The sequence below is a fragment of the Amphiura filiformis genome, unplaced genomic scaffold, assembly GCF_039555335.1.
Source record: "Amphiura filiformis unplaced genomic scaffold, Afil_fr2py scaffold_68, whole genome shotgun sequence".
Taxonomy (NCBI): Eukaryota; Metazoa; Echinodermata; class Ophiuroidea; order Amphilepidida; family Amphiuridae; genus Amphiura; species Amphiura filiformis.
In genome coordinates this window covers 152269-296447 of record NW_027305532.1, presented here as the reverse complement: position 1 = coordinate 296447, position 144179 = coordinate 152269, and the positions used below count along the sequence as shown (strand labels likewise).

Sequence of the window (144179 nt, the reverse complement as noted above, 5' to 3'; positions counted from 1 at the left end):
ATGCTTTGTATGGAGTTTCTTCAAATCCTGAAGAATCTCGTCAGTAGATTGTCTCCACTTTCTACTACGCTTTGTGATGGCTTTATGAATGCTTTGTATGGAGTTCTTCAAATCCTGAAGAATCTCGTCTGTGGATTGCCTCCACTTTCTACTACGCTTTGTGTTGGCTTAATAAATGCTTGGCATGGAGTTTCTTCAAATCCTGAAGAATCTCGTCAGTAGATTGTCTCCACTTTCTACTACGCTTTGTGATGGCTTTATGAATGCTTTGTATGGAGTTCTTCAAATCCTGAAGAATCTCGTCTGTAGATTGCCTCCACTTTCTACTGCGCTTTGTGTTGGCTTAATAAATGCTTGGCATGGAGTTTCTTCAAATCCTGAAGAATCTCGTCTGTAGATTGTCTCCACTTTCTACTACGCTTTGTGTTGGCTTAATAAATGCTTTATATGGAGTTTCTTCAAATACTGAAGAATCTTGTCTGTAGATTGTCTCCACTTTCTACTACGCTTTGTGATGGCTTAATGAATGCTTTGTATGGAGTTCTTCAAATCCTGAAGAATCTCGTCTGTAGATTGTCTCCACTTTCTACTACACTTTGTGCTGGCTTAATAAATGCTTTGTATGGAGTTTCTTCAAATCCTGAAGAATCTCGTTTGTAGATTGTCTCCACTTTCTACTATGCTTTGTGATGGGTCAATGAATGCGCAGTGTATGGAGTTTCTTCAAATCCTGAAGAATCTCGTCAGTAGATTGTTTCCACTTTCTACTATACTGCTTTGTCTAGAGTTTCTTCAAATCCTGAGGAATCTCTTCAGTAGATTGTCTCCACTTTCTACTACCCTGCTTTGTCTGGAGTTTCTTCAAATCCTGAGGAATCTCGTCAGTAGGTTGTCTCCACTTTCTACTACGCTGCTTTGTCTGGAGTTTCTTTAAATCCTGAGGAATCTCGTCAGTAGATTGTCTCCACTTTCTACTACGCTGCTTTGTCTGGAGTTTCTTCAAATCCTGAGGAATCTCGTCAGTAGATTGTCTCTACTTTCTACTATGTTGCTTTGTCTGGAGTTTCATCAAATCCTGAAGAATCTCATTAGTAGATTGTCTCCACTTTCTACTACGCTTTATGTAGAGTAATTTATGCTTATTTGAAGTATCTTTTTGGCTTTTTGTCAGTGGATTATTTCATTTATTAATATTATTTTAGAGTAAATTTTGGCTGACTTTTCAATAATTACCAGCTTATATAGGGATTTAAAGATTTAATTCATTGATATAAGAGTTGGCATTGTTTCTTCTTTTGGAGATTTCTGTTTATTTAATAATTGCGTTATAAATATTGTTTTCCAATTCAATCCTCTGTTTGATCCAAAGAGGTATCTGTATTTGCTTAAGATGAAATTTGGTGATATACAGAAGTCAATTCTTGCATGTCCAGCCTGTATGGTTGGCTTGTTGTACACATTTTTCCACTAATTCTTGTATTGTGTTATTAATATTAATTGGAAGATAAATAATTCAGTATGGTTATCTCTATTTATATTATGTCTTAATTGCTATGAAAGTGCTATGAAATATATCATTATTTATCTCAATTATATTTATGTATATGAATATAAAATTGTTGAATGGTCATAAATAGCAATTAATAAATGGTCCTCATGATCGTGAGGGCAATGCGGAGTCTAATCATTGCTTTGGTGTTGTGTTTTCCTGATGTCTCAAGACAATGATCAATTAGCCCATTTTGGGGACTTTTTATCCAAATTTACACATTATTACAAGCTATATTCCTATAGCATGTGTAAATAATTTTCCAAATTGTTATGTTGAATCTGTTTTTTTATACCATAGAAGTATACATTTCTTAAAAGCTCTTTTGTTACTTTTGAAGAGATGGCGCCGGTGGTAATACTAATTCAAAAACTGCTGAATATAAATAAGTGACCCTTCCTGCATTCTTATAAATACTGTAATTAAAACATTTGCAAAGAAATTTTAAGCTACCGGTTATAAGAAATTGAGGATGAAAGGCTTTTAATACTTATTCAATTGAATATGTTGGTCAGCAGACAACAGTGTGAGACAAGAAATATTATTGCCCAATACGCACTGATACTAGCCTATATAGCATGACCAAAAACAATGACAGGAAAATCAGGAACAACAACAACACTTAGGAATTACTCATACTTTATGTATACACTCGTTTTTTGGGCTCTAAACATATATTTTAAAAGCAAAGCCAGAAGCAGGGTATTTCAAAGTCAAATAATTATAACCACAATACCATGTTCTTTATAGATTTTGTACCAGAATTTTGTATTTACTTCATCAGATAATTTATTATAAATTTACTATTTACAGTGCATGTGTAAATAATGTGTATACTGTGTAGTATGGCTAACATGCTAAATACTAGCAAGTACACAACCAGTTCAAACTTCCCACTTTTAACTACAAAAGATCAAATAGGGCGAGCTAGGGGCCAGAGGTTAACATGGTAACATGATGATGGAATGTGTGTGTACACTGCTATTAAAGGTGCACTAGTTATATATTAATAGCAGTATTTAATAATGCTTTAACAGTCTTTAATAGTGTTTTAAAAGTCCATAAGCTATCCAATCATTGAATATTGTGTAAACAATGAGTTATAAAGGGGAAAGAAGAATAATTTTAAAAGGATAATGGAGAAGCAATATTTAATAAGAAGCTGTTTGTGATAGAGTGGGGCCTAATCAGTTGCAAATCTGAGTACGAGACCACATGAACCCTAGGCTTTTATTATTTGAAGCCTAGCTACACTGAAGTCTGAAGCGGGGGGCACTCAACACAAATGACCATACTGGGTATGCTCCCGGAAAGACCCCATTTTTGGGTTTCGCAACTCCGAAAGACCCCTATATTTGACCAAAATAAAGCTCGAAAAGACCCTTGATTTTGATAATTTCAGCTCTAAAAGACCCACAAATTGCTCATTCCTCATATTTCTTGTATTTTCAGGCGATTTTCAACCAAAAAGCCAAGAAAGACCCGTGATTTTGACTTTTCGCAGCTCAAAAGACCCCATTTTACTTGTTCACAGCCGGTTCGCAGCTCAAAGACCCCCTTTTACCGGTATGCCGTCAGCTCCCAAAGACCCACCACCTCAAAATTCGGGGAGCATACCCACCAAAAGTTTTTGATGTGAAGATCCTGTACTATTATGCCAAACCTTAGCCTCACCCCAACTCAAACTGAACCCCAAATGATTCTCTCAGAACTCAGCATTTGAAGAGCAGTAGAGCTGGGGTATGCTCCCGAGCTCTCCCGGGAGGGGGGGGGGGCTTCAATATGAATTGGATATAGGTGTAGGGCTGGCACTTTCACAGTAAGGGCATTCAGTGAGAGCAAAATATAAAACAATATGGAGTAATTGGGTGAGAGCCTGATTTTTGGCATTTGGTGAGAGCAAAATGTATAAAATATAGGGTCATTGGGTGAGCGACGAACCATTTGGATCTAAATTAGTTGGGCGTTGGGTGAGAATATCAATATGACCTCTTTTAAAATAGAGTCTTTGGGTGAGAGCCAGAAAAAGCCTCGAAAATCGATTTTCTAGTTCTAAATGGCTTTGTTATTTCAAAAGAAGTATATAACAAAAGCAGTGATCGATGACCATGAAAACTCGTTGCTGATCAAATGGGAATATATCAGGGCTGTGCAATAATTATGAGCCCTGGGGAGGGTAAAATTGGGGGGGGAAAGAATTTTTGGCGAGCGAAGGGGGGGGCCAAGAATTTTTGGCGAGCGAAGGGGGGAGGAATTTTTGATAAGCCGAGAGGGGGGGGAACAAGCGATTTTTCGCACACATTCTTGGGGCGCCTTTTTAATAAAACGCTTTAAAAAGGAAAATCGTACAGAAACGCTTAAATATGCAAATTTTCTGCTCGCTGTGCTCGCAACATGTATAGATTTAAAGTTTGCAAATGCAAATTGGGATCCCCAAAATTTGGCATGTGCAAGGAGGGGCAAAGATTTGGCGGGCCGAGAGGGGGGGTCAAGCGATTTTGGCGGGCCGAGAGGGGTGGCAAGCGATTTTTGGCGAGCAGTTTGGAAATTTAACACCCCCCCGGCTCATAATTATTGCACAGCCCCTAAGGGTCTTTGGGTGACCATACCCCACCCCCAGGGGGTATGCTGGACCTGTTTCAGTTAATTTTATTTCCTGGCATTTATCATATTCCTCTGAAGCTATTAATTTGGCAAACATGGCAAATATGGGGTCCCATGCACCAACTTCCACATGTAGTGCTAATTAACCCTGCTCCTGAACCCAGTGATATATCATTCGAATCTGACTCGGACTCACTTTGTTTTGTCGAACTCACAGACTCGGCTCGGACTTGGACACAAAAGGACTTGAGACAGACTCTGAAAAAGCCAAGTCCAGTAAAAATTAAATATATGTCAAATGTAAAATAATTACCTCAAAATTATTTCAATTAAATTTAATCAAGAAATGTTCAACTTCACTGACTCATTTTCCTAATTAATTGGGGCTGTTCATATCCCACATCCATTCAGATTCATCTGTCACTTAATGCAGAACATGTGGAATTCAGGAAGCTCATTCCAGGGAAATTTTGGGATTTGGAGGGAAATTAACTTCTCCATACAATACATTTTAATACTGTGGAAAGTTGGTTTTAGGCCATACCAGGAAATAAACATTTTTTAGCCCTAATGATTAGAAGTTTAATTGATAATAACAAAGATCCTTATTTTTAGGATCTTATAATAATTCTCTGCCTAAAATGCAATTTTATGAACTCTTTAAATCATTAAACTCAGTGATGCGTAAGATTGCATGCTCAGCTCATCTCATTGATGGTGAATTATACATGTAAACATGAAACATTAAAAACACATTCAGTACATGTACATTTATACATGAACAAGCGCACTGGTGGCAATAACTTCTCATCTCACATGACGAGTGCACAGAGTGCATTCAGAGATTGCAAAATTACGAGTGAAAATTAACTTTTATATATTAAAAAATAAGAAATTGATAATATTAAAAAAAAAATTTACATGTAATTAGCTGCAATTCTATATTCAGTTTTCATTGGCTTAGGAAGATTTTTAACATGGGGGGGGGGTCTGAAAATTGAAAACATTTTGGTGGGCCACATTGGAGGGTGTTAGAGTGGGTTCGCCCTGGGAGTCAGAAAATTTGCAAAATATAGGTTACAAACACCCATTACCTTCTATTTTATCACAATTTTTAACTTATCCTATGATTATGGGGGGGGCTGATGAAAGGTATTCCAGCCCCACACCAAAATTATTGAGGGGGCTGAGGCCCCCCAAGCCCCCCGGTTCCTAAGCCTATGGTTTTAAACACAGTTTTACCAAATTCAAGAAGGCCTACAAATGTGTTTGTAGTAGGCCTACCTGTGGCTATAATTATATAAACTTAAAGTAATAATGTGTGATATCAGCCTATATAGAACAAAAAGTGGTTCATGCATGCATCAGTTACGTAATATTCCTAATTATTTGGGATTATTCCCTTTCATTTGTATCATTATCATTTGTTCTTGTACAAATATTGGTGAATAAATATGTTTAATGCATGCTTGAACCATATTTTGTACTTTGTTCTCAAAATTACAAAAAATGACTTGGGCAATTAGCATAGCAGGCTGATATTATATGCTCTAGCAAAGATCAGTAATAGAAGGGTCAGTGCTCTGTGTGGTTAAATGTAGATCATGAAGCTGAACTCTCTACTACTGTTCTGTGAGAGCATGGAAGTAGTAGTCTACTACTTCCATGGTGAGAGGCACACGCCTACCCCCATTGGGAGTTTCATCATTAGGTCAGCCATATGCCACAGCACATACCCTGGAATCATGGCCACTACATGTAGCAACTAGCTTGTTATAGGCCTATAGATAACATAATAATGAGATCGAATTTCCTTTTCAAGGAAAGATTTTATGTTGGAAATTTCATGCCATACAAAAAATGGGATAGAGAAAGGTCCCCTTCTAATTTTTATTGTTCTAAATCGAAAAATCTGGATTTGTTCTGGCTATTTCCAACTAAGCCTACATATTGTTTTGGCTAATTTCTACAATTCAATCCAAATTGTTCCAAACTATTACGATATCTCTATCTTGTCCTGACTAATTCTGATAACTCCGGATTGTTCCAACTAATTCCTATAACTCCGTATTGTTCCGGATTGTTCTGATAACTCCGGATTATTCGACTAATTCGGATTATTCCGATTAATTCCGATAACTACAGATTGTTCCGACAAATTCTGATAACTCCGGATTGTTCCGACAAATTCTGATAACTCCGGATTGTTCCGACTAATTCTGGTAACTCCGGATTGTTCCGACTAATTCCAGTAACTCCGGATTGTTCCGACTAATTTTGATAACTCCGGATTGTTCCAATTAATTTTGATAACTCCAAATTGTTCCGACTAATTTCAACTAACTGCGGATTGTTCCAAATAATATCGATAACTCGGAATAAGTACAAATAAATATTTGCAATTCCGATAACTCCAATATCGGACTCCGAAATCGGAATTAATACCCTGTCGTGGGGCCTCATCTCTATGAGCACGTTCTATTTCAATGTCTCCTCTGTCAAATTGCTCCTTCAAAATGGTATCCACTATCTCAAAGACATTTTCCCCCTTTTTTTCGGGGTACCCTATTATCCGTATGTTACTTCTTCGTGAATGTCTTTCAAGCTTATTAATGTGATCATGCAGCTCGGCGATTTTGCTTGTATTTGATACGATCTTTTCTTTCTGATTTTTTGCTATTATGTCCAGGCGTTTTGTGTCCTTTTTTATGTCTTTAATTTCCTCACCTTGGAAATTCACGGCAGCTTTAATATCATTCAGTTCCTTCTTCAGTTCATTCTGTCCAGTAATAAGGGTTTCTAGCGATCGTTTAATGTATGCGTTTACGTCCTGATCCTTTGCACTATCGTTGCCAGTAGGCTGGGCATTAGCACTACGGGAATCATCGGCGAAATATTTACTTGTAGTCGGCCTTGGATCAGCTGCGTTTTGTTTAGCGCTAGTGTTACGTGCAGTACTCACATTACTACCGCCTCTGTTTGAATCACCCGCCGTATCATTTCCACCTTGATTTTTTCTTCTTCTGGTATCCATTTCATTCGAAATTTTGATCAGTGTGTTCCGAAACTGCTAAATACGTCGACAGTATCAATATTTCTGATTCTGGTGATTATTTAGACAGTCAATTTAACGTTTATTCCGGACGGTGACACCCTCGCGTGCTTCATACCGCCGCCATGTTGTTGTTGCCCTAATCGTGTGACCCCAGAATCAATTGGTTTGAAGTTACCTTGATCAAAGTATACAAAGGAAGTTTTTAAATTTTGCAGTGCAATATTCACGAGCAGGGAAATCCAACAATCGAAAGCGTGGTGTAGATATTCAAATAATCCTTGGATTATTTCTCTGTGAAAAAATATAGACCATCAAAATATTTCTTCCCGATATTACAAAAGAATAGACACCCAATTGATGTACACATCAAATTCATTATGCATATCGCATACGGAATAATCGATTGAAGCTATATATATGACTTCTGATATAGGCTAGTTGCCTTTTATTCAAGTTATTTATTGCACACAAAAAGGCGAAAGGTGGAGGGGTGTGTGGTGTGTTTGTGTGTGTGAAGGGGCTTAGGGGAGAGTGAAAGAGAAACAGAGGGGAGAAATTGGATTAGAAGATGAAAGGGAAGGAAGGGATAGGAGAGCTCGAGATGGGAGTGGAGTAGGGTGTAGGGAAGAAAACAGTACAGTGTAGGGGAAGAGGTAAGGGAAAGAAGAACAAGACACTGGGGAGAGTAGGAGAGGGAATAGGGAAAGAGGAGGTAATTTAGGTGAGGTGATAGGGGAGCCTAGGTGAGATGTATGTGTTTTGCTTTCCGGGGACAAAAAGCTAATTTATAATCAAATCATATCAATTATCATCGCTTATATCTCATACAAACAAACAAACAAACCAAAATTTTTATATCGCTTATGAATGCACCAGTCACCGTGTACGCGTGTGATTGATATCCGATCCATATATATATATTTGTTTCTTCAACATAACAAAACACAAAGGCTGATAAAGCCGATAATATGCTTAGCACAATCATGACAATAGGCAATTATATACAGTAAGCAAAAGAATTAAGGTACCAGTTGTGTTCACCCCTGTATATCCTAAGACCAATGTGTAAAAATTAAAACAAGCAGCCGATGCCTGTGCTCTTTAGCTCTGATTCAAGACCTTATTTGTTGGAATTGGTTGAGAATTACAGAAACGGTGATCCAAAACCTAATGAAGATACGAAATAAAAAAATTGCACTTTTGTGTTCTAATCAATGAAAGCACGACGGTAGTTTTTCGTGCTAATCAATGAAAGCGCGGCGCTATTGTCTGTCCAATTAACTTAGACACCCAGTTTTTGTTACTTATTTGAAAAAATATCCACTTTCAAAGAAAGTCATGAAAGAAAAGTGTTAACATTCGCTGAGACCTAACGGGATTTTTGTGTTTCCAAAGTATTGAGTGAGAGTTTACCAGAAATTCTATTGAAATTGGAATGTTTTTTTCAACACTTTAAAAATAATCCGGTAGAAGTTGGGTACCACTATTTTGGAAGGTCTCATTATACAGATTTGTAGGTATTGTGATTTGGGATAGTGAATGGATGAATAGTAAATTAATTATACTCCTCACCAAAAACATTTTATAAAAATGAAAAATATAATTCAGTTCATAAATTAATGCAGACAGTGTTTCTAATTGGCATATTTATTCTTAGTGTATTAACTCAGTAATCCCAGCTGTCCCTCAACCAATTACAACAATTCGGCGCGGTATTTGAATCTTGTTCTGTGCATGCTTTTGGCTTGGCCCAATTCCAAGAAAATACAAATTGTATGCCCTATGAATGTTCTGATGTTATTGGTGAGGAGTATAATTCACAATACACTCCAGACGCATAGTAACTTGCCCTATCATTTGTTATATAATGCACCAACTGAAATTATTGATTGGCTCCAAACAAAGGATTTGAACCGGTGTCCTTCACCGAAATCACGGCACAGTGCAGTCCATTCAATCAAATATTGTCATCAACCTATTTGATCGTAGTTCATTGTTATGCGTGTGAGACGACCTCTCGCGGTAGATTGCAAACATGCTTTTGTTGAATGCATTTGAGTAGACCGCCATTATTGTGAATTAGTAAAAGGATCAAAGAAAAAAGGGTGGCATCACTGATCAATATGCATGATTACAATGTTCAAACACCCCTTGCTGTAAATAGATTATCCCATCAAAAGTTTCAAGTCATTAGGAATATTCGGCTGGACCCAGATATCTTGCTGTAAATCGGTCAAAATTGAATAAAAGTGGACAAGGAAGAATATTTTTTCATCGCTTTACCAATAATTTCTGTTAGGTCTGACCGTGTTTAGCAACTTTTCTTTCATGACTTTTTGCCAAAGTAAAAACTTTTCGAAAAATATCCTAAAAACCGGGTGTCTAAGTTATTTGGACAGACAATAGTTCTCTTAGACGGAGAAATAAAGTCAAACTATGTGGTAAATTAAATATGAGAAAGGTTTTTAACACAAGTCAACACATACATAAATGACAGCCAGTGAAAAATTTTCACTGACCATCCAGGATTTGAACCTTTGACCTTCGGATCACCGGACCGATGCTCTACCAACTGAGCTAATGAGTCAGATGGAGAAGAGCAGTGATGTTATTATCTATAGGCCTTCAGTTCAATACCCGCCCTCTATCATCTTCTCATCCAAGAAGCTTTAAGAATTAATATTCCGTCTCGAATATTAATTCGGAATGATTTCCAAACCTCTTTCTTAAAGCTTCTTGGATGAGAAGATGATAGAGGGCGGGTATTGAACTGAACTTATGAGTATTAGGATTGGTTTTAGTTTTAATACTTGACCGACGTCATTATCGATACCTTTGTCTGTACTCTTTGCTAGAAACCTAAAACTCGTAGAAAACAGCTTCAGTTTTCATTTCAGTTTGTTACATTATCGTGTAAACGCAAAATGAATTGGTTTGAAGTTACCTTGATCAAAGTATACACAAGAAGTGCAATATTCACGAGCAGAGAAATCAAACATGTTAATATACATTTAAAAGGGTTGGTAAGAAAATCCATTCAGCCTAGGCTTATTTTCCTCGTACGTCAGGTCACGTGTTGCGTATCCTATACCGTCTGACTTATACTTATCATAGACTACCGGCAGTGCCTGATAAAAAAAGTGGATTATCCGTCAAAGTACGTGAGCCACACAGACTGCAGCTACTCATAATAGTTCTCTTGTTCGTGTACAAATCAATAGGGCATGTAATGTGGCAAACTGCAACTTCTAAATTTGCATCTTCCTTGGGTTTTTGGATCGTCGTGTCTTTATTCCTCGAACAATTTCAACGAATGAGGTCTTAAATTCGAGCTAAAAGATACAGCTATTGGCTGTTGGTTCCAATTATGACATATCTGTCTTTGTTTAGGATACACAGGGGGTGAACGTAACTGGTACCTTAATTTTTTGGCTTACTGTACTTTGACCAATGAGGTATAAAGTAGAAATTATGTTTGCAGACAAGATCTGCTCCCGGGAATCTGCTCCTATTTTTAATCTCTTGATTTTTGGTTTTGTGAACAAAAGATAAACTAAACCACAGAACATATCGGTCGTTTTAAGTTATGAGTATTAGGATTGGTTTTAGTTTTAATACTTGACCGACGTCATTATCGATACCTTTGTCTGTACTCTTTGCTAGAAACCTAAAACTCGTAGAAAACAGCTTCAGTTTTCATTTCAGTTTGTTACATTATCGTGTAAACGCAAAATGAATTGGTTTGAAGTTACCTTGATCAAAGTATACACAAGAAGTGCAATATTCACGAGCAGAGAAATCAAACATGTTAATATACATTTAAAAGGGTTGGTAAGAAAATCCATTCAGCCTAGGCTTATTTCCCTCGTACGTCAGGTCACGTGTTGCGTGTCCTATACCGTCTGACTTATACTTATCATAGACTACCGGCAGTGCCTGATAAAAAAAAGTGGATTATCCGTCAAAGTACGTGAGCCACAAGACTGCAGCTACTCAGTGGGCTCACGCAGCACTGTTTAAAATTCCGATGCATCGTGAACAAAATGGTTATTTGAGCTATATCACGAGACGCGGTCATTATACTTTTCAATATTAACCTGCAATTTATGTTCTGTGATTGGATTAAACACATCCCGTCTATTGATGAGGGAATGAATATATTATAATACCAAATATTTTTACCAATTTAATCTTTTATTACCTTAGTTATTCGTGCGGAACCACGACTTTATAAATCTCAGTTTAATATAAATATTAATATAGATATAAATATCATTTATACTACTCATCAACTCGGTGACATGTGAATGACTGTTGTATGGCATTTACTTTTGGACAATGCCCTTTTTTTAAACCTTTTCGAAGGTGTTTCTAGAAGTAAAATGTCACAGATTCTTTAGGACTATTTTGGAATTGGTTTTAACAAAACTTGAGCAACTTTGAAATTTGACCACTATATAAGCTTATCAACATTTCAACTTATTCCGATTTTGGCAAAAATGGTAGCAAATTGTTTGTGTAGCTGAGTAGAACCAGAAAAAGAATAGTTTTGCCTATCTACTGTGTTCACTTACTGAGATAGAGTGCAAACAAGGTCAATGGCCATTGGGTGGCCATCAGCCAATGTTGATCTCTGACTTCCATTGTATGTAAGAAGTAAAGTAAACAGTTTAGAAGGTAAGTTCTAAACCGTTTCTTGATTCTTATATCAAGATGAGCAATTTGCCACCAAAAAAAACATGTCATTTTGCCTAAAATTAAGGTTTTGTAAGATAAGTCAATAACAATAGATCGTAGATAGCACAAACTATACATTTTCTTAATCCTTGTCATCAGACGAGTAGTTTGATATCTCTCTCAATAAGATCAATTTATCCTTGTGTGACCTTTCGTGACCTCTAGCAAAAAACATACCCTACAATTTGAGTCCACTACCCCCTAGTAGTGATCCGGATGGTCTATCCTTAGACCTCATGGTAACAAATATTGGTAGCCATGGGTGTTGAAATCAATCCTTAATTAAGGCCCGTATGAGATTTAGCACCTAGACTACATGGTTCTCTAGCGATGGGCATGGTCACAGTCTCAGATAGCTAAAGATTTGGCCTTGGGAAGTGTTTATAAACCTTTTGGTTGGAAAATATAGGGGGGCAAATGAATTTCGGATCCTAAAAATCCAGTCCTTAAAAGGGCATTTCGTGATCCAGAGCCTCATCCCCCACTTTCCCCAAAAAAAGTTGAGATTTTTTATACCACTGGATACCTCTGGCTACATAATGTTTATGTACCAAATATTTCTTGCAGATTAATTCGTTTAGCAAAAATATCGCCAAATTTGAATTTAACAGTGGCCAATGGAGCAGTGTAATGCACATAATCATAGATAACTCGCAAACGCAAAATCGGAATCAACTGAAATTTTGGGGAAAAAAAGAAGCTTTTTTCGTGGATATCTACTAAAAAATGTCATAAAAAGAGCATGCTAGGATCACGAAATCCTCCTTTAATAGGAGGGATCCAAAAAAACAGAGGGTAAAACTATGGGGTACAATGTTCAACAATTAATGTTAAGTATTCAATTGTATACGTTCAAGCTTCAAATCAACAAAATCCCCGTACTTTACAATTTGGGTAGACCATGCCATAGTCGAATTTTGATAAAAATTATGTAATTATTAATCATGATGAACGTATTCCGTTGAACTCGAAATTATAACTGATGTTTATTAAACATGTTAAAATTAAAGTAATAGTAAAATAGTCATAAAGAGTTTTATATTAGATGATTAGTAACAATAAAAGTTATTGAATGCAACATATCTTGCATAATTATAATGGCTCACTTCAAAACTGAACAATTCTGATTTTGGAATCTAACCAGTTTATTGATTGCGAAAACCCGAGTACAAAATCCACTTGGGAAGCTAACAAACAGAGGGAGTATGGTGACTGAAAATATCAGATGTGAAGATCTATCCTATCAATTGCACACAAATTAATACAAATCAGCGTTTTATGCTTAAATGTAATAGCCAGAGTATGCAAAATGGGCAAGTGGACTATGGAGAAGTTTACAATGTGGGTAATACTAAAACTATAATGATTAACAATTCGAAATGGTCATTTTTAGCTGAACAACACATGATCAAATTGCGTATTATACTTGGCGGTCGTTTCAGTGCTGTGGCTTGGTTGGTGTTTGAATATTAGTCTAATTACCTCTCTTCTCGATTTGATTAATTTCAACTGTGGTTAAAAATTCGCCTGTTTTCGCCATTTAAACCTTACCTTATACACTGCAGCATCTTGGTTGCCCACGCCAAGCTCATGTTCACCAAAATCACCAAAGGAAGTTATGAACCTGCACTTCTTTATAACATTATTTGTCCATCGAATTCAAAAGCATTGCAATGACTTCCTCCAAAAATGACCATAAAAAGCTAAGTAAATGATACCACTATCGACAAATATCATGTACGTCAACAAAATAACATGACGTCATGCACCATATGGTTGTCTTTATTTTCATACCATATACTATAATAGACCTTTGCCGACAGTTTAACGCTCCATGATCATAAACATGTTATAACGATTTTATTAAAAGGATTGGCAGGATATTTTTATTGCCTGGGTTTATGGCCTATGTGTTGGGGTGTGTTACGTTTTCATCCTCAAGCATCAACCTAGCCTGGGAATTCTAGTGTACAAAATATTATAACGCTCTTGTTATCAGGTGTGCTAGATGTTTGTGTTGTGTTAGGGGTGTGTTTAACGTGGACCGTAATCTGACTTTTACCGCTAAATGACGCGCCGTCGATCCACGGTTATCGGAATGGTCAGTGCAGCGTGTCCACCAAATGGAATTCTGAAGATGATAGTCACAGTACCCAAGGTTCTCTTTCGCCTTATCTCTGAACAAATACCAAACCCTGAAGGATTCAGCTAACTGAATTTTTTTTAGCAAAGTAAGAACACAATTTGGCGCATCAGCTTTCCATAAAACTGTAGTATCGTTATGAAATACCTTAAGAACCTGTGTCTCTAAAAGTTTCCAAAACCTATCATAATTGGGGTCTAATGAATGTTTTGACCAGACTAATTTCTGAGCTTGTGAAAAAGCCTCAACGTCAATCATACGCAACCCTCCATCACTGTAGTCATTCAATAAATAATTTCTTTTAACCCTGTCATTCCCACCATTCCAAATAAATTTAAAAAACAAAGTGTTCAATCTCTTAAAAAATGACTTAAGAATTGTAATACACAAAACTGAAAATAAGTATAAAAGCTGTGGCTGCAAAAGCCTCTTTATCACAGTAATTTTACCAATTAAAGACAAACTTCTTGAACGCCAACAACTCAAAATTTGCTGAATTTGAGTCAATTTAGGAATAAAATTTAACTCGTACAAAGCATTCACATGTAATGAAAAATGAACACCAAGTGTTTTAAAGGTATTCTCTTTCCATACAAGACCCTCATTGCTGAGGGGCTTAAATTCATTACCCTTCAACCTACCAATATGAATAGCCTCAGATTTAGACATATTTATCTTGCATCCAGATAACCCAGCAAAAGTCCTAAGAGAATCAAACAAATTTCTAAATGACTCAAAATCCCCATGCAAAAAAACAAGTTGTGTCATCAGCCAAAAGACTAAATTTTTTCTCAACATCACCAATCTTAATGCCATTGATGTTCTCATTGTTCCTGATTGAAATTGCGCAAATTGATCGATAGCGCAAAGAAACAACATAAGCTAACATAATTTTATAATCTGTATTAAGAAGCGAAATAGGGCGATGATTTTTCACAAAGAGAGGAGCCTTATCTTTTTTTGGAAGTAAGGTAATCACACCATTGCGTTGTGAACTAGACATGAAACCTTGCTCAAAAGAGTAGTGATAACAATTTAAAAGCATGTCACAAATGTCATTGAAAAAACAATGTAAAACTCAGCTGGCAGACCATCATAGCCTGGGCTACGATTCATATTCAACGACTTCAAAGAAGTTAAAGTTTCAGCTTTGGAAATAGGCCTATTCAGCTTATCTTTACTTTCATCCATAAATTTGGGAATATCAAGTTTATCTAAATATAAAAGTATATTATCCTTATTGCTAGGAGAAGATTTGGAAGTGTACAAGGTTTCATAAAAAGAGTGTAATTCATTGAGAATATCTTTCTTATCTGAAATGATGGAGCCGATATCCTTTTTCAAAATATGAATATTTTTCTTCTCACTGGATTGTTTCTCAAAATTACAAAAATATCTGGAACTTTTTTCACCATGCTCTAAAAAGTGCAAATTCTTGTCGATGGGGACCCGCGCCCCGTCCACTTTGGGTCCCGCCCCATACAGGCTCCCATCATAAAAATCCCAGCTATGATGCCCTTGCCACATCGTCTTATCATTTCGTTCTTACCCACAAAACTTCAATGTTTGTACCCATAGGAATCCTTGAATTAGATCAAGTCATTGTTGTTCTGCTCACTACTGGAATGTTTATTGGTGGTCTTTTGGCATTCATCATGGATAACATAATACCTGGTAAGGCAGGGCTGTTGTAATTTTAAAATCCATGAAGGTTATTAAACATGTGGATTTGTCGATTCTGAAAATGAAATATTTCATGGATTATACTTCATTCTTTAATATATTCTCCTTTGTATTGGTAAAGCGCCCAAGTAAGACGCGAAATGGGTTGGCCTAATCCTGGGACTAGTATTGGCTGAGTCAAAAGCTGTTCTTAAGTTAAAATCAAAATAGTGGCTCTTTTCATATTGTCCAAATTTGGTTCAAAGGCATCATCGGTGAAGGAATCAAATAACAGGCTTAATTACAATGTATTGTTTAAGGGGAGCTTGAACTAGTGCTGTTTAAACTGCAATATGGAAACACATACACGCAAAAGGAAGGAGTTCACACCAGTAAATACAAGTCTTCTACACCCTGGGAGAAAAAAAAACCAGTGTTTCAAACGAGGAAACGTGCAATACGACTTAATTAAATACATTAGAAAAGGCTTAAAACCCAACTATTAGGCCGTGATTCATATTTAATCCTCATTTAGGCCTGGGAAATAGATTGTCTGTGAAAAATGAGCAGGATCTGACTTTTTTATGACGATTTGGCTAAACTTTCAAAATGTGTTACATTTCAGAAACACCAAGCTATTCGTGAGGTGGTGTAAGCTGTATGGGCTATAGGGTGATCTAGTCGGCATTTTTCTGGAAAATAATGCTGGACTCCGTATATAATTTCTACAATGGATGACTTCATCTGACCTTCGACTTGCAGAAAGGGTAAGTTTTGAAGAACTGAGTCGCTCTCATGTCAAGAAAATGACGTTTTCCTGGACCCTGTTTGTACAGAAAATCAATGGGGCTATTTACTGGTGTGCACCCATAAGGGGTGGCATTTCCGTCCCATGTGCATAATGTTTTGATATATATATTATTGACCTTAACTCAAGAACCGCCAGACCAGACCTATGGAAATATAAATGTGATTATTGGATTCTTTGACTGATTGCCCGTAACATATAATAATTATTAAGAAGTATGCTACATTTTTCTAGTTAAATGGCTAAAACTAACAAAATCTAGCTCCTGCCATCCCACTTGTCTTCAGGTTAATCATGTTAATGGGAAATATCGTAATCAAATGGAAACTTCCCATACAATTATAATTACAATACTATAATACAAACTTGGTCAAAATATTCTTCAAGAAACAGAGACTCATACTTATTTGGGTATTCACCTCACAAAAGACCTAAAATGGGATGTTCATGTAAATCACACCATTGCAAAAGTAAAAAGAGTGCTTGGAGTAGTTTGTAGAAATTTACATCCATGTACAACTTCTCTAAAAGCCACAGCATATAAAGCTCTGGTGCGACCGCACCTTGAATATAGCTGTTGTTGACGAAAGAACTCATACAGAAGGTGGAATCAATTCAACGTAAGGCAGCAAGATTCGCATGTCGAGATTATGGAAGAACAAGTAGCGTTACGGAGATGTTAAAAACACTACAATGGGATACTCTCCAAATGCGTCGGCAGGCAACAAGGTTGACGATGCTACACAAAGTCAACACAGGCCAGGTTGCCATTCCGGCGCAGAAGTTTCTCACACCGGTCGTCCGCCCCACTCGTCATAACAACAGTCAAGCCTACTTAAGACCAAGAGCAAAGAAAAACTGCTATAAAGACTCGTTCTTTCCAAGAACAATTCATAAATGGAACGTATTACCTGAACAATTAGTTAACATCCCAGTAACATCCACTTTCAAGACACAAGTAACAGACCATCTGAGAAAAGAACAACAAGAATAAGCAACCTACACGCCCTCACAACCCTTCGCGCTTGACTTCAACATTGGAAGCGTTGCGAAGTATTCGTCAAAGTCAAAGTCAAAGCCATATTCCATTGTGTTTAACATTATTTTAGGAACTATCGAAGAACGGGGCTTAGTTGCATTCTCACGACAGTACAAAGAGGACGATGATGGAATAAACTCCTTGGATGTGTATGATCTTCCCTTTGGTATGACACTTCTTCGACAGTGGAAATGGACAGAGTACATTCCATTTAGTCCGACGTACGCAAGGAAGAAAATAATAGTTGACGAAAAGGATGGGTATAATGTGGCAACTGTAGAGAGGAATGAAAACGGGGTTTAACAACCTCGTGATATTTGGTACTGTGTCATACACTCGTGTACTCGTGTATGATGTTGAGATAACCGTGCCCTTTTGTTAATCATTGAGAGGCCATCCAAATCAAAAAGAAAATAGCCAGAACTAAATCGCGACTAAAAGTTTAAGCACACAAATTTAACTAATTTTTTAAAAACCAGTAAATTTTTACTTTCCACTTTTCCAGGAAACTGGCTTCCGGTTGTGTGTAGTCTCATTTACAGTCTTTAAAGGTTTCTACAAAATGGAATGTGGATCAGATGCTCACATCTGATGAAGTCCTCCGACGAGATGGACGAAATATTATAGTATATGCGAAAATGTGTATTAAAAATTATTATTATAATTTCAATATTGTATAAAAAGTCAGATATGTATAAACAACTCTCTTTAAGTATAAGCGGGTTTAAAGTCAGCTACCCAGTTCTCGTTTGGGTAATTCTTGGAATAAACATATGCTTAGAAGTGCGCATAAAATGCTTTCATCCGAGAATTTTAGAATATAAAAAAATATAAAATAAATATGCAAATACATAATACTATTTGCACAGCCCTCTAGTTGACGATTGTTGAAATTTTTATTGTCCCTTTTTCTAGTTAGAATGAATGCAAATGGTAGTTGCATGAATTATTTAAATAAATGAAATTACGGAATCGGATAGGACCGTTTGCAACTTTGAACGATATATTTTGTGGGACCTGAGAGCACATCAGACACACCAAATTGTAGTCTGAATACGAGGAATGTCCTTCAGATATCAAATAATTTAGATTTTTTTTAAATTTGCGGTATAATATAAATTTTGTAACAAATTATTAGTAACAGTGCTGGGAGGAAAAGCCGTCCATCATATGAAATTTTTGACTTTTCGTATTGAAGAAAAAATGCATACCTGCAATAGAAAAGGTCACAATTTTCAAATGAAAAATAAAATGATAGACGGCTTTTCATCCCAGCTAAATATATAATTATTAACTATTGCAATATAATTTGCAACCTAAACCTAAACCTAAAACCTAAACCTAAACATCTGATAAAGTCCTCGGGCTTCTGGAATGTATCGAGCACAAAACTTTGAAAATGATTCAGCCCGAAATACTATTAGACGTCAGGGGCCCGTACTGTAACTGTGGAATTCGATTAGTGCAAGTATCCAAGGTTCACGTACTCTCTTTTAACTTAAAAGTTTTAAAAATATGTATAAAAGTGAGTTGTTCTGCTTGTCATATTCTATAAAAGCTTATACTTAAAATTATTATCATGTTAAAATAGTAATCTTTTAAGACAATTGCCAACATTGTCTGCCTCATATGTCTTGTCCGGTCTTCGTCTCACCATGTTCTTAATCGTGTTTGATTGGGACTTGTTTAAAGTGTATAACTTTGCTTTGCTCCGTTTTTCATGTATTTATTTATAGTGTTGCTTTAGTGGTAAAATAAATAAATAGATATAAACTGTCAGTACACATCATTAGATTTATTTTATTTTAGTGTATATATTTATAAACCTAATTGTACATGGTAAAAAATGGAATTTAAAAAAATAAAAATATTTTTTAAAAAGTCAATCATGACTCATTTGACCTATTACCTCTTTAAAATAAAAGGTCGACATAAAATTATCATTTTTGGCGGTTTTGCCATCAAATCGACTGACAAATGGCGGGAAATGCGGGCTATGGTTACTAACCAACTTGTGACTTCTGCAACTATCCTGAAATTGTGGTGCCAGTCCGCAAATAAATTGCAAATAAAAACTTGCGTATAGCAGGTAAATAATAATATGCATTTCATGTTGAAATAGCCTATGATTTTCTCAAGGTCATAGGACAAAAACTATTAACTTTGTCAATTCAAACAGCTCAATATATTGATATACATATTTTTATAGAAATCACGAGAAATGCTTGTTTTAACCAAAATTTTGTCTGAATATAGTGAGATGGAATATTTCTGTTCACAGATCTAAAATATTCATATGCTCTCTATTATTCAGAGCAAAAATTAAGGTTGCAGTCAGTTTTCTTTTGACATTTTTGGGTAAAAAAAGTTACAGAAACACATTTTTCTACCAATATATCTCAGTCCACGTCACTGATCAGAATTGCCAGCCGGGTTAAACAGATAGAGAAGACTCTAACAATTAGTTATACCCGGCTGGCACCTTTGTTCTTAACTGTTGCACGGGACCCTATGTAGACACAAAGTGGTCTCTTAGTATGGTAAATCAGCATGATAAACAGCAAACACAGTTCATATTGTGCTTGTCATTTTATGTTTGGGTTTCATTTATTAATATATGGCGTCATCATGCAATGAGTCAGAGGTACACCCAGATGATGTCATAAGCGACTTAAGGTTAAATACCACTAATTAAACACCTTAAAATGACAGTGCGCCCTCGAAGCTGAAAGTTACAACATGGTAGGGCGAATATTTAATAAAAACCGAAGCCGTGCGTATTAATTTTGGTACTATTACAACAAAAATGTCATATAATGAGAGAAAATAAACCATTTTAAAGCATCAAACTCTAAAAAGTACTTTTTTGGCTATATAACTTGATCAATTTCAGCGATTTTAATGCAGTCTTTTCGAATGCCATGAAAACAAATAGTTACTCGTCGTATTTCAATGTATCGCCCAGGCCTATTAGTGGTATTTAACATTAACTGGGGTGAGTGACTGGCGCTTAATGTCCTTCAGTAAAATGAGTACAATTGGGACGAATGAATATAAATTAATGTCCAAAGAGCCATTTTAGGTTTTAAGATCGTCTATCCCTTCCAGTGACAAAATGATAAATGACCCAGCTGTAACCCCTCTGAACGGACAGGTTAGTAACACGCTTGGTAATAGCTCATGATAAATGACCCAGCTGTTACCCCTCTGAACGGACAGGTTAGTAACACGCTTGGTAATAGCTCATGATAAATGACTCAGCTGTTACCCCTCTGAACGGACAGGTTAGTAACACGCTTGGTAATAGCTCATGATAAATGACTCAGCTGTTACCCCTCTGAACGGACAGGTTAGTAACACGCTTGGTAATAGCTCATGATAAATGACTCAGCTGTTACCCCTCTGTGCGGACAGGTTAGTAACACGCTTGGTAATAGCTCATGATAAATGACCCAGCTGTTACCCCTCTGTACGGACAGGTTAGTAACACGCTTGGTAATAGCTCATGATAAATGACCCAGGTGTAACCCCTCTGAACGGACAGGTTAGTAACACGCTTGGTAATAGCTCATGATAAATGACTCAGCTGTTACCCTCTGTGCGGACAGGTTAGTAACACGCTTGGTAATAGCTCATGATAAATGACCCAGCTGTTACCCCTCTGTGCGGACAGGTTAGTAACACGCTTGGTAATAGCTCATGATAAATGACCCAGCTGTTACCCCTCTGTACGGACAGGTTAGTAACACGCTTGGTAATAGCTCATGATAAATGACCCAGGTGTAACCCCTCTGAACGGACAGGTTAGTAACACGCTTGGTAATAGCTCATGATAAATGACCCAGCTGTTACCCCTCTGTACGGACAGGTTAGTAACACGCTTGGTAATAGCTCATGATAAATGACTCAGCTGTTACCCCTCTGTGCGGACAGGTTAGTAACACGCTTGGTAATAGCTCATGATAAATGACCCAGCTGTTACCCCTCTGAACGGACAGGTTAGTAACACGCTTGGTAATAGCTCATGATAAATGACCCAGCTGTTACCCCTCTGAACGGACAGGTTAGTAACACGCTTGGTAATAGCTCATGATAAATGACCCAGCTGTTACCCTCTGAACGGACAGGTTAGTAACACGCTTGGTAATAGCTCATGATAAATGACCCAGCTGTTACCCCTCTGAACGGACAGGTTAGTAACACGCTTGGTAATAGCTCATGATAAATGACCCAGCTGTTACCCCTCTGTACGGACAGGTTAGTAACACGCTTGGTTAGTAACACGCTCATGAATTGTAGCTTGTACAATTAACAAGAACATTAGAATTCAAACTGAAAGTGTCACGAATTTGCAATGCTTCTCCATTTAATAATTATACGACTTTAAATTAACTGAATCAAATAAACAGGGAGAGTGTGGCGAAATGGGTTATTTCAGTTGAAATTATTTATCTTACATGCAGAGGCTGTTGGGAGACACTGACAATAATGCTAAACCAGACGCTATCTTGGTACACGAGATATTGGGTTCAATTTCTAGCGGTGGGGATTTGCAAGGGTACTCGACTTGGGGGAAAATACCATATACCATACCATTATAGCTGTAGCGTGCCTGTGCCAGCAAATGTGTGTGTGTGGGGGGAGTTACCAGGGTTTTTTTTGTTTTTTTGGGGGGCGGGAAGTTACTGCTACCATTAACCATAGAAAGTTGACATCAAAGGCGTGATAAAACTTAACACAAGGTTAAATTTCAAAACCTGCTCAAATTGTGATAATAATTATGATTCATAATGTATATCTTGACCAATCTTGGATGTACTTAGTTATTTTCAAAACGATCAAAATGTCACCTTTATCCCTCTGTGGGGGTCAAACTCTATTAAGTCAAAAGAGGTGCCAAAATGCTCATTTTGATATAACAATTCAAATAAAGAAAAGGTTGCACAATCCATGAATGATGTTTCGTTACCTTGGTAACCATGGTAACACAGCAAAATAGGTCAGGTATCATTGAGGTATACAATTATTGATCTGGACCTATTTTGATGCATTAAGTAGGTAACAAAACATCCTGGATTGTACAATCCTATCATTATATGAATTGTTGAATTGTTATATCAAAACGAACATTTTGACATCTTTTCTGTCAATGTTAATGTTTTCTTTGTTAAAACATAGGGCCGTCCATTACTCAATAAATAAAGCAGCTACAACGCCCTGCTTGAATATACTGATAGCACTTGATAATTATACTTTAATATAACGTATGTATGAGCCCAATATGGGGCCCAGAGTCCCAAATGTTAAACCAAAGGGCCGGTCGGTTCTCATCAAATAAAGCAGCTTCAGGGTTCAGAGTTTGTACACAGATTGCACATAAATTTATATTGTGATATGTATAAGTGAGCAAATTATGTCACATATTATGGGCCCCCGTTTCACTTTTTACATATTTTCGCCCAATGTTCGTCCAATTCAATTGGACGACTATTTACAATTTTAAGTGCTACGAGAGTGCAACCTACATTAACTAAAGCCTGTGAATTGGACTTTCACTTTTCGTCTAATTGAGCGACTTTTTACAATTGCTTTATTTCAAGTGCTGCGAGAATGCAGTCAACATTAAATTAAAGCTTGTGAATTGGACTTTCGGTTTTTACACATTAAGTTATATGAGAGTGCAACCTACATTCATAAACTAATGCTTATGACTTGAACTTTCACTTTTTCCACCCAATTTAGTGCCGTTTTTAATTTCTTTATTTTGAGTGTTACAAGAGTGCAACCTACATTAAATTAAAACTTGTGAATTAGGGAACTTTTGACAATTTCATGATTTTTAAGTGTTACCAGATTGCAATCGACATTAAATTAAAGCTTTTAAATTTACTTGAATTTTCAACGCATTTTCGCCCATTTGGGTGACTATTTACAATTTCTTTATTTTAAGCTATGCGAGAGGGCAAACTACATCAAATTAAAGCTTGTGACTTGGACTTTCACTTTTTACATTTTCGACCAATTGGGTGACGTTTTACAATTTATTAAAAAAGCAAGGATTATAAGTTTGTGTTCACCGATAACATACAAGTCAAGTGTAGTATACATGTGTTACAGATATAAGGAACTCTAGTGTGTTCGTCTCCTCCTTGCATAACATATTGTCACTATGCTGATGAAGACATGTAATACTCCTAGTCCAACAAACGCGGCAGTGAAGTCTCCTGTAACTTGGTTTAGACCCCCTATTGGTAAAAGTAAAATAAATAAACAAAACAAAATAATATATATAATCCATATTTCATATCGATTAAAGATTTTAAACAATTTCAAGGTTGTGCCTTTGCTTTGGTATATTTTCTTAGAAGCAAAATGACCGCATTAATATTTACTAAATGAAGCAAATGATTTTACTGCGAAAGGTGAGAGAGGCGTCTCATCGTCCAGTTTTCTAGCATTGTCCCGCTGCAATGTTATAAAAACTAACCTCTCGGATAATTCGTTTTTCATGAGTACGAAAAGCATAATGAGGCCACGTTATCCAACTCACCTGTTATTGGTCCTGCTAATATATTTCCTATACCCACGAATTGATATGTCCAGGCAATTGCCGACAACGCAAATTGGTTTTCAACAACCATTGCTTTAGCAAGAGTCATTGATAATGGAAACTGGGCACCGACACATATTCCAACGACGACCGCAAATATCGCGAGAAGCCAAAATGTTTTTGCGACTAAATCTAAAATGAAACACGCCGCCAATGAAACCATTAACACAATAAAGAGATGAATATCAGAAATCAGTTTAAGATCAACTAGAATTCCACTTCCAAGTCGGCCTAATAAAAGCCCTATGCCCCAATAGTAGAAAGATATACGGCTTTATTCAGAGAAAGACCTTTTGTCATTGCGTGAGGTACAAGGAAAATCACCTATGTTGTATAAATCATGCCAAACAGCAAGAATATAACTTGAAATATGGCAAACGCTGGATATCTTGCGAACAGCTCCAACTTTAATTTACTTCTCAACAACGTTAGACAATTTCGAAAACAATTTTCGTGTTTTACATGCAACGTTTCGGCTGTTTGTTCGTCACACACCCATGAAGGTTTTCTAAAAATAGCGCTGGCAGGAACTGCGTTGAGGGAAAAAACCGCTATAAGTGCAAGAGTACTGCGCCATCCATATTCCCGAATTAGCCATTCAGATAATGGTGGTAATATCGTCATTCCTATCGCACCTCCGGTCAAAGATATACCGTTTACGGTAGCAAACAATTGTGGGAAATACCAGTTGAGAGGCTCAATACTTTGGACTTGTGTAAAAGCTTGTCCTACACCTGCAATACATTAAAAATAGCTTAGCGAATGTCATATCAATCAAAATCATAGTAATTGAAATGGCCGCTTTGCCACACATTTTGCCTATCATTTGGTTTAATTTACATAACGAAAGAAAATGCACATTGAACAGAAATTAGTGACATTGTGTTTTAAAGTGTAGGAGATTTTGGGGACACATTGACTTGTTTCAAATCTGTTGCAGAACATATGGTATGAATACACCAGTAGAAATTCTAGTTGTCAACTTTCAAAATCTGCATTCAAAAGTTTTAAGTATATGTCCACCCAATGATGAGAAGCCCATACTGTATGAATTATGTGAGAAACGTTCAGCTTTCACGGGGTCCGCCATTTTGTCAAGTGATGTCATTTTCAAGTAAAGTGTATATAGCCACAACCGTAATCACTAACTCTGCCCGGGTAACTCTATTCAGGCTCCTCTCCAGTAGCAGTGTCATTTTTTTGACATTTGACCTGTAAGATTAGCCCTGTATAATACACAGCTACGTTTGCAAGGGCCTGATACTAACTTTTGGTTTAATTTACCCAGATGTGATACGCGTTTCAGTTCGTCAGGCCATAAAAAGTAAACAAAATGAAAAAATACTGAATATTTTTAAAGCTTATTTCATCTTCGCCGATAACTGTCTTCCCCCCGGTTAATTTGTACTAATTTGGTTTATTCACTCGATAAAACGGTTTTATCTTTCATATTTGTGATTTTTAAGATTGTGTTATTTCAATTACAAACGAAATGGTATATAATAATGATGTTTTTTCCCCGACTTTTTACATTGGGTAGTTCAAAACATACGCTATTTTTTCATCCAAAAAGGATTCGATCTACTTCATTTTTGAAGCAGCGCCCGCAGGCGATGCTTCCCTATTTAATTTCACCGAAATGGCTTGCATACGATAGGTGATATGCCTCAACTTTTGTTGATACACCTTTCAAAATACATACGATAATCGAGCTCAAATGTTAAGCGCATGCACATTCTGTATTTACTATTTTAGGTTACCGTACCTTTTCAGCGATTTTGGTATATGATTATGGGTGGGGTTTAAGTTCATTGCACCAATATTTAAATGATAAATCCTTGGAGCTGCTTAACCCTTTGAAAGGGTTTTTTATTTACAATATACATGTGCACTGGTTTAGTATGATAACAGGAGAGTGTCATATAAGTTCCTGTTAAAATATAAAGAAATTAGATCGGTGCAAACAGGGATATGTCATGAACTAATTATTAGTATGCATAATTGGCCATACACGCCCTGGCTGTGATGCATATTTACACGTACAGGGTGTCCCAGAAAAAAATACCGAGTGAATAAAATTGAAAGTAAGTCGAGAAGTAGATATCAAAATCAAAAATTTTAAAATGTAGCGCATAGCCTATTTTATTGTGCATCACGTACGAAAATTTGGTTTGATTCGGTAAACTGGTTGCGAAGAAATTAACGAATATATAATGCGCGCATTAATGCAGTTCATTCCAAGTTTGATCACATGCGCTTTTTTCATACTCGCTCACCGCTTCTAAAGTTCGTGTATCTCATCAAATTTAGTCCACATTATCTATTTTATAATCAGACGGTGTTATATTATTCATGCTTTTACTGAAGATGAATAACAGTTTGTCCAAGAAAACTTCGATATCTGTAATTGGAAGCTTTCCAACTTTAATTCTTTAGGTTGTGCAAATATGTTATATTTCAACTTTCCAAAGAACATTTAAGCCAAGAATGACAATGATCAAGTTCTTACAGTTTACGTGTGATTTTGTGATACTATGCAACATTAATGTTGAAGTTTTAAAAGATTTAAACTTTGTATTACAATTTCTACGAAATATTGTGTGTAAAAAATTCTTTAAACCAGCTGGAATTCTTTAATGTAATAATTCTTTATGCAACATTTATATCAACATTAACGAAAAAAGATATTTACAAGTACCGAGTATCATCTTACATGTAAGCTTTCATTTTCAATATTGTGCAGGTTTTCAAATTTGAACAAAACCTAATTAAATGTTTTGCAAGAAATAGATTGTTTAAAAGAACGAAAAGGATTTCACAGAACAAAACATGAAGCCCGTTGACAGTTAACCACTATAGTGCGCATTGCGTTGAATGATCTTTCTTTTAAAGTTGGAATGAAGTCAATTGACTCATGTGTTATATAATCGCTCATTTCTTCGCAATCAGTCAACCGATTCCAGTCAAATTAACGTATAGGATACAGAATAAGATGGGCTATAAGCTGAAGGTTAGGTTTTTGGATTCTGGTGTCTATTTCTCGACTTACGTTCAAATTCATTTGCCCGGTAACTTTTTTCTGGGACACCCTGTACACACACAACAGCGTTGGAGCGTGTTCACGACTGGCATACATGTCAGAATGTATACGTCCGAATTCCTTTATAAAAAATACGTAAATACACCTAAATAAAAATTGAATTGGATATCTTTACCAACCTGCCATTGTCATTCCTAATGCCACACACCGACACCGCCTGGCTAATAATTATTTGGTGCAGAAGGGACACTAAAATGAATACACGGGATCGATACACGTGAATTGCTATGCACGATTTTGATATCAGACGAAAATCTTCTGATACCGGGTTAGAAAATGGTGAATATCTCCCGTCATGATTTTTTTTTCTCAAGAAACCAGATTTGGTCTCATAAACTTGGAAATACGTGTTGAACAGATATGATAGTCGCTAGAATGCGCTTTGAAAATTGGCCGTGCGCTTTGAACTCAAAATTTGACCATTTTATATTGCGTTGGTCCTGTTATGGACTACAGCGTGCAGCGTGTAGTACAGCTGCACTCACTGTATAGACGAATCCAAGTAGCCAAGTCATGGTCAGGATTTGGTCGGACATCTTTGGGTAGCCGCTAGCACCAACCTGGTGCTTTGAGCGTCTAATTGTGTAAATAAAAGACGCCTAACACATAGAGAAGATGCAAGGACGAGGATGGTTAATAGAATAATAGCTAATAATATATATAATGGAGATAATTCCGCAGGTAATCTCTTCGCATCTATTCATACATATAGTCCTTTTGTTCGCAAGTACATCAATGCATAGATACCGCGTGTAGTTAATCCGATTATTATGTCACTTCAACAGCGAATAGACCATGCTGTGTGTTTTGTCGAAGGGAACTGTATTGTGTTATTCTTTTGTCTGCCTGTGTTTTCGCGGAAGGTGTAAAACGGGTGATGGAATGCAGTTTAATATTTCCGCCAAGGCCGAATCATTTCACATTTTGAGTGCATTGTAGCCGACGGCTACCCAACTAAAGGCTGCTAGTCAGGTGTAGGAATGCGTGTATTTGGATTCGTCTATAGGCAGTATAAAAGTCGATGACCATTGACCTCAATGGGGTATACAAGCTTAATCACGCACAACCAAGATCGATTACCCGGCTATTGTGAGTAGCCTTAGTTATGTCCCTCGACTACTTATTAGTTTAAAAGAGCTTTAAAGGTTTGAACCAAATGGCTAATCGTGGCTGTGGATTTAACCTACCATGGCGATTCCTGCCATGAAGATATAGGGTCGAAGACACTGTGTGCCAGGCCCGATACGTTTGGAGTAACACAACAAATGCCGAGTCCTACAGCTGACAATAGTCCACCTACTGTTACCATTTGTCTGACATTCAAAGTCCCTTCCAAAATCATTGTAAATGGACCTGCACGTAAATAATTAAATGCGTAATCTGGCCATGAAAACATAGTACATCTTATGTTTAGTCCCTGTTTGTACTAAAGCATTATTCATTCATTCATTCATTCATTCATATTTTATTTCCATAAAAATCAAAGACATTACAAAAAAAATATATAAATATAAACACAGTACATATGGAGGAAAAGGGTGGAAGACCAAAAAGGTCTGAAAGTTAGCCTTTCCCTGAAATCAAATGAAATTAACAAAATAAATCAACATTACATAACATAACCAGGGGGGTGCTCATGGAAAAGATTAACTATATTTAGAGATCAGTTTTGTTTTGTATTGATTACGGAAACGTTTAACAGATTTTGAAGCTTTCCAAAGTATTCCAAAGAATGGGACCTCTTGTACGTATGGCATGATCAGAAAAGACTTTCATTATATATTACATAAAGCCCCAAATACATTCAGTCATTTCAGATATTGAGTTTCGGTTTTGGTTTTGGTCACGTGGTTTCCTATTATCCTGCCTAAGCTCTTGAGTGACGTCATTATCGATATCTTTGTCTGTACCCTTTGTAAACTTAACATTTGTAGCAAGCCGTTTCGGTTTTTAATTAAGTTTGTTATGTAATCGGAAATCAGGTTTGAATTTACCATGATCAATATTATACAAAAGACGCTTTTAAATTTCGCAATGCAATATGAGAAGTCGCCCAAAAGGCTAGAGCAAATATTATACACATTTTACCGTCCAAAAAGGATTGTCAAGATGCAAGTCTTACAAAATGGCATTTCCTGAAAGACGTAAAAGTTTGTCGAAATTGGCCTACTTGGGCCAGGTTGGCGTAGACCGGGGATGGAGGTAGTTAACCCTCTCCTATTATGGGTCGTTGTCGAGTTCCTACGGGAAGATCATTTAAAACAAAACAAAACAAAACAAAGCACAAGTCAATCTATCTTTGACAGCGTGATTTAGTTTTGGAAAAGCCAAGGCTAAGTTTCACTGAGAAAAAAAGGCCATCGAAATATTTCCACCGATATAACAAAATAATAACCTGAGATTTGACACTTGAATGATATACACTATTATACACTTTACTATTTATATATATAAGTTCACCCGTAACTGTGAGCGTAACAGTAGCAGCATGATCATAGTGATACTGTTTAACCCCTGATGACCCTTTTGAAATGTTCCCGTTATATCCCGTCATATTGAGGACTCTTTTTACCACTTTTAAGCCCGATTGGGCATACTCTGACCTTCGACCCCATATGACCTCTGACCTCAAGTGACCTCGGTTTGATTTTTTCATGCTCCCGTAATATGGACAACTTGATGTCCCCCTGGCTACCGCCAATGTACCTCCTTGTCCACTTCCAACGCCCTCCTTCTCCTCCTCCCTACCCCCTCCCTTACCAGGCGCGACATATGACGTGTTATTTAAACAATTATTATGCACCTGCTATACTCTTCCAGAAGTATCATACTCTGCTCGCTCTAGTAAAATCAGACCATTTATACGAGAACTTAATCCCCTTGAAGTGAAAGTCATGACAACACTTCGTTTCGCAAGCTGAATTTGTGTAGGTTTGGAACAAAAAATTCTTTTAATCTAATTCAATCAGTAATTCTCAGCAACATGTGGCATGTTTTTTTACCCAAACCAAATTACATTTCCAAAACTTGGTTTTTAATTAAATAAAACATAAAAGGTAATTATGTAGTCTATGAGGAAATGCTGAAACTATTGTTCTTAAATTGACGTATTTTTATTCATAAATTACGGCTCACTGTAGATGTTCGCGTTAACTATGACTTTCAGAGGCTTTAATAGCACAGTGGTTTTGAATGCATAATCCTCTATAATCCCCTACACGTCGGAGTTTCTGCTTTTGAATTGCATTTCGCAAACTCTCTATTATACAATCTAAAACACTAAAATAGAATCTTTCAAAATGAGTTTTCTCTGGAAAGTGTCATTCTGAAATCTTCAAAATGATAGTGTGTACTTTCTTGTGCAGATAAATTGTCTACCTTTGGCTGAACAATTGCCTACCTCAACACATCATAGTGGAATTTTGTCGATAAAAATAATTTTGAAAGATTTTGTTTTAGATTTGATCGTGTTTATAAATAATATTATACAACACACAAAATATCAAAATTATCAATAACAAAATACTACAATCACGCACCTAATTGAGAGGTATCACGACCATAGAATGGTAAAACTCCTATCCATTATCGTAGAATTACCAATATGGCTCAATATGATAGAGATTTTTAAATGGCCTTGAATTTTATGTTCTCTTTACTTTCTGTTTATATTTTGCGCTTATACGTATCAGTTTTTGTAAACATTTTAACAATATTCGTTTCACCATTCAAAAATGTTATAGCTAGGGATTTCAAGTCAGTATACGTGGATTATAGCCATAGTTTCAAATCGAATATATTTTGCGCTTATACGTTTCACCAGATTTCTATATGATTTATTAATTCAACTAATATTCAAGATAAAAACAATTCAACGAAAGTACAAATATATATTTAAAACAATATATCCATTTACTATAATTGAAACAAGAAGATAAACTGAATATAGGAATATTTGAATGGGTGGGCATTAGCATAATACGTTGGCTGAGAGAAGTTTTACTAAAAAAACTCTATAAAGGTCTAATAGATATTTAAAAAATAATCGTAATTTTTGATATCAGAAGGAAATTCATCGTATTCTGAATGCAATTTGGTATGTCTCATGTGCTGTCAGGACCCACAAAAATATTGTGCAAAGGTGTGTTACAGATCCTTAAGCCAAATATAAAACTCGAATTATGTTTGTCTCACTGAATATGAAACATATTTCCTAGTCGCCATGTTTAGCTTGATTTTAGATTATATGTGTTTAGATATCAAACATCAATATGTAGCCTATATAAGTTAAACACCACTGTTTAGCTTGTATTGAGATTTTATACAGATTGATGTTTGATATCTAAACATGTCACTTAGCTAAACGGTAGCATTTAGAGTGTTTTGGACGGGTATAAGTGTTTAGGATGCGTTTAGATACAGATTCAAAGTGTGATAAAATCTAAACCAAAGGGACGGTGTTAATTTTATTTTGTATTTATGATGTGTAATGGAATAGGGTTCAAAATATGAAACCCTTTTCTGAAAAGGTACATGTAGATAATAATAAAGATAAGGCTAAATGCTCCTCTCCTCCTCTAGGCTGTTTCATCCTCTGTAGTATGAAGCCCTCTTCAAGAATCTTCCATTTCTGTCTGTCTTGCGCATCCCTTGCCCAAGTGGTGCCTCTATATGCTGTTAAGTCGTCTCGCCATCTTCGTCTTTGCCTTCCTCTTCTACGCTTTCCTGTTCTTGGTTGCCACTCGGTGACTCTTTTTGTCCATCTGTTGTCGTTTTTTCTTGCCACATGTCCCGCCCATCTCCATTTTGCTTCCCCAATCCTTTCCATGATGTCTTTGACTCCCGTTTTACTTCTTATGTCACTGTTTCTGATTTTGTCACGCAAAGTTATGTTTAACATACGTCTCTCCATGGCTCGCTGTGACGTGGTGAGTTTTTGTTCCAGATCTTTAGTAGTCGACCAGGTTTCAGCGCCGTAGGTCATGGTTGGTAACACACATTGATCGTACATACGCCTCCTCAATGTCATTGGTAGGTTTTTGTCACAAAGGATGTCTTTGTACCTGCCAAAACAACACCAGCCAGCCTTGATTCTCAATAAAACTTCCTCTCTTGTGTTGTCCTCCATTTTGACTGTCTTGCCCAGATACTTGTAACTATCTACTTTCTCAATCGGTTCGTTGTCAATTTCAATGGACTCTCTAGTGTCATAGTTGGTCATGTATTTTGTTTTTCCTTTGTGCATTTTTAGTCCAATTTTCCTGCTCTCAGTGTTCAAACTGTTTAGCTGAACTTCTAATTCTTTGACTGATGGTGATGTAAGGGCTACATCATCTGCAAACCTCAGGTTAGTTAACCATTCTCCATCGATGTTGATGCCTCTTTCTTCTAAATCTAGTTGTTTGAAAATTTGCTCCATGGCAGTTGTGAATATTTTTGGAGAGATTGTGTCCCCTTGCCGTACTCCCCTCTGTATGTGGATAGGCTTGGAGACATCCTTATCTATGTGGATTGTAGCTGTGGCGTTTGTGTAGATGTCTTCTAGAATCTTAACATACCCTTCGTTAACTCCAATCCTTCTTAAGGCTGCAAATAGATCACTATGTTCCACCAAATCAAAAGCTTTCTCATAGTCTATATAGCCTATACAAAGCTTCAGCTGATACTCATTTGCTTTCTCAATCAGTTGGTTCAAAGCATGCAGATGATCAGTTGTTGAAAAGCCCTCTCTGAAGCCTGCCTGCTCTCTAGGTTGATTCTCATCCAATATTATCTTGATTCTATTCTGAATGATCCGTGTGAAGATTTTATATGCATGTGAAAGCAGACTAATAGGTCGGTAGTTTTTGATATCCTCTTTATCTCCTTTCTTATGTAGAAGAATAATCTTGGCTTCCTTCCAGGCTGCTGGTATCTTCTTTTCTGTCAATATTTGGTTGTAAAGTCTTGTCAATTGAGTGATGATTTCCGCACCTCCTATCTTATACACGTCACTGGATATATCATCAGTGCCAGGTGCTTTGTTGTCTTTCATTTGTTTTACTGCTGTCTCTACTTCTCTAACAGTTACATTTGGTATGTCTGTTTGATCTGGAGACAGGAAGTTTGGTTTACTTTGGTTAGAATGAGAGCTATATAGGTCTTGGTAAAACTCTGCACAGATGTTGAGTATTTCTTCTCTACTAGATGTAGGAATACCATTTTGTCTTTCATCTGGCTGATTCTAGTTTTCTTACTGTTCATTTTGGAGATCTGTTTTGGTCCTTTACCACTTTCTAGGATGGACTCAATTTGTTCTCTTCGTTTTCTTCTACTTCTCTGACGTCTCTTCTTTCTAACTTCCTTCACAGTTTCCTTGTACTCTACTTTCTGAGTAGTAGTTTTGTCTATGATTTCTCTGAGTATCTTTCTTTTAATATCTAGCTCCTCAATCTCAATATCTTCTTTGGTTTTTGTTTCTTTGTTCTTTCTTGTGGTGCTATCTCTTCAGCAGCCTCTGTCACTATGCTGGATATAAGTGTAGATCTCGAGTCTATATCCATATCTTCCATATCCAGTGCTGTGAATCGATTCTTGAGTGTTAGTTGAAATTCTTCCCTCCTTTCTTTCAACCGTATTATATTTAGTTTGCTCTTTTTAGAATTCTTGATGAATTTGAGTCTTGCCAGTTTCTTGTTCAGTAGTATCTTAGCTCTAATCATCCTGTGATCGCTGCCAATGTCCACATTCGTGATCACTTCACAATTCTGTATAATGCCTCTCTGGCTACTTAGTACAAAATCAATCTGATTCCTGATCTTTCCTCCTGGGCTTTCCCATGTCCAGTATCTGTTTTCTTTCTTTTTGAAGAAAGTGTTGGCAATGACCAGGTTTTGTTGTGTAGCATATTCAAGTAGCATCTCTCCTCTTCTGTTTCTTTCGCCAATTCCATACCTTCCCATGATTGATTCCTCTCCAGATTGACGTCTACCTATCTTGGCGTTGAAATCTCCCATTAGTATGGTGTAGGTTGCTCTACTTTCTTCCATCGCCTTACTCACATCCTCATACATTTCTTCTACTGCTTCATCCTCATATTCGCTGGTAGGTGCATACACTTGCACTACACATAGGTGATTGTTTGCTGTCAGTTGTACATTACGTGAAACAACTCTATTTGAGTAGTATTTTATTTCACTGATATAGTCTTTGAATTTTGGATGGATCATGAATCCAATTCCTTTCGCATTCCTGTTGTCCTCAGTTTTCCCATGATTATAAAGCCATGCTCCCTCTTTCAATTCTTCAATGCCCTCTCCAGCACGCTTTGTCTCTGACAGTCCTATAATGTCCCACTTGAGATCTCTCAGTTCATCAATAAGTGATTCCAGAGATTCTTCGGTCCTTAAAGTTCTGGTATTATATGTACATATATTAATACTTCTTTGTCCACTCATATGGCTCTCATCAATCTTGCAGCGTCCTTTCGGCTTTGGCTGCAAAACGTCATATGAAGTGTTGGCTTCCGCGTCATGACTGGGCAATCTGCAACCATCTTTTCTCTGGTGGTTGCGCCCGTATTGGCCTCGGGCATTACGGCCTCTTTTTACTTTCACTTCCATATTGATTCTTAAAGGGTGTTAGCCATATACTGACGCGCTGGCTGGGCTAAATGCTAACATGTTTTAAAAGTTTGATTGATAAAGGTTCTTATTCAGATCCATGTTGCTCACTCACAAAAATCACGTCATTGGGTGGGAGGAGGCTCAGGTCATATACCAAAAATCCGACAAAACTACACGTTGGCTAAAGGAAGCTATCTGGATCAGGAGTAGAGGAAAAGACACTATGAATAAGGACGAGGGGGCCTACCGACTGGACAAAATTTATGACCAGGTCATAAATACTCGGCAACAAGAAAGTTTTGTGACGTCATCAAAACCAGACAAGAGTGTTGCCGGTTCTAAAAACATCTAGAAACACCAGTACCAGAGTGAACAAGATTCCTGAAAGGAAATGAAATATTTCTGAGTGAGTAGTATCATTTTAATTGGATCTGAATAAGAACCTTTATCAATCAAATGAACTATGAAGATCCTGATGAATCTGTTTCAAGGGATGTTTTAAAAGTGTTTTAAAAATGTTATAGCTAGGGATTTCAAGTCAGTATACGTGGATTATAGCCATAGTTTCAAATGGAATATATTTTGCGCTTATACGTATCAGTTTTTGTAAACATTTTAACATTATTCGTTTCACCAGATTTCTATATGATTTATTAATTCAACTAATATTCAAGATAAAAACAATTAAACGAAAGTACAAGTATATATTTAAAACAATATATCCATTTACTATAATTAAAACAAGAAGATAAACTGAATATAGGAATATTTGAATGGGTGGGCATTAGCATAATACGTTGGCTGAGAGAAGTTTTACTAAAAAAACTCTATAAAGGTCTAATAGATATTTAAAAAATAATCGTAATTATTCGATATCAGAAGGAAATTCATCGTATTCTGAATGCAATTTGGTATGTCTCATGTGCTGTCAGGACCCACCAAAATATTGTGCAAAGGTGTGTTACAGATCCTTAAGCCAAATATAAAACTCGAATTATGTTTGTCTCACTGAATATGAAACATATTTCCTAGTCGCCATGTTTAGCTTGATTTTAGATTATATGTGTTTAGATATCAAACATCAATATGTAGCCTATATAAGTTAAACACCACTGTTTAGCTTGTATTGAGATTTTATACAGATTGATGTTTGATATCTAAACATGTCGCTTAGCTAAACGGTAGCATTTAGAGTGTTTTGGACGGGTATAAGTGTTTAGGATGCGTTTAGATACAGATTCAAAGTGTGATAACTTCTAAACCAAAGGGACGGTGTTGATTTTATTTTGTATTTATGATGTGTAATGGAATAGGGTTCAAAATATGAAACCTTTTTCTGAATTCGGCATGGGTCACAATAGGTCACAAATGCAATCATTCCCCTACCAAAGAAAAGCGACCTCTCTCTCATGACAAACTACCGTGGTATTTCGCTTATGTCCATTGCCGCAAAAGTGTACAACAAGATCCTTTTAAACAGGATCCGACCTCACATTGATCCTTTACTGAGAAGCAGCCAGGCAAGCTTTAGATCAGGTCGCAGTTGTGCTCAGCAAATACACATTTGAGGAGGATCATGGAAGGCTTCAAGGAGTATCAACCTCCCTTGACAGTCACTTTTGTGGACTTCAAAAAAGCCCTCGATTCCATCAACAGGTCCGTCATGTTTTCAGTGCTGCGGCATTATGGAATACCAAAGGTTGTGGTAGATGCCATTTACAAGGACTCCAATAGTGCCGTTATGGTAGATGGAAGTATCTCAAAGCTTTTCCAAGTAACAACTGGAATGCTTCAGGGTGATGTGTTAGCACCATTCCTGTTCATTATCCTGGTAGATTACCTTCTGAAGAAATCAACTTCTGGAATTGACACTGGAATTGTTACCTACCCACGTCGGTCAAGCAGGTATCCTGCTAGGATGCTGAATGACGTGGATTTTGCTGATGATATTGCCCTGTTGGAATCTTCCACAGCCCGAGCCCAGTCGCAGCTCACTAGGACTGCAACTGCAGCAGCTGATCTAGCAGGCTTTGTCATCAGCACACCTAAGACAGAATAAATGACTGCAAACTGTAACGCCCAACCAGCACTTGAAGTCTATGATACTACCATCAACCATGTCACAGACTTCAAGTATTTGGGTTCAAGATGGGCTCTAGTGCTGGAGACCTATTAAGAAGAAAAACGCTAGCCTTGGCAGCTTTCTGGAAACTGGAACGTCTTTGGAGAAACCCATCCCTGCCAATCGAAACAAAAATCAAGCTGTTTGAGACAACTTGTGTTACTGTCTTTCTGTATTGGTGTGAGTCATGGGTAATCACAAGGACATGGAAAACAAGATCAATGCCTTTGCAATATCTTGCTACAAAGTCATGTTAAACATCAAGCGTGTGGATCGGATTCCAAATGAATTCCATCTACAATCTGACCAACACCACTCCACTGGTTGCCAGGGTCAAGATTCATCAACTCAAATTTCTCGGCCATATACTACGTCTTGAAGACGACGAGTCTGTGAAAGAATATTCCCTTTATATTCCACCACATGGGAAGAAGAAACCGGGGCGGCCGCGCACACTGTACTTACAGTATGTCCAGCACCTTCTGGGAGATACTGAAAGGATGCTGCAGCCAAACACAATTGTTTCGCTTGCAATAGTTGGAGAAAGCTTGTAGTCGACTGATGATGATGAAAAAATCTTTAAAATCCACACTTTTTGGTAATATATACATTTCTAAAGAAGACAGTTTTAGAATTTTTTTAGAGAAGTGATGATTGTTAATCATTTCTGTTTATATTTTTAATGTATTTTCCTGTCATTTCCTGTAAACCTAATAAAGATATTTTTATAATTGAAAATTTTTGTCACAAAAACATTTTGTCATAAATAATAGAGGCTGAAAGTGACAGCAAGCGGCAAAAAATGTAATTTGCCATGAAATTTCAGTCATATTTTATCTGACATCTGACTGGATGAGAGGGCCTGCATGTATGGGTTGCATGGTGTAATAACATGTAAGCACTGACCTATCCCTAAAAGTAGTTAGCTGTAACTTGCGTATCACACACGTCCCGGGTTCAAACACCATTGTGTTATTCTATTGTTAAGCGGCTAAATAGGGTGATTCATCATTTACTCTGAATAGGCGGCCTCACACATATTTGTGACCGTATACTACGAATCAGCCATAAAGTCGGCCCGGTCTATTTTGTTTTATTTCGTGTTTAGAAAATATATATCATAAGCTTTAAAATGGTATATCATTAGACTTCAAACGATATCCATTGAATGAATGAATGAATGAATGAATGAATGAATGAATGAATGAATGAATGAATGAATGAATGAATGAATGAATGAATGGATGAATGAATGAATGAACGAATGAATGAATGAACGAATGAATGAATGAATGAATCTTTATTTCCATAATAGAAAACAACAAAATACAAAGAAATTCAACATCGAAAAATTAAAATAAAACAAGACAATTATGGAGGAGATGATCGAAAGGCCAATAAGTCCAGCATTGACCATCCTCTTACAGAACTAAATTAATACAACAACAAACAAACAGAGTATATAAAGCCTATCACACAAGAACAAAAACGGGGCCCCAAGAACTAGTTATAAAATGAGATTAGCTGTGTTTTAAACACAGGCGGGGTTATGGTTTGTTGAACTCTGCTCCTTCAACAAAATGATATTTTTCGTTTCTACATGTGTCTCTTTTTCCACATTTCTGGTAATAAATATCAAACAGTCATAATTGGGCGGCCATTTCAAATCATCAACAAGTGAACGAGGCTGACAAATGTTCTCTCATTGTTAATTGTTGGTTATACATACCTAGACAAAATGCAATGCTGTGTAACCCACAACTTGATCAGGATTTAGCCAAAGCAAACAAAGGCCAGGGCTATTGAAGGATTCTATAGAAATAGGTAGAAGCGTATTATCCTCTTCAGCAATAGGATTATTGATTGCGCTATCAAATGAGATACATGTCGTACCATATTGAGGTACCTATGAATACGACCTTCACGCACATTTTACCCTGTAACTCAGAATAAAATTTGCCGACTTTACGGCTCATTCGTAGTGTACGGCCAGTCGGCCACATTTGAGGATAGCTGGATCAACCTCCTCTTTCTTACATCTTCTATGTTATATACAAGGTACATAACGACTAATAAAGCCTGCTATCATGGCGTCAGGTCAATGGTTCATTATATCTTAAAATTCTTTATTATTTGAGACAAATTCCTGTACCCATTTTACACACTTGCACAGGGGATCCGTGTTTTTGTTTTTTGCTGTGTTTTTTTTTTCTTTTTCTTTATTTTCATTTCGTTTACATTAAAGAGTTAAGGTTGGTCCGGAGCACGGGGTCCACTGGGGTGATACTAATTTAATGTTATTTTTTAAATGAATGCGTGTTCCCGGTTGGCTCTTTTTTTTTTTCAAAATATGACCTGTGCTAGACTCCAGCACATGTTAATAGACAGTTGCGGATAAAGCCATGATCACCGACGTGCAAAACGATAAAGCAATGCAACCGGTTTCTATTTTTCTTGCTCTAGCGATTTCACAGAAAAGGTATTTATAGTACAATGCAGCGTCGGACTCTTATAAGTCTAGCATAAGTCTTACGGACTCCAAGAATGGCTCTCCACACACAAATGAACAAACACAAAGGAGGGTGGTCTCCTCCGTGGCCAGTTTGATTTCGATGGAGCGGAACCAAATTGGCTGCGGAGGAGACGAGTCTTTTTGCCATGCAAATTATTTAGTGTCAGGTGCTTGATTATAGTCTGGTGATCATCTATAGTATGATCAGATTATTTATTTTCGAAAATTAAAAGAACCACTTAGCGGGAATTTTTGTAAGTTACAAAGCTGAAGTTGTGAAAGGGTTGAAAGACTACAATATTATGGCATTAACAAGAATATGTATTTATTTTATATATCTACAAACATGGATTGAAAACTAGGCCATTAGAATAATCCACACCATCTAAAAAGATGTATATTGGTTTCTTCTCCTCCTAGCATAACATATTGTCACTATGCTGATGAAGCCATATAATACTCCTAGTCCAACAAACGCGGCAGTGAAGTCTCCGGTAACTTGTTTTAGACCTCCTATTGATAAAAGTAAAAGAAAGGAACAAAACAAAATGTTCGATATAATATTCAATATAAGTCAATTCTTTCACGTCAATTTTAGATTTTAAATAATTTGAAGGTTGTGTCTTTGCTTCGGTATACTTTCCTAATCAAAATTACCGCAAATCCTGGACGGAATAGGGGAAACAGACACCTTACACCACCCCAACATATTTGTTAGCAAAATTAGCCCTTTTTTGTTCTTTTTGCTACTGCAGAAATATACAGCATTAATATTTACCAAATATCAAGAATGTTATTTAACGCGAAAAGTGAGAGAGGTGACTCATAATCCAGTTTTCTAGCATTGTCACGGTGCGTTGTTATAAACACTAAAAACTAACATCTCGGATATTCGTTTTTCATGAGTATACGGAAAGCATATGAGGCCCAGTTCTCAAACTCACCTGTAACCGGTCCTGCTAATACATTTCCTATACCCACGAATTGACATGTCCAGGCAATTGCTGACAATGCAAATTGGTTTTCAACAACCATTGCTTTAGCAAGAGTCATTGATAATGGAAACTGGGCACCGACACATATTCCAACGACGACCGCAAATATCGCGAGAAGCCAAAATGTTTTTGCGACTAAATCTAAAATGAAACACGCCGCCAATGAAACCATTAACACAATAAAGAGATGAATATCAGAAATCAGTTTCAGATCAACTAGAATTCCACTTCCAAGTCGGCCTAATAAATGCCCTGTGCCCCCGGTAGTAGGAAGATATGCGGCTTTATTTAGAGAACGACCTTTTGTCATTGCGTGAGGTACAAGGAAAATCACCCATGTTGTATAAATCATGCCAAACAGCAAGAATATGACTTGAAATATGGCAAACGCTGGATATCTTGCGAACAGCTCCAACTTTAATTTACTTCTCAACAACGTTAGACAATTTCGAAAACAATTTTCGTGTTTTACATGCAACGTTTCGGCTGTTTGTTCGTCACACACCCATGAAGGTTTTCTAAAAATAGCGCTGGCAGGAACTGCGTTGAGGGAAAAAGCCGCTATAAGTGCAAGAGTACTGCGCCATCCATATTCCCGAATTAGCCATTCAGATAATGGTGGTAATATCGTCATTCCTATCGCACCTCCGGTCAAAGATATACCATTTACGGTAGCAAACAATTGTGGGAAATACCAGTTGAGAGGCTCAATACTTTGGACTTGTGTAAAAGCTTGTCCTACACCTGCAATACATTAAAAATAACTTAGTGAATGTCATATTAATCAAAATCATAGTAATTGAAATGGCCGCTTTGCCACACGTTTTGCCTATCATTTGGTTTAATTTACATAACGAAAGAAAATGCACATTGAACAGAAATTAGTGACATTGTGTTTTAAAGTGTAGGAGATTTTGGGGACACATTGACTTGTTTCAAATCTGTTGCAGAACATATGGTATGAATACACCAGTAGAAATTCTAGTTGTCAACTTTCAAAATCTGCATTCAAAAGTTTTAAGTATATGTCCACCCAATGATGAGACGTCCATACTGTATGAATTATGTGAGAAACGTTCAGCTTTCACGGGGTCCGCCATTTTGTCAAGTGATGTCATTTTCAAGTAAAGTGTATATAGCCACAACCGTAATCACTAACTCTGCCCGGGTAACTCTATTCAGGCTCCTCTCCAGTAGCAGTGTCATTTTTTTGACATTTGACCTGTAAGATTAGCCCTGTGTAATACACAGCTACGTTTGCAAGGGCCTGATACTAACTTTTGGTTTACTTTACCCAGATTTGATACGCGTTTCAGTTCGTCAGGCCATAAAAAGTAAACAAAATGAAAAAATACTGAATATTTTTAAAGCTTATTTCATCTTCGCCGATAACTGTCTTCCCCGGTTAATTTGTACTAATTTGGTTTATTCACTCGATAAAACGGTTTTATCTTTCATATTTGTGATTTTTAAGATTGTGTTATTTCAATTACAAACGAAATGGTATATAATAATGATGTTTTTACCCCGACTTTTTACATTGGGTAGTTCAAAACATACGCTATTTTTTCATCCAAAAAGGATTCGATCTACTTCATTTTTGAAGCAGCGCCCGCAGGCGATGCTTCCCTATTTAATTTCACCGAAATGGCTTGCATACGATAGGTGATATGCCTCAACTTTTGTTGATACACCTTTCAAAATACATACGATAATCGAGCTCAAATGTTAAGCGCATGCACATTCTGTATTTACTATTTTAGGTTACCGTACCTTTTCAGCGATTTTGGTATATGATTATGGGTGGGTTTTAAGTTCATTGCACCAATATTTAAATGATAAATCCTTGGAGCTGCTTAACCCTTTGAAAGGGTTTTTTATTTACAATATACATGTGCACTGGTTTATAAAGAAATTAGATCGGTGCAAACAGGGATATGTCATGAACTAATTATTAGTATGCATAATTGGCCATACACGCCCTGGCTGTGATGCATATTTACACGTACAGGGTGTCCCAGAAAAAATACCGAGTGAATAAAATTGAAAGTGAGTCGAGAAGTAGATATCAAAATCAAAAATTTTAAAATGTAGCGCATAGCCTATTTTATTGTGCATCACGTACGAAAATTTGGTTTGATTCGGTAAACTGGTTGCGAAGAAATTAACGAATATATAATGCGCGCATTAATGCAGTTCATTCCAAGTTTGATCACATGCGCTTTTTTCATACTCGCTCACCGCTTCTAAAGTTCGTGTATCTCATCAAATTTAGTCCACATTATCTATTTTTATAATCAGACGGTGTTATATTATTCATGCTTTTACTGAAGATGAATAACAGTTTGTCAAGAAAACTTCGATATCTGTAATTGGAAGCTTTCCAACTTTAATTCTTTAGGTTGTGCAAATATGTTATATTTCAACTTTCCAAAGAACATTTAAGCCAAGAATGACAATGATCAAGTGCTTACAGTTTACGTGTGATTTTGTGATACTATGCAACATTAATGTTGAAGTTTTAAAAGATTTAAACTTTGTATTACAATTTCTACGAAATATTGTGTGTAAAAAATTCTTTAAACCAGCTGGAATTCTTTAATGTAATAATTCTTTATGCAACATTTATATCAACATTAACGAAAAAAGATATTTACAAGTACCGAGTATCATCTTACATGTAAGCTTTCATTTTCAATATTGTGCAGGTTTTCAAAGTTGAACAAAAGCTAATTAAATGTTTTGCAAGAAATAGATTGTTTAAAAGAACGAAAAGGATTTCACAGAACAAAACATGAAGCCCGTTGACAGTTAACCACTATAGTGCGCATTGCGTTGAATGATCTTTCTTTTAAAGTTGGAATGAAGTCAATTGACTCATGTGTTATATAATCGCTCATTTCTTAGCAATCAGTCAACCGATTCCAGTCAAATTGACGTATAGGATACAGAATAAGATGGGCTATAAGCTGAAGGTTAGGTTTTTGGATTCTGGTGTCTATTTCTCGACTTACGTTCAAATTCATTTGCCCGGTAACTTTTTTCTGGGACACCCTGTACACACACAACAGCGTTGGAGCGTGTTCACGACTGGCATACATGTCAGAATGTATACGTCCGAATTCCTTTATAAAAAATACGTAAATACACCTAAATAAAAATTGAATTAGATATCTTTACCAACCTGCCATTGTCATTCCTAATGCCAGGCCCGATACGTTTGGAGTAACACAACAAATGCCGAGTCCTACAGCTGACAATAGTCCACCTACTGCTACCATTTGTCTGACATTCAAAGTCCTTCCAAAATCATTGTAAATGGACCTGCACGTAAATAATTAAATGCGTAATCTGGCCATGAAAACATAGTACATCTTATGTTTAGTCCCTGTTTGTACTAAAGCATTATTCATTCATTCATTCATTCATTCATATTTTATTTCCATAAAAATCAAAGACATTACAAAAAAATATATAAATATAAACACAGTACATATGGAGGAAAAGGGTGGAAGACCAAAAAGGTCTGAAAGTTAGCCTTTCCCTGAAATCAAATGAAATTAACAAAATAAATCAACATTACATAACATAACCAGGGGGGTGCTAATGGAAAAGATTAACTATATTTAGAGATCAGTTTTGTTTTGTATTGATTACGGAAACGTTTAACAGATTTTGAAGCTTTCAGATTTTTATCTAAAGTATTCCAAAGAATGGGACCTCTTGTACGTATGGCATGATCAGAAAAGACTTTCATTATATATTACATAAAGCCCCAAATACATTCAGTCATTTCAAATATTGAGTTTCAGTTTTGGTTTTGGTCACGTGGTTTCCTATTATCCTGCCTAAGCTCTTGAGTGACGTCATTATCGATATCTTTGTCTGTACCCTTTGTAAACTTAACATTTGTAGCAAGCCGTTTCGGTTTTTAATTAAGTTTGTTATGTAATCGGAAATCAGGTTTGAATTTACCATGATCAATATTATACAAAAGACGCTTTTAAATTTCGCAATGCAATATGAGAAGTCGCCCAAAAGGCTAGAGCAAATATTATACACATTTTACCGTCCAAAAAGGATTGTCAAGATGCAAGTCTTACAAAATGGCATTTCCTGAAAGACGTAAAAGTTTGTCGAAATTGGCCTACTTGGGCCAGGTTGGCGTAGACCGGGGATGGAGGTAGTTAACTCTCTCCTATTATGGGTCGTTGTCGAGTTCCTACAGGAAGATCATTTAAAACAAAACAAAACAAAACAAAGCACAAGTCAATCTATCTTTGACAGCGTGATTTAGTTTTGGAAAAGCCAAGGCTAAGTTTCACTGAGAAAAAAAGGCCATCGAAATATTTCCACCGATATAACAAAATAATAGCCTGAGATTTGACACTTGAATGATATACACTATTATACACTTTACTATTTATATATATAAGTTCACCCGTAACTGTGAGCGTAACAGTAACAGGGGCTGTGGAAGAATTCCTCCTGCGTAATCTCTGCGTGGCGTAAAAGCCGACTAAAGAGGACCATGAAATCTTAGGGGCCAGTTGATGTTGGATGGCACCAACAGGATCGGCAGGATCAATAACAGGCTCAACCCTGATACATGGTTAGCCCTGCATCGAGCAGCAGCGATGTAGTACGAGTTCTTGGCGCTCCTAAATATATTCAAGGATATCGGCAGTACTCGATTTAGTGATGGGCGTTTTGGCAACCCCAAATACGGCTGTCAATGCTGCAGTGAAGAAGGCAACGGGATACCACTTCACTTATTGTTTCCCAAGAATAATCATGGAAGGTCACAATTTGATGTTAGAGACTAACGGCGTGAAGGGGGCTGTGGAACCCAATGTGGACGGCTCCTCGCCCGGTAGGGTGTCCCATGGAGAGCAGGTGGGCCCAGACCGTCAGCTAGCTACTGTTCGAAACAATAAGGTCATCTTGCAAAAAAGTAAGATCATCAGAGTTGGAACCTGGAATGTGCGAACTCTTAACCAGAGTGGGAAGCTGGAAAATGTTAAGCAAGAGATGACGCGACTTAAAATCAACATACTAGGAATAAATGAAACCAGGTGGACAAATAATGGAGACTTCAAAATCGATGACTTCAAGATGATTTATGCAGGTGGTGACAAGCATGAGAAAGGAGTTGGGCTAATGCTAGATGCAGATATGGCTAAATGTGTGCTGGGCTATTGGACTGTAAGTGAGAGAGTTTTGCTGGTCAAACTACAAGGACAACCTTTCAATATCTCTGTTATTGTAGTATATGCTCCCACAACAGAGAGCACAGAAGAGGAGATTGATGCTTTTTATGATAAACTGGAGGAAGCAAAGTCTCAGTGCAAATCAGATGAAATACAACTGATCATGGGAGATTTGAATGCAAAGGTGGGGCAAGGACAAGGTGGCAAAACAGTAGGCGAGTTTGGACTTGGAGAAAGAAATGAGCGTGGTGATAGATGGGTGCAGTGGTGTGAAGCAAACAACATGGTAATCACAAACACTTGGTTTAAGGAGCACCCCAGAAGAATATATACATGGAAGAGCCCTGGGGATCGCACAAGGAACCAGATAGATTACATAACCATTAATGACAGATTTAGAAGAGCAGTGAAACATGCGAAGACACATCCAGGGGCAGACTGCGGAAGTGATCATATTCCAGTAGTATGCACACTTCGTTGTAAGCTGAGAAAGTTGAAGAGAGCGAAGATCACGAAGAAGGTAGATTTTGAACAGCTGAAGAAACTAGAGATCCGAATGGAGTATTCCATCAAAGTGGAGAACAGGTTTGAGCAACTTAAAGACGAAGGAGAAGAGATGACATGGGAATCAATGAGGGATATCTTGGTTGAAACAGCAAAGGAATGCCTGCCAAAGAAGAAGGAAGAGAGAAAGTAAAAGCAAGTGGATGACAGAAGAAATTCTATCAATGATGAGAGACAGGCAAAAGATCGTGGACAGGGATTCGAAAGAATATAGAGAGTTGGACAGGCAAATAAAGAAACGTTGCAAGGAGGCCAAAGAGACCTGGCTGAATAGTGAATGTGCCAAAATTGAGAGTCAATTTGGAGAGAATCGGAATGTGTACCAGAGGATAAATGAGATCTCACGCAGGAAATGCGGCTGTTCAAGCTCTGGGTGCATCAAGGCAAAGAATGGTAATATGCTGGTAGGGAAAGATGATGTAATGAAAAGATGGATTGAATATGTTGGGGAGTTATTTCACGATGTAAGGGACGGTTTGCCAAGCTTTCCCGATTCTATTGACGGTCCAAAGATATTGCAGTCAGAGGTTCGATCAGCTATAAAAATGATGAGCAGAAATAAGGCTGCTTGCCAGATGGAATAGTTGTTGAAATGATTGAAGCATTAGAGGATTATGGAATTGAGAAACTGGCAGGAGTCATCAACAGAATGTATGATATTAATTTCGTGCAATTGTAGGCACCTGTGTGCATTTTATGCATTTTTGCAGAGTTTGTATTCATTTTGCATATCAATACCATCAATACCATAAACTTAATGACATTAATGATCATAGCGTGTACTTTCATGGAACTGTAGGTAGTTAAAAATAATGACAAGTCAATTAAATGAATTATTGAAATACATTAGTGAACCAGACATGTACATGTATCAATTTTCAACTTTAAGTGCATATCATTAGATTGATAAGCTTTACTTCGATGACTGTTAAATGTCAAAAATATTGTATTATATCGCAAATTTCAAAAATTCAAAATTACGTGTATTTGATATCAGTGAAAGCCATATTATAACATTTGCTGAGGAGAACCCCCTAAATTTTTTTTCAAATTCTGGTTTTTACACGATTGTAATGTACTTTAGTAAACAAAGATTCTCTGCAAAAACAAGAATTTGCATGATTTAGGTGCTGTAGTTTTGTCAAAATCCGAGATTTTGAATAAAACGCAGGAACCTCGTTTTATTATTACGATGGAAATATTAGTCGAACACGTATGCGATGTTCATAACACATAGTACGTATACAGCGTGTGGGACACACATACACACACACACCCAGACGTCCGTACCATATTACAACTGCTGGAGTAACATGAATTGGCGCTAGTAGTAAATTCCAATTTTCTTTGCTTTACCTCACTTGTTCGGCTCAAATTAAAAGGGGCATATCTGAGAGTAAAAGCTTACATTATTTTTATGGAAAATAAATACTAATCTATTTTGCAGAAATGTTATAATATGGCTTTAAGGCTATTCCTCGTATTCAGAATGCAATTTGGTATGTCTGAGCAGGGAAGTGCAAACCCTGGTCTGAGTGATGTACTCTCAGCTCTTAGCCCTCAACGTCAAAATGAATCAGTAAAATGCGTGATTTTAACGCGTGATTGTTAAAAGTTTACAGAACTCGAGGGGAGACTCCCCTCTGCCAGCAACCCCTTCCCCTTATGCTTGTCTGCGCTAGCTGATCTTTTAGATTTTACGTTTGCTAACGTGCAGTGACTTTTTTCTTCTGTGAGAGGTTCTGGTTAAAACTATGGGCCCGAGGAGAGATCAATAGAACTATTTTCCTGAGGGGCGCCGCCTCGAAGGAAAATAGTATTAATTGATCTCAACGAGGGACCATATAGCAGGGATGCAAATTGTGCGGGAGCGGGGAGCACCGCTCCTAGGAAATGACAGTCAAAATTGAGGAAATAATGCCTTTAGAAGAAAAAAAGAAAAGGAGGAAAAAAGGAGGGGAGAAAAAGAGGAGAGGAAGAGGAAAAGAAGAAGAGGAGGAGGAGGTAGAAGAGGAAAACAATCTCAGCAAACAGATAATAAGTAATAGGTGAAGCAGTGAAGCTACTGAATGGAAGAGAGGAAGACACTTGTGCAAAATATTGAGGAATTCAAATGATTGTTCAAGAAATAAGAGCCTTTTAAAGTATTAAAAGAGGAAGGTGTTGGTGTCAGAATATGGATATGAGTAACAATGCATATTTGAGGAAATCGGTGGCAGGTGGTAATAAGGCACATACCGGTATCTGAGGAAATTTATAAAGTGAGGCAATGAGGATTGTATGGAAAAAAAGTCATAAAGGAATTCAATGTATCAATATTAAAAAATCAGAAGTGCCAGTGAGAAGATGACAACCTGGAAAATTTTGAGGGAATTTTAGAGAACATAAAGCACTGAACAAGATATAAAGGATTGTGAAATGGACTCGTCAACATTAAGAGGTAAACATATCTGGTCACGCTGGATACAGCGGTCAGCAAGTGGCTGCTACTGACCAGCACGATTTGAGGAAATTAAAGGGAAACAAATTGAGAGGGCCAAATCAATCAAACATGATATGCAAATTTGATTCCCTATTGATGCAAAAATTGAGGACGTTAAAACTAAGGGCATGTTGCAAACAGATGCTAGTGCTAATAAAATAATTCAATCTTTGTACCTTTCAAATGATATTTCAAATGATATTGTTAAAGAACACTTAGAAAAAGAAAGATCATTCCAAAAAAAAAAAAAAAAAGAGGTCAGAATTTCTTGATAATGAAAAGTTATCAGAAGGGGGGGCAGAGTGACAAAAAATGAAAGAGAAAAAGTGCTTCATCCGAATGAAACTAGTATCAAATACCAAAGTTTTGTGTGCTACGCGCGAACACTTTCCCAAATAAAGCCCTTTTTGACATTTCGAAGATTTTACTTGTTAGTCTCTTTAAAAAACATCCTATGTAAAGTTACAATATTATTCTCATCTTTCGAAGTGCAGAACAAACCTATTTTATGTCTGGTGTGATTGAGGAAATGTTGAGCCTAAAAACCTTGCTCCTGAGGAAGAAATCACAATTTGCACCCCTGGACCATAGTTTGAACCAGAACGTCGAATAAAGGCAGTATATATTTATTTTATATACTTCATTAATAAATTGATGTTCTTTGTTCATTGATTGGTTAAAAGAACATTATTTGACGCTTTGACTTTCCAGCTTCTATCCTGAGAGAACAGCACGACCAATTTAAGCACACCCTATATTTTGCCCTTCAAAAAAATCGAATAGGCTAAGATCGGGCTAACCAATTACAGCAGTGCGAAATCACGCTATGGCAGTTTCGCGTGTGTGAACTGTTCCGTCGCATCAAATGCGCGCACGCGGAAGGCATAGTCAAAAGTACTATTTACGGCTTGGAGGTAGGCCTACTATTTACGGCTCATCCGGGACATTGGAAATACTATTAACGGCATAGGAATACCATTTACGGATAGGAGTACTGATGGTAGAACTATTTTTGGTCATGTGATCCACTCTTAACCAATCAATGAACAAGAATTTATTAATGAAGTATATAAATTTGATTATCGTGTATGTGCATTTGTTGTCATATATTGTACCAATCATAACTTGCTTTCAATTAAAGACTTAGATTTTGTTAGCTTAATCAAACAGTGTATTTGTGTTGTGCATTCGTGTGAGTTCGGGTAAAAGGTGATTTTGGCCTTGAGTCAAGTACGACTCGTAACAAAATAGAGGCCGCCATAGGGTGCTAACAGCGCGACCGCCAACACCCCCTAACTCGCCCATCACCATGACAACGAGTAACAGTACGCGTTCCCGACTGTCAATCATCGGGGGTCAATCACCTCGAGCTTGACAACGATATCTAAATAGACTGTTGCGAAGTCTTACGTGTAGGGCGTGTAAATTTAGGTTAATTATCATAATTAAAAGAGTATTTGGTTGAATTCTTGGCCTGGATCGCGAGATTGTTGGTCGATTTGATGTATTTAATAAATTATTATGGGCTAAAAATATCATTGAGCTGTTGCATAAATACTTTATAGCCGGGCTTGAAAAGGTCTAAGCGTGGATGCAGCAAGAGACGAGTTTTACGACAAATTTTCTTGCTTGAACGCGGAACACGGGCGCGATACAGTGGGTAGAAATCGCGGTAGTGTTCAGGATACCCAATGGAAGGGTAATGGCGGCTTACATACCTTTATAATACCATTATAATTATTTGACTAGCAGTCATATCCAAATATACCTTATACCTTATCCATGGTAATAGCTAAACGAAAGTACAAGTACAATTGTACCCTGCTTTTTAACCACACCTCATTATCATTATCATTAACACGTTTAGTGAATATATTGCTCTTATTTTTAGTAAAAATTAAAGCTATTATTTCAGGAACCATATGCTCAAATTTCAGCATAGTCATGAATACAGTATTTATAGTATTACCATGATAACTTGTACCGGTAACTTTGCTTGATAATATCACACATAATTACAGCTTACATGTTAAAATCCTTAAAATATTTTCGATAGTTTGAATTACATAGTAGTAGGCCCTACTCAATGTGTTATTTTCAAGCAGAAAGAACATAATCAAAACCAAATCTTCAAATCCTCTACGCTGTTTATAGGTTGGTTTAGGAATATTAGATCATGGAAACAAATCTGGGGCAACTCACCTGTAAAAATTGTATTAGTATTCGTGTGATCGAAAATGCGGATATACATGGGTGGTTTTGTTATGTAAAATAACCCTTGTTTCTACTGGTCTATGGGTTGATTTTAAGGGGTCTCCGTATTGGGGGTCCCCGTTTTCCAGATTACCCAGGGTCAATCTGTAAAACAGTGACCCTAAAAACGGTGACCCAATGTTGCACAAATATATAAGAAGTCCTTACTACTTTCAGAAATTAAAATATTACTGATCTATTCATAGACTATTCTTTCTAGAGTCTATGATCTAATTATGACGCCATGGTGAATATATTAGCGAGATCAGTCTAAAAATAGAGAGAAAAAAAATAGGGGTCCCCATTTTCGTGTTTACAGATTTTACAGATTACACTGGGTCAATCTGTAAAACGGGGACCCCAAAGTTGAAAAACAAGGACCCCCCTAGAATTTTGTCAGTAGCTTTATGGGATGATTTTAAGGGGTCCCTGTTTTTGGGGTCCCCCGTTTTAGGGGGTCCCTGTTTTCGAGGTCCCCGTTTTACAGACTCCGCAGTGTATCAGTCTCGCGAAGAAATCCGCTGATCGTGCTGATTTGGAAAACGTTGTTTACATGTACTATTTTATATGTACTATTTATGACGAAGATCATTCTGTTTGCTTTGATAATTTCGGCAGCAGTAATTCTAAAATCTTGCAATGGAGGGTACTCTGTAAAAGGTAAGGAATTTATGTTCAATGCTATATATCCCAAACTAGTCAGTCATAAAGAGCTATAAAGAGTGTCAGTAGGCTATAATTAATAAATGAACAAATGCATTTTTTTTCCATGTAATATGATTTTACCTGTTTTATTTAATTTAAAAACATAAAGCTGAAAAATCTATATAGTGAAGAAATATTTGTTTGTTATATGAGTCTAACGCGGTACCTCTTGCATGCCAAGAGAGCAAATTTAGCTCTCAGCTAACAGATGAGCTAGGTTGACATGTGGGAAAGCCAATAGATACCACACCACACGCACACGTTATTGCAACAAAATTCCGGTTTCTACACTTTCTACGTGAAATGCAACAACTTCATTATTTGTATACAATAACCATGATAACGTGGTTGATTTTGTTTATATAAATTCAAGTATTAGGGGATGTTATTTTCTTCGGAAGGTGTGGGTCATGAATATGTCGGTGATTTTTTCATGACCCCCCTATCGCGGGCTAAATTTTTTTGCGACCCCCCCCATCTCAGGTCAACACATTTTATTACCCCCACACCTTCCGCCTACACAGACTGAATATAAATCATTCATAGCTCCGACTAAGGCGCAAAGCGTGCAAAAACTTAAATGCGACGAAGGTGTGCGGAGCGCGTTTAAATTTTGATTGTAACCCTTACCTAAATCATTAGCCTTCAACTAGCCTTCACAAAGCGGTCATCAATAGCGGTAATCTAGCGGTCGAATGCCATGTGACCGCTATAGTTATTATAGCGGTCAGATAGAGTATTCTGTAGTGAAAAATTAGCCTTCCTATTCGACTACCCTTCGACTACCCTTCGTATGAGGCGAATTATGCAAATGAGCCACGCTAACTAATGGTCGACCACTAGTGGACCAGTAAGCCGAATGCTATACTAATGGTCGACCAGTAAGCCGAATACTAGTAGTGACCAGTAGTATTAGCAGTCGACCACTAGTGGACCAGTAAGCCAAATGCTATACTACTACTAGTGGTCGACCAGTAAACCATAGTACTGACCAGTGGTCGACCATTAACAGGACCATCCAGTATAGCAGAATGCTATACTACATGTAGCATAGGATACATGTAAGCTGAATGGGGGTTGGGTGTGGGGGGATGTGTGTGCATGAGGGGGCGCTTGAGGTATACTGACGGTCAAGGACTTTTTTTCCCACCAACGGAGGACTTTCAAAAGCTGTGGACATCACTAGTGCTACTGATACACCTCTTCTGGCATAACAATAGGGGGCACCATGGGGGAAGTAATTGATGACCCCGGTGTCCGAAGAATCTCCCCAGAATGTCCTCAGTCACAGTTTATGTTTTCATGCAAAACAAACAGCTTGTAAACAGTAAACACAGATGAATGGGGACATTTTCCTGGTCTAATATGCATCAAACGGGGACATTTGAGCACCGGGATGTTCCCAGTTGTAGAGTTGTTGTGATAAAAACCCGGATAAAAATGACCAGTGTTAATTAAGATGTCCCCAGTTGTCTGGGGGGTGTAGGATATACCCGATTGTAGGTTTCAGACAAGTGTCCCCAATTTACATACACAAATGTCCCTAATTGGTGCACAAATGTTCATAATTGGTGACAGCTAGAATTGTATCTATGTGTGTCCCCTTTTGACAGTTTCAGGCACATGTTCCCAATTTACACATGTTACAAGACAGGGTGGTGGGGGCGTATGTGTAATTTACCGACAAACATAAGGACATGCACATGATATTTCACATTTAAACAATTGCAATGGGAGACCGTCTTCAGTTTCAGAGGTCTGCAAACAAGCACAATTGCATGTATACGATGTACGAGTATCATGCATTTGCGAGATACCTCTATCGTGCATGAAATATACTGTCCGCAGTTGCTAGGTAAAATTGCATTTCATACATGTAAAAGTGTCCTCAGTTTGTCAATTGAATCCAGTTTCAGTCAGCGTTTGCATAGTCCTAAACTGCATGTGTCCACGTTTGGAATAACACTCGGGTGTGTGTGTATTGATCAGGGTTTCCTTAATGCCAAATGAGGACACACACCAGATGTTTCTAAAAACAAGGATCTATATACATGCCATGAGGGATTGTATGACTGAAGGGGGCACATCCCCCAAATGCCACCCTTCTGCATCGTGCAAGCATGACTGGCAGCGCTGATGCACCCTGTATTTTCTAATTTCTAATCTTTTGACAATACATTCCAAACAATTCAAAAAATGTTCCCAGCCGGAGGCCTGTGTGATATATACATGCATGTATATAATAATAGTACATTCCTCCATGAAAATTTTCAGCAAGTAGCCCAAAAATTAACTGCATATACGGGATACAGTATGTAATAATTATTAATATATGCCTCAATATAATCTCCTCCTTGCACTAGACCATTCCCTATTTCAAGAAACTGCCAGCATGAAAACTTATACATACCAAATTTACATCAAATATATTTTAAGCTTACCTACATACTAGATTATCCATGCATGTAGCATTTTTGTTTGCACATAATTACTATATGGATCACATAATTGTTAATTGTCAAGCTACATCCCAATAATTTGTACAATTAATGCCTGTAATACAGCTAAAAACATCCAAACACAAGAGTCCCATATCATCTCTGCATTCACAACAATTCAAAATGACAGTTATAAATATATTCCCATCATGCTCCAGTCCTTGACCCTGGGGTCGACCATTAAGGAATGTTAGTTGAAGGGTAATATACTTAGAAAATTTTCCTTCTTGTTGAGAATACTAAGCCACTTGGTCTGAATGGTAGTTAAACACTATGAATAGTAAGAGGAAGGGTAGTTAGCGGTCCTTACTATTCAAGAAAATCTTACACTAATGGTCGTACTACTATTCGAGGGTCTTGAATAGTAACGACCACTATCAATACAGTAGATGAATAGTTATCGAAGGGTATCTTAGCCTTCCCGTTTGGAAAGGGAAGTGTAAAGAAGGTGCGCGGAGTGCGCAAAAATAACTAAAGATTGTGCATATACATTTTGATTGTAAGTTAAAAGATTGCGCGCGCAACGCGCAAAAGTTTGGGTCACCAGCCCTTATTAATTCTATTCCCCCCTACTTTTGGTGTAAAAATTATACCCCCTATTTTTGGTCTAAAATTCGATGATCCCCCCATATATTCATGACCCACCCCCTTTCAAAAAATGACAGCCCCCTTAAGAGTAGACGAGGTATTGTTTGGTCGAAGCACCCAAAAAATGATTGTTCAGTATCTAAATCAATATATTATTGCAAAATAACACTTTTGCAAAAGTTCATTCTACAAATCATATACTTTGAAAACTTGCTTGATTTATTGTTGTGAATGAGTTATGTACTTTTTTACAAAAGTGTTGTTTTTCAGCTCTCTTTACAACTCAAGAATCACAGGACCTACAAAAGTATATCCGTGATATTTGAATTCTCATGAAACATCGTGAAATGATCAATGCAATTTTTGCCAATGCTCACTATCATTCGCAAGATGGGTGAACAGTGGCGTAGCCAAGGGGGGGGGGCTGCCCCCCTGTGAAAAGTCTTGCCCCCCTGTGGGATGGTGACCGCCTCGACTTTTTTTTTGTTTCTGACCAAATTTACTTCATATTTTGCCATTTTAACCTAAAAAGTGTGAATTTATTCACTTTCTGTACCATATTTCATCAGTTTAGCTTCAATATGGCAAAATTTTCCGCGCGCTTCGCGCGCATTTGTAACATTAATTGATTTTGTCGCCAAATGGTGCCCCCCTTAAAATTTGTCTTGCCCCCTTTGCCTCCCCCCTTTGATAAAGTGCTGGCTACGCCACTGGCTGTGAACTACCAAATCGCAACAGTTTCAAATAGTTGCTAACCTTAAGGGATCTAAAATGAGCGTTTATTGCGTTTCGACAGTATTTTTTGTGGGACATGAGAGCACCTCAGACCTATCGAATTGCATTCTGAATACGAAGCATGTCTTTCTGATATCGAATAATTTTCATTTTTGAAAATCACAATATAATACAAATTTTATGACAAATTATAAAAATTTGATATTTTTCAAATTTTGATATATAACAGTCCTCGAAGTAAATTATATAAATCTAATGACATATTCTTAAAGTGTATGTAGCAGGGAGGACAAGCCGACGGTCAATTGAAAATTTTGACCTTTCATATTGAAGATATGGATTTTTTTCCCAAAAAGACCTAATTTTTTTTGGAAAATTAAAAAAAAAAATCCATATTTTCAATACGAAAGGTCAAAATTTTCAATTAATCGTCGGCTTTTTCATCCCACCTACATACACTTTAAGTATAAATCATCAGATTTATAAAGTTTACTTCAAGTGCTGTTAAATATCAAAAATATCAATTTTTAATGATTTGCCATAAAATGTGTATTAAATTGCGAATTTCAAAAAATCAAAATTATTTGATATCAGAATGACATTCTTCGTATTCAGATGGCAATTCGATATGTCTGATGTGCTCTAATGTCCCACAATAAATACTGTCCAAACGTTCATACCCCAGCCCTTAAACCACTGGGCGTGTACAAGACTTGCTAAATGGATACTGAATGGAGCCAAATCATAATCTACCAAAACACGTTTCAAAACGTAAAAAGGGGCCAAGTTTAAAAAATCTTTCCTGTGTGGCTTTTCACCCTTTTTTAAACTTGGTCCCATTCAGTAAAGTGGTACCGTAATAACATGAAGAATGAGTCCTAATTTCTACATGCAACAATTAGGTTTAAGACTGTTCGAAAGCGGTGCAATATGACGTAGGCTATGTATTATCAAAAACATTTGAAGGTTTATGTTTCATTATATTGCGTGTTCATAAAGAGTAGTAGAGTATTATATATACTTAGCAAATTGACTGTCTGTCAACCTGTTACATATTATAGGCCCTACATCTGTACATAAGGCGCAGGATCGCACAAGACGATGAAGAATTTAACTAGACTTAGCTGTGGTCTAAGACCACGAACACAGCCGTGTTGTGACCCCTTAATGACCTTTGACCCCAAAATATATGAAAACGCCCATATGTGCACGTGGCATCACTTTGCCATGTTACTTGTGGCAGAAGGGGCATTTTGAAGGTTTTTCGTCTCAGACCGGAAGTGACCCCTTAATGACATTTGACCCCAAATAAAAAATACCACATATGAATTGGGTAACCACAATTCATGTGTGAACATACCGTTACTGTCCTATGTTTTTCTTAGCTAATAAAAATTTTTGAAGGTATTTAGTTTTATACCGGAAGTGACCCCTTAATGACCTTTGACCCCAAATCTGTGTACACCCCATAGATACTGGGTAGTAACAATGCATGTGTGCAAGTGGCGTCTCTGTCCCACTTAATTTGTGGAAGAAGATGCATTTTAAAGGTATTTCTTTTAATACCGGAAGTGACCCCTTAATGAACTTTGACCTCAAAAAAAAAAAATACCACATATACATTGGGTAACTGCAGATCATATGTGAAGATACCGTTACTGTGCTATGTTTTACTTAGCTAATAAAAATTTTTGAAGGTTTTTTCGTTTTATACCGGAAGTGACCCCTTAATGACCTTTGACCCCAAATTTGTGTACACCACATAGACACTGGGTAATAGCAATGCACGTGTGCAAGTGGGTTTGTTGTCCTACGTAAGTTGTGGGAGAAGATGCATTTTCAGTTGAAATCACGTTTTTGACCTCTGTGACCTCTGCGTGACCTTTGACCCCGAGAGTTTCATGTGACATGTAGGGGCATGGTCAATGATCATTTTGGCCAAGTTAGGTCAAAATCGATGTAAGCATGTGAGTGCTAGAGCAAATGTAATGGTTGACAGAAGAAAGAAAGAAAGAAAGAACTAGATATGGTTGCGGTCGCCTGCGACCGCGAGCATGCACAACTGCCAGGTATTTTAGAAGGTATTTTGTTTAACACCGGAAGTGACGCCTCATAACCTTTGACCCTAAATAAAAATCAATAATGTAAACGAGATCTGTGAATTTCAGCTTAATCGGAACTTATACATGGATTTTGAATTTTTTAAAATTTTGATTGACCTTTTGACCCCCTTTATGACCTTTGACCTCAATGAAAAAAAAAACCTTATGTACACCGACAAAATGCATTGTTCTAATTTTAATTAAAAAATTCTACTATGTTAGTTGTTGAGATAAAAATTAGTTATTTAGCTAAAACAGGAAGTTACCCCTTAATGACCTTTGACCCCCAAAATAAAAAATACCATGCATACACCATGTAACACTAATTCATGTATGATGGGTATATTACTCTGGTTTGTTTACATTTTGAGATAAAAAAAATTTAAACTTTTTTGATAATTTTGGTTTTTGACCGGAAGTAACCCCTTAATGACCTTTGACCCCAAAACTGTAGGCATCCTAAAGACCCTAGCTAGTAGCGATGCATGTGTGCTAATGGCGACTCTCTGCTATGTAATTTGTAAAGACAGTGATTTTTTGAATATTTTTACAAATTTTTCAGACTTTTACCGGAAGTGACCCCTTAATGACCTTTGATTCCAATTTTGTGGTATAACTTTTAGACACTGGCTATAGATGATGCATGTGTGTAAGTGACGTCACGGTGCTATGTAATATGTGGGAGGAGTAGCATTTTAGTGAAAATCCAAGTTTTGGCCATTGACCGGAAGTGGATGACATTTGACCGGAAGTTGATCATGTGACATCTGTGGCACCACCAAACGGTTATACTGACCAAGTATGGTCAACATGCCTGAAAGCATGTGGCTACGATGGCTGATTATGATGTTGACAGAAGAAAGAAAGAAAGAAGAACTAGATATGGTTGCGGCCGCCTGCGACCGCGAGCATGCACAACCGCCAGGTATTTTAGGGGGGGGGGGCTGATGCAAAATAAAAAATGACCCCTTAATCTGTGAGAACCGGAAGTGATCCTTTAATTACCTTTGACCCCGCAAAAATATAACATAGTGCTTAGGATGTCATAAGGAATATTCCTGGTGAATTTCAGCTTAATCGGAACTTATACGTGGATTTTGATTTAAAAAAATTTATGATTGACCTTTTGACCCCTTAATGACTTTTGACTTCAATGAAAAAAAACCTTATGTACACCGACAAAATGCATTGTTCCAATTTTAATTAAAAATTCTACTATGTTTAGTTGTCGAGATAAAAATTCTTAAAGTTATTTAGCTAAAAACAGGAAGTGACCCCTTAATGACCTTTGACCCCCAAAATAAAAATACCATGCATACATCAAGTAACACTGATTCATGTATGATGATTATATTACTCTGGTCTGTTTACATTTTGAGATAAAATTTTTTAAACATTTTTGATAATTTTGGTTTTTGACCGGAAGTAACCCCTTAATGACCTTTGACCCCAAAACTGTAGACATCCTAAAGACCCTGGCTAGTAGCGATGCATGTGTGCTAATGGCGACTCTCTGCTATGTAATTTGTAAAGACAGTGATTTTTTGAATATTTTTTACAAATTTTTCAGACTTTTACCGGAAGTGACCCTTAATGACCTTTGATTCCAATTTTGTGGTATAACTTTTAGACACTGGCTATAGATGATGCATGTGTGTAAGTGACGTCACGGTGCTATGTAATATGTGGGAGGAGTAGCATTTTTAGTGAAAATCCAAGTTTTGGCCATTGACCGGAAGTGGATGACATTTGACCGGAAGTTGATCATGTGACATCTGTGGCACCACCAAACGGTTATACTGACCAAGTATGGTCAACATGCCTGAAAGCATGTGGCTACGATGGCTGATCATAGTGTTGACAGAAGAAAGAAAGAAGAAGAACAAGATCTGGCTGCGGTCGCCTGCGACCGCGAGCATGCACAACCGCCAGGTATTTTAGAAGGTATTTTGTTTAACACCGGAAGTGACCCTCATAACCTTTGACCCTAAATAAAAATCAATAATGTAAACGAGATCTGATTGCGTTCGCCTGCGACCGCGAGGATGCACAGCCAGCAGTGACAAATGAGTTATGACTCCGAATCTGTGAGAACCGGAAGTGATCCTTTAATTACCTTTGACCCCGCAAAAATATTACATAGTGCTTAGGATGTCATAAGGAATATTCCTGGTGAATTTTCAGCTTTATCGGAACTTATACATGGATTATGATTTTTTAAATTTATGATTGACCTTTTGACCCCTTTAATGACCTTTGACCTCAATGAAAATAAAACCTTATATACAACGACAAAATGTATTGTTCCACTTTTAATTAAAAATTCTACTATGTTTAGTTGTTGAGATAAAAATTCTTGAAGTTATTTAGCTAAAACAGGCAGTTACCCCTTAATGACCTTTGACCCCCAAAATAAAAAATACCATGCATACACCATGTAACACTAATTCATGTATGATGGGTATATTACTCTGGTTTGTTTACATTTTGAGATAAAATAAATTTAAACTTTTTTGATAATTTTGGTTTTTGACCGGAAGTAACCCCTTAATGACCTTTGACCCCAAAACTGTAGGCATCCTAAAGACCCTAGATAATAGCAATGCATGTGTGCTAATGGCGACTCTCTGCTATGTAATTTGTAAAGACAGTGATTTTTGAATATTTTTACAAATTTTTCAGACTTTTACCGGAAGTGACCCTTAATGACCTTTGATTCCAATTTTGTGGTATAACTTTTAGACACTGGCTATAGATGATGCATGTGTGTAAGTGACGTCACGGTGCTATGTAATATGTGGGAGGAGTAGCATTTTAGTGAAAATCCAAGTTTTGGCCATTGACCGGAAGTGGATGACATTTGACCGGAAGTTGATCATGTGACATCTGTGGCACCACCAAACGGTTATACTGACCAAGTATGGTCAACATGACTGAAAGCATGTGGCTACGATGGCTGATCATAGTGTTGACAGAAGAAGAAGAAGAAGAAGAAGAAGAAGAAAGAAAGAAGAACGCGGTAAAAAGAATGCACATCGCCGATGGCGGATGTGCAAGAAGAAGAAGAACGCGGTAAAAAGAATGCACATCGCCGATGGCGGATGTGCAAGAAGAAGAAGAACGCGGTAAAAAGAATGCACATCGCCGATGGCGGATGTGCAAAGAAAGAAAGAACCTGTAAGACACAGCCGTGACTAACGTCACGGCTGTGTAACAAAGTGAGTATTTGCTACTTTTGCTTAAATCAAAATACATTATAACGTCTTTACGGAAAAACTTCAATCAAGCACGAACATTAATTAATTTACTCTACAAAATGAACACTGACAACTAAGAAAACAAACAAGTAGCCTAAAGATGACTTCGTATGGGTCTTTAGAAACTTTCATATTTGGGACCAAGTTTAAAAAAGGGTGAAAAGCAACACAGGAAAGATTTTTTAAACTTGGCCCCTTTTTACGTTTTGAAACGTGTTTTGGTAGATATTAATTCTTTTTTTTTTTTAAAAAGATATTGCGCGGTAAGTGGTTCTTTGTAGCCATGCGAGGCGAAGTAGTTGGATATCCATATTTCGCGGTTAATGGTTCTTTGTAGTTCTGCGGAGCAAACTAGTTGGATATCCATATTTCGCGATGAGTGGTTTTTGAAGCTTCGAGGGCAAACTAGTTGGATATCCATATTTCGCGGTTAGCAGTTTTTGTAGCCCTGCGGGGCAAACTTGTTGGATATCCATATTTCGCGGTTTGTGGTTCTTTGTAGCCCTGCGGGGCAAACTAGTTGGATATCCATATTTCGCGATGAGTGGTTTTTTACAGCTTCAAAGGGCAAACTAGTTGGATATCCATATTTTGCGGTTAGCAGTTTTTTGTAGCCCTGCGGGGGCCTATCTTCGATATCCTCATTTCGCGGTTAGTGGTTTTTAAACGACCCTGCTGCATGGGGTAAAAGAATTATTTAAAAAAATAATAGCTGAACCCTATAGTTCAGCCAGGGACTGCAAACGACATATTGATGACTATATATAGAGTGTATTCAATAAACCCAAGCGGAACGAGAGCTGCTAAGTAACCGCTATCCGAACCTACACCACATTTCGCCAAAATACATTCTAGAAACGCTTGCTGTTAGAATAAGAAAAATTTTAATGCTAATTTATTGCACATTCTAGGGAAGCGTGGTTACCTTTTTAAAATAACCGAGTGAGAGGGTTTTCAAGATAATATTTTTCCTGCCAAAACTGAAGCATCCTCTGTATAAAAGAAAATATGAATATTAACTGCACATCATATATAACGATTCGTGATACCCAATTGTGGCACATTTGATGTCGTTTAAGAAGCAGAGAATTTTATTTCAATTTTATATACGCCAAAATATTTTTTTAATTGAGCAAGAATAAGGATAGAAAAAACGTTGAAAATCCTATGTGAATATTACATTAGACCCGGCAAAAGATTACTGTTTCGTTTTTATGGTAATCTAATCTTTTATTTCCTGAAAAACATTTGGGGTCTAAAATGGAATTTTTATGTAATTGATAAAAACATCGAACGTGTATACAAGAAAATGGTAGGTTTTCCTCTATAGTATTTTACTGACCATGGAAATGTACTGAGACACAAGCACGTGTCAAAATCGATATAATGTATTGTCCATACAGACGCCCAGTTATCATGTTCATTATTGGATTTTTTTTGTATAAACACGCAGTTAACAATAATTGAGTGCTAATAATACACATAAATGTTTTTAGGCAAATAAAATTCCAAAATATGGTACGTTTTCTGCCTTTGCTTGTCACGTGGTAGGCCTATGTTGAAGTTGCGATTATATCTTCCAATAAGTTTCAAATGAATTCCAAGAAGACAGGTAGCCGAGTGGTCTAAGGCGCTGGGTTCATAGTGTATCCAAAGCAGTCCGCCGCCGTGGGTTCGAACCCCGCCTCCGCCAAACTTTAATGAAGTAAAATTAAAATTAAAATTTTACTTTTAAAAAATTTCATATTGGGGAAATGTGACTGGCAGAATGTATGTATGGCGTGGAGTGGTGTGATCCGAACCATAAACACATGCATTATCAGACAACGAGTGTTCCATTTCCTCATAGCTTCTCACGTTGTACACACGTCAGTCGAATTTGGCGGTGTTGGTTTGTTAGCCCTCCAAGTTATAACATCGTTCACTTTGTGTTGAACATTTTATGTGGGCCGCACTGTTAATAACATAAAGATCATTCTGATCAGTGTGATGATATCATTTCAAGAGGTCACTTCCCGATTAACATGATTAAGCTAAACAGCCTATGTGGAAGAATTTTATGCATGAGCATTGATCAACCACATCAATTATGTAGTAATGAATACCCTCTATTGTTATCGGATCAATTTTTACGACCTTCGATTACATTGGAGTAGCAACGAGGACACGGTGTTTGATTTCACTCACATAGTAGATCAATATTGACCTTCATCCAGCAAGGATCAGCCAAGCACTACAGTGGCCAAGCACGAAAGGTTTCTTGTTATCTCTTCAAGTATTTTTACCTTAGGTCTATAATCATAATGCAGGCCTAAACCCCGGCCTAAATAAAGTGTACTGTTCGAGTAGGAGGATTTGTTTGATATTATTCTTGATTTTGAATAATATTATAGTACCTGTTTGTTTCCATATATCGGTTATTAAAATTACAATTCACCACATACACATTCCAGTTTGCGAGAGGTTTATAATGAATAAATGAATAGGTGTTATTATTTCGAATTATAATTATTTAGGAGAGTGTTTTAGGATTTTGTTAGAAAAGGGATGATTTTTGATCATGTTTATTTTATTGTTGTATGTATTTTCCTGTCATTTCCTGCAAACCTAATAAAGATATTTTGATAATTGCAAATAGTCTGTATCATAAATCGTAGAGGTTGAAAGAGTCAACAAGCGTCAGAAATTATAATTTGCCACGGAACTTCGGTCATATTTTCACTTTCAAAGTTTGTAGTTTTCATAATTGCAATTTCTGAATATTATGTAAAAAGCGGAATAAGTCTATAAATGTAAGAGTATCGGATCATTTTGAATGTTAATAAATACGAAACGCCGGCGGTAGACACCAGCGATATCAGGGATTGCCGCGATTCTTGCAGTAGCTTTTATGAATGGAATACAATAGTGGATACAATAGCGGATACAACAGCAGAACAATAGAGCTCTCTTACGGGCAAATAAACCTCGTCGCGTTTTGCTAAATTTCACTTCTTCTTTTTCATGAACTAACCGTTATTTCATTAAGTAACCGTTATTTTTAAAACTTGGCAAAACCTCGACGCGAGGATTTTAATACTAATCATGGCGTGTCCGTCCGTCTCTCTGTCCGCGCGCTATCGCGTTCGCGTCAGCGCGGTTCGCGTTCGCGCAGTGCACAATCGCGTGCTCGTAGTATCAACGCGGAGTGCCGACGGGCGCAGTGCGTGCATCGGAAAGCATTAGGCCTGTAACAGTATAGGTCCGTTCATACTACCACCGCATTTGCGATGCGGTGCTTTGCGATACGGTGCGATGCCGCATCGCATCGTACTGCAAACTACTGCATTGCGATATCGCAATGAAGTTAAATACATTTAAACTTGCAAATGCGACGAGTTGCGTTGAGTTGCGGCAAAAGTAATCGATATATCAGCATCGCAAAGCAACGCATCGCAAATGCGGTGGTAGTATAAACGGACCTTATGACTAACAGGTGCACCTCATCGGATCAATAGGCCTACTTTCAACAAATATTTCAATACCGAAAGCGTGCATTGGCCTATTTCAGCAGAACATGACGATTCCCGATGTCGTCCAGAATGGTTAACATTGTGATAAAAATAATCTGTTAATAAAATAATCAGGTAAGGCCTATAACCCGTAATAGTAGGCCTTATTGGGTTGACATTTCTCCCGATTGATTTCATTACTTTAGTAACGGCCTACACCCAATCTAGATACTAAATTTCGGGGTATTTTCTGGGTCCTCTAACGTAGTAGCAGGACGCTCAGAGCTTGGAAGAGGCGAACGATGGGTTTCCAGATTATGGTACCGAAGTAAGCGTCACAGCTACAAAACAGTTGTGTCAAGTTGGATCTTGATCATTGAGAGAAGGCGAGGCCTATAGTAGTTTAATAAGGTCAGGGCAGCTATATGGGTGACGGGTGTTGGGCAATTAGAAATAGGCCTATTATACGAGAACTGCACAACCCGAGAACCGCGAAATCTAGTTGAATATAAGTATGGCAACAACAAAGAACAATACCAAAAAAAGACACAAGCAAATTAATGACCAGTCTACTCATTCAGAAAGGATAATAAACCAAGTCATGATTAATTAAATCTGGTCAACAAGAAAAACTCACTTTTGGTTAGATGGAATCACCTTTGACCTTCAACTGGGTGGGTGATTTAGGGTCATCTGAGGTCAATCGACGAGGAAGTTGCTTGATGACCCGATCCCAACCATGTGACAGATTAACTTTAACGCCCGCGACTGTTTTGGCCGCAACGTTGGTGATTCCATCTAACCAAAAGGGAGTTTTTCTGGTTGACCAGTTTTAATTAATCATGATTTAAACAAATCCCAGATGACAGAAAGTATACATAGTATTACAATAAACCAAGGTATTGAAAATGTTTGAAAGGTTAAATAGGGCCATGACAGGAGCGTATACAAAGTGGCAGCCTGGGCCATATGGAAGAACAGGGGAATACTTAAATTTTCCCCTGAATATGGACCCAGTATAAAGAAGAAATAAACAAACAAACAAGTCCTTCTTCCCGCCACCTTTTTCATTCAGTCTGGGGAAAGTGCAACCCGTCGTTTGAAATGCACCTACAAACTGATTCAAAAAGAAGTAAACTCAACTTTTGAGGGATGTCATAGAAGAGAACAGAATTTCAACGTTTGGATAAAAAAAGAATTGTTATATTTGCTCATAGCAAACCCGAGTTACACCCATTTGAATAAAAACACTTACTGCACACGACTAATTGATTTCCATCTATTTCTATTTCGCCGAATCAATTTTAACAGGATTAACAGGATTTATTGTTGAAATGGCAATGGGTGCTTTTATGCATGCTGTCTTAGTTCATAATCCTAGTACATAATGTTAGGCCTAATAATATCTGAATGATTTACAATACCAAAAGTATCCGAATTAGCCTTGATAATTATCTAGAATATCCAAATATCTGAAATATTCAAACAAATTATCCTAATACTCCCATACACCCATGTGGTAAATTTAGACTATTTTTGCATTTTTCTCAAAAAAATAATTACACACTGGTAACAAAGTTGTGTATATTAGCAATGAATCAATTACTACACTGAAATTTCAGTGACTCAAGACAAGCGGTTCAGTATATATGATAGGAAATGAGGTACATCCTGGCGGTACCTTATTTCTGATCATAAATAACAAACCGCTTGTCTTGGGTCACTGAAATTCCTGTGTAGTAATCGGATTCCTTGCCCCTATAATATACATAACTTTTGTTACCACTGTGTTATTAGTTTCTGAGAAAAATGCAAAAATAGACACACATTTATCGAGGGGTGTAGTACCCCCTTAAACCTAATTAGAATTACATGCGCGAAAAATGTTCGGCGGAACATGTAATCGAAAAATCGAAAATGGATCTTCAGCGTTTTATTTTTGAGCTTTTGAATTCAGGCCTATAGCAACTGACTAAGATAAGCGTAGGTCCACCCTTTATGCTCATATAGTGATAAATAATTTACCCCATCACCTTACCCATGGGTAGGACCGCCCATCAAATATTATGCCTACCATGGGGTGAGGCCGATCATAGATTTCTCCAGTAAAATCCATGATTATATTTTGCTCCTGTAAAGTTATTGCAAATTATATCGACTTCTTACTTACGACACGGTGAAATGCTTTTGAGATGATAGTCTCTCCAACATTTCATCGTGTCGTTTGACGAGTGCCTTTTTAGGCATGAAACTCAAAGTAACAACTACCTATTCTGGAAGGTACGAGTATGTTCTTTGAATTTTTATACGCACTCCCTTTAGGGATTGAGCACATTATTCAAAAGATAGTCTAAGTATCAGTAAAATGTTGTAAAAAAGTTTAAAAAAGGTTTTGCGTAGTACTGTATTCAAATTAAAGTAAGTAAAAACAGTACCAGTCTGTTGTATAAAACACACAATGGTTTAATATAAAGACACAACGCTTCGGACCAATGGTCCTTTATCAAGTGATGCCAAAAAAATGAAACAAAACAAAACAAAACAATATATCGCGTGCGTGGTTAAGCAGACCAAATAAAGCGGACACAAAAACGCAAAAGTTAATTGAACACGCGGGAGATAAGTTTGCTTTTGGTTAAACCACTAACATGCTATCTTAGCACATCTACGACACTAACATATATAGATGCCCAAATCTGCAATTTGGATGATAATTCTCCAGATAAGTAAATCACTGAATACCCCTTTAAGCGGCGAGACTCATACTATATTCATGGGTAGATATAGACATGTAGAATGGCATACATGCACAGCGCAGCACCTACGCGAAGTGCTCTTTGTCTGACTGGCTTTTGGTCGTGTGAATTTACACTAACATGTTATTAAAATTTAGGACTTTTTTGACGCCTACTTTTACATACCTAATATATTTCCCACTCCAGCAAACAAGCTACAACTGAGCCCAACGATTGTAGATGTAGAATTGAGGTCAGTGATGAAAGAGTTGTAGAAAACACCTAAAGATTTATAGACTCCCGCGTTCAGGAAGGTTAAGACGAAGCGAGAAAATACAACGAGAAACCCTCGTGCATTAACTGGCGAAGTTTCCATGTGTCAAGTCAATAGTCTCTGTGAGTACTTTGGGATCATAAATAACGACGAGGTGTATTAATGTGAAGCAAGACGAGTAATGCTGTGTAACTAATTTATAATTAATTAACCAGATCTGCAAATATAAACAGAGACAAACAATACAAGATCAAAAGCAAACTACACACACAATTTGCTTTTTTACCAATTTTTGTTGTTAATGGTTTGTTCGAATGGAATACCTGACTGCCTTGAAACTCACGTGACATGTGCAGTTAATCATGGTGATTGATATACTAAATATCAATAAAAATTCCTTTAAAAAGGAATAGGGCGAGCAAATGAGCAAGTGTCAAGATAAAGGTGTAGTTATTTTATTGTTTGAACTGTTTCTATAATTCGCATCGATCATAATGAGTGTGTTTTTACGTGCATCAAATGACAAGGACTATGATCTTGCAATGAGACTGTATAGTGTATTGACAGTGTAGATTTGTCCGAATCATTTTGACTATTTGATTCTGACCATGTGATTAAAACAGGCTTTCAGATTGGTGAGCTATTGTGTACCAATTGATAATGTCGGGCAGTCGGGCACGTAGTAAAAATACACTGGACAGCCAATTTACTGGAAAAAGGTGGGGCCAAATAAATCTTAATTGATTCTTGAACACGATTTAAGCAGGAACCTTCAGGCAGAATTTGAATACATATTATCCTGTAACGTTCACTTAGCCTAGCAGTCAATGAACGTTCATTGTTAGCATAATAAGTAGCTTTGGGTATCCTACTATGATGTTTATGAAAAAAAGTGTTTACAAACTAATAACATATACATCTACTTGACTTGCTAATACACTGGAAGTTTAATAGAAATGAAGGATAAAGAACAATTACAGAACATTTATTGTTCATTAAAGTAGCTATGGGTATACAATGTTTACAAGAAAGGAGCGTTAATGTTTTGTACATGAAGTTAACGCCTTTGATACAATCGAAAATTTGACTAGAGATTTACAATTTGATGACATCCACAAGAATTTAGTATTGAAGAATTTAAACAAATTACATAACTTTCATTTGTTGACATACTAGCAATTGTTAACAATGTTGAAAATCATGTTCATAAGCGTAACATCCTCTATACATCTATTTCTTAATGTTCATAAACGTATAAGGCCAAATAAAAATAAACATGTTTCAAGTCCCTTCCCGCTTCCTTTTTTGAGGTTTCTTCAATTTTATTTTTATTTTTTGAAATTCAGTCATAACTTTTCAAAAAATATGTCTAGGAAGTAGAGATGCGCTCTATAGCCTTGCTTATACAGGGTGTAACAATAAAATTTATACAATTTGCATTTCGACTTCTCAGGAAAAAGCTAAAAGAGTTATGGCACAAATGTTATATGCAATACAATCAGTAATATCTTGGCTAAAAGAAGACGTTTAGTTGGTTTCTTTACTAGCTTGGGTTCAACAGTTATGTCCGATTAATTAAATAATTAAATCGTCCAGAAAACGTGTTGGGCCACTTTTGCCATGTTTGTGCATATGCTTTATCGTGCATTAAACATCAAAGAACTGACACAAAAGAATTATAAGTGGGGTTTCTCCATAAAATTAACATGAACTTAATAATCAAACCCCGGACGTGAAACATGTTTTTTATTTTACTTGGCCTAACATATTATAAATATTTGAACAGTAATATTTGAACAGTAATATATTGTGATAAGGTATCTACCTCTTATATCGTATCATTAACATATCATATACGCTATAAATTCAGATAAAACAGCAAGCACATACAAGCAAGTATTTTGCCAGTATCGATAAAACTATAATGAGGCTATTAAGGGATCTAAAATGAGCGTTTATTGCGTTTCGACAGTATTTTTTGTGGGACATGAGAGCACCTCAGACCTATCGAATTGCATTCTGAATACGAAGCATGTCTTTCTGATATCAAACATTTTTCATTTTTGAAAATCACAATATAATACAAATTTTATGACAAATTATAAAAATTTGATATTTTTCAAACTTTTGATATATAACAGTCCTCGAAGTAATAATTAACAACATTTTTAAAGCGCAAAATACAAAGGTTCCTAAGCGCTAGCTGCAACTTACACTACAACTTACACTACTACAAAATGACATGAACATGATAAGCAATAAATACAGAGTCAATTAATTGAACAAGAAAGTTTTGAGCTTGGTCTTGAATTGATCAATGGAGACAGCAGAACGGATGGTGAAAGGGATATTGTTCCAGAGGAAGGGTGCCGCCACTGCAAAGGCCCGGTCACCATAGGAAGATGTTTTGACAAGCGGTCCGGGTTTTAAAGCGAGCTGGTGAGCGGAACGGAGAGATCTGTTAGTGGATAATGATATGAGGTTGCAGATGTAGTTGGGTGCATGTCCATTCAGGGCTTTGTATGTTAGCAGAAGGATCTTGAAATGGATTCTTTTCTCAACAGTCAACCAATGAAGTTCGTCTAAAATAGGAGAGATATGTTCATAGCGCTTAGTACCTGTAATGAGACGGGCAGCAGAATTTTGAATTCTCTGAAGTGATGACAGGAGGTTGTCGGGTAAACCATACAAAAGAGAGTTGTTGCAGTCCAAATGAGATGTAACAAAAGCGTGGACGAGGCGAGCATAAGTGTGTCATTTCCGCCTTATCTGGGGTTAATGTCCCTTATATGGTAAATTATATAAATCTAATGACATATTCTTAAAGTGTATGTAGCAGGGAGGAAAAGCCGACGGTCAAATGAAAATTTTGACCTTTCATATTGAAGATATGGATTTTTTTCCCAAAAGACCTAATTTTTTTTTTTGGTGTTTTGGGGAAAAAAATCCATATCTTCAATACGAAAGGTCAAAATTTTCAATTGATCGTCGGCTTTTCATCCCACCTACACACACTTTAAGTATAAATCATCAGATTTGTAAAGTTTACTTCAAGTACTGTTAAATATCAAAAATATCAATTTTAATGATTTGCCATAAAATGTGTATTAAATTGCGAATTTCAAAAAATCAAAATTATTTGATATCAGAATGACATTCTTCGTATTCAGAATGCAATTCGATATGTCTGATGTGCTCTAATGTCCCACAATAAATACTGTCCAAACGTTCATACCCCAGCCCTTAATGTAGCCAAACTGTACGTAAAATCTGGCAATACCGCTAAATCTTAAAGAAATGAAAAAAATCTGTTGCAATTTTCGGATTTGAATACAAGTAATTCTAGTTCATCCAAGTCGTATAACAATTATTTCTTTTAATACAAACTCAATCCTTATTAAAACGACTTTATAGCACTGTTTGAATATCAAAATGAAGTAATAATTACAAATTTAAATGTACACTATCGCCTCTGTAGTTTCCCGATTACATAGAGAGCACGATTATTTTCTGCAACGCTGTGAGGAATAAGTAGGCCAAAACTCATCGCAAATAGCGCGAGAAACGCTGCGTCGCCCAAAAAGGATGGCTCCCATCATGAAGTTCCATGCATGTTGAAGTCCATAGTCCCATGTGACCCAAACAAATGATGAAATAACACAATGAGTCCATGTGTCAGTATGGTCATAATATATAACTTCTAAAACTTCAATCCATGTATTTTACTTTGGATGAAAGAAGTATAATTAGCCCACGGGACACCTCAATTTGTTCCTGAGATCCAAGATGGCAGCCAAATCCCAAATCCCATAAAGGCTATTCTGAACATGTATCAGTTTTATTGCAAAAGACGCGATACCCATCTGTACTATTTGCACTATCTGCAAGCATATTGATATTGATTAAATTATAAGATCAAAAATAAAACAATTAATTTTCAGAAATAAATCTGTAATGTTTTCAACATTGATGTGGGCAACCTTTTTAATCAAAATTAGCCATTCTTGAGAAAGAAAGAAAGAAAGAAAGAAAGAAAGAAAGAAAGAAAGAAAGAAAGAAAGAAAGAAAGAAAGAAAGAAAGAAAGAAAGAAAGAAAGAAAGAAAGAAAGAAAGAAAGAAATAAATAAATAAGGGCCAATTGGAAGAACAGAGAATACCTTAAAACATCCACTGAATGAGTAACCCAGGTAAAAGAAGAAATAAAACAAACAAACAAACAAGAAAGAAAAAAAAGAAAGAAAGAAAGAAGGAAAGAAAGAAAGAAAGAAAGAAAGAAAATAAACTTACCTTAATTCGCTGTCGTAGTGCACGTTACAATATGACCGTTGCTAGGCCAACTGGATCACGCTTTCTTTGTTACGAACCACTGATCGAAATGATCACAACACAAAGCCTATGGCATATCAAAATTCGGAACAGGTGTATGAGCCCAGGCTTGGAGCAGTAACCAATGGTTACTAACGTGCACTACGACAGCGAATAAGTTTTACCGGTAGTTTCATATGTTAAACAAAATCACAGAACGTCATTGTTAGTAAATGCCATCCATCCATACAGTGAATGCTGCATAATAACCCAGTAGCTGAGTTGGCGCAGGAGGGTGAAAGTGCATAGGAACAATGCCGGAAACTACGTCACGCTATTGTTCGACCTAGGATACATCATTCGCCATTTTGTAAATATTACCGCATGATCGTTGCTTTGAAATTTCCACCGGATAGTCTGTGGATAGCGTAAGAGCATGCTTTGACCATGCGCAAAAAAACATGAAGATGTTTAAAATTGATTCATAGATGTTTCAAAAATTACCGTCATATTGCATAGATTCACCAAAGAGGTTTGTTAAGTACTATACTTATATTTAGTAATTGAAAATCGGGAGAATTTTAAGAAATCAATGTTTTTACCTGTCGGCAACTCGTGAAACACATTAGTGATGTGCCTGGGTGACCTAAATCTACTAACCTTTAACGTTTCTTCTATGAACTCTAACCCTCCTGCAATATGGCGCCTATTGTCTAGACCTAGGCTACATCTTCCGGTTTGGTTATGTAACCTAGGATGCAGGGGCGTAGCCAGCTTTTTTGGTCAGGGGGGGGGGGGGCAAAATAAAATTTTTGGGGCACAGACGAAAAAAAAGACAGTTGCATCATACAATACATAGAGACAAAAGGCTTTATTGGGACGATATGCGCGCGTAACGTGAAAAAAATTGGTATTTTAAACTATTTTCGCCCATTATCAGGATGGAAAGGGGTTAATCTTTGCAATATGCGCGCGTAGCGCTGAAAAATTGTGTATTTTCGGGCTAAATTTCGGTACAAAAGGGCCCCTTGCCCCTTTTCTTTTCCTTTGCCCTCCTGATTTTCCCTTTTATTTTTTGTCAGAGGGCACTTTTTTTTCATTTTTTTTGTCAGGGGGCACACTGCCCCCCCGCTGGCTACGCTACTGATAGGATGCTTATCCTTTTGTCTTTATCCCTGGTTGGCGTGTCAGTCAGATTCGTTTCACTGCTGTACTACGGTGTACTATGACCGACAATCGTTCCAACGTTAATCATTTTTGGCACACAAAAGAAGATATGATCCGCTTTCATCACATGCTATTTCCTGTGTTCGGGTAGTGTTAAGGGATCGGATAGCAACGTTTGCACGGTATTTTTGTGGGACCTGAGAGCACATAAAGCATATCAAATTGCATTCTGCACATGACGAATGTGCTTCTGATATCAAATAATTTAATTGATTAATTAATTAATTAATTGATTTTTGAAATTAGCGATATTATACAAATTTTATGCAAAATATTAACAATGGATATTTTTCACATTTAACAGTCCTCGAAGTAAACACTCACAATAGACAATAGAACCCTACTGGTAGCGCTGTGTTGTAGCTATAGGAGATGAACTAGTTAGCGTCATATATGTAAAAGTATAAAAGCTATGATTTTAGTACTTTCTCTGTTTCAATTACTTATTCTTTTCAAAATATCTGAATTTTCAATCCGGTACAAGCTTTAATAACGGGAGACCATACATTTGTATGAGAAAGAAATATACCATCTATATCCAAACTCCCATGTTATTCCAATACACAGTTTGCTTCACCGGGCCGCCATGGCATGGTCGTATTTGCAATCATTAGCATAGTCCTTATAATAACGGTGGACCGTCTTGATGAGTAAATGACAGCAAACCAGTGAAAAACATGTGCAGCACGATTTAGGGACAGAAAAATTTGCTGTGTTTACGAACACAGCACTAAAACACAGCAAATGTCGCCCTCATCGGATTCGGAGCGTCTGACGAAATCCCTTCGAACCATCCGCGTAAACGTTGTTGATGTACGATGCCTGGACTCTGTGCTTCCACCATTCCAAATATTTCACCTGCTACGATATATGCGATATATAGGCCTACATTTCAGAAGTTTGGATTACTTCAGATTTACAAAATTTGGATAGTGCTCTACTTAGTAAGCCTACATTGTACTGATGTAGTACTGTGAACTAGAAGTCTGAGGTACATTGTATCTACATTGTATACTAGTATAGCGAGGTAACAAATAAAGTGCCATATTCTTCAAATCAATTAATTTAAAGAATAGTGCACTTTATTTGTTACTGAGGTAAGTAATACTTTTCTTAATTTTAGGTAAGTCCTGATAGTTAAGTAAAAGATGACAGAGAACATGAGCAAAAATACAAATAATAATGTCCTGATAGTGGCCTACTTGGTGTAGTTGAAAAAGATGTGATCTCTTAACCCTTCTCCTAGCTCCCAGTACATTGTCGGACTGTAACCAATGCTCGGTAACTATGGTAACGATGGCTAGTTAAAAGTTAAAAGTTAATTTATTATGTCACAGAGTGGCAACTGTGTTCCAATATCTGTGGTTCAAGTGAAGTTCAGATTTTTACATTTCTGCATAGGCCTACCTGGTAGCTGAAAAGGAACATGAAAACAAATATAAGGGAGCATGTCCCACCATGCAAAATTAATTAATAATTTAATCCAAAATAAAATTAAGAAAAACATAAGGGACGAAATAAATCAAAAGCAAGACCTTATCTTGTCAAGCATGATACGAGGAACATGAAAAAAATAAGGGAGATTTCTCCTACTACAAAATTAATTATTTAATTAAGAACAAAATAAAGAAAAACATAAGGGACGAAATAAATAAAACGCAAGACATTATCTTGTCAAGCATGATATGAAGAACATAGAAAATAGAAGGAAACACGCCCACTACAAAATTAATTATTTAATTGTTTAATTTAAAATAAAATAAAGAAAAACACAAGGGGCGAAATAAATAAAAAGCAAGACCTTATTTTGTCAAGCATGATATATACGAGGAACACGAAAAAAAATATACATGTATAAGGGAACATTTCCCCCACTACAAAATGAATGAATTAATTGATTAAAAATAAAATAAAGAAAAACATAAGGGGCGAAATAAATTAAAAGCAAGACCTTATCTTGTCAAGCATGATACGAGGAACATGAAAAATAATATAATGGAGCAGAACCCCTCTAAAAATTAATTAATTAATCATTTAATTAAAAATAAAATAACGAAAAAACACAAGGGGCGAAATAAATACAAAGCAAGACCTTATCTTGTCAAGCATGATACGAGGAACATGAATACATATAAGGGACCATGTCCCCCAATACAAAATTAATAAATAATTTAATTCAAAATACAATTAAGAAAAACATAAGGGGCGAAATAAATAAAAAGCAAGACCATATCTTGTCACGTATAAGGGAACATTTCCCCCACTACAAAATTCATTCATTCATTCATTCATTCATTCATTCATTCATTCATTCATTCATTCATTCATTCATTCATTCATTCATTCATTCATTCATTCATTCATTAACAATAAAACAAAGAAAAAGATAAGGGGCGAAATAAATAAAAAGCAAGACCTTATCTTGTCAAGCATGATACGAGTAACATGAAAAAAATATAATAGAGCAGAACCCCACTACAAAATTAATTACTTTATCATTTAATTAAAAAATAAAATAATGAAAAACACAAGGGCCGAAATAAATATAAAAAAAAAGACCTTATCTTGTCAATCATGATAAGCGGAACATGAAAAAACAAAAACAAAAAAAACCAAGTGAGATTTCTCATACTACAAAATTAATTATTTAATTAAGAATAAAATAAAGAAAAACATAAGGGGCCAAATAAATAAAACGCAAAACATTATCTTGTCAAGCATGATATGAAGAACATAAAAAATATAAGGGAGCATGCTTCCACTACAAAATTAATTAATCATTTAATTAAAAATAAAATAAAGAAAAACATAAGGGCCGAAATAAATAAAAAGCAAGACCTTATTTTGCCAAGCATGATACGAGGAACTTGAAAAAAAATTGATAAGGGAACATTTCCCCCACTACAAAATGAGTTAATTAATTGATTAAAAATAAAATAAAGAAAAACATAACGAACATGAAAAAAATATAATGGAGCAGAACCCTCTAAAAATTAATTAATTGATCATTTAATTAAAAAATAAAATAAAGGAAAACACAAGGGGCGAAATAAATACAAAGCAAGACCTTATCTTGTCAAGCATGAAACGAAGAACATGAACAAATTAATTATTTAATTAAGAATGAAATAAAGAAAAACATAAGGGGCGAAATAAATAAAAAGCAAGACCTTATCTTGTTAAGTTTGATATGAGGAACATGAAAAAAATATATAGGGGAACATTTCCCCCACTACAAAATTAATTAATTATTTCATTCATTCATTCATTCATTCATTAAAAATAAAATAAAGAAAAACATAAGGGGCGAAATAAAATAAAAAGCAAGAACTTATCTTGTCAAGCATGATACGAGTAACATGTAACATGAGCAGAACCCCACTACAAAAGTAATTACTTAAGGGAAGGGGTATGAACGTTTGGACAGTGTGGGACATAAGAGCACATCAGACATATCGAATTGCATTCTGAATACGAAGAATGTCCTTCTGATATCAAATAATTTATCATTTTTTTGAAATTCGCAATGTAATATACATTTATGACAAATCATTAAAATTGATATTTAACAGTACTCGAAGTAAACTTTATAAATCTGACACCAAAAAAATTATGTCTTTTTGGGAAAAAAAGTCCATATCTTCAATATGAAAGGTCAAAATTTTCAATTGATCGTCGGCTTTTCCTCCCAGCTACATACACTTTAAATTTATAAAATTTACTCAAAAATATGAAAAATATCAAATTTTAATAATTTGTCATAAGAATTGTATTATATCATGAATTTCATAAAATGCAGGTGGTGGCCTCATTGCATTCTCTAAATTCAGTAAATTTTCATCGTCAACCGTGTAATTGAATGGGATTATTTTGAAATTTTAAAACGCTTGAAATATCACAAACAAATAGGCCTATGTTGATAAATAATATAAATACAGGCTAAAACCATTGGGGTTCGATAATGAACCCCACAAAACTAACCGACTATAATGGAAAATGCCATACGGCCGGGCGGTTTCACAAGTTGCCGGCTCGATCATGTCATCCGCCGCCTGATAAAATGAAAATTATTTGATATCAGAAAGACATTCTTCGTATTCAGAATGCAATTCGATAGGTCTGATGTGCTCTCATGTCCCACAAAAAATACTGTCGAAACGCTCAAAACGCTCATTCCAGTCCCCTTAATCATTTAATTAAAAATAAAATAAGAAAAACATAAGGGCGAAACAAATAAAACGCAAAACATTATCTTGTCAAGCATGATATGAAGAACATAAAAAATATAAGAGAGCATGGCCCCACTACAAAATTAATTAATCATTTAATTAAAAATAAAATAAAGAAAAACATAAGGGCCGAAATAAATAAAAAGCAAGACCTTATTTTGCCAAGCATGATACGAGGAACATGAAACAAATATATAAGGGAACATTTCCCCACTACAAAATGAGTTAATTAATTGATTAAAAATAAAATAAAGGAAAACATCAGGGGCGAAATAGACTAAAAGCAAGACCTTATCTTGTCAAGCATGATACGAGGAACACGAAAAAAATATAATGGAGCATAACCCCTCTAACAATTAATTAAATAATCATTTAATTAAAAAATAAAATAAAGAAAAACATCAGGGGGGGGGGAATAAATAAAAAGCAAGACCTTATCTTGTCAAGCATGATACAAGGAACAAGAAAAAAATATAATGGAGCAGAACCCCTCTAAAAATTAATTAATTAATCATTTAATTAAAAAAATAAATAAAGAAAAACATAAGGGGCGAAATAAATTAAAAGCAAGACCTTATCTTGTCAAGCATGATACGAGGAACATGAAAAAAATATAATGGAGCAGAACCCCTCTAAAAATTAATTAATTAATCACTTAATTAAAAATAAAACAAAGGAAAACACAAGGGGCGAAATAAATACAAAGCAAGACCTTATCTTGTCAAGCATGATAAGAAGAACATGAAAAAAAATATGGGAGCATTTCTCCCACTACAAAATTAATAATTTAATTAAAACTAAAATAAAGAAAAACATAAGGGGCGAAATAAATAAAAAGCAAAACATTATCTTGTCAAGCATGATACGAAGAACATAAAAAATATAAGGGAGCATGCACCCGCTACAAAATTAATTATTTTATTGTTTAATTAAAAATAAAATAAAGAAAAACATAAGGGCCGAAATAAATTTAAAAAAATAAGCAAGCCCTATCTTGTCAAGTATGATAAGAGGAACGTGAAAACAATATCAGGGATCATGCCCCCACTACAAAATTAATTATTGAACTAAAAATAAAATAAAGAAAAACATAGGGGGCAAAATAAATAAAAAGCAATACCTTATCGTGTTAAGCATGATACGAGGTATATGAAAACAAATATAAGGGAGAATTAATTAATTAATTAAATAGTTAATTAATTAGTTAATCGACATCATCTCAATACGTCATCTAATAATAATAATCTAATAATAATTTTATACATCATCTAAATGTTTGCAAACACAGTATGGAATATTTCCATTCTTATGTATGGTGCTGTGTTTGAGTGCTGTGTTTGCAAACACAGCATGGAATATTTTCATTCTTGTGTATTATATTATAGTGCTGTGTTTGAGTGCTGTGTTTGCAAACACAGCAATGAATTTTTTCATTCTTATGTATTATATTATAGTGCTGTGTTTGAGTGCTGTGTTTGCAAACACAGCATGAAATTTTTTTATTCTTATGTATTATATTATAGTGCTGTGTTTGAGTGCTGTGTTTGCAAACACAGCATGGAATATTTTCATTCTTATGTATTATATTATACTGCTGTGTTTGAGTGCTGTGTTTGCAAACACAGCACTGAATTTTTTCATTCTTATGTATTATATTATAGTGCTGTGTTTGAGTGCTGTGTTTGCAAACACAGCACGGAATTTTTTCATTCTTATGTATTATATTAAATTGCTGTGTTTGAGTGCTGTGTTTGCAAACACAGCATGAAATATTTTCATTCTTATGTATTATATTATAGTGCTGTGTTTGAGTGCTGTGTTTGCAAACACAGCAAGGAATTTTTTCATTCTTATGTATTATATTAAATTGCTGTGTTTGAGTGCTGTGTTTGCAAACACAGCATGGAATATTTTCATTCTTATGTATTATATTATAGTGCTGTGTTTGAGTGCTGTGTTTGAAAACAAAGCATGAAATTTTTTCATTCTTATGTATTATATTATAATGCTGTGTTTGAGTGCTGTGTTTGCAAACAAAGCACGGAATTTTTTCATTCTTATGTATTATATTATAGTGCTGTGTTTGAGTGCTGTGTTTGCAAACACAGCATGGAATTTTTTCATTCTTATGTACTATATTATAGTGCTGTGTTTGAGTGCTGTGTTTGAAAACAAAGCATGAAATTTTTGATTCTTATGTATTATATTATAGTGCTGTGTTTGAGTGCTGTGTTTGCAAACACAGCATGGAATATTTTGATTCTTATGTATTATATTATAGTGCTGTGTTTGAGTGCTGTGTTTGCAAACACAGCATGGAATATTTTCATTCTTATGTATTATATTATAGTGCTGTGTTTGAGTGCTGTATTTGCAAACACAGCAATGAATTTTTCATTCTTATGTATTATATTATAGTGCTGTGTTTGAGTGCTGTGTTTGCAAACACAGCATGAATTTTTTTATTCTTATGTATTATATTATAGTGCTGTGTTTGAGTGCTGTGTTTGCAAACAAAGCATGGAATTTTTTCATTTTTATGTATTCTATTATAGTGCTGTGTTTGAGTGCTGTGTTTGCAAACAAAGCATGGAATTTTTTCATTCTTATGTATTATATTATAATGCTGTGTTTGAGTGCTGTGTTTGAAAACAAAGCATGGAATATTTTCATTCTTATGTATTATATTATAGTGCTGTGTTTGAGTGTTGTGTTTGCAAACACAGCACTGAATTTTTTCATTCTTATGTATTATATTATAGTGCTGTGTTTGAGTGCTGTGTTTGAAAACAAAGCATGAAATTTTTTCATTCTTATGTATTATATTATAATGCTGTGTTTGAGTGCTGTGTTTGCATACAAAGCACGGAATTTTTCATTCTTATGTATTATATTATAGTGCTGTGTTTGAGTGCTGTGTTTGCAAACACAGCACGGAATTTTTTAATTCTTATGTATTATATTAAATTGCTGTGTTTGAGTGCTGTGTTTGCAAACACAGCTTGGAATATTTTCATTCTTATGTATTATATTATAGTGCTGTGTTTGAGTGCTGTGTTTGAAAACAAAGCATGAAATTTTTCATTCTTATGTATTATATTATAATGCTGTGTTTGAGTGCTGTGTTTGCAAACAAAGCACGGAATTTTTTCATTCTTATGTATTATATTATAGTGCTGTGTTTGAGTGCTGTGTTTGCAAACACAGCATGGAATTTTTTCATTCTTATGTACTATATTATAGTGATGTGTTTGAGTGCTGTGTTTGAAAACAAAGCACGGAATTTTTTGATTCTTATGTATTATATTATAGTGCTGTGTTTGAGTGCTGTGTTTGCAAACACAGCATGGAATATTTTCATTCTTATGTATTATATTATAGTGCTGTGTTTGAGTGCTGTCTTTGCAAACACAGCACTGAATTTTTTTTCATTCTTATGTATTATATTATAGTGCTGTGTTTGAGTGCTGTGTTTGCAAACAAAGCATGGAATTTTTCATTCTTATGTATTATGTTATAGTGCTGTGTTTGAGTGCTGTGTTTGCAAACAAAGCATGACATTTTTTCATTCTTATGTATTATATTATAATGCTGTGTTTGAGTGCTGTGTTTGCAAACAAAGCATGGAATTTTTTCATTCTTATGTATTATATTATAGTGCTGTGTTTGAGTGCTGTGTTTGAAAACAAAGCATGAATTTTTTTCATTCTTATGTATTATATTATAATGCTGTGTTTGAGTGCTGTGTTTGCAAACATAGCACATATTTTTTTCATTCTTATGTATTATATTATAGTGCTGTGTTTGAGTGCTGTGCTTGCAAACACAGCATGGAATATTTTCATTCTTATGTATTATATTATAGTGCTGTGTTTGAGTGCTGTGTTTGCAAACACAGCACGGAATTTTTTCACTCTTATGTATTATATTAAATTGCTGTGTTTGAGTGCTTTGTTTGCAAACACAGCATGGAATATTTTCATTCTTATGTATTATATTATAGTGCTGTGTTTGAGTGCTGTGTTTGCAAACACAGCATGGAATATTTTCATTCCTATGTATTATTATAATGCTGTGTTTTAGTGCTGTGTTTGCAAACACAGCAAAGAATGTTTTAATTCTTATGTATTGTATTATAGTGCTGTGTTTGACTGCAAACACAGCACGAAATTTTGTCATTCTTATGTATTACATTATAGTGCTGTGTATTCTATGATTCTGCTGTGTTTTCGTGCTGTGTTTGGAAACACAGCACTTTTTCCATTCCCTAAATCGTGCAGTGTATCGTGAAAAATACCCCAAAACTCAGTCAGTGGAGCTCCGCCCGTACATGTCAATAGCGTCATTATCGATTGGATTAGTCGACCGTTGCGGACAATTCGATCGCTCATTGGAGCCTATATTATCACGTGGTTATAAATTTACGTTGGACAATCGATTACTATAATGGTTTAGTACTGCATATTTCGGTTTAATCTTCACTAAGCGGGTTTATGGCTGGAAAGGTCACGGTGAATTTGCCGTGGACATAAGTGCACTATGATATAAAATAATTTCTAGATCAATTATTGCATCGTGTTGGATTGTTTATAATATCAAATTTACAGAAAATCACTGTGTGTCAAAAATATTCATGTTGGGCAAATAAGCGGTCATAGTACACCGTACTACTATGATATCATTGTGGGCGTGCTTACTACCTATCACTCCATCACACTACCATCATCCTATCACACAATAAAACAATGTAGATGTCAGATTTATTGGCAGGGTATTTGACTTCGTGAACATCGTGAAGGCGTCGGGGTGTGTGTATATACCCTCAACCGGGAGTTCCATAGCGGTCAGTCGACCCCTCAGTCGATCATAGGTAAAAACGGTTCTTATTGGTGTACGAGATGTGATTGTGTTTGAATGGGGCCTATAAGCTCCTATATAATAATCGTATTAAATTTATTATATTGTTCATTTTCTAGCTATTTTGAATTCAACTAGATAACGGTTAACGAGTAATTCTATGGCTGCGCAGGTAGACAATTCGATACAAATTGTTGATACTAATGAGGAGGTTCAATGTGAAAATGGTGATGGGAGGCAAAATATGAGCAAAAAGAAGATCGTAATTTTTGATGTTGATGAACGGCCACATTGGTACCTTGCTATTGTCCTTGGTTTTCAGGTAGGTATTTAAGTAAGGAATACAGCATTTCCTATATCATATCTGCTTCATTCGGCTCATACACGATAAATGTTATTGAGCAATAGCTACCATTGAGCAAAATATTGAAGAGATCTATCTATTTTGATTTTATTGACGGTTGGACAATAATATTGTCCTGTGTATTGTTACACGTGTATACACGGGAGAATCTAAATCCTGTTGGCAGTGTTGGAGGACTCGGGACTCAGACTCGTACTCGAGTCCGGACTCGAGTCCTTTTTTCAAGGACTCGGACTCGGACTCGGAAGCTAAGGACTTGGACTCGGACTCGGACCCCAAGGACTCGGGGACTCGGCTTCGAGTCCTCCTCGAGTCCGGCAAAATAGGGTCTTTTTAGGTCTTTTATTTTCGTTCAGTGTAAACTTCTTCTTATGCTTGATCAATGATCACATCATGTGATTAATTTTAAGTAGTTTTACATGCAAATAAATTTAGTTTGTAAATAAAAGTACAACCAAAAAGCAAGATTGCTTTCAGTTATCTTTAATTGGTTAAATCATGGAAATAGTAGATAAGATATCTACTATTTCCATGGTTAAATGGATTCTAACCATATTCGTTTGTTTTGACATGACTGCTTTGTTAGACGGAAGTCTAGAATGTACATGAATAATTATAATACTCTGGGGCACTCAAGTTAAATTTTGGTAGGGGTGTGCGGCGCCGAAATTTGGGAACTATAAGAACTGATTTGGGGGCTTGCCGCTTGATGAACTGGAATTTCAACATTTTTGTGGAGGTCTGTGAACTAAAATTGAGCCAAATTATAGGCTTTGGCGCTAACAAATTCAAAATGTTTCTAAATTTGAACTAAAAAGCTACAATTTTCAGAGTGTTAGGCTCAACGAACTGGAGCATGATGTAAATGTGTTAAGGAACTGCCGGAGAGCCTGACCGCCGGACATACCGTACCACCTTTACATGTGAGTGACCCACCCCCATCCCCGGAATAATACTGCATAGGCTTACAGCCAGATCCAACACCTCTTTGGCACCTGGGTTTGGTAGTGACGTCATATTTTGATTGTAATATTGCATATTTTGCCTCTCTGTTTCCAAGGTATGCTACCTAAGGGGAAAATTTTTTTGACCGATCGAAAGGGAGGGTGGAAGCAATTTTTGGCAAGCCGAGAGGGGGAACAAGCAATTTTTTGCACATATCGTCGGCTGTATTCCATAGTGGCATATAGTGATTTTTTGTCATTTTTTTGAAAATTGGCACATATGTTTTTAATAATGTTCTCTTTCATTTTTCTAAGTCTCATTAGTCAAAACTGGCTAATTAATAAGTAATTAATTAATTAAATGTGGCGTATAGTTACAAAGTGAAATTTTGTGTTTTCCATAGTGGCGTATCGACCATACGCCAATATCGGCAAAAATAAAAAACATTGTATGTCATAGTGGCGTACACGTATCGAATCTATACGCCACTATGGAATACAAACGACGAAAAGTAACGCCATAGGGATTACACGGCGACCGAGGTGGCGTAAGGTTAACGTTAGGTTAGGGTATTGCGTTTTGTTTGTTTTCCATAGTGACGTATAGTTTTGTGCTTTTTGTTTTCAGTTTGCCAGCAATAGTATGTATTTATTTCTTTTGAAAAATGTATAACAATAAAATCTAGTTAGTTTACTACAGAAATTTCACATCATTTACAAAATATAATGAATTCGGTTTTAAATTGACATTTCTTCAAACCCGATTTTCTCGAAAAGTTGTGTATTCGCGGCGCCCCACTATACGCCACTATGGAATACAGACGACGATATGGCAAGCTTTCAAATAAAACGCTCTAAAAAGGCTCTGAAAACAGTACGGAAACGCTTACATAATGCGAATTTGCCTGCTCGCTGTACTCGCAACATAATTATCTAAACAATTTAAAGTTTATAAATTGGGATCCCCAACAAATGGCATGTGCAAAGATTTTGGCAGGCCGGGAGGGGGGGCAAGCGATTTTTGGCAGGCCGAGGAGGGATAAGCATTTTTTTTGCAATTTCACCCCTCCCCAGGCTCATGATAATTAGTGCACAGCCCCAAAACAATACTAGGCATGCTATGTGGGACTAGCAAATAATGTATTTACAAGAAAATAATATAGAACTAAAATTCTGGTTAAGTATATGCTATACGTTGATAAAGTATTGGTGAAAACCCCGGGGTTTGAATTTGGTACATACATACTGCAGTTACTGTCCGTTTTCCTGTACACAATACACAGTGCTTTCACCATTGACGCGCGACCTTTACAAATAGTGTATGTTAGAAGTATATTGCATTTGCCTAGTTAACATCACTGTGTGAAAAATAACCGGCCAATATTTAAAGTATTCTCCAAACTTCTAGCAAATATGTTTCTCTAACATGACCTAAAATTACAGCTAGGTTAGATGTTCAGAAATAGTCGCACTTTCGTAGAATATGAGTGAGGGCAAGGCATAGCTAGCTCATAGCTAGCCAACTCCCCGTGTTAATTGAATGGAGATTTGACCGAAAATATGGAGCTATATTGGCAACGGACCGCTTAGTTTTGAAGGATGCCACAAAAAACGGTACAAGCTACAAAAATATAGTTTTGTAACATGTCCTAAATTTTTAGCTAATTTAGGTGTTTGGAAATAGTCGCACTTTTGTGTTTTAGGAAGGATATGTAAACGACAGATAACACAAAAAATATGAAGAAATTATTTCCAAACCGTGTTAAGTCAATAATCATTATGTTGCTCATTTTCAAGAATGCTGGTTAACAAAAAGCAGGCCATTGTCTCATTTCGTGAACAATGTCCACATACCATTGTTTCCTTGCGTTTCCTTTATAATCGGTTACCCAACTGAAGCTGTATTATAGCAGCTCATTGCGATACCGCACATATAAAACAGACACATGTGCACAGCCAGAGGAGATCCGATTTAATCAGTTGAGCTGTTTCAATGAGTGTTATCTTGGTTTAATAGCTTTTAATGGGGTTTAAGTCCTGCAAAGGTCGAGGTGAATTCTACTGTAGACATGACTGCATCATGAAGGACTCGGACTCGGACTCGAACATTGAGGACTCGGACTCGGACTCGGACATCAGAAATTGGCAGGGACTCGGACTCGGACTTGGACTCGGACACCAACGACTCGGACTCGGACTCGGACTCGGATGACGAGGACTCGACTACAACACTGCCTGTTGGCCGATTTCAATTCCGTTTTTTTATGCTTTAATAAAGCTCATTCATGTAGAAACATTAAATAACGTGTTTCTGCTGCGATTATTTTTGAGATGATATGCCTATTTATAGTACGATCAGCACGAAAAGTTCAAAGCGGTTTTTAATGTATTTTCTAAAATTAAAAGAACCACTGCGGGAATCTGTGCACGTTTTACACAGCTGAAGTAGTGAAAGGGTTGAAACACTACCATATTATGGCATAAACACGAATAAGTTTGTTTGGTCTTTATTCCTATAGGGCCACCCCTTAAGTACAAGTACATTGGAGTTGAAGAACCGTGTCCTGCAGGTAGAGCATGTTTAAGAACTTACTCATTGAAAGGTCACAACCAGAAATAGGCCAGACGGTTAATTTATTTTACAATCTCAGGGCTGTTTAAAAGATTTTGTGCTAAAATTATTTGTATCGTTCTATTTCAGCATTTTTTGACGTTTTTTGGTTCTGGTTTCACTCTACCGCTATTACTTGCTGGTCCGCTATGCATGGATCAAGATCAACTGGCTGTTAGTCAACTGATGTCGACTGCATTTTTTATAGAAGGTATTATTACCTTGCTGCAAGTTACGTTTGGTGTTAGGTGCGTACGTAGATCATACTGCAGTTACGTCCCTGTCCGTTTTCCTATACACAATACACAGTGCTCTCACAATTGACGCGTGACCTTACAAATAGTGTATGTTAGAAGTATATTGCATTTGCCTAGTTAACATCACTGTGTGAAAAATAACCGGCCAATATTTAAAGTATTCTCCAAACTTCTAGCAAATATATTTCTCTAACATGACCTAAAATTACAGCTAGGTTAGATGTTCAGAAATAGTCGCACTTTCGTAGAATATGAGTGAGGGCAAGGCATAGCTAGCTCATAGCTAGCCAACTCCCCGTGTTAATTGAATGGAGATTTGACCGAAAATATGGAGCTATATTGGTAACGGACCGCTCTGTTCTGAAGGATGCCACAAAAAAACGGTACAAGCTACATTTAAAGTATTCTCTGAAATTCTAGAAAATATAGTTTTGTAACATGTCCTAAATTTTTAGCTAATTTAGGTGTTTGGAAATAGTCGCACTTTGGTGTTTTAGTGTATGTTATAGGTAATAGGACATTGCCTATTTAACGTCACTGTGTGAAAAACAACCGGCCAATATTTAAAGTATTCTCTGAAATTCTAGAAAATATAGTTTTGTAACATGTCCTAAATTTTTTTTTTTTTAGGTGTTTGGAAAGGGTCGCACTTTGGTGTTTTAGGAAGGATATGTAAACGACAAATAACACCAAAAATATGAAGAAATTATTTTCAAACCGTGTCAAGTCTACAACCATACATGTTTCTCATTTTCAAGAATGCTGGTTAACAATAAGCAGACCATTGTCTCATTTCGTAAACAAAGCCCACACATTATTGTATACCTTGCGTTTGCTTTATAATCGTTCACCCAACTGAAACTATAATACCAGCTCATTGCTCATTACACTAGACTACCCCGTAGTCCACTTGCCCATTTTGCATACTCTGGATATTGTATTTAAGCTGAAAACTCTGATTTAATTAATGTGTGCACAATTGATAGATTTTCACATCTGATCAGTCACCCTACTCCCTCTGTTTGTTAGCTTCCCAAGTGGACTACTGACATTGCCTTGCGGTTAAGCTTTTTAACACTAACCTAACTCAAATTGGCCATGATGTAATGCATCTTTAAATGGATCTGCCTTGTGATTGGTCGCCCATACCTCGCTATGGTTTAAATCGTCTGGGCCCGCGCCATTACCATTAACTGCACCGTAAACAACTGTCTGTGGTATTTGCGGCGCTTTTGTGTTGACGCGAAAGTTAATCTCTCATCAAACATCAAGCGCGTCCATGCTTAGTACTTGTGGTTAATGGACTGATAAACAAGTATGCTTGACAGTGTGTTTTAGAGAGCAAAGTCCAGGGGTAAAATTCTGCTTACAATTCAAAGTTCATAGTCGAATTTTCGGGCTTCGCTATCAATAAACTGGTAGATTCCAAAATCAGAATTGTTCAGTATTAAAGTGAGCCGTTATAATTATGCAAGATAATGTTGCATTCAATTACTTTTATTGTCACTAATCGTCTGATATTTTAAACTCTTTATGACCATTTTACTATTGAATACTTTAATTTTAATAAACATCAGTATAATTTTGAGTTCAACGAAATGGGTTCATCATGACTAATAATAACATATTTTTTTTTTTTTTCGACTATGGCATACTCTACTCATTACACAGGTACAACAGACACATGTGTTGTGAGGATTTAACCAGAGAAGATCTGATTCAATCAGTTGAGCTGTTTTCAATGAGTGTTATCTTGGTTTAATAGCTTTTAATGAGGTTTAAGTCCTACAAAGGTCGTGTGAATTCTACTGTAGACATGACTGCATCATGTGCTGTGCTACATGTACTCAAGTGAGATACCAATCTTGTCTCGATGCACAAGAATTGTCTAATATTATTAACCTTAAACTTGTACCTAATTGTTACTCAACGGTAAATGGTAAACATAGGGCCTATTAGAAAAGGCGATTGATATAAAAGGCGATTGATATTACGTTATCACACGTACATAATCCCTATTAAATCAAACATTATGCTTCCGTATTCGGGAAACGGGCCTGTGAGTTATATTATTATTATCATTTCATTATGGTAGGATTATGTGCAAATTTTCCTACTTTCTCTACTGGTCCTTCAATGATTACGCAAGGTATTAAAGAAATCATACCTCGTATTCTTGATGTTGATGAAATATACTATTCAGTGTAATTAACAAACCTAATTGATCTATGATCTTGAAACAGGTTCATCCGGTTCAATTTGACAACTACCTGTTCTGCTTGCAGGCAGTTTCCTCACTGAGGGAACCACTGAGTTTCTCAAAGCTGGGTGTAATTGTGATGGTCCAACAGCTAACTGGCGGGAAGTTATTTCACTCCCGGTTGTGATAGTTGCAATCTCAAGCAATGGATCATAAACTAGTTATTGATCTATATTCACCGCATTTAAGGGATCTAAAATGAGCGTTTATTGCGTTTCGACAGTATTTTTTGTGGGACATGAGAGCACCTCAGACCTATCGAATTGCATTCTGAATACGAAGCATGTCTTTCTGATATCAAATAATTTTCATTTTTGAAAATCACAATATAATACAAATTTTATGACAAATTATAAAAATTTGATATTTTTCAAATTTTTGATATATAACAGTCCTCGAAGTAAATTGTATAAATGTAATGATATATTCTTAAAGTGTATGTAGCTGAGAGGAAAAGCCGACGATCAATTGAAAATGTTGACCTTTGAAGATATTGAATATTGAAGATATTGATTTTTTTCCCAAAAAGACCTATTTTTTGGTTGGTGTTTTGGGAAAAAAATACATATCTTCAATACGAAAGGTCAAAATTTTCAATTGATCGTCTGCTTTTCATCCCAACTACATACACTTTAAGTATAAATAATCAGATTTATAAAGTTTACTTCAAGTACTGTTAAATATCAAAAATATCAATTTTAATGATTTGCCATAAAATGTGTATTAAATTGCGAATTTCAAAAATCAAAATTATTTGATATCAGAATGACATTCTTCGTATTCAGAATGCAATTCGATATGTCTGATGTGCTCTAATGTCCCAAAATAAATACTGTCCAAACGGTCATACCCCAGCCCTTAATGTTGCCTTTTTTGTTTGTAGATTGCCCGTTGTTCAGGGAGGAAGTATCGCATTTCTTGTACCAACATTTACTCTTCTGAATACACGTGACGAATGCCAAGTCTCTATAACACGTGGGTAAATTTCCTTACACTTAATAATGATTATTGTTCAATCAAATAAAAACGCCCTGTCTGCATGCAGAAATAAACACAATCCAACTAGTGTAGATTTACGTCAGTCCCGATTTCCAGTTCAAGTCCATTGAAGCCTAAGTTATTAAATGAGTATACTCAATTTATCCCCGATGTTCCTGCTTCTTGTCCAGATCTTGCAACTTTAATTGACCTTTAATTACTTTATAACTCACAAGAAGTCAATACCAAAGCAAGCATCTTTGTCTAATCATAACGACATTCTTTTGAGCATGTTGAGTTCCAGAGCGGTTTGGGCAACAAACCAGATAGTTCAAACATGATCTATATTAGAATATTAGTAATTAATTAAATAGCATTCTAATACATTTTGTATATAAAGTCTGAACTATGCAAGGCATTAACAGCTGCTATCAGTGCGATAGCGCTGATGGGTTGGTGCCAAGATTGTTGGAATCCTCACGCCTGAAGCTCAGCCAATTCTGGTTGGAGAAAATTGTACCAGGTAGATCATTCCATAGGTAAGCTGAGGATGGAAGGAATGATCTCTGGTGGCTGACCAGGTTAGATCTTGTAATTTTGACTGCTTGGTGGGATCTGACAAAGCGCCGCAGACGCATAGAACATACTATTCTGAGACGCAAATGATCAGTACCGTTCTTCATTGTATAGCTTCAAGTTTAGAACGAGAGGTGGGTTAAATAAATCCATGCGGAGCTGGTATATTCTATCCTGGATCGGATCATAGTCTTGTATATCGTAGCTCACTGAGAAGGAACGAGGTAGGGGCCGCAACAAGAAGAAGACTGGCTATTCTTGCCATATTGTTCACTTCAAGATTCCATGACAAGTTTTTGTTGTTTACAGTAAGACCAAACAGTGCAACACTATCTGCATCTTCCAATGTACGGTTCTGAAAAAATGGAGGTATGACTAGTTGGAGCATATCTACGGTTGGAAATAGTGGTGGTCTTGCACTTCGCGGCTCCAAACAGAACATTCCAGGTGTTTGCCCATGTCTGTCAGGTATACTACACAGCCAGGGACAGGTATAAGGATCTAACTATTTGATGAGATAGCCAGCCGTCTTCTCTCCTCTTGTTTTTCATAAGATTAAGGTCTGCTGGACTAAGTGTGGTTTGTTAAAGCAAAACATGTTACGAGAAATTTAAAAGGTTAAGGACGATGCTTTGATCAGTGATAATTATTATTGCTTATTCTCGCTTATTGTTATTCTTGAAAGCAACACATGCACACTTATCCACCAACACCACCACATTGAAACACATACACAGACCAAACCCAACCCCCCCCCACACACACACACCCACACACCCCGCCAGCCCACACACGAAATACGCACACCCCACCCACACATCTGTGCAAGTAAACAAAACTGGTAAGTTAATACTTTTCAAGTATAGTCCTGTCTGTACAGGAAAACAAGACATCCAGCATTGTAGACTAAAACAGTACTGTTGTTTCAAATTTTAATTGCAGAAAATTCAACAAAAGCAGATATGGATAATTATACAGATGTGTGGCAGATAAGGATGCGCAAGGTACAATTTTAATAATAAACTACTCGTGTAATAGTATTATTATAGCGTGTCTTGTCTCAAGTTAAGAGTAACGCCATGCTGGATTTCGCAGTGGCAGATTCGAATCACACGAACTAACCTAATCCACCGGGAGTATACACTTGCGTAGAAGGGAGATTTGTCTGTAAGCTTGCGACGCAATCACGAAACTGCCATGTGAAATCCAACATGGCGTTACTCTCGCCTTGTGACGACACACAATATATTATTAGTAACAAGTATCAATTTCATCATGATTATCATCTTCATCGTCATCTTCTTCATCATCATCAACAACAACGTCGTCGCAGACTTGTAGTACCCGTACCCATACTCGTACCTATACTCGAATCCTAATTTCCGTACTCGTACCCATGGCTTCGGCCGGGGGCTTCGGACCCGGAACCGTACCCGTACTCATGACCTGGGACCCGTACCCATTACCCGTAATCATGGCATGGGACCCGTACTCTTACCCGTAATCTAGGTCCGGTACCCGTACCCATGGGTACGGATACCGGATGCAGGAAAGTGAGAATAGAATGCTCTCACTTCCCAGATGCATGTTAACTCCAATATCTTTGTTTAACTCCACTCATGAATGCCACTGTGAGTCCTCTGATCTTATTCAAAACAAATAGGTTACATCATGGATGGGGCTGGGTGGGGACATGGACTGTAGAAATCCGTCCATATTTCTAAAATCCATGGTGGGGAGTAACACATGGATCAAGATAGAAAACTATTGCAAGTGCCCTTATTTTATTTAGCCTGGTCTAAATAAATCTATACTGGAAGACAGAGACTAGTTTGCGTCTGACGTCACGGTCAATCAAATTCCCTACGATCCTTGATTGGTTAATAGCGCGTAAAAGGAAGGTCGATTTATCTGGTGCCGATCGGAGAAAAGGAATAGCTGAACATGGCGAAAAATTACGTACTTTTTTTACAGGGCAAAAAGCAATTTTTCTAGGCATTGTTGACATGGTGCCTTCGCGAAAGAAAGTTTCCTACTATAAAGACCTAACTTTTGCGACGGTTTTTATGTTTAAAGGTGCAAAATTAACAATAATGCACCCGGTTTTACCGCCGCGTTCAGCAACTCATATCATCACGACATTTGTAAACAAACCGTGCTCGAGTTTGATTGACAGATGACGTCAGACGCAAACTAGTCTTTTTATCTCTGTCTTCCAGTATGGGCCTGGCTACACAAAATGAACATGAATGCTGCACACTACATAGATCTACATTGTAGCAGCCTGTGGACACTGTCACCCATATGCTGCATGTCTCATCCTCACAAGGCATCAATACAGAGAAAAAAAATCAGCAAACTGGGAAAACATTTCAAGATTTTTTTTTATTGTGGTGAACTTCAAATATGTTAAAATATCATAATTATAGCTTTTATTAATCATTTTGATATTCCCCATCCAAATACACTCAACTACTTGTATGCTGCACACATGTAGAACTACATGATAATGTGACTGATGTGAGAGTTCCCGCCAGCCATATGTCATGTATGTACTTCTTGTGCCTAGGCTTGGGCTTGTGCATCTGAGTCGAATGAATAGAGGTCCTTACACAGAAATGTGTGATTTATAGGAGATTTATATGAGTTTTAAAATATAAATAAACCATGGCTATACGACGTAATTATCCATATGTGCATAATTAATGATAATGATTATATGATTAAGCTAATACATAATCTGGTGGATGTGTAGATTTACATGAATGATACCACTTACTTAGAAAATTGACAATTAATTTTTAAAGTCCCTTTGATGTTTTGAGATAAATAATTTTCCCACATTGTATGTGGATTGATTGGACTGAAATCAGACTGGGGTCGACTTTGAGCCCGAGTCCTTTTTTGAACGAGCCGAGCGGAGCCTTCTGATATTCGATTCCGAGCCGAGTCCGAGTCCAGCAAAAAGTGGATTGAGTCCGGATTTTATAAATCCGAGTCCAGACTCGAAAGCTACATCACTGCTAAATATATGTTGAAATTAGTATTGCACAGTCTGAGTGTCCATACATAGACATAGTTTTGTCACTTGCATCCAAAAATATGCCACCTTTAGGCTAGATTCACTATGACCACCAATATTTAATCTCTTTTTGTTTAATTAATTTGTTTATACCCATGTCCATAATAGGACCCATACAAGTACTTGAATTCACAATTTCCATCCGGTACCCACGGCCCGTACCCGTACACATACTGGGACCAGTACCCGTACTCGAGTCCCAATTTCTGTACCCGCACTCGTACCCATGGCTTCGGACCCGGACCGTACCCGAACCCGTACTCGTACCCATGGCTTCCGACCCGTACCCGTACTCGTACCCATGGCTTCGGACCCGTACCCGTACTCATGCCATATGTTGACTTCGGACCCGTACCCGTACCCGTACTCATGGACTGGGACCCGTACCCGTACCCATGATCATCATCATCATCATCATCATCATCATCATCTCCATCACCATTATCTTGTATCGCTACAGGTTCAAGGTGCAATTATAGGGGCGTCTTTTCTACAGATTTTGATTGGCTTTACTGGTATTATTGGCTTCCTGTTAAAGTTCATCGGTCCAGTGACCGTTGCACCGGTAGTAGCTTTGGTTGGTCTTGGAGTGGTGGCTCCTGCAGCTGCAATGGCTGGACAACATTGGGGTATTGCGTCATTGTAAGTGCCAAATGTCCCTCCAAAAATCTTAGTTCTTTTTAATATGTAGCCGGTAGAGGTGAAACGTATCCTCAAATCCATCAAAGGGCTTTGTTTCATTTTTTTCTTATTAAACCCGGATGGATCATTCCTGTTAGACAATGTTCTCCCATTAGGGTATATAGACAGCAAGACGTTACCATGGCTACCCTGGTCGAAAGTGGCTGCGGTTCTTTATCCACTGGATCTGCCCCATAATTCAAATACAGTAATCATTGTATTAAGAGAGTGGATATTTTTTAAATATATTTTTCTAAACCTGTTCTTCAGATATGTTTCGTTGTGTTCAAAGAAAGTAACTTCATTTTTTTGTGTGTGTTATATAGGTTTCTGAACACTAGTTTCAGGGGCTGTTTTAACGTACCTCCTGGCACGTTCGTGCAGTGAGAATAGAAATCCGTGCAGTGAGAATAAAACAATCCGTGCTTAAAATAGTTCTATACTAGTTTCAGCCCGAAAAATGACTAAGAAATTAAAAAAGGTTCCTCCACAAAGTAAGTCTGATCTAGTCAGGAAATCCTATATTGTATAGTTTGTAGCGATCAGTCAAACATTAAGTTGGCAGGGGAAATTTGGGATGGCGCCCCATCCCAGAATGGCCAAACAAAATCCCTGTTTTTAACCCAAAAGTCCCGTTTGCGAGCACATTCCTTTCGACATTTGAAAAACCCGCCCATATATTTGTATGTTTCTTTTATAGAGAATGAACATTTTTAATGTAAGGGTATATAATAGGAAAATAACAACATATAAAAGAAATGTTTCCTCTACTTATACAAGACCAGGGACAATAAAACTTTGGGTGCTCCATTTTACTTCAGTGCCAATGAGGTTAAGAAAATGGCAGTTGTTCCAAACAGTATAATAGTAAAGTGTGCTGACATTCAAAGTTTAGATGTCTCGCGGACAAGCATTAAAATTGGGTATCGCTGTAAAACAGAACGGCAAGTGCTAATTACACCGTTTTTGCTAATGAATACATCATGTGTTTTAAATCCTAAAAGTTCAATCTGGTTATAAAATAAAGATGGACTCACCCTGTAAATTGCTTGTAGAAAATAAGCACCCTGTTTATGTACTGAACATGTAGTGTTTTAAGTTGAGCACTATATACATTTAGTTCATGAAGAGTGTGTTTAATCTTTTGTAATGAATTTGTATGCAACTTTTTTATGCAATTTGCCGACAACTTATGCACCTTTGCATCACTTAAGTTGCAGAAATCTTATCACATTCACATTGTGAGAAATTTTCGCTACTGTGCGACAAGTTAAAAGATGGTAGGGACACGTGTGTATTTCATTCAACATTTAATAAAGAGGTTCTGTGTACTTTTATGGAGTTTTCAAAAATGACAATTCAATTAAATGGAATGACATTTTAAATGAAACCTATTACCTTTCTTAGTAAATCAAAAGGATTTTTATATTATTATTATATTTTACAGAATTAATTTGTGCAATTGTAGGCACCTGTGCGCATTTTATTCATTTTCGCAGCGATTGTATGAATTCGTTTTTGCATATCAATACCATCAATACCATACACTTAATAACGTTTATGATCCCAGTGTGTACTTTCATGGAGCTGTAGGTAATTATAAATGAAATGAATTAGTGAAATACATTAGTGAACCAGACATGAATCAATTTTCAACTTTAAGTGCATATCATTAGATTGTTAAACTTAACTTCGGGGGATTGTTAATGTCAAAAATGTCAGTTTTTAATATAATTTGTCATCGCAAATTTCAAAAATTCAAAATTATTTCATATCAGTTAAGGCTATTTCTCGTATTCAGAATGCAATTTGGTATGTCTGAGTGATGTGCTCTCTGCTCTCAGCCCTCAGCCCTTAACGTCAAAAATGAGTCAGTCAAATGCGTGATTGTAACGCGTGATTGGTAAAAGTTTACAGAACTCGAGGGGAGACAACCCCTCTGCCAGCAACCCCTTCCCCTCAAGCTTGTCTCCGCTAGCTGATCTTTTAGATTTTACGTTTGCTAACGTGCAGTGACTTTTTTCTTCTAAAATAGCCGCTGACTTGTTTAGGCCCTTCTTCTAATGGAGTGATAACTCAGAACCATGAAAAGTGTAAACCCAGGCGTGACTGTAAACATTGTTGAGAGGTTGCGAATGAGGCTGTATAAACTCAACCACAGATTCTGCGGACGGCATCTACAGCATTTGGTTACAGGAGGGAGATTATACACTTTTTTAACAATCCCAATATAAAACAGTTAATTCAGCCTGCTTTTAATTAAACAGGACTAACATGCCTCTCAAATTTAATTGTGTTTCAGTGCTTCCCGAATGTTATAATTGCAAAGACTAGTTTCAAAATGATACTTTTTCTTTTTCATGGTTGGGAAAATCAGTCGCGTTTCATAAACAGTGTGATACAGTACAAACATGTCCATTAAACTGTCGGTGTTTATACAGGGAAGTTTGTATTAAAGATGCGAATCCCAACCTCTTTTATTATAAATAAATAAATAAATAAATAAATAAATAAATAAATAAATAAATAAATAAATAAATAAATAAATAAATAAATAAATAAATAAATAAATAAATAAATAAATAAATAAATAAATAAATAAATAAATAAATAAATAAATAAATAAATAAAGGATTTATAAAGCGCCTTTCTCCAGATCGAAATAAAGGATTTATAAAGCGCCTTTCTCCAGATCGTAGAGGACTCAAATCGTTATAATTTCGCTGCAATGGTGAATCATCACAATCAGGTCGCATCAACTAGGCCAGTTGCTGTCGAAGGGCGCACACCTATCCGCATTTAGATTGTATCATCCACCAATTATCTGTGCAGCTCCCCAAATTCCATTGGGTGAAGGAAGTTTTTGATAACCAAACAACTAATCACCGATTTTTGCGATACATGAGGAAACCGGAGATCCCGGAGAAAACCTGCGAGAGCGAGCATGGAATCGGGATAAACCAAGTGCACATGAGTCCTTGGGCCGCGCCGGGGCTTGAACCCGGGACCTCAGTGGTGCAAAGCGAGAACTACAGCTGCGTTAACTTGCCCTCCCAATTATACTGGGTGATTCCATAGACAAATCAATGGAGAGATAGTCTGTATGTACCCCTCGTATAAGTTTTCAAATTTAAATTTTCACACTTCACTGTTGCTTTATTATAATAATTTCTTAATAAAATGGATCAAATTAAACACTTAACCCAGCAAACACACAAACTTATTTAAAAATAAGTTATATTTTGGGGTTTGGTTTAGGTAAAAACGTCTTAATAACATTAAATGTGGGGTATATAAAAGCCATGGAAACGTTTTAAAACGTTTCATATGAAAACGCACTACAATAATATTTTTTAAATGTTTTCAAAATGTTATTGTAAACTATTTTTGCAAACATTTTTTGTCAGATATTTTGTCAACACTATTTGCACCCGACACATAAATGTTTTAATAACATTTAAATGTCGGGTATATAAAGGTCATGAAAACATTTTTATTAAAAATATTTTGGGCAAACATTTTTGCAAAATATTTTTTCAACACCAAAATATTATTCTGTTTAGAATGTTTTGTATCAAGTTTTCAAAAATGTTTTTGGAATGTTATTAAAACGTTTTTATACCCTTTTTATAATCCAACATTTTGTGTTTGCTGGGCAGTAGATTATCAAAAAATTATTTTTTATGTTATGAAAATGTTTTATACCCCAATAACATACCCTTTAGATAACCCGACATTGAAACGTTTTCTAACAACCTTTTACAACCTTTTGCGAATGATGTCGAAAACGTGTGAAAAAAAATGTTTTTAATATATTGTAAAACGGGGAAATGTTTTGCATTTTCTGCGTTGTCCAATTCTTTCGTACGTGCATACTGGTTAAATAAGCGACCTCACAGGAGAGTGGGTTTTGAATAGTTAGACGGGCGTATCATATGGAAAGGTTTCTATACAAAAACGATTCTCTTATAAACCATCATGCGCACAGTTTCCAGCTCGATACACCTGAGCACACATTTGATCCAAGAGCTCTCAAGCAAGCAGTGAATTGTCTCCACACAGTCTTTACTACACTACACGGTTGAGTACATAGCATTGTAAGAGCTGTAAAGCTGCTAGCTGAAAAATGGGCCTCTTTGATTGGTTTTTGTCGAAACCTCAAGTGTTCCCTTCATCCAATCAGAATTTCTTTTATATCAAACGAAAGCTAAGTTTTGCTAACACTTCCCCCTAAAACGCTTTTCGTCACTAGGTCAATAGATTCAATGTTATAGCTAGGCGAATGTGGAAAATCTGTTGAAAACTACCTATCCAAGCACATTTTTTGACCAAAATGTAGGTTTTAAAAGCCAAAACCTCAAGTGTTCCTTACAATATATTTCAAATTTTATGTCATTAAATGAAAAGGCACACTTATATTGTCCATATACTAGCGTCACTAGAATGATCAATGGTCAATTATCTTTAAATTGCAAATTTTGTGCAAAACGTTACTATTTTCGCCTGTTTTGTCGTATGGTTGTAAATTCAATGAACTATGACTTTGCTAAAGAGCTCTTACAAATTGATATGGATCACGGCCTTTGGGAATCTCAACCTCTCTTATGTCAGTTCCAAACAGGGTGGGCTAACGAAGCCGACAATACATTTGTTTCCCATGCCATTTCCTTTTATACAATAATATCAATGGTTTCATTAATCCTTTGTCTTTACAGAACGATCGTTTTGATCTTATTATTTTCTCAATTTTTGGGTAAAGTTGAAATACCTCTCCTCGAATGGAAACGGGGAAAATGCGGCATTGCAGGAAAGACTCCGATATTCAGGATGTTTCCGGTAACTATTGCAAGCGAGTTAATACAATATTCAGTTTTACATGCATATCCACATCCACAAGCACCACATCTCACTGCATGTACCAGACGTACACAAACACCTCCCCCCCCCCCATTCTCTCACTCTCTCTCATTTGACAGGATTAGTTTTTCGTACGTAGACGCGGTATATAAACGCGTTACGTCATAATGTAAATGAGAGTGTACGCATGCGTGACCAAATCTTTTTCGAACATCCCTAGACAAGTTTTTCTCTGTGAGCAAAATAATCCCCTAAGGAATTTTTAGCGCGTTTCCCCCACCCCATTGAGCTTTTGCCTAATTTTGACCCTAAACAAGTTTTGTATGATTTTGACCCCCTAAACAAGATTTTGTCTAAATTTGACCCACTAACAATTGATGGATTTAGACAAATTGAACAATTTTGTGTAGGCCTATTAACTTGTCATTGAACACTAAAAGTCTACCCATCCCGGATATACCCCCCCCCCGGTATCACTTTATACTACATATATATAATGACACGATGGAATTCAGCGTGTACCATGAGGCCTTCAGATTCGTAGGTTGTTACATGAATCTGATTGGATTCTCGTAAAGTAGTTTTGTGAGAATATAAAATACCAATATACAGCGTAATTTATCCAGAGGCAACGTTAAGCAGTGTTCACATCGTATTTGGTTCAGAATTCGGCATTTTAAAGTTGATTATCGTGTCCCGGTGTCGGGTGCCCTTTTCATGATTTATACAGCAAATATAATTTCCTAAACTAATGCTTACATCATTATATTTGAGTGGCCCCCGGGCCAGTACGGTACGTCAGTCTAATTGACAATTCTTACAAAAATAAGGCTTAAAGTTAAAGTTGTTGCTACACATCAGCGGTTGGAACACAGAAGTATAAGCCGTCATTTTAGGACTCAGAGCTTTTAAAACATGTCCCTAAGGGGTGGTGCAATAATTATGTGTACCCGGGGTGAATTCTCAAAATGGTCTGCCAAAATCGCTTCCCCCTTTGGCCGTGCCAAAAAATCTTTGCCCCCCTTTCGACGTGCCAAAAACCTTTGCCCCCCCTTTGACGTGCCAAAAATCTTTGCCCCCTCCCTTACACATGCAAGATTTTGGGGAACCCGAATTTAAAACCTTAAATTGTCTTAACATATAATGCGAGCGCAGCGAGCAGGAAATTTTGCATATTTGAACGTGTTCGTAACGTTTTCCTACGCCTTTTAGGGCGTAATATAGAAACGGTGCCCAAAATATCTGTGCCAAAAATTGCTTGCCCCCCTTTCGACCTGCCAAAAATCGCTTGACCCCCCTTTCGACCTGCCAAAAATGCTTGCCCCCCTTTTGGCCTGCCAAAAATCTTTGCCCCCCCTATAATTCACCCTCGGGGGTACACATAATTATTGCACCACCCCTAATGTATAAGCTTCCGCATTGAAGCATCTCAAAATGCATTTCATCTTTTTACCAGATTGTGTTGGGTACACTACTCACGTGGTTAATTGCCATAATTTTCACAACAAGTGGAGTTTTTCCGGAAAGTCCATCTACTTACGGTTACGCAGCACGAACAGACCTTAAGTCCTATGCTATAGAAGAGGCCTCGTGGTTTTACATACCTTATCCAGGTAAGCTAAATTAGGGTAACTGCTTAAGGGATCTGGAATGAGCGTTTCGACAGTATTTTTTGTGGGACATGAGAGCACATCAGACATATCGAATTGCATTCTGAATACGAAGAATGTCTTTCTGATTTCAAATAATTTTCATTTTTGAAATTCACGATATTATACAAATTTTATGACAAATTATTAAAATTTGATATTTTACACATTTTTGATATATAACAGTCCTTGAAGTAAATTTTAGAAATCTAATGACATATTCTTAAAGTGTATGTAGTTGGAGAGAAAAAGCCGACGATCAATTGAAAATTTTGACCTTTCATATTGAAGATATGGATTTTTTTCCAAAATTTTCAATTGATCGTCGGCTTTTCATCCCAGCTACATACACTTTAAGTATAAAGCATCAGATTTATAAAGTTTACTTCGAGTACTGTTAAATATCAAAAATATCAATTTTTAATAATTTGCCATAAAATGTGTATTACATTGCGAATTTCAAAAATCTAAATTATTTGATATCAGAAGGACATTCTTCGTATTCAGAATGCAATTCGATATGTCTGATGTGCTCTCATTTCCCACAATAAATACTGTCCAAACGTTCATACCCCGTCCCTTAAACAGTAATGTTACGCCCGATTTGTTACCAATTTTCTCGTATTTCTCTCGTGTTTTAGACTTAATCTCTTGTTTCCGTTTACAGAGAGTCAAACATGTCGCCACTTCGTATTTGAGAACAATGACTGTCAATCAATTTGGTCTTCTGTCAATCAAACAGACATTTTACTCCTGCTTTTCAAATTTTTCAGTCCTGATGAAGTCAAAGACACATCTGACGAAAGCCCGACCACTCACACAGAGGCCGGCAGCACCGGTACTGTGATAACCGACAGCGTACTCGTAGAACATTATTATGAATTCCCGTCGAAAAAGCCTATAGACTTATTTATAATATTTATAGAAATCAACTTTCTGAATATTCCAATAATATCATACAATATTTGATTAAATGAACGGCTTCGTATAACAGAAAAATGCTGCTAATACATTTATAATAATAGTCGTGCACTCTGCTCACGATTTCTTATGTTTTAAAATTGTTTAAGACACTATGTCTAATTTTACCCTTTTTTGTAATCAATAGGACAATGGGGATTACCCATTATAACTCTTGCTGGAGTGCTTGGTATGTTTTCAGCCGTAATTGCCTCTGTCATTGAGTCAATAGGAGATTATTATGCCACCGCAAGAGTAGCGGGTGCACCCCCTCCACCGCCTCACGCTGTAAATCGTGGAATAGGAATGGAGGGCCTTGGTTGTATACTGGCTGGATTATGGGGTACAGCTAATGGAACAACTACGTTTTCCCAAAATGCTGGTCTAGTTGGTCTAACTAGGGTGAGATTAACACACACCTTATATTATACAGTTATATAGGTTGCCATAAAACAAACTTTACAAAACTTCACGTTTCGGGTCTTACATTGCGGACGTATTTTTGAATAAGTCTTTCGTGGTAGCTGAATGTTTAAAGTGGTAAATCAGTCTGTCAGGACACGGTTTTAAAAGTATAAAGTTTATAAATGTAGTGTAGATTAATCAACATTTCTTTTTATCTTTTGTAGGTTGGAAGCCGAGTTGTCGTACAAATTTGTGCATTAATCATGATAGTCGTGGGCATGCTCGGGAAGGTCACTGCACTTTTTTCCAGTATTCCAGTTCCGATTGTTGGAGGAATACTTTGTATCTTATTTGGTAAGAAAACACCAAATATCTATGTCAGTACCTAAATTGAATTGTAAGTAATGTGTTTGTGAATTTGCAGACAAAATCAGCCGTTTGTAAACTGTACAAAATTGTAATTCTTGTAATATAAACATATCCTATAGTTGAAGTTTTCCCTGATTCATAATAAAGAATATATTTGAAATTTCGTTCGTGTTTTCGTACTTTTTTCACGGCGTCTCAATCATTCACGGGCGCTGCCATGTTGAATCCCAATACTTTCTATAACCGTGCACAAAAACAAAACTTTTGGAAATAAAAACCAGCTAAACTCGCCGACAATTCTTTTCTTGTATGTAAGTTGTTTTTTAACGCACCTCTGATTAGGCGTGTGTCACTGATACAAAAGTGTATGTTCAAATATTAAGTAAATAACTAAATAACTAAATAACTAAATAACTAAATAACTAAATAACTAAAATAAATAAATAAATAAATAAATAAATAAATAAATAAATAAATAAATAAATAAATAAAATCATTATTGCATCAGTAAGAGCAGCTGTGCAAAAAATTATGTACTTCTGAACGTAATTATAGAATATTTATGAAAGCCATGCCACTCATCTTACTCACTGATAAAAAATTTGGTATGAAAACTTTTAATAAAACTCTCAGTTTTTATGTTATATATAATATATGGATTTTTTAATTTCCAAAGAAAAAAATGTCTAGAGTTAACCTGTAAAATGTGACCGGTAAAGAGCTGTCATATTTATGTTATCCTTTTTTTACAGTAACTCTGCTATGTATCAAATTATATTTTCATTGATTTTAGGTACGGTGTTGGCTGTAGGACTATCTAATCTCCAATATGTAGATTTGAATTCGCCTCGTAACCTGCTTATTATTGGGTTCTCATTGATTATGGGTATGCTTATCCCATATTGGGCTGGAAATAATCGAGAATTGATTGAAACAGGTAAGCACCGAGTAAATTCTGACGTTTTTGCGTACATATTTGTAATAAATAATACTACTACTACTACTACTACTACTACTACTACTACTACTACTACTACTACTACTACTACTACTACTACTACTACCCGAATAATAATAATAATAATAATAATAATAAAAATAAAAAATAATATCGATCTGAGAGTTGTAATTGTAATGGCGGATTTAACTGACAGCCACGACGCAGTGACGTAACTGCCGGGGCCATTGGACATATTTGGACCCTACCAGCGAAGGAGAAAAGGAGAGAGAAAGGAGGGAGGAGAAGGAAAATAGAGAGGGAGGGCGAAAGCGAGTTAAAATCTAGACAAAGAGGTCCTTAGGCACGTACTGTTTTTTTGTGAGGAAGGGGGTGAGGAGTATCAATCAGCCTACCGCGCATTCCATAGTACGGAAACTGCTTTGTTACGAGTGCAAAATGATTTTCTACGTGCAATGGACAAGACCAAAATTACGCTGCTTGTGCTCCTTGACCTTTCTGCAGCATTTGATACTGTAGACCACAGAATACTTCTGTTGCGCATGAAAGAGAGACTTGGAATTGACAGCACCGCACTTAACTGGTTTCAAAGTTACTTATCTAACAGGAGCCAGTTAGTTTGTATTAATGACCAGACTTCGGACACTGCTGCATTGGATTATGGCCTACCGCAAGGTTCATGTGTTGGACCAGCATTATTTCCAATTTACACTCTGCCCTTAGGTGATGTTATAAGCAAGCATGAGGTAGACTATCATTTCTATGCTGATGATAGCCAATTATATATATCTGTTGAGCCTACTCAAGAAGCTGTTGATGCAGGCCTTGCCAAACTTGAGAACTGCATTGACGATGTTCGCGGGTGGAAAGGAAGCAACTGCTTGAAGTTAAATGACTCTAAAACTGAATTTATAATCATTGGCTCAAGACAGCAATTGGAGAAAGTCAACATTCCGCACATTAGGGTTGGTTCTTCATATATTGAACCATCCACTGACATAAGAAATCTGGGTGTTATGTTTGACACTTCATTGACTATGGAGAATCAGATCACGGCCATGTCCAAAGCTGCTTGTTTATCACTGCGCAACATTGGAAGTGTACGCAAATATTTGACCAGAGATGCAGCAGAAACTCTCACTCATGCTTTTGTGACATCAAGAATTGATGGAAATAATGCTCTCCTAAATGGTCTGCCAGATAAGCAACTTAATAGGCTCCAGAGACTACAAAACATGGCTGCACGCATCATAACTTACACCAAAAGTCTGACCACATCACACCTGTGTTAGCGGACTTACATTGGTTACCTGTTAAACAACGAGTGTCTTTCAAAGTTTGTTTGATCTTGTTCAAATGCATGCATGGTCAGGCACCCCTCTACTTGAGTGATCTAGTTGATGCTTTCACTCCGGCTAAATCTGGATTGAGATCAACGGACAGTGGACGCCTGCTGGAGCTTCGTACAAGAACCCTTTGGGGAGACAGATCCTTCGAAGTTGGTGCACCTAAACTATGGAACACACTGCCTGTAGCACTAAGAACATGTGACAATATCGCAACTTTCAAATCTGGACTTAAGACCCATCTATACAATGAGGCATTCAAAGAGTGACTCTTTTAGTATTTGACTCTTTTTATTATGAACTGTGTCACCATGTTGATATATTTTTCTCAGATCTTTTGAACTTGTTGTGTCAAGCGCCATTGAGCGTCGAAAGGCGGATACCGGCGCTATATTAAATCGTCATTATTATTATTATTTTACCCCAATTCAGTGGACCCTTTCCCTACGAAGACTAACTTTAATGCTGAAAGTGGACTACAGCCATCACTAAATGAACTTTTGGGGGCTATTTGAACAGTTGATCATGAAAAGTGGTGCCTTTGTGAATTTTATTTGATATTTTGCCCTAAAGAAGTGCAAATTCTTGTCGATGGGAACCCGAGCCCCGTCCATCTTTGGTGGATTTGGGCCCCGCCCCATATAGGTAAAATTCCCAGCTATGATGCCCTTGCCACATCGTATTATCATTTCGTGCTTACCCACAAAACTTAATCTTCAATGCTTGTACCCATAGGAATCCTTGAATTAGATCAAGTCATTGTTGTTCTGCTAACTACTGGAATGTTTATTGGTGGTCTTTTGGCATTCATCATGGATAACATAATACCTGGTAAGGCAGGGCTGTTGTAGTTTTAAATTGATGTAGGTTATTAAAGATGTGGATTTGTCGATTCTGAAAATGAAGTATTTCATGGATTATACTTAATTCTTTAATATATTCTCCTGATTGGTAAAGCGCCCAGGTTAGACGCCACAATGAGTTGGGCTAATCCTGGGACTAGTATTGGCTGAGTCAAAAGCTGTTCTTAAGTTAAAATCAAAATAGTGGCTCTTTTCATATTGTCCAAATTTGGTCCAAAGGCATCATCGGTGAAGGAATCAAATAACAGGCTTAATTACAATGTATTGTTTAAGGGGAGCTTGAACTAGTGCTGTTTAAACTGCAATATGGAAACAGATAAAGTTTACACGCAAGAGGAATGGTATGGAATCTATAAAGATGATCCCAAGACTTGATATAAGGGGTGGCATCCGGGGGGGGGGGGCACTTCCATGTAAGATATGCATCAGGTGCCTCGGGATAGACCCCCTTTTTCAAAACGGCTTGTACCCAATGACCCCCTTTTTGTGTTATGGTCCTACCTATTACCCAATGACCCCCTTTAAAAATATTCATGTACTCTTTTACCCCCTTTTTCTATTTCCTGCTATACCCAATGACCCCCCCCCCTTTTAATTCCCAAATTTAGGTGGTATTTGTGTTCTCCTCCAGAAATAATGAGAATTTTCACATTTCCAAGGTGGAAAAGTTGTTTTTACGCAGTTTGGCACTTATTTATGTGTACTTAATGATACTCTTTTGGCAATCCTGTACTAAATGACTCCCATTTTACTTTTTCTTACCCCAATGAACATCCTTTTTTCAAAATTTCATACCGAATGACCCCATTTTTATTCAGGTTGTGTACTGAATGACCCCATATTTTTGTATATTGTACATTTGACCTGAATGCCCCCTACTTTTACCATGGCCGAGGCACATCCCTGCCATTTCAGCTAGGGAGTGCCTCCCCGGGGGTGGCATTTCCGTCCCATGGCCCAAGACCTTCGTTTGGATATATTATTGGCCCTCACTCAAGAACCGTCAGACCAGACCTATGGAATAATAAAGTATTGGTTTATTTTACTGATTGCCCATAATGTATAATATTAAGAAGTATGCTAAATTGTTCTATGGCTACTATAGCTCCTACTATCTTCATGTTAGTGTGAAATATCGTAATCAAAGGAAAACTGCATCTATTCCATTGTGTTTAACATTATTTTAGGAACTATCGAAGAACGAGGCTTAGTTGCATTTTCACGACAATACAAAGAGGACGATGATGAAATAAACTCCTTGGATGTGTATGATCTTCCCTTTGGTATGACGCTTCTCCGACAGTTGAAATGGACTCAGTACATCCCATTTAGTCCGACGTACGCAAGGAAGAGAATAATAGTTGACGAAAAGGATGGGTATAATGTGGGAACTGTAGAGACGAATGAAAACGGGGTTTAACAACCTCGTAATATTGTGACTTACGCTCAAGTACCTTATGTAACATGTCATCGCGCACTTGAATAAATTTGACACTATGAATAAATTTGACACTATCTTTTAAAAATCACCAGTAATTAATCAAACAAATAATTTTTGCCGTCATCTTGTATTTTTGAGGCAAGGTTAACCAAATGCTAGCATACAAATGGTTTAAGGGGTACTACACCCTGTGGTAAATTCGTGACTATTTTTGCATTTTTTTCAAAAAATAATAACACACTGGTAACAAAAGTTATGTATATTACTGGGGCAAGGAATCCAATTACTACACTGAAATTTCAGTGACTCAAGACAAGCGGTTCAGTATATATGATAGGAAATGTGGTACATTCTAGCGGTACCTCTTTTCTTATCATAAATAACGAACCGCTTGTCTTGGGTCACTGAAATTCCAGTGTAGTAATTGGATTCCTTGCCCCTATAATATACCTTTTAAAACTTTTGTTATCACTGTGTTATTAATTTTTGAGAAAAATGAAAAAATAGACACAAATTTATCGAGGGGTGTAGTACCCCCTTAACTCAATCGATAATTCACATTGTCATGATTGTTGCTGTATTACTAGGTGCTATCGATAACGTTTCCGTCTTTAACAGGTTGCTTGAAAGGAAAACTCTTGAACATTTTTCTCATAGCTTCTGGTGGTTGTCTCAATCACGATGGAGCCCTCTCGCAATTCTTGTAAAGGGTCATTTTATAGGGGGTCTTCTTAACTTTATCCTTCTCCTGGAACCCTAACCCTATTTCCAAATCCCAACCCTAAAATCTATTTCTAATCCAAAGTCCTAACCGCTAATGGCATAATCATATAACAGTAGATTAAACGTTAATAAAAAAAATTATACACCTATACATTTCTTTGTCCAACGTGCTTGGGTAGCTGTGTTAGGCCAAAGAAAAATGTTTGTTTGTCCATAAAGGCTTATGAAATAGTTGGGTCGGTAGGTCGGATTTTTTTTTGATTTTTTTTACAGATATTGCACTTGAAACTGACAACTGACAAGACTGGTAAATAAGTCCAAACACACAGCACTTCGCTGGTTTTAAAACTCGAGATGGTTCTGCATAGGCCTGGCATTTTCGGGTAATTTTGTACCCGGGTACCCGGCGCATTTTTCGGGCGGGTAACCGGGTACCCGAAATTAAAAAAAAAAAAAAGTTTTTATTTTTTCGGTTTGTAGTGTCCCTGGACCTAGAACTAAACGTTTGGATCATTCATGTGTTGATCTAAAAAAAAAATTCAAGATATTTTGTATTTTTAATATGTAAATTGATACTTTGTATTCATGTCATACTTATTAATGATTTCAAAATGCATTCAAATTCAATGCATTTTGAAATCATTAATAGACTATGACATGAATACAAATTATCAATTTTCATATAAAAATACAAAACATCTTGAATTTTTTTTTTTTTTAGGTCAACTAAGAATGATCCTAGAATTTAGGTCTAGGTCCAGGGACACTATAAAACCAAAAAATAAAAACTCTCAAGCCAGGTTTTTTATACATGACAAAATTAATACTGATATTTTTTATGCTTATGTCCATTCATATGAATGTAAATAAACATAAATACATATTCATTAATCCATTTATCCATTTATATATACGTAATGCTGAGCATTTTGGCCCAAATTTGACCTCACAGATGAATTTATCAAGTCTCAAGCCATTCTAAATATGTATACTTTTATATACTTTAGACAATCAATTTAGCAGTTATGAGGCCCAAACTTTTCCATAATTCCAGGGTTAAGACTAAGGACGAACAACGTGAGATATTTGACCTATCAATATATACTAAGTCCAAGGGCCAAATACAATGTACAAAGGTGACCTGGAGAAATATGAAGCTTTCTGTGTAAAGCCCATTATACACGATCTGACTTATGATTGGACACAGCTGTCAAAAGTTAATTTGCCATGTTTACAAAGATTGATCAATGCATATTTTGAAAACATACACAATCTGACTAATTTTAGACGACGTCAAGAGTACTGAGAAGTGGGTCATGGGATGCACAAAATTCTCATCTTGGTATTGTGACCATTATTATGAAGTGCACCAGTCAACAGTATGCTTCGACTATATTTATAAATACGTTTTTATAAATACGCACGTGACCCCCTCCGCGCTGCCATAACAGCTTGTAGACAGTTAGTCTCGAAGTGACCTTCTACATATCGGGTGGTCTTCCTATATATTTGAATACAAAGGTGGAACATATATATTATTATATTGTAAACGTTTCCGTCGTCATACTTTCAAAATGTTGTTTATAATACCAAATTACAAATTCGGAATCACCCATGTGTAATGCTATTCAATTAACACTTAAATTTGATGCTATTTATATACAGAGTGCACGCTAGTAACCATTGGTTACTGCTCCAAGCCTGGGCTCATACACCTGTTCCAAATTTTGATATGCCATAGACTTTGTGTTGTGATCATTTCGAAGATTAAATGGCAATGGTCTTGCTTGGTTCGAAAATATATCGCAAGGAGGACAAGTTTGGCGTATTTTAATGATCTTCAATAGGAATTAGCAAACGTAGATCTAGATCCGAAAGCATTAAACAATTATTCCTTAGAATGTACAAAGATTCATTTGATGTACTGAAAAGATGAATGTTTAATTTCAAGAACATCAATCAACATGCGGAAGCCAACTTCATAAACAGAGGATCTTTCTGTAACCCTACAGTGTTTCATTTGAAGCGGCCATGGTTGTGGGTTTATGGTATACTGAAAAATGGAGATTGTCCCTTGTTTGGTATGAGAAATCATGGCTGTGGACACATATATGCTACCTGTGGAAACTTATTAACATGATTGATCCATTAAAATGGAAATGGAGCCAGGTCTATTTGGTTTCGACTCCATTTAAAGTGTTTTGAGCCCATGATCACCCGTGAGAGACAGTCAATACAAATGGTCTGACCATCCAACGAATCTGTCTTTTGCAATGTAAAAATCCGATCGTGTATAATGGGCTTAAGAATATGTGCCAACCAAGAGGTCGACGGTAAAATAGTACGTAAAGAATTGAGAACGCATGCCATTATTCAATTATAGGAGAATACTCGATATTGGTAAGTTATCTCATATCAGTTTAATAAGACATATATCAATATTTTTGAAGCTATTTCATGCACGCCTTGGTTGGAAAACAGTTCACAATAAATCATACAAATAAAACTAACAAGCTCATTTTATATATTTGTTTATATGTTTGCGCTTTGTAATCTTGAACAACGGTGTTATACTAACAAAATCCAATAAGTCATGCATCCCATTTGATACCATGATGCAATCACCCTATGTCAGATATACGCACGGAATCGCCCCAGCAAAACCCTAGTGGCTACCGGTCAGTGATCCTGCGATGGGTCTTAGGTTCGAATCCCGGGAGTACCAAGTGACTTCTTTATATCTTTTCTCCTTTTTCGTTTCTTCTTCCCTTTCGATAGGAAAACCCCTTGGGGTGTTTAGAGCTAAGCTAAAATAACAAAAGTAAACAATTCACATTTCTCACTGCTTTTGAGCCCGAAATTATTGGTTATGACTACGTGAGTGAAAGTGTTTTAATAATATTCATTTGGAAATTATACTAGGTGGCGATTTGTGACTGTCATGGATACACAGGACAATTCGATACAGATTATAAACAGTAATGAAGAGGCTAACCATGAAAATGCTGACGGGATCATGCAGAATGTGACGAAAAAGAAGACCGTGATTTTTGATGTCGATGAACGGCCACCTTGGTACCTCGCAATTTCACTGGGATTTCAGGTATTGGTATAGCTATAAGATAGTGTATATTCTGAACGGTTATTTTACAAATATACAAGAATGTGAATTGTTACTGTCGTGTGGCATTTATAAAGGCGCAAATGTGGCGGACCTTTATATGGACGCCATGTCAGGGAGATCGAGAAGAGAAGAATGAGAAGTGGACATTAGTGCGGATACAGATGTTAGTACTACCTTTATTGCACAAATACAATGTAATGCTGGGCCCCATTGACATCATCTGTAGCGGATCATACCTAGCATACGGTTAGCACTCGAGCCCTAGCGGCTAAACCATAGCCTTACAGACCTGATCATTATGATTATCAACATAATCAACACTGAACAGACTGTGCTTACCAAGTTTGTAGTCAAAGGGTGCAATACATGTATGATTACGCTTTAAATACGTGCATCACTATTTTGGCATTGAGGTCGATGTTCCACGTTTTACTTCAGGTAAACTTGGTCACCAACAATAGAAATGGTGCTGAATCATTTGGCTTCATCTGCAAATAATGCAATGCAGGTATCTGGCGAAAAAGAAGATGGCATGACATTTATATATATAAAAAAAGAAAAGAAAAATGAGTGTTACGGTATGTCATGAGAGGAGCACCTCACAACAACTCTACTATAGGGTATATGTATAGTATATACCAAAATCTGTTATGCAATGTCCAAACTAAACTACAACATCAGACAAAAAATCATGTTCATAATACAGTTCGTACACACAGTGCGGGACATTAAAATAACCGACCCGAGTAACTTTCGAAAGAGTGGCTCGCATTGGTAACGGTAACATAAGCGCTGTTATTAAACTTAAATCTAAAGTTGACTCATCTGTTTAATGTTTAAGTTTTATTTAACCATCTATTTCAGCATTCTTTGACATTTTTTGGTTCCGGAATAACTCCACCGCTTGTACTTGCTGGTCCGCTATGTATGGATCAAGACCCGCTAGCGGTTAGTCAACTGATATCGACTGCATTTTTCATAGAAGGAATTATCACCCTGCTGCAAGTTACGTTTGGCGTCAGGTACGTACATGTTATTCATATAAACCATATTCAAAATTTGGATAGGCAGAATCTATTTCTGAGTAGTATGACGTCGTTATTGATGTCGCAGCGTACGTTTAAATCAAAGTAAACCAAGTTAGAGCAATATCCTATTGCCTTGCGTTCAGTATCCATTGATGAAATCTGTTCGGCTGTCATTGTATTATTCTTTTTGTTTCATGCATTTGGAGGGATCAACACATGAGATAATCAATAGCGTATGTATGTACATGTGTCCCCATTTCAAAGCACCCATTTTGTACTTGGCCTTCAATGTGTAAACCTGGGGCCGTGATTTCCAAAAATAAAAATCGATTGATCTTACGTTTGATTTACCACACGTAAACCACCGGCGTAAACCATATTTAATCAAATGCAAGGTGTAAATCTTTGTAAATTGATTATCATTGTATTTTGGTACTTTTTATTCAAGGTTTGGTTACTTTTTATTTGTTAAGGTCCCTTATTGCGCATTTGACAGGTTAAATCTTTTTATCAACAGATGAACCTAATTTATACAAGGTTAACTCGAAAAAACACACCAAATGATTGATCTATATTCACCAATGAAAATGAATATCGCCTTTTTTTTTTTTAGATTGCCCGTTGTTCAAGGAGGAAGTATCGCATTTCTTGTGCCAGCATTTGCCCTTCTGAATACTTATGGGGAATGTCCAGTCTCTATAACACGTACGTAATTGCCTTACGTCATAGAGGTATAGAAATGAAAATTTAAATTAAAGGGCATATATATTGCTCGGACAACATCATATCATTGGCAAGCTAATATTATGAGGACAATGAAAATGACTCATTGTTTTGAGAAAATAAGTCGCTTAAAATTCCGCAAAAACCAACTGTAAGCGGTGAGTTCCTTCGAATGAGACAGATTGGTCCTAGAAACTAGTGCGATGTCATGAAATGAAGTGTGCCAGCTTTGAGAGAATGGACTGTCAAAACTCTCAATGCACAGAACGTATACTGGTTTTGTTATCAGAAAAAATGTGAATTAAGAATTACAAATGTAATGGTTTTTACACATATGGATAAAATCAGGCCGCTGCATGTATTTTCATAGAAATTATTGATTGATTGATTGGTTGATTGGTTGGTTGATTGATTGATTGATTGAAGGATTGATTGAGTGATTGATTGATTGATTGATTGATTGATTGATTGATTGATTGATTGATTGATTGATTCGTTGGTTGGTTGATTGATTGAGTGAGTGATTGAGTGATTGATTGATTGATTGATATCAATGATATACATGTGTTGCAGAGTAAACACATCAGATTTCAATTTCAGCCAATTCAACCCAAGAAGAAATGGCCAATTATACAGAGGTGTGGCACATAAGGATACGTAAGGTAGGGTCTGTAAACTACAGCATAAATACCAGCAGTAATATTAGCAGCATCACTACATCAATGTTATTAATACTGTTTTTTTAATGATTTTTTTTTGGGGGGCGATGGGACACCGTAGTTTTATGTCTTTATATTTTATATGGAAAGGTTTCCTATACAAAAACGATTCTCTTATAAACCATCATGAGCACAGTTTCCACCTCGATACACCGGAGCACACATTTTCCTACAAGAGCTTCCAAGCAGAGAAAACAAGCAGTGAATGTCTCCACCATAGTCTTTTATTACACTACACGGTTGAGTGCATAGCAATATGAGAGCTGTGGAGCTTCTAGCTGAAAAATGGGCCTTTTTGATTGGTTTTGTCGAAACTTCAAGTGTTCCCTTCATCCAATCAGAATTTGTTTATATCAAACGAAACCTAACACTTCCCCCTAAAAACACTTTTAGTCACTAGGTCAACAGATAACGCAATTCAATGTTATAGCAAGTCGAATGTGGTAAATCTGTTGAAAACTACCTATCCAAGCACATTTTTTGACCAAAATGTAGGTTGCAATATTTGTCAAATTTTATGTCATTAAATGAAAAAGCACACTAGTCACTAGAATGAGCAATGACCAATTCTCTTTAAATAGCAAATCTTGTGCAAAAAGTTACTATTTTCGCCTGTTATTATGACCCACATCAGTTATAGATCGTTGTTATCAATCCCTCAGATTCAAGGTGCCATTATAGGGGCGTCTTTTCTACAGATTCTGATTGGCTTTACTGGTATTATTGGCTTCCTGTTAAAGTTTATCGGTCCAATGACCGTTGCACCTGTAATAGCTTTGGTTGGTATTGGTGCGGTGGATCCTGCATCGACGAGGGCTGGACAACATTGGGGTATTGCGGCTTTGTAAGTGACTGTGTTTTTGTCCAAAAACAAAGATTGTTTTCTTGCATTCTCTTTTTTAATTTCATCCTGGCTCCCACACAAAAGTTGAAAATGGTGAATCAATTCGTAAGCAAAACAGGGTGAGCTAACAAACCCCATAAAAAATATCCGTAGTACACCCAAACAAAAGCAAAATCTTAAAGACGCTAAACTAAACAACCAAACTTTGTTTTGCGTATTCAAATGCCGAATTCGGTACGATGCGACCAATTTGAATGAAAGAAAAAGAAGCATTTCAAAGATTTACATACAATTTTCTTTCAAAACACGCTAATTATGAGCCGGTTTGAATTACCATGAAGGAAGAAATGCCCCAAATATGCCACTTTAAAATTCTCTCTTTTTCGATTCAAATAAAGTCGCATCGTGCCGAATGTCAAAAATGCGCAGAACAAAATATCCATCTGTTGATTACTTTATTTGGTAATTTAGGTTTATTGTCTTTAAGAAATTGCTTTTGTTTTGGATCTACGGAAATATTTGAGCGCAGTATACAACAATAATACCAATAGTTTCATTAATCCTTGTCTTTTTAATATACAGAACGATCATTTTGATTTTATTGTTTTCTCAATTTTTGAGTAAAGTTGAAATACCTATCCCTGGATGGAAACATGGGAAGTGTAGTATTGCGGGAAAGGTTCCGATCTTCAAGATGTTTCCGGTAACTATTGCAAGCGAGTCAATACAATCCTTATCACACCAAACTCATCCACTTGCACACACCCACCCTTCGCGCGCATTATGTATCAGAGACGTACACATACATTCTCTCACTTTCCTTCATTTAACAGGATTAGGTATTCGTACGTGAACTTAGTACACGTCATTGTAATGTACCGTATGTGTAGTAATCAAATGCAGTTAGCTATTGCAGCAATAAGTACTACCGTATATTATCCTGATAGCCAATTCTTACGAACTAACGCTCGTAAGGATGTGGTTGTTATCTTATTAAAGATAATGAGCTATTATAAAACTCGAAAAGTTGCCGCATTATGTCGAGGTAGTGAGTTTCTGCAACCATATATGCTACAAGTCATGAAGCCCGGGGGGGGTCACTCTCACACAAAAGTGCCTCCCACGTGTCCGAACACCTTTGAAATGCACCCTTAATGGCAAATTTTCACATAACCAAATTGCACCCCTCAATGGCGAAACACATGCAAAATCCTACCGTAAATGGCGTAGCACATGCAAAAACCATACCCTAAATTGCATGAACTGAGAAATATCTATATTGATACCCTAAAAGGCGTAAACAGGGAAATGAGTTAATTTGATACCCAAGGTGTCTTTTTGATGCTGCAGACATATAAATAATATTAGATACTGAAGAAAACATGCACAAAAGTAACAAGAATCAATTAAAAAGTGGTGATTTTTATCAAATTGTGCAAACTCACTCAAACAATAATATTACTAAACCTAAACGTCTAAGGATTTGGCTGAAAAAGGACCCCTAAATGGCGATGCCTTCTGAAAAGTACCCCTTTTTCAAAAAGACGTCGACGACGTTGTGTGGTGAAAAACATATCCTTTTAGACGTTTTTCTTGGACACGGGTACGAGTGGGTAGCAAGTCAAGTAGTGAGTGACATGAAGTCAGTAAATTACGGCAAGTTGTTTAGCTTAAAAATCCCTTAATCAGAGGATCCCAACACAACTAGTAGTCAAATATGGAAATAACACGTCTTGTATGTGATTTCACGGTCTGACCTCCCTGTTTATGCGCAGTAATTCCGTAATTAATATTGAAGCATTATAAAAAAAAATAATGCGTTTCTTCATATCAAATTATAATTATTGTTTTGTTTCATTAGATTGTATTGGGTGTACTACTCACGTGGTTAATTGCCTTTATTTTCACTACAACTGGAGTTTTCCCGGAAGATCCATCCAGCTACGGCTACGAAGCGCGAACAGACCTTAAGTCCGATGTTATTGAAGAAGCCTCGTGGTTTCGCATACCGTATCCAGGTAAAGCTTAATTAGGGTAATTGCTAACTGGGAAATTGTGCATTATGTTAAAGGTGAACCTCATTGAAAATAAAGTTATATATCAATGGAAAGCTTATGTCTGGATACTAAAAATTATTTTTTCCGATTATATTGATGGACAATAAAGCTGAAAAATTAAAAAAATGAATGAATTTTTGGTCTTTTTTAAGGCGCCCAAAAAGCACCCAAATCAATCGTCTATGACCTTGGGAATGCTCGTGACGTAAGCTCAGGGTTCGCAGTCACGTGAACTTACTCGGAAACATGTAAACAAGACTTGCTTCCTGTACTTTGCAAGCTGTCCGGCAAGTCTGATTTTCACAATAAAGCTTGAAATTAGAGGACTTGCTGGTTCCTTCTATATATATTAGAAATAATAGAATTATTGTCAGCACATAAATTTTCCGTAAATTTTTGACAAAATCAGTCATAACTCGCTGGGTATAACTGGGTAATTGAGTTTGAATTTCGCGCTGGGATCAGTTCCATGCGCAAATGCTTGCTGCTACCGCTCATGTCATGGACTGAATAAACAATTTTTTTGTGACATTCCCTATTCTTTGCATTTTCGCAATAAAGCTTAAAATTAGAGGAATATTCAAGTTGCAAATAATAGAATTATTGTCAACACATAAATTTTCCGTAAATTTTTGACAAAATCAGTCGAAACTAGATGGGTATAATTGGGTTATTGAGTTCGAATTTCGCCCTGTGATCAATTATTCCATGCGCAAATGCTTGCTGCGACCGGTGTCCGGTCATGGCATAATAATATAAATATCAAATTAAATACTTGCTTATCCAGTGACATTCCCTGTTCTTGATTCATTTTAAAATATCTGATTTCTAAAAAATATTGTCTTGCAGTAATCAAAAAAAGATTTCATTAAATCCAGCTCATAAAAAGGTTTTCATATCTAGCGCCGTGATCATTCCCCGGTCGGATATCATTCATTGCGGAAAATATTCTTTCCATGAATTCACAATTGAAAGAAACAAATACTTTATAAATACAATTTAGGCTTAGTAGACCGAATATTTGATGGAATTCTGAAATCTAAATTATAATATTGTCATTTCTGTCACAGTTCTTGATGATAGCACAATCGGTGTAGCCCTACTGAAAAAGAAAAACATCCATGTAAATTGTTGTATGGATGATGGTAGTAGCGAAATACTGAAGAAATTGCAGGGAGCTGATATCTGCGAGGCGGGTATGCCCAAACAGCGCTAGCGCTTCGCGTCGTATTCCGGGAGAACTTCTGCTGTGTAGGCCTATTAGCTGATTTGATCAATCGTTCCTTAATATGAACATTTACAGGAATAAATTTTGCTGATGAGTAGCAATAAAGTTGGAAATATCAGAATGTGAATATCAAATCGGTCATTTTGTCTGCAGGTACAGTACTGTCGAGTCGCGGATACACTCGGCGACTGAGACTCAGTCACTGAGTTCATCCACCATGGTTCATCCCGTACGTATGTATCCACGAGTTCGGCTATCATACATGACCGGTTGTAAAGCTAAGAAATAATAAAAAAATCCTGTACATGTACCTTATTCTATTCCCTCATTTTCTCATTGTGATAAGTTCATCTCAACTTGGTGTGACGATCTGAACTGGTAGCACTAGCAGTTATTTGTTTTCATTCCGGTCCTTCGGCGAATCTTCGCTCTTCGTGCTTTACTGTAATATTCCCTATGCATATCGTGGATGGCTTGGCCAGCACTTTTTCCATTTTTATCCACACACTTTATTCAGGAACTTCATTCTTGATTTGATCATGTTTCCTTCATTTTATTCTTATTTTATTGAAGATATTTTTCATGTAAAGTAAGTTGGCAATGACTGAATTCGTACACTGGCCCGATACATGACACAGTAATGCATGGACATTGTGTTTACAATCAAACCCGGAAGTAACTGTGTGTCCCCGAGCTGACGTCATCAACGAAAGCGCCCAATTTGAACGATTTCGTTTTGTAATTTAGGGGGGGGGGGTGCCAATATCCAATCTTTGCATGGAGATTATGTCTAGCCTGGTACGTTAGGCAAATAAAAAATATTCTTTTCTGCTTCCTGACATCATAAGCTTTCCATTGATATATAACTTTATTTTCAATGAGGTTCACCTTTAAGAAAGACGTATAGCTTCTTCGTTTCGCATACTGTATCATGTAAGCTAAATTATGGTAACTGCTGACCGGACCCTTATGATCTCTTTAATAATGCAGATTCGGAATTGTATTTATTATTTGTACTTGTCTATTCTAAAATCGACACCCCTTCCTTTTACATATATTTTCGATTCAATACCAAATTTTATGATTATTCCTGATGCATTGTTTCCGCGTTGTCTTTAGCATTAATTAATTAATTTAATCTATTTATTTATTTTATTTGTTTGTTTATTTATTTATTTATTTATTTATTTATTTATTTATTTATTTATTTATTTATTTATTTATTTATTTATTTATTTTCTAGATTTGTTTGACTTATATGTATTACAGAAATTTAACCTTTGTCCTTGTCATTATATGTTGTCGAAATAATCGTACGCAGTGACGATCTCTTGTTTTAAGTGATATAAGTTGGATAATACGAAAAACGGTCCATACATTCGTTATTTTTCCTAGATGATTCACGTTTATTTATACAATACACTTGTGTGATTTTTTTTGTAATCAATAGGACAATGGGGATTGCCCATTATAACTCTTGCTGGAGTACTTGGTATGTTTTCAGCCGTTATTGCCTCTGTCATTGAATCATTAGGAGATTATTATGCTACCGCAAGGATGGCGGGTGCACCTCCTCCACCGCCTCATGCTGTAAACCGTGGAATAGGAGTGGAGGGCATCGGTTGTATACTGGCTGGATTATGGGGTACAGCTAATGGAACAACTACATTTTCCCAAAATGCCGGTCTAGTTGGTCTAACTAGGGTGAGGTTAACAAATTGACAACTTACAAATTGACAAGTCATGAGTTGGCATTTTAAATCAAAATCGTTTTGTGTCGACATTTCGGACGTAAATTTCAATAAATCCTTTATGAGCTTTTATGCAGTAGCTAAATTTATCTTAAAAGTTTAACTTGTTCACTTTAGTATATGTGACCCGGCAGCACAAATGAGCCGTAAATTCCCTAAATTGTATTCTGAGTTACGGTGTAAAATGTGTACGAAGGTCATATTCATCGGTAACTTAAGCTGGCCCGACATCCGTCTCATTTTCATAGTCAAAAACTAATCAATAATCCTATTGTTGAAGTGGATAATAAGCTTCTACCTATGGCTATAGAACTTTTAATAGCTCGGGTCTTTGTTTGCTTTTGCTAAATCCTGTTCAAATGGTGGGTTACCAGGCATTGTATTTTGTACAGGTATGCATAACCAACAATTAACAATGAGAAAACTTTCTTAAACCTTGTTGACTTGGGGATGATTTGAAATGACCGCCAATTATGACTGTTTGATATTTATTGCCAGCAATGTGGAAAAAGAGACACATGTAAAAACGTAAAAGCTATAATTTTGTTGAAGGAGCAAAATTTATCAAACCATAACCCCGCTTCTGGATATCGTTTGAAGTCAAATGATATACCATTTTAAGTTTATGATGTTTATTTTTAAACACGAAATAAAACAAAATTGACCGGGGAGGAATTTACGGCTCATTCGCCGTGGACGGTCACATATATTCACTTTATACATTTCTATGTATATTTTTTGCGAAGTTGCGATAACAATATCAGCTGTCATATATTTTCTTCGTTTTATTTGTAGGTGGGAAGCCGCGTTGTCATACAAATTTGTGCAATAACCATGATAATAGTAGGGATGCTCGGAAAGGTGACTGCACTTTTTTCCAGTATTCCACTTCCGATTGTTGGAGGAATGCTGTGTATCTTATTTGGTAAGAAAACATCAAAATACCTAAAGTTAGTTACCAAGCAATTTACCATGATGTCTGTAAATTTACCGACAAATAATGTGGCAGAATGAAGCAACATAACCGTTTGTCTCCAAACAGACTCATTGTCCATTGATTTTTAGGGTGATAACCCTTTTAGAAGTGGACAAGAACAAAAGACAAGACATAAAAACAATTCAAAATTTCAGAAGCAAAACAAGTTCGTTATTTAGAGACCGATTTTGAGTTTTGAGAATATTGCATACATAATAGTGACCACCGGGTATAATGTTAAAGGCCCTGAAATTACTCGATATTCTTCGCGATAAAGAAAACCCATAATGGAAACTACGTCTAGCCTTTGACTTTACCTAGTTTGACACAATGTCCACTTATTCAGATAACTTGAAAAATGGTGTCATTCGCTCAAATATATGTGTAGGATATTTACCCCCATGTACGGCTGAAGCGCGATTAGAAGAATCATCAATAGGCACAGGATGTGGGCAGTTTTGATACACGCAGGTGGAACATAACGGTTTATTTTTCAATATTTAATAACTTTGTAACCTTCTGTTTGCTAGTTGAAACCGTCAGTCATGCAATATGCATATTTCATTTATTTTAGGTATGGTATTGGCTGTGGGACTATCTAATCTTCAATATGTAGATTTGAATTCCCCTCGTAACATGCTTATTCTCGGTTTCTCATTGTTTATGGGTATGCTTATCCCATATTGGGCTGGAAATAATAGAGAATTGATTGAAACAGGTAAGCACATAAGAAAAAGGCAAAGGAGGAAGAGGAGAAGAAAGAGGAGAATAAGAAGGATGCTGTTGATACATTATCTGCATGACCATGTCGTCTTATCATTTCGTGCTTTACCCAAACAAACATAATTTTCCATGTTTTTACCCATAGGAATCCTTGAATTAGATCAAATCATTGTTGTTCTGCTCACTACTGGAATGTTTATTGGTGGTCTTTTTGCATTCATCATGGATAACATCATTCCTGGTAAGGCAGGGCTATAGCACTTTTGTAGTTTGTTTGCAGGAGAGATTGCATTTTTAGTCAGTGGGAGCGGTCTAGTTCGTAGACACATAATCTGATTGGACAATCGCATGATTTCGGGTGCCGTTTATCAGGCCATAGACGACCCCACGTCATCATGACTGTTGATAACGCGTAACACGCGTAATATTTATATCGTATTGGATACCGGCTGCGCCGGCATCCACTATTCAAAATATTGGACCTGCCTGTTGTCTATCACACGGTAGAGGATAGTAAAAACAAAGATTCTTATCGTTTAAAGTGTTTTTAAATTCCGTAACGAATATTTTGAAATCTTGATATTTCTTTTCTATGAAATAAATACTTCGTGGATTGTGTTTTTGAATTATATAAAGGTGATCAGCTAATTTGTGTTACAAAGTACTGAAAAATAATAAATAACTTCAATTCCAATAGTAAAGTTATAAAGGGGAATTATTTGAAAGCAGCTCTAGTGAAAATATTAGTTTTAGTTATGTCCCGGGTATTTTAGGACAAATTTCACGAAAAATGAAAAAGAGACTTAAATGGGCTTATAATAAATTTGAATCAGTGAAGTGAACCAAAGTAACTAGGAGAGTCTTGGAAGTCACGATTACCACTTTCTCAAGACGACAAACCCCCAGTCAAGTAGTGAGTGACCCCGGGGGGGGGGGGAGCAGACCGTAAATGAAATATCAATGTTACGATTTTTCTAATAAGCCCGAGAAAAAGAAAATTTAGAAAGAGGGAAGAAGATCTTCTATACTACTTTCATTGTGAAATTTGTACTCTGAAACACTGATTTTTTAGCTTCTAATACCGGTATGCCAAAAATCAGGAGCTTCAGGGGCCTCCGTCCCCTTGACCCCCACCGGGGCTTTACCTCTGGACCCTACCAGGGGCCCTAAGGCAGGCCGCTGGACCACACCCGTTTAACGCTAAGTTCGCGGCAAGCAGCTCGCACAAAAATACTACAACTTCTGATCATAAATTGGGACATTTTTCAATCTTGACCCCCCCCCGAAAGTCAGGTCTGGTTACGCCCCTGGCTTTGATTTTTTTCTTTAGCACAAAATATGTTTGAGTAGTTCAATTCTTTTTTTATTTATCCACAAATGGAAATAATTTCAGGCTCTATCAGAGGTATTGAGCAGCTAGTACTCTAGATTAACAGTAAAGCACCAGTCCATTACCAGTGTACTGTACATGGGACTCTGATATGTACACTCAAAAGTAAACAGATACTCTAGAGTACCAATGAAGTAGGCCTAGCTGGGCAACAGTGTACCTCAAGGGACGGCAGAACTAGGAATCTGGTAGTGTTGACTTAGTATACACTATAATTAAAGACAAAGATAAAAACAATTTATCGCGTCTGACGTCATCTGTCAATCAAATTCCAGCACGGTTTGTTTACAAGTGTCGTGATGATGACTTACTGAACGCGGATTTATAACCGGGCGCCTTATTGTTAATTTTGCACCTTTCGACATGCAAACTATCTCAAAAGTTAGGTCTTTATAGTAGGAAACTTTCATAACCGAAGGCACCATGTCCACAATGCCTATAATATTTTCAGTAATTTCATGGCCAAACTGGAACATGCGCGTTGCGTCCATGTAACATACTAAGCGTGTACGCAATATAAGACGCGTGTATGCTTTCTTCTGTACCGCGCTATATTCGCGTGTGTTTATCGCGGAGCCACTAGCGTTTATAGAGTTCCAGTTTGGCCAAGAATTTACTGTAAATATTATAGAAAAGCTGGTTTTTGCCTTGTAAAAGTACGTAATTTTTCGCCATTTGCTGCTATTCCTTTTCTCCGATCAGCACCAGATAGATCGGTCTTCCTTTTACGCGCTGATTAACCTGTATAAACCAATCAAGGATCGTAATTGACAGTGACATCAGACGCGATAAATTGTTTTTATCTTTGTCTTTCATTATATAAGCTTGATGGATATGATAAGATAACTGCTTCTATTCCATTGTATTTGACATTTAGGAACTATCGAAGAACGAGGCTTAGTTGCATTTTCACGACAGTACAAAGAGGACGATGATGAAATAAACTCCTTGGATGTATATGATCTTCCCTTTGGTATGACACTTCTGCGACAGTGGAAATGGACACAGTACATCCCATTTAGTCCGACATACAAGTGGAAGGAAAAAATGATTAACAAAAAGGAGGATCATTCTAATATGGGATATCTAGAGACTAATGAAAACGGGGTTTAACAACCTGGTCATCATTGGGCTCTGTTGTGCTGTTCAGTACGTTGCGATTACTACAATGAAGTGGTTTTGTTATGATTGAATTCATTTACTATTTTAAAATGTGATGAGATCAACTGTATCGAGTGTGCAGCGAGATTTCTCAGAGCCCCTTTACTCATGACACTCATCGTTCCTCATAAATAGTACACAAATATTAAATAATGAATGTTTATGAGTACAATGGTAAAGAATATTTTTACGAGGTGGCATACATGTGTATGAACTGATCCATTCAACGAGGCTTTGCCAAGTTGAATTGGGTAGTTCATGTTTCACCGAATGAAAAACATTTCATATTTGTTTTAGACATGAGCAGGGTTCATAATTAATTATTGCGAAGTCCCTTAAAGTTAAAAAAAAGTTAAATCCTTCTCTTTCGGCCTATTGGGCGGCGCCTATCTCCGTTTTATAACCCTAGGCACATGTATGCAGGCAGAAAAGCTACAGCAGGGGGTTAGTCCACTAGTAACCATGTGTTTAACTTTCCCTGGCCTGGCAAGAAGGCAGTAGGTACCATTTTTAAAGCCTTTGCCTTAGTTGAATAAATATAGGCGTTCAAGACATGCTTAGCCTTACCAGACTTGCAACTGTATTGCTGAAAATTCACCCAATTTTTTCTTAACCATCTGTTTCTGTCGAAAGTCTCAGGGAAAATCTTCAAAGGTCCGAAACCACAGGTTTTGGCAACCCTGATTAATTTGTCATTCAACACAAAAGCATCAAACACTTTCAACACTGTTGACAATTATGTTCTCCATAAGAAAAAACACCCTGTTGATAAATTAGTTGAATAACCAATACATGTAAATTGCTTCTCCTGTGTAATGATAATAGAGTGACCCAATATCAGACAAGACAAAGGATCTGCGGGTGTTCGTGTCAAACAGCAACCCAATAGGTGAATAGTTAGTGGTGAATTAAGCCGAAAGGCCCTTTCAGTGCTTTTGAAACTAATTAACTTAATTAGACCCCCTAAACGTAAACAAAAACAAAATTCAACATTTTATTGAAGTGCGCACAACCCTGTTCTTCACATCACAAAAGTCCGTTTTCCGAAATAATGGAAACCGTAAGTTTATAGCCTCACCAATTCGCCAAACTCAGTAATTTATTATAGATGTTTTACGAAATATTACACTCACTGATATTGGTGCAGACTTCCTGTGTGACATGAATATTACTTAATATGCTTTATGCAATAGGCCTACTTTGTATCATACTCACTTGGTGATTTCCAAAATTTGTATCACTGATTATATTAAAGGGCATATGTTGCTCAGACATCATTGGAAAACTAATAATATGAGGACCATGAGAAATGCCTGCTTTTTTGTTGAGAGAATAAGTCGTTTAAACTTGATATTCGGCAAAAACCAACTGTAAGCAAGTGAGATTGTCCTTGAAACTACACTCATAGAAATTGTTCGTTGGCATTACTCAGTAAGTTGATGTAAGTCGTTGCGTCAACTTTCCGAGTAATGCCAACGCGTACAATTTTGAGTAACGCTGACTCGATATCATTATGTTGGTCGCACTCATTTGCACTAAACTCTGACAATGAAACTAGGTTAGCATAATTTTCTAAAGGTGTGCTATAGTATACAACATTTTGCACTGATTACAAAAATCAATATTTGAATACTGCTAATTGTGCAGAATATGATTAAATTACGTGAATTAAGTAACAAAGTACCAAATTGGAATAACTCAAAACAATAAGTACCAGTAACTCAATATGAACGAGTTACATCAACTTACATGTTGAGTTACAATAACTCAACTAATTGGTTCTTTGAACCTTGTTTATTTTTCTAAGTTCCCTGGACTTGAATTCAGAAGTTGGCATTACTTAAAAGTTGACGCAACGACTTATATCAACTTTTTAAGTAATGCCAACAAAGTTGATTAGTTGACGGAACCTTTTGAGCTTTTTCAGCATTTTTGAAGTTCGGATAACTAAAATGAATTTTGTTTTGGCAACTTTTACACTATTTTTGAGTTGTCCAAACTTTCTCCTTTTGAATTGCGCCAACAAGGCGAACAAGTCATTTCTATGAGTGTATAGTGACGTCATGATATGAACGTTGTGAGAGAATGGCCAACACTGTCAATGCACAGAACGTATTAAGTTCTGGGTATTATTTCCATCAGAAAAAAACTCTAAATCAACTATTACAAATTTCATGGTTTTTGCACATATGGATAAAATCTGCAAATTTTGTCTTATGTGATTTTGACGGGACGCGTGACGTGCGTTTCTCCCTTTTAAACTCCCATTAATTTCAAATCAAAGTGTAAGCATGTAACTGGTCAGTTTGTGGCTAAAATGTCTTGTTCAGCTTGCGACGTTTCAAAATTAATTCTTGCTTCACTTGAAGTCGACTCATTTCGTGATCTAACTGTGGTTTGTGCCGTGTTTTTCATTGCCATTTTTAGTGTATGTGACCCTTTAACAAAGACACCTCGACCTATTCGGATCAAGTTCTAATTAACCGCCAGTTTTGGATCACGGAAATTTTATCATGCACCCTCTCAGAATTAGAACATTTTTGAAAGTGAAAGCCCAATGGAGCCATTTGGTGCAACATTTTTACACATTTGTTATTTTCGGAGCATATATTTTGCCAGATTTCCAACTGAGCCGCAAATTTTAATTTAATATGAACACTCATGCTCAATAACTCACAATCAAAGTCTCAATGAAGGCATTCACACTCCGGGGGTATCTGAGGGGGATGTACCCCCTCAGAATCAGTAGAACATTTTGAAAGTGAAAGCCCCAATGGAGCCATTTGGTGCAACATTTTTATACATTTATTGGTTATTTTCGGAACATTATATTTTAACAGATTTCCAACTGAGTCGCGAATTTTAGTTTTATGAACACTCATGCTCAATAACTCACAATCAAAGCCTCAATGAAGGCATTTGGTGCAACATTTTTACGTTATTTATTTTCGTAGCATAAGCCTATTATATGCATCTATAATTTGCCTATTTACAGGAGTATTTTCCATGCATTTGACCGAAAAAGTGGGCCTTTGGCTATAAAATGAGTTCAATTTACTTCAGATCCACTTTTAGGGCGTTTTTTTTCCTCCCCCTTTCGATTTTTAGGGGTATGCCCCCCTGCCCCCACCCACTGGCTATGCCACTCTCACCCCCTCTCCCTCCCTCTCCCTCCCTTTTTCTTCCCTCTCCCTTTTCTCTCTCTCTCTCTCTTTCTCTCTCTCTCTCTCTCTCTCTCTTTCTCCCTCTTTTTTCAGACCCCCAAAGCCCCCCCTGGGCACGTGCATATATAACATGTTTATAACGTTTAAAGAATATTTTTGTGTTTAATCTTGAAGAATGTGTCTGGATAAATTTGCAACAAAACTACCTGTATAAGGCCTATAAATATCACACACAAAAACTCCCAAAAACATTATGAATAAAAACACATAAATAATAACATCATAAATACGACCCATTATTATTTTAATACTAAGCAACCAATACCGACGTGTCTACTCTTTTCTACAGAGTACCCCGGGTCTTAGACACTTCATGTTTATCTACACTTCATGTTAATTTTAGACACTTCATGTTAAATGCGTGTTTAAAGAAGCATAGCTGTGTAAAGAAGTGCTACATATGTATGGAAGTAAAATAAATCGCCTCCTCTAATTGTCACTGCATGATCAAACAAGAGAGCTTGTCTTCTCTGATCAAACGTAAAAGAGATCTCAAGGTCTTTCTTTTGTCCTGTAAGGTAGGATTTCAGTGTTTGTGTAGTGATAAGAATAAAATTACATAAGGAAGGACGGGAAGGTTAAAACTGTCGATTTTTAGTATCTTTGGTTTCTCAGTTTAAATAGAAAGATGAGGTAGTGTCATTGTGATAATAGACGACAGTAATATTTCCTTGATCTTATCTTCTCGAGTTTCTCGTATAGCCTATGAGTTTTCCTCTGCCTCCGATTTCATTACAGATGAGGATTGGGGGAGAGCTAGGGAAGGATTATGTTTTTAGAGCTTCATCGTACTTTTAGTTTACTCCCTTACAGCATATAACCCCATCGAAACTTGTTTTGAATTTTTTAGATTTGCAGACAAGAATAAATTACCGAGAATGGACTAATCATGCTAAATGATCATTTAATTTTTAACAATTCAAGACGTGTTTCGGCATTTGTTGAGTAAAGGTGGTTGTCAACACACTATCATGGTTATGGTTAACTTGGAAATGCTGAGTTGGAACCTTTGAACTACACTACTCCAAGAAATTAAGCATCAAACTTGTTTGTTAGCATTTTTTTTTTCAAAAAAAGCAGTAACATATCAGATGACTGCGGTAATTTCATTCAATAATGTTTAGGGGCCATAACATTTGTTCTACCAAGTCGACAAACCGAGTTTATACTGGAGTCCCATTACACCGAGAAAAAAACACTTTTTACTTTCAACACCATGAGAACCGGAAAGAGAATGAAAATCATGATTGCAAGTTTCAGATCCTTTACATATTTTTGTGTAGTATGGTATTTATAAATAGTTCATTTAGCCAGAGTAGATGTGAGCTTCTCTCATCTTCTCTGATTTTTTGTCCAGTCATCTCACTGCTTGATCGCGTCACTGCATTTACATAAAAATATGACAGACCCAGGGTCACAAAAAAGTACCAGAAAATCTGATACGTAAACATGAAAATGGGTGGAGCTGGTATCGAAAGGTACAGTAGTATGTAGGCCTATTTGCTTAAATGTATATAAATAATCTACCTCTATGGTTATTCTTCCGTTGGTTTAGTTATACTTCAGTTGGTTGCAATAATACCGGGCAATAATGGCACTTTGGACCAATAAATGTCGCTGTTATTTCCAGTGCAAATACATACGCGGAAGTTCATTCGTCAGTGATCGATCGCATATCGCTGTTAACGACAAGAGTATAAATACAGTGTAAGCAATGTGCAAAATTATCACGAGTGATTGATTATAAAATAGTCGAGATTTACCTAGATAGGCCAGAGTGTGCTTGTCTGCATGCATGCTTTGCTTCTGAAGAAAAATGAATACATCTTCAAGAAACACACTTCTGCTTCTCCATATCTTGTTATTTTGCACATATTTTAAGTATGTGCAAATGACAGATGTTAACGGTAATGATGGCGAAAAAGTGCGAATGATTGGCAAATCCAATAAATCTTACTTCAACGTACCGGTTTCGATGCATCATGAGAGACGTAAAAGGGATCTAACTTATCCAGGTTCGGTAGTGGATTACACTGAGCAGGAGAAGATGGGCATATTGGAAAGACATCGTGAGTTACGGAGTCAAGTTGCACCAGAAGCAGCAAATATGGAATATATGGTAAGATCATCGTTTGTTTATATTTATACCACAAAAGTTTTCCTTACTGCCTCTTCTTTATTCGAAAACTGCACTCCTCTTCATCTTTCAGTTGTTTTGTCTCTCTCAGCTTATTATTTTACAGCTCATTTATTTTTTATAAAAAATTATGACTATTGTAATTTGCCGACAATCATATGGTTTTGCCGACAACAGTCTCTTTTTGCAATATTTGGAATTGGAGTATCACCCATGCCCCCCCCCCCCCCTAGCGACGGCTCTGATTTTTTGTGGGGACTTTCCTCCCTAGAAAGTTGAGGGGGGCGTGAACGGAAAATTGGTTTATCCTTAGTGTAAGAGAGCACGAAATACTAATAGGATTAGAGTTAGGGTTAGGAATTAGGGTTAGGGTAATGGTTAGGGTTAGGGTAGGATTAGGGTTAGGTTTAGAGTTGGGATTTGTATGGTATTCTCTTATACACGAAGGATACACCGGAAAATTGCAGTAAAAACGGAAAGCATTATTGGGTTGGAGAATAAAACCATAGGCTCTTTGCTTTAATTTTTCTAGTATTGGGATGACGACTTGGCTACAATGGGTGAAACCTGGTCTTCAGCTTGTATATGGGAACACGACAAGGGTCGCCTGGATAACATTTCACCGTATGACTCCTTTGGACAAAATCTATGGCTTGGAACAGGAAATTTGGGCTCACCTCCAAGTGGCACCGGAGCGACCAATAATTGGTACAACGAAGAACAGGATTACGATTATAACACTCATAGCTGCTCGGGAGTCTGTGGACACTACACCCAAGTAAGTTATCACACATTTTTTTCTGCATTTCTATCTGTCGATATACAAAAATGATAACATTTACACATGTATGATAAGTAGGGTGGGGCGAAAAACACTTTTTTTCTCGGATCGACTTGGAACTCTCAGAGAATTTTACTGGGGTAAATACTAGTATTGTGCTGAAATATCAGTAAGATCGAAGCATGTTTCACAGAAGCAGTGGATTTTCACAAAATCCCTACTTTTTTGCTATTTATTACAGTATAACTTTATATAGAGAAATCAGTAGAAACAATCTGGGAAAGGTAGGCATTCAGATACCATCCTAACCAATATTTAACACTTTGGGTAGTTTGTTTTTGCCCCACCCTAATGATAAGCGTCACTGTATTATAAATCATATGAGAAATTGTAAAATGTCAGCTAATTAGAACATTGAATTTTGATGATTTTTACGATCCTCCGGATGAGCAATCACTGAATGGGCCTCTGACACGGTTCGCTATCTCTAAGGACCGCTATCTCTAAGGTTCGCTATTTCTAAGGTTCGTTATCACTAATTACGAAAAAGGTCCACTATACCTAAGGTTTGATATCACTAATTTTGAAAAAAAGGTTCGGTATTTCTAAGGTTTCAAATGAAGTTCGCTATAGCGGTCCTTATTTAACATTAGAGATAGCGGACCTTATTTGAAATTAGAGATAGCGGACCTTATTTAAAATTAGAGATAGTGGACCTTATTTAAGATTAGTGATAACGAACCTTAGGTAGGCCCCTATAGCGAACCTTAATCGAAATTAGTGATAGCGAACCTTAGAGATAGCGAACCTTGATTAAAGCCATATTATAACATTTGCTGAGGAGGACGCCCTCACTGAATTTTTTTAATTCATTTTTTTACACGATTAAATTGTACTTTATTAAACCAATATAGCCTGCAAAAATCAAGACTCTAGGTGCTGTAGTTTTGTCAAAATCAGAGATTTTGAATAAAAGGCTGATTCAGCCCTTTATTATTACGATGGAATTGTTAGTCGAACGCATACACGATGTTCATAACACACAGTACTACGCGGCGTGCGCGACGGTGATATACACAACAAAGGGTCGTACCACAACATGACCGAAGGAGTGGTACGTATTGGCGATTTATGTGCGCTGGTAGTAAATTCCCAATTTTCTTTGCTTTGAAGTAGTTGTTCGGCTCAAAAATAAAGGGATATATCTGACAGTAAAAGCTAACATTTTATGGCAAAGAAATGCTAATCTATTTTGTTTGAAAATGTTATAATATTGCTTTAATTAGGGATAGCGAACTTTAAACAAAATTAGTGATAGCGAACCTTAGATATAGCGGACCTTTATTGCAATTAGTGATAGCGAACCTTAGAGATAGCGAACCTTCAATAAATTAGTGATAGCGGACCTTATTCAAAATTAGTGATAGCGAACCTTGTTTTAAATTAGTGATAGCGAACCTTATTTAAAATTAGTGATAGCGGACCTTATTTAAAATTAGAGATAGTGGACCTTATTTAAGATTAGTGATAACGAACCTTAGGTATAGCGAACCTTAATCAAAATTAGTGATAGCGAACCTTAGAGATAGCGAACCTTGATTATTTAGGGATAGCGAACCTTAAACAAAATTAGTGATAGCGAACCTTAGGTATAGCGGACCTTTATTGCAATTAGTGATAGCGAACCTTAGAGATAGCGAACCTTCAATAAATTAGTGATAGCGGACCTTATTCAAAATTAGTGATAGCGAACCTTATTTTAAATTAGTGATAGCTAACCTTATTTTAAATTAGTGATATCGAACCTTAGAACTAGCGAACCTTGTTCTAAATTAGTGATATCGAACCTTAGAAGTAGCGGACCTTTTTTTAGGTATAGCGAACCCTTTTCTCTATTAGAGATAGCGGGATTCTGATCTCCATAGACTTTACACGTTAGTGATAGCGAACCTTAGAGATAGCGAACCTTAGAGATAGCGGACCTTAGAGATAGCGGGAGATAGCGGGATATCACCACTGTGAAAGGACGATTTGATTTCCCCCCTTTCCTATGACTGGTGTCATTTCCACCCTGATTGTCGGTTCGCTTTAATTAATTATTTCTTATCCTTAAAGGTTGTTTGGGCCAAGTCGATCTATCTTGGGTGTGGTCGAGCGTTTTGTTCTGACGTTAGCAATGGAACGTACAACAATGCATGGATTATGACTTGCCATTATGCTCCTGCGTAAGTAGAGTTTAAAAAAATTATAATAAATGTTGGCATTTATAGCCTAGGGGGGTGAAAATGGTTCAGTTTCAGTGGATACAAAGTTGACGTAGGCCCCTGACTACTTTTATTATTCTGGTGCGCATTTACAACGTACTATCCGCGCATGGCAAATGCGTGGTTACTCATCATGTCATAGTCAGAGTAGTGCATCCAGGTATAATCCCAGCTTAAAATCCCCACCAGTTCTCTACATTTCCCGGGATGCAATATTTGTTCCGTAGTTAACATTTGCATTGTGTACATAATGTACATTAACATTATATGAGGCTAGATTCCACATTTGCCTAATGTCATTATTCTTCCTTTTACTTAGGGGCTGACATTTTCTTCGGAAGGGGGGGGGGGTTAAAGGGGGTTATAGAATTATTAAGGGCTGGTGACACAAAATTTTCGCAAGCTGCGCGCGCATTCTTTAACTTCACAATCAAAATGTGCGTACAATCTATGCAACAAATTTTTGTTTCTGTTTCGTTAAGTCGGTAAAAACGCTGCCAAGTGACAAATGTAAAATATTAATTTTTGTGTTTAAAATTTAGCGGAAACTATCAAGGAGTTAGACCATACGTAGCAGGACTAAGCTGTACAGAATGCGAGTCGGGTTCGGGTCAGTGCTTCGAAAACAGTTGCAGTAAGTAGTGTTTGCATGCTTCATAAATGTGATGCGATCAAGCAAAATCAGTCGGAACTCGGAAATATTGATTTTGAGATATAGCCAGAAAAAAGGAAATATTTCCTTTTGTTTCCTCTTGTTTTGGAAACTCCTTAATTGCTCATATCTTTGGAACTGGTTGTTGTCCCGGGTTGTTGTTCAATTTCAATGGGGTTTTCTGCAAAATGCAGCTTTGTAAATGCTTTTTACTATCCTATAAGAAAGATTTCCGACTGATTTTGCTTGATCGCATCACAAATATAGTTCGGCTTTAGGGCCTATAATTAATTTTGAAAAGAAGCTTAGTTCAGCACGGAAAGTGAGCTCGGCCATGAACAGTTGACCACTTTATATTTAAAGCTAGGCTATTGAAAATTATATTGAGTGCCGTCATAATACTAAACTTAAAAGTTCTCAAAACTTTTGCAGGTTTGAGCTTGATACTTCTATATCGCCGGCGCAAATTGAAGGTATTGAATTTGACAAATTTTGTGTACAGTTTGCATAAATATGTTCTACTTCTGGGCAACTGATTCATTTCAGTTGCCCAGAAGTAGAGGAACACATCTAGGCAAAACTGATCAAAATGAAATAGATTTCTAAATCATATTGATTGAGGTTCATTAAATTATTTACATTTCAGGAAATTGTACAAGAGACAGCGAATCATCATGTGGTAAGGATACTCTTATTGTGATTTACTAGTGTTCAAATACTTTTTTTATGTTTTGAAAAATATTTCAATGTACTGTATACATTTGTATTGGTATGGTTTCAATTATAGATATCACTTGTTCCTCCCAGTTGCCAGTTGCTAAAAATAAAACAAACCCAGAATTCTGGGCTGTGTGTGTCACCCTAACTGAAGTATCGGGTCTGAAGTTTGATAAGGACAAACATTAGTCCATCATTATATAGCATTATGATAATTGCAGTAAACATTAGTGTTGTAATTCTATATTAAATGTTGTGAGGTATATGAGTACCTCTTGGTCCAAAATATGAAGAATCACGACTTGTTATTTAGACTGGTATTCTTATGGTAACAACTTGGCGGTTACAACCAGCATAGGGCGGACCTATAGTATAGGTCCAACCAGAGAGTTGATGTCAATTATACCAAACTCATGAATAGTTTATGACTCACAGCTCGGATCTCTCCTAATCATACGTGTCTGCAGTAGTCCTATATCTCATCATAATTATATCTCATCAAGTCAGCTCTTATATATGTGACTTTATTTTCAGATTGTCGTGCTGTTTGTAGAAATTGTGGTGAGAGAGATGAGGAGAAATGCACGTGTTCCTGTCAGAAGGGATGGTACGGGTCATCTTGCTCTGGTAAATAAAACTATTAATGCTGTCATTTCATAGCAATAAAATTTGACACTCGCCTTTTGATATGGTCAGTAACCAACCACTATCTCTACATGAGCTATGAACCGACAGTGGACAGGAAAAAATTGTGATCGTGTGCTCCGGAACCGAATGAAATGAAATGAAAGGTATGACGTCACGGGTGGTATACGAGTCGCCAGAGATCTTACCACAAAACTAATCAGTACAAAATTTCTGTAAGAGATATACTAGCAACATTTACACTTGATAATGAATATAAAGAAGAAGATTTCTTGTCCTTTTCTTTCTTTTTCTTCGAATAAATTTATATTGCAGGAGAGGCAGTATTTAACAGATTACAGCGTATATTTCCGGGACAATCCCGGATCCATGAGTGAAGATCCTCAGGTCATACAAAGAGAGATTAGTAACATGGTAACCAGAAGAATATAAAGATAAAGAAAACTGCTAATTATATCAAGAATAATATTTAAAAATTATTGCAAGAAATATTGAAAGTTAATAAAAAATAAAGAAATGAGAATCATTGTTTTGTATCCTAAATAGATGAATGCAAAGATTACCATGAATATTGTGGGGCAAATCCTGGCTGGCCCGCTTCTCTTTGCGATGATCCCGAGTATCCATATGTTCCCACCAATTGTCCACGTATGTGTGGCGTATGCGGTAAGAATTTACATAATTATAACAATAATCTTACTACGAGTAGTATAATATAAATTCGGCTATAATGAAAAACCGAGATTTAAAGACTAATTCGCGTCTAACGTCAGGGCAAAGGCGCCGTGATTGGTTGCCGATGTAAAATGTAACTCAAAATCTATGCATCGAATGTTAAAACTGCATACCAAAATGAAGCTCAATAATTATATTCTGCGAAAAAAGCTCAGTTATTACCAAACATTCAGAATGTTCAATTCTCGCGTTTCACAATACGATACGCCTCCAGCGGTTGCTGGGTCGAGGCCAAAATACGCAGCGCATATCATGGGAAAATGAGTCGATCGACATCCAAAGCCCGCGTAATACGAATACAATACAGGAACATGCATCATTGTGGGTTTAAATGTCATTATAATGATGTTACATGCGAATGCACACTAAAACAACAATTTACAACTATCATGACTATAGCAGTTCCATTTTTTATCTATTGATGGAATCCTTCGTGGAGCTGTTTACAACACATTTATTATCACACTCGCGTGAAAATTCAATAGCAGCTAGAACGGCGATGTCAACTCTGGAGTCGAAAATTTGACTGCCAAAAGTAACCGCTGGCGGCGCATCGTATTGTGAAACGCGAGAATTGCTTTATACATTAAATTTGCGATATATCAGAATGTCTCATGTGCTTTCATGTTACATTTTATATTTTAACCCTTTCGTTTCACTTCAGAAGCTGCAACAGGAGACGAAATTTGTAGGGGTGAGTTGGTGCTGCATTGACATTATATTTTGCCATTTAGGCCTACACAAAGGAAACCTTTCTATATAGTGCTCGACCATGGTGACAAGAAATAACTTAAATGTTGTCCGTAACGCTTAGGTCCCTGAAAATCCAATGCCCCAGTCCCCAGCCCTATACAAAATACACAAACCAGGCTAGTTTGTCTTGGTTACGATGGCTATATTATAGGCTGATTAAGGTTCTGCGCCTGTATTCTGTTCTGCGGGAGCTCATACTGATTGCACAGCCCGACACATTATGTGAATATAATTTTTCGGGTACAGTCGGAAATGTCGACTTGCATACTGGAATACTATTTTATAACTCTTTTTTGTGCCTTGTTCGTGAAATTCACTTACATTTTGCTCTTTCATTTACCTGCAGAGAATAACAATATGACCGGCAATATGACAAGGCCGGAACCCATGAGACCCGTACGTGTCAGTGGATCTTTAAGGCTACTACAAGAGTTCCGAAATGCGTTGCTTGATCCAAGGTCTCCTGCATTTATGGAATTAGCTACTTCGTTTTCAATGGCTGTGAGTATGAATGTATCAACCAGTACCTCCCATCCAAGTCTTGTGACATCGCCACCCTCTACCACCTGTTCTTCACAATCTGAAACAAAGTGGAAGTGGGTGCTTTTTGTAGAAAGACCTTTGGAATAATTATCCCAAAGGTCATACGATCTAACGTGATATGGTCATACGACGGAATGTTGGAGAAGACGGGAATTGAGGCTGTGAGGGTTTGGACGGGAATTAGTACTGGAGAAGACCAGCTGAAGGCAGGAATTGGGATTGTAAAGGTGGTGACATAAACATTATTTAAATCATGTTTGTTTATATTATGTCTTAGGGATGATCACTTCTGGCCTTCATGGCCTTTTGATCATCTCCTCCATGTCATTTTACTCGTCTTTTCGTGTTTTTTTTTATATATTCTTGCTTGTTGTTTAATGTTGTTGTTAATGTAGATGATGTGGAAAATAAAGACTTATTATTATCTTCACGCCCCCTTTCTCTGGTCTTGTTTTCCCCTTTGTCTCTTTGTGTTAGGGCATTCTTCCGTGAGCATGCTGAGAGCTGCTGAGTATGTATGCCCCATTCTTAAAATAATCAGCGGGTGTATGACAGGAGTGGCATTCTAAAGTTACGCCTTAAATCTATTTGATCGATTTTCTTCCTTAGATGGACCAATTGTTGAGGCCAAGGTTTGGTGCAGCTTACGAGAGATGCGTAGTGGATAGGTTCAAGTAAGTTAAATAGAATTCGCCGAAGAAGTAGTAATCATGGTAATGTAACAGGATTAATTACCATAGCGATGGGCGAGAACAGTTTTTTAATATACTGATTGCCCTCCACTATAAGTAGGCAGCACTCGACTCAACACATGTCATGTCTGTGTATGTGTACAATCATATATACTCTGCATAATGTGAAATGTCCATAGAATTACCATACATATCTTTACGTCTACTCTTTAATAATCAATCAAGTGGTGCGATGCAGAGTTATAGCGTTTCACCTGCGTCCCCACACTTCGTTTATCCGCGGGAAGACAATTTTTGCGAAATAGGGGGTGATTTCTTTTTAAGAAATGTGATTTACGATATACAAAAAAAAGGGACATTTTTAAAATCGTTATTCGTAAAAAAGTCCATCCAGCTATGAATTAAACAAAATAAAATATGAATGCTCGAAATTGTTATTTTGTGAAACAAGAAAACACGAACTACATTGACCGCGAAACCTTGAATAAATATCGTTAGATTTTGCGCAGGTACTTTGCCAATAAACTTTGTCCCCAACACACACATTTTGTAACATTTTATCAGCGAATTTCAGCTGTCAATCATACACCGTATCTATTTGTTATCAATCCAATCTAACCGCACAGACCAAGTAAGGGTTTCACTTGCGCACCAACACAAAGCGCCGCTAATTTCCCCACATATAGGCTATAGTTATGGTATTCAGCAAATACCTTCAGCGGTGTGGGCCCACTTCCGTGTACGCCATAAACTGCACCAAATTGGCAGACCGCTGAAGAACTGAAAACTATAGTGAAATCCAGGTATATTCCCGGGACCGTCATAATCGAGTTCGGGTAAATATGCACTCACGCGTTTTCGATCTAATGTATTGGCTTCATTGGATCTTTAAAGATATTTTTTCATGCATGTCACAATAAACTATATTATGATCAACCAATGCACCCTCCCCCATTTTCCAACTACTTCCTGACCAGCTTCAGACTGACCCTCGTCTTCGCCGCTCAGTTAGATCGCACAACCTTGCAGTTCAAATCCCAGGATCCAATCTTGTTAGTCATGAGCGGTCCTTCATTCCATCTGCGGCCCGCACGTGGAATGCTCTCCCGCCTCACATTCCAGGAGTTGTGAAACGGACCCGCTTCAAAAAGGAGGTTAATAGCTATCTAGACGCCAACCCGTCAGCTTTATCATAATGATAACAGCTGTTAATGCCTTGATATGTCTTGACATAAAAGAAAACTTTGTCATTCCTTATCATCAGGATTTTTAAAAAAAAATCCACATTATAATCGTAATATAATCAATCATTTCTTGTCCTTTCTTTCTTTATATTTGAATAAAAATTCTTTTTTTTTTCTTCGAATAAATTTATATTGCAGGAGAGGCAGTGTTTTAACAGATTACAGCGTATATTTCCGGGACAATCCCGGATCCATGAGTGAAGATCCTCAGGTCATACAAAGAGAGATTAGTAACATGGTAACCAACGAAGTCCAACGAGCAGTCCGTAATGGCACTCTCGGATCCTTTAGAGTTGATCCTCAGTCAGTGTATGTCGGAGGTAAGACTGTGGGGTGGGTGTACAGGGGAGGGTGAGTGCTGCCTGGTGGGTGTTCGTGAATACTTGACCTGTATAGTAGGAAGTGCGACCCTGTAAATGTTTAGGTCAACGATGAGTATGGATATCTGTAACAAGGAAAGCATTCATCAGTGTTCATTGCAATATCATGGATCTTACTATTGACACGGTTGTTTGAATGCGTGTAAAACTACGTCATTTTTAAGAAAAAACTGATGGCGCTATTTATCTTAAATCGTGTTTTCATCTTTACAAGGCGTACTGGTTTAATTTTAATGACATTAAAACATCAGAAAATAGTAACAAATATCAAAGGAAATGTCCAAAAAACAGATATACATTTTATAGAATACAAATTACAACAAAAAAGCAGAAAAAGATGAATAAAGTGATAAAGAAATGAAAATCTACTTTACAAATGGCTGTGTGATACCTGTTGGTATTGTCCAGGTTTAGAATTGAACATTATTGGTTAGAAAACTTAATAAAATCATCACATCAAACAACTGTGCTTACATACCCATGCCATAAATTTGCGATATATGCTGAATTCGGTCACATGAGTAAGATTTAGAGGATTAAGACTAAGTTCCAGGGGTTTATTGTGCTTCTGAATTTATACAACCATTATAGTATTACCGTATAATTATGTATTGTTAACCGACTTTTTATTGAATGAACAAATAAACAATTTCGATAAGCAACAAAATTCCCGGATAATTTAAGTACAGTGAGCTTCGAACCCATGTAGTCAAGGAGGGCCATAGTGATTTAACCGTCCAATATCTTTAGAGACTCCGGTAGAAGATCATGCTCTACTGTGTGTTTACTGCTTAACACTTAACACCTGTTCCTGATATTGACGTTAATTGTATTTTCTTATATTTCAGTACCTCGTGTATTCAAGCAAACACGTGTTTTGCAGGAATTCAGAGGCAGTTTTATTGGTGAGGTTGATATAATTATCCCTCATGGTCCTCCCACCAGAGGTTGGAAAATAAACCTGAAATTTCCACGCAATGTTTATCGAATTAAGGTTAGTCTTACGTTGTTTCTTAAACAGTAACTGTTGTTCCTTGCGGAAATACACTTGGATTCTTATGGTGGGGTAACATTTATGAAGTTCGTGCTTACATTTTGAATGTCCCGCTGTTGAAAAAGATGATTTTCGATGGTGTACCGTACAATATTAGATATATTGTTTTAAAATTAGTTATTACATATATAAATAATTATGTTTCAAAGATTTAATTTAATTTTAAAATAATATTAATAACTTAAAAATTGTGTCATGTAGATATTATTTTTACTATAATAAATATTGCCATAATCATTTTATTATCATTTTGTTCAATCATTTCTCAGACCTGCAATGGTGAAGTAGTGAGCAAGGAACAGAAAGGAAAGCTATATCGCCTACGTAATCACCCATGGAATGGAGAGATGACTCAGGGAACCAAACTCAACCTTTGGTTTTGGGCGGATACATTTAAAAAGCTAAAGGCTTAAAAGCCGATGTCATATTCACACCAATTTACTAGTTCGGTTAACCCCATGAGAACTACCTGCCGATTGGCCAAAAAGAAGTTTTCATTATCAATTGGTCCAATCAGCAATATTGTTAGAATAATTTCACCACAAAATTGAGGTGAATTATTTGCAAAGCTCCATTCTGATTAGTGATTAAAGTGAGGATATCACGTAAACCAATCAGAGACAATATTAGATCGGCAGGTAAAATCAGGGAGCTAAAACCAGATGATTCCAACTGATTTTATTAATCAAAATATCAGTGTGGCTGTGGGAAATAATAAAATAAACCTGTGTTTTATCATTTATAGCAGACAAAAAAATTTCGAAGCTGAAGTAATTCTATATCTTTATAGTGTACTGCCGCCAAAAAAACAATCCGGACGATTGAAACAAAGTATGCCTTTTTACATGTTCTAGCGGTGGATTTTCCCCATTCATTTCCCAGGCACCTGTGGAAATTAATAAGTTTTGTTTAACTCTTAGCTCAGACTACTGAGTCCCCCCGTTTCGAAATTTCCAAGTTCAGAAACTTTTATAAGGATATATTTCCAAATTGTAACATTTAAGCAAAACATTTTCTACACACAGGCACATGTATTTAGGATCTGGTCTTTTTTAGGTGGATAGTATATTATAATAAAAGTCTAAGCTCAAAGGTCGCGCAGGTCGGACACTTTGATAGAAGACTTAAATACTTACCTATCCATAATCCTAAGCCTTAGTCTAACCCTAGTTACAACCCTAACCTAACCTAACCTTACTCATGAATATCCTAACCAGAAACCTTTCAAAAACAGGAAGGTTCAGTAAGCATGTATAACAGCCGGACATAATAATATCAATTTTGTGGTGACAATATTATAGCCGTGTGTCAAAACGCTTGTTCTGTCGACAATATAGAGTCCGGGATAGAGTCTATGTTGATCTTAATAAGCCTCTTGATATTGTGTTTTTACTAATTTTATACTATTTTTTATATGATAACATTAAAATACGAGTGTATGAAAAATTCAAAGATTGAGAAATCGTGTTTATTTCTTCACGTGCGCGGTCTTTTAAAAGTACAATAGCAACACAAGCAACTGAGAATATACCGATTGTCTCCGACGACAACCACAACATAACATTAAAACCATCAACAACAGCTGCATGACCACCCTCATCAGACCATTGCTGGAGTACGCTGCTAGTGTGTGGGATACTCCAATCCAATCCAATCCAACAACAACCAGCTTAATAGAGTACAACGTCAAGCAGCACGTTTCTGTAAAAATAACTACAGCAGAGAGGAGGGTACTGTTACAAAAATCTTGGCTGAACTAGAGTGGCAACCATTAGAGACCCGACGCACACCGACACCGCCTGGCTAATAATTATTTGGTGCAGAAGGGACACTAAAATGAATACACGGGATCGATACACGTGAATTGCTATGCACGATTTTGATATCAGACGAAAATCTTCTGATACCGGGTTAGAAAATGATGAATATCTCCCGTCATGATTTTTTTCTCAAGAAACCAGATTTGGTCTCATAAACTTGGAAATACGTGTTGAACAGATATGATAGTCGCTAGAATGCGCTTTGAAAATTGGCCGTGCGCTTTGAACTCAAAATTTGACCATTTTATATTGCGTTGGTCCTGTTATGGACTACAGCGTGTAGTACAGCTGCACTCACTGTAGGCCAGTAGGCAGTATAAAAGTCGATGACCATTGACCTCAATGGGGTATACAAGCTTAATCACGCACAACCAAGATCGATTACCCGGCTATTGTGAGTAGCCTTAGTTATGTCCCTCGACTAATTATTAGTTTAAAAGAGCTTTAAAGGTTTGAACCAAATGGCTAATCGTGGCTGTGGATTTAACCTACCATGGCGATTCCTGCCATGAAGATATAGGGTCGAAGACACTGTGCGACGAAAGATCAAGAACGTATCCATGCTTTACAAGATCCGGCATGGGCTAGTCGTCATTTCATTGCGGAGTCACCTTGTTCACGAAACCAGGGGACACAACAAACAGTTTCGCCAGATCCGTTACAAAACCAGACGCTATGCGGATACATTTTTTCCATCTACCATCCCTATATGGAACAACTTGTCTGCAGCAACTGTAAATGCCACTACCATTGAAGCCTTCAGGAATCAAGTCAACAAAAATTATGCAACTAACAAAATTTTCAATTTAACCTGCACGTCCATCCAAGTCATGCTCTTTATTCAAGGTTGGCGATGTTGCCTCTACAAGAGGAGATTCTGCTGACGACGACAGATACAGATACAGATACAGAGACCGTAGTCATGGTAGTGCAAAATTACATTCAAATTAAGTGCTACAAGAAACTGTTTTAAATGCACTTCATTTTATACATTATATACATGTAGAGTCCACGAATGAAAATTCGGCTAGATATAAAGATAAAAATCTTATGGGTTTACGTTTTAAAATCCTATTATTATATTGTAACAAGTGTGATGATATCAAGCAAAATGCACAAATCAAAATGAAACAAACTGGCAATTACATAATACAAGAAACAAAAATGGTTGGGTGAGCAGCTCAGGACAAAAAAGAAGAAAAAACTAAATTGTTCTGAACTACACACTTACAAACATGATAAAATAAAAGTTCCTTTAAAAAGGAACAGGGCGAGCAAATGAGGAAGTGTCAAGATAAAGGTGTAGTAATTTTATTGTTTGAACTGTTTCTATAATTCGCATCGATCATAATGATCTTGCAATGAGACTGTACAGTGTATGGACAGTTTTTATAATACACACAATTATTTCTTTGCATTGTATTATTTTTATCAATAATCAATGAACCAATATGACTGACTCGAAAGTGCTCATTAATATTCAATAACATTTTTATTTAATAGAATACTGGTTTCAAACTTGGTCAAAGTGTTCCTAATGACTTCCAGATAATTAATTAGTTAGCTGCTCTACTTTGCATAATTAATTTTTCTATTTAAAAGCTGACAGGGTAGTATTTGCACTTATTGAGAACATTTCATTAGTTTCTGCTGAATGTTAAATGCTATAATAATGCGCATAATTATGCCCCCATCATCATGATTAATGTTTACATGATAAGCCTACGTCTGTTTTACATGTCAATGTCGTTCCGCGGTTATTCGTTAAAACGAAAATAATTGCACCTAGGCCTAGATAAAAACATTTCTTCTTTATCGATGAATGAAGAAATGAAAAAAATTATCGAAGAAATGAAAAAAAAAACCAAAACAAACAATCTTATTAGAGATGAATTCAAAAGTTCAAAACATTACATGATGTTCCGAAAGTCATAACAGAAGAAGATCAAAAGAAGGTTGATTAATACGGTTGTGGTTATGCCAATAATGGTCCAGAACACCTTAAGATCTACGCATGACGACATCATAAACTTTTTTTTTATTGTCATTGCATGCTGTAGCAGTCAGCTACCTGCACAACCGATTCTTTTGTTCTGCAAGGCTCACTCAGTCATTTGATGAGGCAATACAAACGATCGAAATTGGTGTTGAAATGAGCAAAATTTTGAGTTACACCTTTTCAGTGTAAAATTTTTTTTCTCAGCCAAATGAAAAGCAATAATTTTCATTTTTTCAGTAAATGGCTGGAAAAACTATAATGCTTGATACTGATTTTTTTTAAATCCTGGTGTTAAACTTAGGCCTGAAATTCAGTCATTTAGTGTAAGATATTCGATTTTTATAGGCTTCAGCTCGGCCCGCGAGCTTTTTCTTGGATCAACCTTTTAGCTTTTCAAAGTAATATAGTTCGCTAATGAAGGATTTTCCCCAACTTTCTAAAGCACATCACCGTGAGCTATATATCATAGTTTTGTCAGAATTTCCGTTTTGATTTCACCATCTTTCACTGTCGGCTGAAAAAATTTCTAAATCAACACGTGAAATCTAAAGGCTAGTACTAGCATTGTGGATCGATATCCCTGGGTTTAATAGGAATACCGGCATGGCTATAGTGTTGCCAGAACTTCAATATAGCAAAGAAATTCCCAGACCTATAGCGCTCCTACTGATCATGTTTAACCAGAACACCCAATTGGGGATTTAATCGCTGGTCGGGCAATTTGCTTTCAATGAAAAAATTGACCTGGATAACAACAAAGGAAATATCGACTATTTCTGCTGGTTGCTCTCGAGATAAAAGTACTCACCATTGCCTACTTTTACTTAGTTTGACATTTTCGGAGCATCAATGGAAATAGGGTAAAACAAAAACGGAAATTCTGACAAAACTATAACATATAGACCCACACGATGTGCTTTACAGAGGTGGGAAATATGTTAGTTTGAGACGCTAAAACATGAATTCCGTAAAAAGCTCGCAGGCGAATTCAAGGCCTATAAAAATCAAAAATATCACACTAAAAGACACAATTTGATGCTTAATTTTAACACCAGGATTTTAAAAAATGTATATCCAAGCACCAAGTTTTTAACTGACATTACTGAAGAAAAAAAAATATTGCTTTATATTTGACCGAGAAAATTAATTTCATAGCAAAACGGTGTATCTCTGAATTGTGCTGATTTTTACATGTATCGATCGACTTTTAGCGCGACTAAGCATTTCTAAAGAATTGGTTGTCCAGGCGGCAGACTGGTAGGCCTATTTAACTATTCTACTGCTAGCAACATTTGGCATTTATTGAACATTGACTTCAACGTGTACAGCTGTATACCACCACACCATGTTCAACCAAGTTAGCAGATAAAGGGCAACCAGTTATTGACTTTTCTCCTGGTAAATTGGTCAATAAGCAAACATTCTTGGTCTGAGCAATC

The 144179-nt window shown here is 36.6% G+C and overlaps 3 protein-coding genes across 3 annotated transcripts; all 3 read left to right on the top strand.

Annotated features, from left to right (window-relative positions):
- The first annotated feature begins 81917 nt into the window (after window positions 1-81917).
- LOC140144634 (solute carrier family 23 member 2-like) lies at window positions 81918-106822 on the top strand. The gene is made up of 13 exons (XM_072166447.1): window positions 81918-82065; window positions 82172-82374; window positions 86062-86219; window positions 89372-89463; window positions 90985-91046; window positions 93585-93766; window positions 98521-98641; window positions 100119-100275; window positions 101420-101673; window positions 101901-102030; window positions 102839-102982; window positions 105085-105180; window positions 106400-106822. The coding sequence occupies exons 2-13, from the start codon at window positions 82213-82215 to the stop codon at window positions 106630-106632; spliced, it is 1791 nt and encodes a 596-aa protein (XP_072022548.1). The 5' UTR covers window positions 81918-82065; window positions 82172-82212; the 3' UTR covers window positions 106633-106822.
- Window positions 106823-110317: 3495 nt separating this feature from the next.
- LOC140144633 (solute carrier family 23 member 2-like) lies at window positions 110318-123052 on the top strand. Its single transcript, XM_072166446.1, has 11 exons — window positions 110318-110479; window positions 111365-111522; window positions 112825-112908; window positions 113605-113814; window positions 114397-114517; window positions 115676-115832; window positions 118550-118803; window positions 119646-119775; window positions 120401-120544; window positions 120695-120790; window positions 122817-123052. Exons 1-11 carry the CDS (start codon window positions 110318-110320, stop codon window positions 123050-123052), a joined length of 1752 nt encoding a protein of 583 aa, XP_072022547.1.
- A 5049-nt stretch (window positions 123053-128101) lies between these two features.
- On the top strand, window positions 128102-139334 carry LOC140144632 (uncharacterized). Its single transcript, XM_072166445.1, has 13 exons — window positions 128102-128443; window positions 128994-129239; window positions 131358-131467; window positions 132049-132140; window positions 132805-132837; window positions 133410-133502; window positions 134067-134186; window positions 134920-134949; window positions 135355-135509; window positions 136161-136225; window positions 137626-137807; window positions 138716-138861; window positions 139191-139334. The coding sequence occupies exons 1-13, from the start codon at window positions 128141-128143 to the stop codon at window positions 139332-139334; spliced, it is 1719 nt and encodes a 572-aa protein (XP_072022546.1). The 5' UTR covers window positions 128102-128140.
- The last annotated feature ends 4845 nt before the right edge of the window (window positions 139335-144179 follow it).

What these genes read in the sequence shown, in the direction of transcription:
- LOC140144634 (XM_072166447.1), top strand. Translation starts at nt 82,213, where the DNA reads ATGGCTGCGCAGGTAGACAATTCGATACAAATTGTTGATACTAATGAG. An exon ending in CGATATTCAGGATGTTTCCG is followed by an intron (nt 98,642 to 100,118) that starts GTAACTATTGCA and finishes TCTTTTTACCAG; the next exon opens with ATTGTGTTGGGTACACTACT. An exon ending in GTCTAGTTGGTCTAACTAGG is followed by an intron (nt 101,674 to 101,900) that starts GTGAGATTAACA and finishes TATCTTTTGTAG; the next exon opens with GTTGGAAGCCGAGTTGTCGT.
- LOC140144633 (XM_072166446.1), top strand. Translation starts at nt 110,318, where the DNA reads ATGGATACACAGGACAATTCGATACAGATTATAAACAGTAATGAAGAG. An exon ending in CGATCTTCAAGATGTTTCCG is followed by an intron (nt 114,518 to 115,675) that starts GTAACTATTGCA and finishes TTGTTTCATTAG; the next exon opens with ATTGTATTGGGTGTACTACT. An exon ending in GTCTAGTTGGTCTAACTAGG is followed by an intron (nt 118,804 to 119,645) that starts GTGAGGTTAACA and finishes TTTTATTTGTAG; the next exon opens with GTGGGAAGCCGCGTTGTCAT.
- LOC140144632 (XM_072166445.1), top strand. Translation starts at nt 128,141, where the DNA reads ATGAATACATCTTCAAGAAACACACTTCTGCTTCTCCATATCTTGTTA. An exon ending in TCTGTGGACACTACACCCAA is followed by an intron (nt 129,240 to 131,357) that starts GTAAGTTATCAC and finishes TTATCCTTAAAG; the next exon opens with GTTGTTTGGGCCAAGTCGAT. An exon ending in ACTTGCCATTATGCTCCTGC is followed by an intron (nt 131,468 to 132,048) that starts GTAAGTAGAGTT and finishes TTTAAAATTTAG; the next exon opens with CGGAAACTATCAAGGAGTTA.